Raw genomic sequence first — 119,880 nt, 5'->3', positions numbered from 1 at the left:
AATCTCTAAATTACTTTGTAACTTCTGTATCTTTCTAATGTAGAAACATACTACTTACAGTCTTCAATGTGATTTAGATAATGTTCTTTAAAGAAAAATTAGTTTAGGTTGTGCTTTGAGGATTAAGTTGTACATTTTAAAGTTATAGAGACAAAAAAACTGATCGCATATTTTAGAGGAAAAGAACATTTGCAATTTACATAATACTTTGCATGTAAAAAAAACTACTCCACGTCATATTGTAAACAGTGAGAATAGATTTATATCTCCATATAAATGATAAAATGATATAAAATTTCAAACATATATATACACACATGCACAAACAATTTTCACCTGCATTTTGGATAAATTAAAAGAAATATATATTTTTAAAAATTCAAAACATAGATAAATGGTTACGCAAAAATAGAAGCATGCTATTATTAATCCAGGTTAAATACCTGACCGAGCCGAATTTTTAACTATCTATAAATGATTATTAGGTTGTGTTTCTTGAGTAGACTTTATTAATACCCTCGTTAAAGTGAGGCCCCCTTAGTTTACCAAATACCTATCGATTTACTTTTGTTTAGGAGACGGCATCTTTTATTTAGTTTATTTATTCTATAAATAATTTGTATTTTGTCTTCTTCAATAATATTTATTCTATAAACTCAATACAGGTTAGATGAAGAAACACAATACATGAAATCCGGTTAGGATGGAATTTTTTTGTACAAATTTTCGTACAAACAATATTCCATTAGAACTTGAATTAAAAGCAGAAAATATTCAAGTTGGGTTTGATGGATTTAAAATTCATCAAGATTCTAAGTTTAGTCATCTATCCAAAATATGTTAGGCTATCGTAGTAGAAACTAGGCCAATATTTAAAGATACATCTTTTCGATTCCATGAAGTACGGTGAAATTATTGGCAAAGAATATTTTTCAGCTATAAAAATTGACTACTGTCAGATTTTAGCTCTTCATAATTAACAAAATTTAAATGTAATAAACTAGAAATTAAAAGAATAACAAGATTAAAATATGAAATTAGAAAATATAACAATTTAAAATGAATCTAGGAAGAATAACCCAGCTCACAGCACCCTACATAAATAGAATATTCGTGGATGCATTCAGGCGAATATGGAAACGCTGAAAAGGGACCAAGATCACTGCTGCCTTCATAAAGAATCACCAGGGCTCAGACCGTCAAAGAAGTAACATAAAAATATAGCACATCTTAAGGGAAATCAACCCTGATATCGTTGTCAGTATGATTGCGAATAAGAGTTTCATAGTGCCCAGAGAAAAAAAGTTGTTCATCAGATATATTAAATAATATATTAGGAGACCAATCATTCAAGGCCGCTGAAAAATGCAGACTTCTCTTTTAGGTCGTGGCCATTCATTCAGCCAATCAACCAAAAAAGTGCAAAATCTAAATAGTCCACTTAGAACTTGCGGACATTAGTACTTCAATGACCTACTTTATTCAAGATTGCTTAAACGTTTTCACCTGGTGGCAATTCAGCCAGCTTTGGAGAAGTGCCAAGTACTCTTTCCATATCAAAACGAACTTCAATATTGCGAATGCTGTACCCAACCACCATCAACCAATAAAGCAGCTTAGCAAGTTCAGCTGCACTAGTCTCCGTCACGCTAGTCTGAAAAATCATAATTAAAACAACTAATTCAAAAGTCTTGAGTGATATTGCTCACAGTAATGAAAAGCAAAGAGAAGGTTATTCACTCCGTCACAATACTCAGACAGAACTTAAATCAATTTGAAAAATCCTAGTTTTTAGTTGCCTCAGTTTATACAAACAAAACCACTACCAATTTACGTGAGAAAATTATTATTCAAAAATAGGGAAATTTTGCCTCCATGCAACTTGTTGTTCACACAGTTAAAGAGCACGTTTCAAGTTCAATCATTCAAGTAATAACTCAAAAAGGGCAAAGAAACCCTTATTTAAAGTATAGATAATATATCATCACCACAACAAGGATCAGGGAAGTAGCTACCAAATGTGCTTTTTTAAGCAACTTTCCATCCAAGTAACACTAGGACTTCAATTTTACGAACAGAAACAAAAATAAGTTCCATCTTCCATGGTTTAACTAAATTTAACTAATCTAAATTGCTTAAACCATATGTATCGTTTGAATTATCATAGACATCCTATTTTGAAGCATATTTTCCAATTTTGTAAGTTAAATTCAGTTGGTCGAGCAGTTTTATTTTAGAGCAATTCAATTTAAATAAGCAAATTAATAGAACAATTCATTTTTCTTTTATACAATTCAACTCAGTTCGGTTTTTCGAACAGACCAAAGTACAGTAACTGTAATCAGAAAATGTTAGACCACTTTAAAAGATGACAAGGGAACAAAATTTACACAATGATGAATATACAATGAAAACAAAGGAGATCAAAATAATGAAGAAGCAAACCTTCATTTGGCTAGGATCTGAAACAGCCAGCAGACGTTTTATAAACGTATTCATAGCAAACACTACATCCTCACCAGCACTACTAGTCAACTCCTACAAAATGAAATGAAGGGTTATTATGGAAAAACGTTGACTGCAGAGAATCAGAGAGATACTTATATTGGTTAAGTTGAATAACCTGCACGGGAATGTGAACAGATACAGAAGCAAATATCACAATCAATAAAGCACCAATGTAAGTAAATCTACAACAGTGGAAGTGGGTTTATAATTGAGATGAGTATATCAACATCAAACCAATACCTAGTTGTGAAAAAAATGCAACAAATTATATTGATCAATGAAAAGTTGAGTTAACCTTCAAATTTCGAGGCTCGAGAGATTTTAGGTATTCTAATAGTTCATTTTGTGCATTGCTAGATTGTCTTCCAACTTGACGATTCAGCTCCTCAATCTCCGCTTCAAGTAATTCAATGTACTTTTTAGCATCTATTTTCTCAGGCCCAGAAACATTATTCCACCGAATAACTTCACCTGAAACATTTTTTTGTGTGCCAGGGGCATAATCTGGCACATCCTGCAATGTTTTAAGAGCATAAATTAAAGAAAGTATAAACTAAATTATTATTTGAGTTTGCTTAGTGCAATAATAATGTGGTGCCTAAAGGAAACACTATGGCCATTTAGTAATCAAAGCAATTAGTGCTTTCACACAAACCAATAATTCAGTCATGGTTTTTTCTTCAGGAATTGTGTGTAATTCAGTGTGCAGTTGATTTGCTTTAACTTGCATAAGCGCATCAAAATGTTCATGCAGTTTCACCCAAAGCTCCCAAGAAAGAACATAACCAATGATTTGAGTTAGCATGCTACTTGTTAAAGTGGACTGAAGAGAGTAATTGATCATGTTGTTCCCATGCTAGATACAAAGGATTAAGAGATCCGGATTTGATCATGCAAGACAATGACCTTTTATCACAAGTTCAATTCATTCTCTCCAAAGCAGAAAATTATCTTAATTGAGTTTCTCTGTAGTGGAATGAGAAGAGTAACTGGTGAGAGTGAAGAAACCACTGAAGCAGAAACAGAGTATGCCATACGGTGAAGGATATGAAGAAGAATCCACCATGACCAAAGAAGCAAGATGTTATTCTCTTGAAACCATATTGAATATACAGAGAAAGAGAGACAAGAAGAAGAAAATATCATATTCTCCTTCACCCAATAACAAGCTTTTTTCTTTCTACTAGTCAACACCTGATTAAATTCAAGAAGCAATTTTTCGTTCGTGTAAGCTGGACTGAAGCCTAAATAGGAAAAACCAATAAGGGTGGGAAATAAATCTTCTCTCCACCAAATTGAGTACAACACATCCTTTCACTTATCCAAGCATTTAATTATTTTTTGAACCAAAGACAGAATGCTAAAAAGAGAAGAAAGAAAAACAGTATTACCTTTTTATCTTGTACGTCTGGCAGGGCAGCAACTTGTTCCAAACCTTCTTGCAACTCCAAACGGTATTGTGCATTCCTGAACATGTATCCAGTCATTATGACACTGTACATGAGCTGCGCAAGATTTTCAGCTACCTAATAAATAGCCAAATGATTCCACAGAGACACGTAAGATCATGGCAGAAAAAAAAAGGAAGAACTGCAATTCAATACAGCCGCATGGCTCAACATTTCTCTGCCAATTGAACCATTTTGTGGTTAAAACATGTTATTCTTCCAAGAACAGAATATTTTTCAATTAATTCATTCAGGCAATTTCCTTTGGGGCAAGAATTTATAAAAAGCTTTGAAATTGGGACTAACAATACAAATAGTAAATATTAACAAACAAGGGAAATAAAAATGACAACAAAGGTAAAATAAGTACACCTTCAATTTTATTATGTGACATGAAATAAATGGGGATAGACATTGCAGATACGGATTTCAGGGACAAATAAACCAAACAAAAGTAGGACATCCCCTCTACACAACTTTCATCAAAGAAACCTACAACTTGACTATCCATCCAATTACAACCATCATAGCTTGCAAAATTGGTCACTAAAAATGATAGCTAAAGTTAAGCAAGAGGAAAAAAAAAAGTCATTGCATCTTACAGTGGTAATTGTTACAGCAAAAAATTGAGGGGGCAGTGTTCCAATCATATTTGTCACTGTTTGGCGCATTGCATCCACAACCTAATCACCAACATAAATTTCATTCACACCAAGAGGGCATGGCAAGGGAAAAAAAAAAAAAGCAGCCATTTTTCCACTGCAATCAATTAAAGGTCAGGTGAATTGTTAATAAGCAAGACATCGCCATACCTGTTGAGGCGCTCTTTTCACAAACAATTCCATAAATTCTGGCTGCACGTTCTTAACATATTCCAGTAAAATTTCTCTCCTGCTCTTTGACTGGTGAATTCAAAGCATTAAATCACTGCTAGGATAACTTACCAGACAGAAGTAGATACTTATTCACAGAAAAAAATTATTTTGACAACAGATCCTATTTTAATTTCATATCCATCAAAATAGTCACTCGGGCCAGGGCATATAATGCTGAAGAAACTTGAGATTTCATGGGAGAGTTTAAAGATTAGAAATATTCATTCACTGATCCAAGATCACACTAACCTATTGTAAGAGGTTTTCATTCACAATTCATAAAATACTTTTTTCTGTTAAAACAATAAAATATACCATTAAAAGTATAACTTTTATCGATAGAAAACTAAGAAGAATAAGAAGAAGGAGAAGCAGTACCAAAGTGCCATTAGGGGGTTTGGAGTCGCCAGCACTTGCAGGGTTAGAAGCGTCGTTGTTGGAGGAATCATAAGCTTCAACTTTCAGACCAAACCTTCCTCTGTACTTTGAATTTCTGGGAAAGCTAATTGATGAGAGAGAACGAGATGAGAAGGAGGCGAGAGAAATTGAAGAGGAGGAAGTAGAAGTTGAAGAGGAAGAAGAAGAAGAAGAAATAAAGTAAGGTACGAAGAAGGGTTTCACAGTGAAGGAATACATGATTAATTATTAATGGTTAAATAATCTGTTTCTGGTTTCATAGAGAGAAAGGTTTCAGATTGCAACTGTGGAGTCCCATTCTTCTGCTTCCTAATTCCCAGGGATGAGGCTCACACGTGATTTTACACCTGCCACGTGCCAATGATACTAAAACTAATCACAATTTTTTTATCAGTTTAATCTCAATATGTTTGATATATTAATTTCGTTCAAAATTATTTTTTATTTAATTTGTCAAATCCATGGGAATATGAAATAACAAAAAAAATAATGGTTAAGACAAATTCTTTGGACATAAACACTAAAATTAATAAAAAAAAAACATCAGCACACTGATAACATTAGCATCTTAATTCTTTGTTTAAACATTTAAAGTAATATGTATGGATAGCGACAATATTTTAACATCGTGTTATGTAATTGGTTTAAAATTATTTTAAAATTAATAATAATAATCATAAACACTGACTTATACTAATCACATAATAATATGTAAATAGTGTTAAAATATAATCAAAGTATCATCATCTATTTATATATACATATATAACCTTATAAACAAGCAACTACAAACCTAGTAAATGCTACATTCCCCTAGTTTTAGTGCAACCATGGCGTCCTCAACATGAATTCTATGGCTGGTACAATAAACAATAAATGATAAGTTGCCATGAACGTCAAGTAAAATGAAAAAATTTATATATGTTAAAGGGATAAAATCCTCATCATGTAGTCACAGGCTTGGTAATGTAGAATTGCAATAATAATTTTATTTTTATGTAAGAATTTGTAAATTAGTTTTGTTGGTCTATTCGTAAAATGGTTGAGTATATAAATTTGTCCATGAGTAAAATTTTAGAAAAATACTATATATAAATAATGCAATAATAATTTTATTTTAATGTTTCACATTTTTTTAGCTATAAGTTTATGATTGATAAAAAAAAGTTAAAATAATATAAATACACACGATATTAACAATTACAATAAATAAATATGTCAAAGTTAAATTTTGTAAAAATAGAAATATAAAGATAAATTATGGTTTAAATTAGAAAAATATTATAATAATTAATCATCACTTTGTCTTGATTTTAAAAATACTGTTTTTGTTTTTTCATTTCAATAACATTAGATACAATATTGGAAGAACTCTCGTCTTCCACTTTTTCTATAATTGTAATGTTTTTTATTGTCATGTGCATACAATTGAGTAGTGAGAAATGGTGAATTTAAAAATAAAATACAATAAAAATATAATTAGTTCTTCAATAAATATTTGAATGGAATAAATTGGATTAAAAGTTTATTATGACAACAAACACTTACATCTTGTTTCTAATGCTTAAAGGTTTATTATAGTCATTTTTGCATTTTGCAATGTAATAGTTTGCATACAAAAAATGAGAAAACATATTTTTACAGAATTCTACATTTATTTAATACATTATTTCTCATTCTCCTATAACAAAAAATTTATGTCAAATGAAATCTACCATTGTTCGTAAAAAATATAGCCACCTTAATGATGAAAAAAACATTGATATTTTTGTATGTTTAAAAAGTTTTTTCACTTATTTAATATTATTATTTATTAGCTTTCACTTTCCTTCATCGTTTTTTTTTCTTTACAAATACAAAAAATTTTACTTTATTGCGACCATTTTATTTAATTTCTTAAAACTCAGCTATTCTTAGAAAAATTCAATTTTTTATTTAATATATTTTTTATTTAAACTCGGCTATTCTTAAAAAAAAATCAATTTTATTTAATTTTTTCTACTCTTTAACCTTGAAATTTTCATTTTTCTTCTTTTATTTTACTGACATGTGTTTTTCTTAATATCTCTCTATTCCCTTCGTTTAGAAGAATAAAAGTGAACGAATAAAGTATAGATGTCTTTATTAGGTAAATTGCTTAAATAAATTAAAATTGAACGATGTTTGATGAAAATGTAAGTCTATTCTCATTAGAACATTCCTTTTGTTCAAAGTTAGGAATATAACGTTGAATCAATCTTTTTCTTTATTCTAGAAAATTCAAATAACAAAACATTCTTTACCCCTATTCGTTGTATTGGAATAAAAAGTACTGTCATCCTCTTTTTATATTGGAACAAAGAGGTAATAAATACATAAAATGACTTATTTTAAGAAGTTATTTAATCTCAAATTATCATCATCTATAAGATTAAATATCAATATAAAAATATTGTACACTTGTAATACAAAACCATAAAAATATTTATAAGTAAATAGATATATTTTTCTTTAAAATTCCTTTCTGTCCAAATTAGGAATATATATTTGAACATAACTTTTTTTACACTTTATCACAAAAAAATTCAAGAATAGAATAATAATGAATTTGTTTCTCACCAAATTTAATGCATTCCATTTTGCAGTTACTGTTTTAGTAAAAAAGCAAGTGATTTAATCTTTATAAATGTTTTTAATTATTATTATTATTTCTCAAAAGATTAAACAACCTTACTAAAAAGATTTTAAAAATGTTACTTATTTCAATAAATTTTGTAATAAAATTATTAAATAATTTAAAGAAAATATGGTAATTATTGTCTTAAAGTATATCTTAATGTTTTTAACATAAACAAATCACTCAAGTTTAATAAATCTAATAACTTTTTATTTCAATTGAATTTTTATTTACATTCAAATAGTAATTTTTTTTTCTGACTATATAAATCGTTTCTTGAAAGTATTATTACAGAGAGGATATAAGATTAGCGAGGTACGAAATGCTTAGAAAAAACGCTTAGACCATTATTCCAGCCTTAATATTTAATGAAACATTTTTTACATGTGTTGATATTTATCCGAACCATTGAACAGCATGCGAAGTTGGCAAGAAATGAAATCTCGAAAATTTGGAGGAAGAAGAGAGCAGTTATGCGCGTTTGTTAAATGAAAAGAAAAGGATGAAACAGAAGGACTGAGACAGAGTACACGTGGGAGGCAAAAATAAGAAATAAGATAGGCAGAACAGATAGAGAGATGAAGAAGGGAAGCGTCATAAACCTTACCTGGTAGCGTTGCAACGAGAGAAGAAAGAAAGGTTATGATATTGTTACCAACTCTGTTGCAACGCTATCATATCGAACAAACAGATCTGTTTTCGCAACGCAAAACGCCACAGGCAATGCCATGCTGTAGTCGTGTGAGATTCAGAATTATATATTAATTATTTTGTGTGAGACGAACATGAAACTGTAATAATTTTATCGAGTTGGTGCTTCGATAAGCACACATCAGAGAGAGAGAGAGAGAGAGACAGAGAGAGGTAAAGAGAAATGGCATATCAGCGGCGGCGCCAACACTATTACCAACGATTCCGTGTAGTGATCCCGGTGTTTTCCGCCGTCGCCGCCGCACTACTCTTTCTCTTCGCTCTCCTCTCGTTTTTAGCTCCTTCTCCCGTTGAAACCAATCGTATGCACTTGAAACGACAACACACTACGGTACTCTTTCTCTCTCTCAGGAATAGAGGTCTCTGATTGTTCAAGTAATTGATCGCACATTCCTAATCGTTTTGTTTTGTTTTATGTATGGAATTATTGTTCAGATTAGCTTTCGTGAGGATGCGGCGATTGAACATCCTGCGTTCCTTGTTCCGGTTAGGGCTTTTCATTTGCTGGCTTCTATTTGAATTTGGCGATGGTTTGACGTTTATGTTATTGGATCTTGATTCCGTTGTTGGTTGATTTTGTCTTAATTTAATGATAATAATTTAGAGAGATGGAGGAAAGTTGGGACGGGATATCTGGACTTCTCGAAATTCAGAGCACTTCTACGGCTGTAGCAATTCCAGCAACAAGTTTCAAAGTGCGTATCATTGTTGGTTCAGTAGTGTGGAGTGATGCGATGTAAAACTTTTTCGTTTGAAACTTGGATTTGGTTTTGGATGTATGAATGTGTGTAATGACCGATAACTATGCTTTCCGTGTGGCAGAAGCTCAAGTGATTACACTTCCGAATCGATATTTGTTGATTGCGACAAGTGGAGGCTTGAATCAGCAAAGAACGGGGGTAATTATTTGGACTCTTTGTGATTGTTATAGTCAATGATGGATTTGATATCCGGCTTCTGTTTCTGCTTCTAAAAAATTGTGGGTTTCGGAGTCTGATCTTTTTATTTATACACTTATAGTTAATAAAAATGTGAAATGAACTTAAAAATGGGCAAAAATGCTTCTGCTGCCTCAATTGGATTCGGTCGTAGATTGATGTTGTCGAACGGAATCAACTTGTTTTTGCAGTAGTGAGAATGTAGAGGACTATTTTTTCTTGTCTCTGTGTCTCTCTCTCAATACACAATTATACTGACAATCCTATTGTTTGCTTCCATGGATGAAATATATATCCCTTATCCTTCTGGATGTGCTAGGTTTTGGACAAAATGTTCCCCTAAATTGTTTGCTGCAACCATTGCATCTGTTTTTCTGGTTATGATGATGCATATCGCGATGGTACATTACGGTATAGGATATTTGTTGTTGGAACACTCTATAATTATACTCTGCTATTGATGCCAATCCTTCTGTTTCCGCAACTGGCAGATTACAGATGCTGTTGTTGTTGCACGAATTTTGAATGCTACGCTTGTTGTTCCAAAACTGGATCAACGATCTTTCTGGAAAGATTCTAGGTCAGTTAGAAAAGAGGCACGGATTGCCCCTTGATTTGATTTGGATATCCAAGTATTGTGCAATGGTGACATACTTTACTTTTTGCAGTAACTTCTCAGAGATCTTTGATGTTGATTGGTTTATATCACATCTGTCCAAAGATGTCAAGATTATCAAGCAACTTCCCAGTAAGGGTAGGAAACCATTATCTGCATACAATATGCGGGTTCCAAGGAAGTGTAATGAAAGATGTTATATAACTCGCATATTACCTGTAATAATGAAAAAGCATGTAAGTTTTTTTTTTTTTTTTTTTTATCTCCTGAAATTATTACTGGTGCTACTGTGGTTTCCAACACACTGGATTCTCTCTGTTAAGTAGATGTTTAGTTAAATGCATTTAGATCAAGGACTAGAATTCTATTCTTGGTTAGGTAGATCTTATAGAGAGTCTGTTAGATTTGATTAAATGGTTTTATTTGAGTGTATGAACTCTTCAGCATTGGTCCTCCAATCAGTTGAATGCATGAGTCTGATGAATTTTATCCCCCAAGTGTGCGATGCCTAACTTATGAATCAAGCTAGGTTATTTCTACTCCTTTACCTTTATTTAATGTCTTATCTAAATCTTTTCTATCAGCGAAGCACTCTTATATTTCTGTGTCTGTAATATCCCAATCCATTCACCTCCTCAATTTTGCCAAAAAATTTCAGTCAAAAAGATATCATTCGCTCAAGGCCACATATTTTATCCATCATATCTGACGGCTGAGAAAGACTACCTTGTTCAAATTTCAAACCCTGAAGTTCTCAACTTTTTAAGAGGACTTGAAATCCAAGTTTTTATAAATTACAGGATTTTTTTTTTTAATTTTTTGAATTTTGCTTTCCACAACGGGGGACATTTTGTGTTCACAAAACTGCAATAGATGTTCAAGAAATTTAGATTTCAGAAAGACATGAAAGCTCTAGTTAGTTGTTGCCAAATGTTGCATTTTCTTAAAGATTTGATAAACAGTAATTAATGCCTTAAAATTTGATACCTTTTTCTGACCACCATATAAATGGATAACTATTTGAATGTTTACTTATTCAGGAAATCTATTTGTTTGCTTCATTTTGTGGCAGGCTGTCCAGCTTAGCAAATTTGACTACAGGCTTGCAAACAGGTTGGATACAGAATATCAGAAGTTGAGATGTAGAGTTAACTACCATGCTTTAAAATTTACCAGCCCAATACTTGGAATGGGGGAAAAATTGGTCCATTGGATGAGGATGAGAAGTAAACATTATATTGCACTGCACCTAAGGTAGTTTGATTGAATTTTGGTCTTTTATTATCTGTATCCATCGCATTAAATCTCCAAAATTTGGTATCAATTTGATTTATCAATATGATGACCACCAAAACACTAGAGTATATAATTAGTGTTTATGCCTATGCTGATAAATCTTACGCGGCTGCATTACATGCATATACGCATATGCTAGATAAGCATATCACGAAAGTATCCGTCCAATTTATTTCCACAAAATATGAAACACTTAGACAAGAATGATCTGTTTCATGGAGGACCGAGTTTTGACTGACAGCATTTGCAAGTAGTACAATTTAAATTGAGCCAGTGAATTGCCATGTCCATTCTTGTTGACCCTTTTGGTCTAACAGCCAGTTGTTGCCTTTTTCCCTTTCTCCTTCTCGTAAAAAGTAGCCAGTTTGTTTGAGAAATTCCCAAGCACTCATTCACATGCTCATAAATTAGGTCAAGTCCACATCCTGAGCTTAATCTGATTGATCGTACTTGTTGCAGCTTTTGTTGATTCCAGAGTTTTAAAACCCTGTTTGGACCGGTCGGTCCGATTGGGATTCAAAGGTGTATACAGCCCAATTTACTTTTTAGATCGAGCACGTCTCTAACTTGGTGTAGATTTCATCATACTAGAAAAAAAAAATAGATCTTAAGCGGTATAAACCTGTCCGAATGGACCGTTCGTTTTTTCCATTATATTAATAAAAGACCCATGTCCTGCGTTCCTGATAGTACTCTCTCGAGACCTGTGCTGCATTTGTTGTGTCCCTCAAGACCCACCCTGATATGCTTGTAACTCGCTGTTTCTGAAAATTATAATTCAAAATAATTAAATTGTGTGAAAAGTGTAATAGCTGAGAACAACACCCGCCACCTTGTATTAGCTTGGAGAGGTTTACACCACTACACACACTAGTGACCCATTGATTATGTACCTCTACAAGCCAAAGATGGCTTGAATTTTAAAAACATTTGCTGATTCTATTTGCACAAGCAGCAATTTCTTTTATTCTTTTACATTTAAGATGCAGTTAATTAGGTAGATAAGAGATGACAATTGAAAAATTTGTACATTGATTGCCATTTTTTCTACAGATTTGAACCTGATATGCTGGCATTTTCTGGATGTGATTATGGTGGAGGGGAGAAGGAGCAGAAAGAACTTGGCGCAATAAGGCGGAGGTGGAAGACATTACATGTAAGTCTCACATGTTAAAATTTTATATACCGACTATAGTATAATTTATTAGGAGATACTCAAAATGTAATCACATCTTGTTCACTTTTAGGTAGCTTTATATATATATATATGATTGAGTGGAAATCCAAAACCATAGCAGTACACAGGATACAAAAACTTAACAGGATCTTTTCATTGAATGAATATCAACAATGGCTTTAAACGTGTGAACATTCTTCACCCTGATAGTGGCAAGATGCTATGGAATTAGGACTTAGTCGAGAAATGTTTGGCTGAACTATGTTTACACTTTTGAAAATTGATTTACGGACTGGTAAATAATATGTGGAATATTGACATGCAGAGAAGCAATCCTGATAGGGCAAGGAGGCAGGGAAGATGCCCATTAACCCCAGAAGAAGTTGGTCTCATGCTAAGAGCATTGGGATATGGTTCTGATGTTCATATTTACGTTGCATCAGGGGAAGTATATGGAGGGGAAAGAACACTAGCGCCTCTCAAGGAATTGTTTCCTAATTACCATTCAAAAGAGACCATTGCTACCAAGGAAGAATTACAATCATTTTCTTCATTTTCTTCTCGCATGGCTGCACTTGACTTCATTGTCTGTGATGAAAGTGATGTATTTGTAACCAATAATAATGGAAATATGGCAAAAATATTAGCTGGACGAAGGTATGTTATACTCCATTTACATCTATTTTAATTTCTGTTGTTTACTGATATCTATTACAGCTAATTAGCTCGCTGGGAACTTTCTTGTAGGAGATACTTTGGGCATAAACCAACCATCCGTCCAAATGCTAAAAAACTCTACCGGTTGTTCTTGAATAGAAGAAACATGACTTGGGATGTTTTCGCGTCCAGTGTCCGTAATTTCCAGAGAGGCTTCATGGGGGAGCCAAAGGAGGTTAGACCAGGTAGAGGCGGATTTCATGAGAATCCATCGACCTGCATATGTGAAGATTCCACAGCCAAAGTTGAGAAAAATTCAGGATCTCGAAAACATGGAAAGGATAGTACAACGAAGAGAAATGCATCAAACGATGAACCGGATGTTGACAATGAGGCTGAATGGCCAGAAATGGATGATGATGATGATGATCAGAATGATCTAGCAGATAAGGGTACATTCAATGAAACATTTTCGGACTATGATGCTATGAACTTCGAGGATCCTGATTTAGAGGAAATTATATCAGATTAGTGATGGTGCCTTGTCCAGTGCTGATGTACCTGTTGACTTATTATGGTTGTTTGTCCTCATCACGTTCCCTTGAGCAGTTGCTGCTCAATTTGACAGCTGCTGATAAAGCCCAAAAAAGGAAACAGAAAAGGCGCTCCTTTCTCAATACTGGCGAACTATAGTAAAAAGACAACCAAAAAAAATTAATCATACGATCAACTTCTGCATTTTTAAGGACATAATGACCTTCAGTTTGGTGAGATTGTTTTGGACTTATACTTGAATCTGTGAAGAGGGGATCAGAAGCGAGCAATGGAAGTAGATTTAGAGGACAGTCGTTCGACATATAGAAGTGCACACAAAGTTGAATCGAGTTTGCTAGGAAGTAGGAAAATCTGTATATCTGTACTTACTGGTTTCTGTCTTCCCGTCTTCAATTGAAGTATGATGCGGTCAACATAATTTTTAGAAGCAAATGGATGTCAACTGTCGTTTATTCGCCTAAAGGGAACGTAGCAATCAATAGTGTTGTCCTGACAGGTTGACCATTTTAAAGCATGGATAAATTCTTTCCATAAATGTTGTCATAATGAAAGGTAGATTTTATTTCCAATAATTTGCTTGCGTTGGGTGCGAAATGTATAGCGGAACCGTTCCGTGTAGGGTGGGAAGCTCATGGGTGGCAGACACAGCAGAAAGCTGAATTCTTACCAGCGACCGCCGACTAAATTTGACCCGAAAAACATTAAATATCAGCTGCGTTTAGCATCATTTACGTTGCACAGTAGAAAGTTATCCAATAATAATACGTCCAAAAATTGTCAATTTTAAATAGTGGGAAACCAAAGGGGAAATGTAAAGGTAGAACATTAAAATGGAAAGAATGAATAAAATGATCGATCCACAGTATATATTACAAAATGGATTCCACTCGTTACGATGGAATCTCCCTAAAATTGAAGAAAATAAATAATGGAGCTTGTAAGTCAGATCATGTTCATTGTGAAGGTGGCAAATCTTGAGGCGAGTCATCATTAGCCTCGGGCGATAGACCAAAGTCTATATTAGGGAAGACACCAGGGGGCCTCTCCCGAGGCTCAATTGAAAGTAATTGGGTCGAATCACCCACAACATCCGCCCATCCATAGTGAGGTTCCGCCCTAAATTTTGGACATTATCAAATTCAAATTACCAATATGCCTATCATCATTCATAATCACAAACGTTAATGGCATTTTATAATCTAATTATAGAGATCAATTTGTGACTAATACTTGGAATTTTAAGGATTAATTTGATAATTCAAAATATATTCTATTTTTAAAATGTACAAAGCAAAGAACGAAGCAGTATTATGTTTCATCCCGATCTAACACGTGTATTACTGTATTGTAATGCTTGAGTATTTTGTAGCAATTTTTTTTCTTTATGAAAAAACAAAAAGAATATGTACTTGCGGGTTACCCAACAATCGCTAGACACATACTTCTATATGGACTAAACCCATCTAGATGCATCAAAGGCCTTTGGATTAATTAACTAGAGGACATGAGCAATAGAATGGCTAGTTGCTGAAAATCTTACTCATAGTATGTTTCTTCATCTACAACTATATCCCAGCTCTCACCAGTTGTGCTATTTCCATACTTATGAACTTTCCTGTTAAAAACGAAAGCGAAACAAGTCGATATAGAAATAAAAAAGTGGGGCATTGGATGCAGATCTATTTAACAATCAAAGCATTTTTAAATTGTTTCCATGAACAAATAATCCACTAATCAGCTGTAAGTAATCTTTAGCTACCATACCCATTTCCAAAGTGTTCTTCTCCCCAAGTTCTAGACCAACCTGGTAAAAAGTAGGAATATTGTGACAGAAGACCATGTTAGCAAGCATGTAAAAGCAGGAGTGAAAATGAGAGAAACCAAGAAAACCCATTTTAGTGATGGTAACATACGTTCACTGCTTGGAGATACGTGCCATGTTTCTCCGTGTCTTGAACCTATGCCTTTGAAAAACCTCTCCTCCCACTTGTCCCCCCATTTCGTTCCAAGCTCGGTTTCAGCCCACTTATCTGTCCTGAGGAAGTGTAAGCAAGGAGGAGGAAGCACAAAGAAAACTAATTTTAAACCCAGAGTATTTTTTTTATAAACTCAAATAGTTCCCTCGTATCCGAAGAAATCAACACATTACCATTAGAAAGAAGGAAAAAAAATGAAAAAGAACAATGAACACGTTAAAAAGTAAGACATTGCTGTGCTCCTGGAAAAACTGTCATAATTCAACGCTTGATAGTACCCATTGACATTAGCATAAATCAAAACCAATCTTACGTCATGAATACTATTTTGTAAGATAAAATTTCGAAAAATCCTTGCTGGGCTAAAAGTCTGAAAGTACATCCTGCAAGTCATGCTAATTAAGTTCATGTTAATTTTCAGTCTACAATGTCTTAAAACTAACCAATACAAATAATAAAGATATCCACCATTTGATCACATACCCGTAGTCATTTAGTGTTTTTAAATTTTAGTGCACAAAATCAATATAATAATTTGATGTTTAGATTCATCAAACCATTCTACAGTACGTTATTGAAAATTAGACGGTACAATTATGCAAATTTCAATACAAATGAAAACCAACTCTACTCACCAAACCACACCCAGTTATCACTACAAATTAATAAGCTATTTTAAAAAATATCTTGTACAGAGCAACATGACATTGTAAATGACATTTTAAGATGGGAAATCAGAACCCTTACCATTTGAGAACAGACCCTCTTCCATCATAATGCTCTCCCCACTTTTCCCACCATGATTGTTCATTCAATCTACCATACTTGTGTGCTCCTTTCTCGGTCCAGCCTTTAGCATCATATTTTTCCCACCTAACCAAATTGAACAGACACAGAATATTGGAATGCATTAGACCTATTTATAATGCATACAGAAAATCAAACACCCCCCCCCCCCCCCCCCCCCCTTGGTAAACTACACCACCTTACCATTTCTCATACCATCCAGCATTTTCAGTTCCTGATTTTGCTTGTTTTTGTGCACTCCTTTCTATTCTTGCTATGTTACTGCAAATTTAAACATGCAAGACATGGTGTCAAGAATTCACAGGGTTTACCTAATCATCACGAGCAGAGAAATAAAGTAATGACCTCCATTCATCTTGATGAAGATTTTCCTGCCACGTCTCCCACCAAGAATCCCCCTCAGAATTCCTACCAGATTTCTCCACACCTGAAAGAGCGTATAAAATCAATCAAATGCACCAACAAGTCACAGGAATTATAATTGTAGGTTATCCCCCATTGTCGAATGGTGTGGCCAAAATAGTGTATACAAGTGGGGGACAATTCTGAGTTAGCTGTTAGGGTTGAACTAAACCCAAAAATCAGATTTTAAGATGGCTTCAAAACTATATTCAATCACATTTAGATATTGAATCCTACAAAATTCACACTTAGTAAGCCCAAATCTTGATATGAGGGGAGTGTTGAAAATCTCATATTGTAGGGACAAAATAATATATACAAGTGAGGGACAACCCTTACCCTATAGTTATGGTTTTTAAGTTCAGTTACACCCAAACCCAAAGTCTTCGAAGATTATTTAAGAGTCTAACGAGTGATACAACAAACTGTTATCCAGCATTTCTTCAATCAATTACACCATTCGATTCGATGATAATGATACTCGATTAAGAGAAATGTTTTAATGCCAGCTCATGTACGGGAATGGCAATATATGAAATTACAACTCAGCAACCCCACCATCGTTGATAAATAATCATTCACATCAAAGACATCGCATCGAGACAAAGTACACAAGCTTATTTTTTAATTGTGAACTGTAATTTAGAGACAATGAAAAATGACTTCAAATATATTGTATAGATGATGTATGATGTTTAATCTAATTATTTTAAACTTGAAAATAGATAAAAGAACTTAATCAAAAGTCTTATAAAACAAACAACTTTTTATTGTAAAGCCTCTATTTTGGAAGAATGGAAAGAAACTAATAAAACAACCAAATATATTGTATGCATTGAATGATTGGATGACAAATAAAGTAGAGGAATAATCAACTAAAATAATTTCAGAAGAACTTTCTTAATTTCTTTCATAGTTTCATTCAAAATTCCAGCTTATATAGCTTTTCTAATTCATTCATAAGATTTGGTTAAAGAAAAGTGTGAAAAGAGAAAATAAGGAATCATTCAATTATATGATATAACAACACTATGTGATGATTACAAAAGAAAAAACCCCGTGAGCAGAGAAACTAAGCGTTTTTGGAATGATATTTTTGAGATTTTAATTTCCAGAATTGAGATCAATAGATGTAAAGTGACAATCATAAAGAATACTTAAATTTAGAAGATGATGATTGATGATTCCCATGTACGAAACTCGTACAGACTTGTATTGGTATTTACTTGTATGTTTTGTTAAAGATACCTATATGCCTGTGACTTTATTAATTTTGAGTATGATCTTTTAGAATTTATATGTACCTACCGTATATAAAATATAAGAAATTTCAGAATAATAGTTATCATGCTATACGCTATCTCACTGTAGCACTTTTAGTGTCTGCCACTGTGTATGCTATCTGGGATTTCAAACATTGCAATTCAATCAGCTAGATTTCTAAGGTTGGGCACTAGGCATGGAATGACTATTTGGTTTGGGTAAAATCATGGCAAACTTCAAGGAAACCACATTGAAAAGTCTGGAGCAAAAGGGATCTTAAAAGAAGATCCATCATTATGAGGTACAGCAGTATGTAGTGAGGGGCCAACTTTGTAATGGGATCCAATTTTATACAACTTATGTTGATCTGCTAGGGAACATGACTATAAAGGAGGCTCCATACTACTATGTAAGGAGTTTCAAGTCTTGTCTGACAGTGGGAAATAATCTGTCTATAAAGTGAGCTCATACCAATTGGCATGCTTGACATGGCAACACTGTTTTCTTTGTGGAATTTTTTTTTTCCACAAACTGGATTGATCACACATAACGAACCTGGAAGGTGCATGCAGGCAAAGAGAATTTGGGAGTGAAATCGCCAAATTTTGAAATTTTGGTCCCATATGGGTTCCTGCCTTGTTCCTTTAGGAAGCTAAAATAAATTCAACCACCACAACAAGAAAACTTTTTGTTATATATGCAAAAAAACTTACAAACTATATCTTTATTATAAAAATTAAATATTTAATCCAGTACTCAGACTGAGTAAATCTCATTATGATAATAAAACTAGGGAGAACAACAATTTAAGTGTGCCTCCGAACTGATGGGATTCAACTTTGATACTTATAATAATACCCAAACTGAAAATAATGAAATATGCTGCCATCACTGCTATGCAGTTTGGCCAATCAGATGCCTGTGCTAGTGAAATTCAATCAGATCAGAGTTAAAATTAAGTGTACAATATCTGATTGCAGATCCAACGTCTCACCTCAGGTCTACTCTGCAAGGAGATAACCTTAATACAAAAACTTATTGATTTTACGAAGACAATCCCCATATTCCATTGCTTCTTTCAGAATTTTATAATTCTTCAGTGGCAAATCATTCAAACTTTTTTGTAAATATCGGAAGATTATAAAGGATAGTGTTTTGGGAGAGTATGCAAAAGGATGTGCAGCAATTTGTTGCAGCTAGTGATATGTCAAAGATACAAACACCAAACATTATCTCTAATATAGCTAGATGGTTTCATTGCAACCCCTAAGAATGCCTACTTAAGTTTGTCAATATACCATTCTTTGTAGTGGTAGATCACCTAACTAGGTATATGCTCTTTGTACACGTCCGTCACCCTTTCATAGCCAAGGAAATGGCAGAAAACTTAATCCGAGAGGTGCTTAGCTTACACGGATTCACCCTTTGACAATTGTTTCTGATTGAGGTAAAGTTTTTCTTAGTAACTTTTGTATCAACAAAAAGAAACTAAGTTGCAATTTAGGTCAGCCAGCCTCAACTTGTTTGACAGGTGGGGGCAGTAAGCAATCATCTTAAATCTGCATTACTTGTTGAGAAACTAAAGCAATGGAAGAAATTATTAATATTATAAGCAGGGGTTGAGCTTTGCTCTGATATAAATTATCAAGGGCATAGAAGTCCACTCATTTCTAAAAAGGCAAGCAATCACTCAGTAGAAGAAAATATGAACCAGGAGCTAGAGAAAACGGATTTAACTATTGAATATCTCGCATGGACTAGAAATATAGTCAAATTGTATATAAGTGTGTGTAAATCTTATATTACCAAACAAATGTTGTGAGGTTAAGTTAAATTTAAAGTCTACTTTTTAAGATTATACCAAAGTCTATCCAAGCGAGATGTATTGAACCTATCATGTCACCTACTATCGATATTGGACCACCTATAAACATTTGGTTTGTGATGGTATCAATCTTATGGAGAAGCTCAGCCAAACAAACTCTTGATTTATAAGCAACTCTTATCAGGCTAGCTTTCTAGTTGGTTCTCTAGGCCTCATGTCCCCTTCATTCTAGTGAGAAAAAGCCCTTTCAACATGGCATAATCCAGTTTCTTTAGAGCTGCAAAAGAGCATTGCAATTGTTAATGGGCTCTGTGATAATTATAGTCTATTGAATACTTAGTAGAGGTCAAAATGGGTTTTGAATGAATTGGTGAACCCATGCCATGTTATAATTACCTTGAAGTCCTCCCAACACCATGTAGATTTCTTCTCTCCCCACCAATGATATCTATCCAAGGCCAGAACTTCCTACAAGCAACAACATATTGAGCTTCTTCTGAGTGATGGAATTTAATTTGAAATAGCATTCAATCCAAACAATACACCCATACGCATCATCAAAGAATATTAGAATCTCCATTTTCCTTTCTCTCCATTACAGTGGAATGGGAGTATCTTTACTGCATCAAGATGATGAATATGACTTACGAGGTTCTTTCCCATAACTCCTCATCCATGAACACTTTCCAACTTCCTATACTTACCAATGACAATCATTACAGCAAGAGCTTCTTGATCTCACTCAACTTTTCTTGATCCACATCTATCACCCCTGCCTCCATCAGAGCTTGTATGATGACCATCCAAGCTCTCAGAATCAAGACTATAATACCATAATGACAGGTACCAGGGTATTATAGATAAGGAAAATTTGTATTTTACTAAGTGTATAAGACCCATGTCAGCTAATTACATATAGAACTGAAAAACTAAGCATTATGGGAGTGCTTAGTCTCATCCCAACAAGAGTTCAAATTGATTACTGCCTGCCTTCCTTTGACACACTTCCTATAATTGACTTCCCTATCAACTGGATCACATGTTGCATGCCACATTCCACATTACTGGGCAGCTATTAGCTTATTCTTCCTTCTCCTATCCACGATCTTAATCAGTTGATTCATTTTGGACCCTTTTATAAATTAAATGTCACTTTTACATAATGTGCATATAAGCATAGCCCATCCAAATGTTAATAATAGTTAATTAACTAAATGAACTGTTTGGGCAAGGCCCAAAGGTAAGTTTGAAACCCTCAAACCATATTCTTTTTTACCAGGAAAACCATGTACTTCTAGAAGTAATTCTGCACTGGCCCTATAGTATTTTAAGGCTGCTATTTCAAATATAAAGAAAAGAACGTACCTAGCTCCTTATATCCAGTCCAGTCACTCTTCTCCCACCACTGCCAATTAGATCAATAAAACCAATTAAAAGGAATCCACCTGAGGTGTGATACAAATAACACTATGAATACTGTGAATCTAACATTAAAAGAAGAGTTTTGTTAATATCAACCCTTGGGCTTTTATGTTAACTAAAAGTAGAAAGTTATTATTGACAAAGAAAGTGCTCATTACATTGAAAATACAAAAGAACAATAAATTATATCTTTTCCAATAAAACAATTCCACTTTTAATTGCTTAAAACCAATCCTCATGACTGATTTTAACAAAACGGATGAAAACCCAAACCACCATACTCCCAATAAATAAATTGAAGTCATACCTGGTTCAGCTATGGAAGAATTACATCCAGATGTTAGATTTTATAAATAGTACAGCATTCCCTCATCAAAAAGATGGGTATTTTTACAGAGTTACTTGGCACTAAAAATATTTATATCAATAATAACTGACTTTCAAATTACTAGAACTAATCCCAAAGTTATAGCAAAATTTTGTAGATATTTTCTAGGTATGTGGAATGCTTACATATCAAGATCTTATTACGTTGAGCGACACTTCGTATTCTAATGCATTAATATCAACTACGGTATTTAATCCAAGTGGAGAGAAATTACTCTAGACCTGTTTAAAAGAAAATTCATGAAGCATTATTCAGCTATAAGCTTTCATTGTTACCGTTTTTAGCATAAAACATTCATAACCAGAAGGTCAGCACAGATATCTTTATTATCTAGGGTTTGGAAATTAAGATCTCTCCTTTTCATTTGGTACAAGGGATCAGTCCTCTACCATGGTATGACGATTTCTTTAGGCAAACAACAATAAACAGCAGGTATCAAGAAGATTATATGTGATGACTTCCTCAAAAGAATTGGAAGATAGCTTTCATTCAAAAACTTGCATTAACGTAACATGCTATCATAGATTTATTACCCTGTTTAATATTATATTTTATTTTTAAAAACGTATACGGACATTCAAATATTAAAATTACAATATACCGTTTCTTTCCATTCTGAAGAACCATCATGACATTGACCACCCATTCTTGTCCATCTACATCTATATCCATTTTCACCCAGTTCTTCCCCACTTTCTCTGTACCAGGTACTCCCATCTTCATTTGTGCCTGACTCATTAACGTTTTCATTTAACAAGCTGATACCCCAGTCCTTCTCATTTGCTATACCAGTGTCTGTTAGGAATCAGTGAACACAAACAGTTATAATACTTTAGCACTCCATGATTGGTCACTGAAGAACATCATCAGAAGGCCTTCAGTAATGTTTCCGGCAAAGCAGTAAGGATATAAAATACACAAAAATACCTCTTTTCGGGGGTGTATCACGTGACTGTGGACCAGAATTTCTCGGGGTGCAACGTGGAGAAAATTTTTCCTGCTTCAGAAATGATCTGTTGCCATCATGGCACAAAGCAGCATAACCACGAAGAAAAATCTTCAATTACAACCATGTGTTGCATATAATGTATAAACCATAGCCAATTAACATTCAAGGGTATAAATCTCTTGCTCAAGAAAAGCTTCATTTATTTTCAATAAAACCGTTTGACAACTGGAAAGCAAAGACAGGGAGGAAAAATTGAAAACATCCTTCATCCTTTCTTGCTTTTAAATGTAGGTCAGAACATTTTCAGCACCGTGAAATTATTAAATTCTAGATAAATTCCTTCCCAAAAACGTTTAACAATTCAGAAAGAATTGACCCTTTAAGTGTATATAATGAAATCAACCTTCATAATGTATGTACTCGACTCAATATTACAAATATTGTCTACCCCAGCTGGCACTTTGCGTACTTAACCTGCTAAATCATTCAAGTCTCCAATAAGGTCGACGCATCATAATTTTTACATACTAACCTAATGTGCATAAAACCACTCTCTTCCTCTCATCTCACAAAAACCATAACATGGTACTCACGCGTATCAACATGTCGTCTGTTGGCCCCATAATGTTAGAAAATATGAAAGAAAATGCCAAGAACAGGACAGAAGTTTTCGTAATTAATTAGTTCACATGCAATGATGTTATAACACACATTCCACTCACCAGGGAATCACCTCAACTTACTAATTGAGCCAAGACGATACAAGCACATTATCAGCTACCACAAATGCATAAATATTACAAATCGCGATGATAAACTTCTCAGTACATTCGAATAGATATTGAAAGTAACATCTACAGAATGCAGATCCAATATCATGCAAAAACGGCAACTCAACACTGTTATCCCTTTATTTTTCATTTTTCATCAACAAAAGACGCAAGGTTATTAAGACCTAAATATAGAAACGAATTGTCACGCAACAACAATTTTAATTATAAACGTACGGTGGAGAGGCGAAAGGCATTGCGGCGGGAGAGGCCTGAACCCTCACTCGGTGAATGTGAGGGTTTTTCTTAGTATCGAACCTCCGTTCCTCGTTCTTGTCTCCGCCGTTGCCAGGTCCACTCGTTCTGCGAATCGGAGTGACCGAGTCAGAACAGCAGCACCGAATTGCGCCACTTCCGAGTCGAACTCGATCAGCGAAGTCGAAGCAGAGCTTTCTACGCTTGCTCGGAGCTAGCTCCAGCACGTGACTCTTGTGAAGCGGAACGACATTGAGCGGCGCCAGTCTCAGCTTGAAATCGAACTGCGTAGTGGATAAGCCTCTTGAACTCGCCGCCATTGATGAATGCAAAATCACATTGACGAATTAGGCAGCGAAGGATAGTGCGGCGAAGCGTGTGACTGCGCTGTCGCTTTTCGCCGTTTGGATTCTGCGGCGGAGTGTTCAGAGAATAGCAATGCGAACGAAATTGGAATCGGCGAGGTATCTGTTGAGGAAGGATGAAAAAGAAGTTGGGAATGAGTGAGAGAAATCGTTGTTTTGAAGCATTTGATCTGAGAGTGAGAAGGTGGAATTTGAAGAGACGTGAAAAGAGGTGAGAAGAGGAGGGGAATGGTGAAGAAGGGAAGAGAGGAGAGAAAGAGAGAGAGAAAGAGATCAGATCCGGGCTGGACTTTGATCATACTACGAATCCCAAGATTTACTCCAATATACATATACACGTGAGCACGTGGGTCCCACCAACATTTGTGACCCTTAACCCTTATTCCACTTTGGTCTTGCCACGTGTCACTCCTACAACAGCCGTCTGTATCTTTGTTGGATGAGGAGCACAAAATCAGCTGCCTTAGAGTACTCTTTTTTTAATTATCTAACTTGTGGATGAATTTCAATTAGGACACCGTTGATAGAATGTAACTCATTGTACATACTTTGCATGGTTTACATTTTCAATGTGTAAGGAAATCGGTCTGGTGAAGAAAATTAAATTAGCTTTTATATGAATTGATATAATATTTATAAAAGAAAATTTTAATATTAAAACTAGTAATGAGTCTCTTTAAAGTATTAAAAAATTTTGAAAGAATAATTCATAAAAAGAGCTAATATTAGATCTTTTAAAATAAAAACTTTTAATAAGTACTAAGTTTTAGTAGATTTTGGCTGTTGGATAAAAATATTACATATATTTGATATTATTTATCAATTTTTTTATTATGGTTAATTGTGTCAAATTAAAAATTGTTCAAGTTTATAGTGTTGTTAATTAATAATATATCAAATTAAAAAAAATCATATGATTTATGAAGAAAATCATTATCTATTTATTTTGATTTTTTTACAATGAATGATATAATGGTGTACATGTATTTATTCAAAATATTTGTCATGACAAATCTTATTTATTTATGTTTCGTGAGCTGTATTTTTATTACATGAATTTTATGTCATCTCTCATGTCTTGTTTTCTTATTCTTTTTTATGTAATTTTTTTGATAAATTTTTCATGTGATGTCTATGATTAAAATTTTAGTGTTTACATAGCTAAGTTATAAAAACTTAATTGTGTCTAACATAAACATATTTAAAAATAAATTATATTTTAGAATTTGTCATTTAAATTTATTTTTAAACTTCAATTAAAAGATAGAGAAATTATAAGATAAAAAAATTATAACAGATTAAATATATTAATATATGATCTTTAACATAAAATTGTAATTTATTTATTAATATATGATCTTTAACATAAAATTGTAATTTATTTATGTGTAAAACTTTGATGTATTTTTATCAACAAATTTAAAATAAATTTTTAATTTAATTATGTTAAATATTTTTTAACGTATCAAACACATTTTATATTAGAGTTATTTACACAATTTAATATATTATTATTTTAAAGTCAACTGAAAAATGTTTTCATATTTAAAAATAATAATAAAATTATATTAAAAGGTCTATATATATCTATTTGAAACTAAAATATGTTTAAGATTCAAAAATAATATCAAGTTTAGGTTAAAATTCTAAAACTAAAAACATAATTATAAAACAATTAAAATTAAGTAAAATAAATGAAAACAGTTATTCTCAATACATACATTAATGATATTGCTCCATGAAATAGTTATAATAAGTTCTGTCCAAGTTATGCAACACGGAAAATTGAAAAAAAAAAACGGTAAAGTTTATATTAACAAAGCAAACAAAAATATATGTCTGTATATGTAAGGATTTAGAAAAGTTGTATAAGTTATTTTGTTTTACATTCACCATTGATGTAGGAGCTTCTTTTGTTATAACTTTTATGAAAATACTTTAATGAAGAAATTTCTTTAATGAGAAATCTAACATGAATGAGATGTTAATTAATTTAATAAATATCATTTTTAACTTAAAATATTGAAAGAATGTATTTATGGATTTTAAACAATATCATCATCACTTAATTAATCAATAAACTAAATGATGAATACTCAATTAAAAAATAAAACTTCTAAAAAAACTAATTAAAAATATTAAAGATTGTAAACAATTGAAAAATTAATTAAATATACAAATATTTATGTTATTTTATGCTTTACTCATATTAAACAATGGACTCTCTATTTTTTTAGTAATTTTTTATTTTATTTTAATGTCTCATTCCTTTCTTTTGGTTTTCTTTCTAAACCAAATATTTGGAAACTTTTTTTAAAGTGGGAGTGAAGAAATCCACCAAAAAACCAATTATATTACACAATTGTTTGAACAATTTTCATGTTCCAATTTTTAATGATTAATCATTGGTTTTGATATTTTTAAAGTATGCAATTGTTAGTTCATATACTATTTAAAATTGTGAAAAAAAAATCCAATTATAATACGTTAAACGAATATTTGTGTAAATGCAGTAGAAAATTGTAGAGGTAATATTATGTATCAACAAAAAGTTTAACCGAGTCTCAAGTTTTAATTATCCAAGTAGATTAAAAACAACAAGTAAATAAAAAAGTAAACTATTTAAAGATAAAGCTATAGTAATATAAATCTATTAAAAGAAAAAACTTATTTGTTAGTTAAGGAACAGTACATAAATGTCTAATATAAGTGAATGACCAGTTTAGTACAATTAGTATGTTTGTAATCAAAATTTTATTTTATTATTTTTTAAAATTTAATTAATGATTAATATAATTTAAAATATATTTGATCTTTAATAATTATTTTATACTGTTTAATAAAACTAGAATTCGTACATAATTAATGTTTAATAGTTTTTTTGAATTAATATTAATGTTAATTTTTGCTTAACAGTGATAATTACTAAACATAAAATATAAGAACAAAATTAGTGAAATTCAAATTTTATATGAAAATTATAAGTTTTTTTGTTAAAAAAACATATCAATATTTATTATATTAAGGAAATCATTTATCTTTAAAATCTTTAAGCAAGCTAGTTATAAATAAAATATGTGAAATAAAATTATCCAAAAGGTAATATGGATTTAATTGGGAGGTGAGAACTTTATTCTTCATGTAAAAAAGTTTGTAATATAAAATTATATGTTGATATACTTAGATATTATTTTTTTATTAATAATTTATATAATTAAAATAGACTTAAATATAAGTTTAGATTCCTCTATTTTGTTTAATTTGTAAGTTGGTTAAATTCTCAATTTGCATATATTCCATTTTATATATAAAAAATTACAATTATGAAAAATTTAAACAGTTGATGAATATTGATATTAGTGATTCGTTATCAAATTTGTCATTGACTAATATTGGAGGTCTTTTTATAATCCATGGATTTTTCATTAAAAAAAAGTATAAAATTAATAATAGTGGTCATAAAAATAATATTAAAAGTATTAGTAAATACGTGTTATTAAAGTATTGAGTGGTATGACATCTCTGATTATGAGAGATTCGCAAACACTCGAGAATCCAATAGGACGATGGGCAGAATGGATAACGTGTAAACACGGCAGAAAAGTAAATGAAAAGCAAAAGTCTTCTCACCTTATCCACACCTCAGCCCCAAGTCTTGAGTCTAGTCACTGAAAATTACTTGTACCTTCACTTCCACCCTTTAGTTAAACATTGTTTTGGCACGTGTCTTTCCATTTCCACAGGATACATCAAACCATATGTTTTGACAGAAATGGTGGATAAGAAGCTGACTCAATTCAAATATACGCTGACGTGGTGCCAAACACATGACATAAAATTCTTGGTCAGCAACCTCTTAACGTGGCACACATAAATCGTTTAAGTGAAATCACTCTTATTGCACTTTGACTAGGAGACCAAACAATGTTATTTGTGGTTTATTGCATTCATTTTAGAATGAGAACAAAAAGAGTGTTGCCTCAAGTGGATAGATAACAGAGCAAGGCAATGCAACTCAACCTTCCTGTTATATTCTTGTTTCTCAAGGACCGCAATTTAGTCACCACTTATATAATTAGGATGTCCCCGAAATGACATTAATTAATGGATATGATTCAATCCTCTGTTGGAGTAAATGTTTTCAGCAAACAGAAATCCAATAATTGATCAAATTCAGTTGCTAGATTTCCTTTGGCGGATACAATGCCTTGTCGACAAGACAAGACTAAGAAGAGTAAAATTCACATGCTGAAATCTTAGATTCACCACCACATAGAAAACAAATGATTTACCACTAGACTATTTCCACGGTTGATGCAACATCACGTCTTCCACAAATCAGTGTTTCAGCCTAACCATTATTCGCCAGCTAATTATAAATAGAAAAAAATTGTCTTAGATGTAAGTAGAACAATAAATAAAAATGCTTATAATATTATTACTATTCAATCACTATTGCTTATAAATAATTTTATTAGTTTTTACAACATCTAACCTTAAAATCATTATAAAATTTATTTATTAGTGATAGGCAGTATAAAAAAAATTAATAGTAACATTTCATGATAATTAATTGGGATGGGACAGCAAAATTGAAACTTCTTTCATCTAGCACTTTTCTGTTTCTCAATTACAGGCCATTTATAAAACAAGGGAAGAGGTTATTACCTTTCCTCAAACAAAGAATTGTTCGAACTTGTACAAACATATAATTCCATAGATTATACAAGGGCTCCACGAATTACATGACATGGATGTGTAATAAAAGAATTAGCTAGAAACACAATCCAGCCTAAAACAATTCAATATCCAAATATAAAAAAAGTAAACAAAAAGAAATGTTGATTAGAATCTATCAATGCTTTCTTGCCAGAAAGATGAAATGCGCATGTAACATTAACCTCTTCAGCCTCATCAAACCTACCGACCGAGCATGATCATCGGGCATTTCAGTCATCTGCTTATATTTAAAGACATTTGATTCAACTGTTCATCTAAAGACCCGAGAAACAGGGCATCACTGACATACACAAGATAACAAAGGATGGCATCATGGTAACTGGTGCTGAACTTCATCTTTTGGGTATGAAAGGCTTAACTGATTCTACAACAACCTGTTTTGGAAACGAAATATCAAATTAATGTGATAATTTTTGATAAATGTATACAAGTCAATCAAATTGTTATCAATGCTTTAAGAAAATCACTTGTTTATTTTGTCTTTGCCATTATACCCAACCCAAGACCTAAGATCAAATAACAAAACATGATATTACACTGTTGTTTATAAATATTAGTTTTTAACCAAGTAGTATGATGGACCATATGCATCCTGTCAGTGGCCCTACTAGCAGAAAAATTCATTACCCAATCAAGTATGTAGCAGTAAGAAATAAGAAACAACGAAATTCAACACCCAAACTAGAATATTATGTTTTCTGCATTTTTTTTTTTTTTCATTTAGAGAAGTTATACTCTTTTGAAAATAGCCTATAGATTTACTTGTAGTCTTACCCTGCCATCATAGGATAATGATGCAAAGATCCATGGTTCACGGGAACTCCATGTGAGCCCTGTAACATGAATAAAACAATTGTAAAGGAAAGTCTGTCTGCATGTGTTTGGAATGGTATTTTGTGTGTATGTAAAAGCTAAATGTCAAAATTCACAAAAGAAACAGAAACTAAAATTATATATGTTTATCGAATGTGGATCAAATTTGACATGACGTAATTCCAGACAACTACAAAGATCATGGATTAAAAATCTTGAATCTCTTACCATAAATGCTATCTTCATAATCACTGTATGAATTAAGCAATGGATCAACCCATCGAGCAGATGAATCTACTAGTCTGCTAAAACATAAACACAGATGAATGAAAAACCAAGTAGCCAGAAAATAAAATGTAATATAGTAATATCACAAGATAACAATGACCTTTCTGTTGTTAGGTCATCATGATTCGTTGAGGCAAGCCACAAATTGACAGTTGAATCCGTACCACTACTCTGTAACAACCACAATCCATGAAAAATAACTAAATGTCCCCTCGTGATAATTTAGTATGCAGACCACCTTTCACCAATAAATGGACACCAGCAAGAGATTAAAAGTCATTAAAAAATGCATTTTTGTGTGTGTTTCAACATGTGAGTGTGGGAAAAAGCTTCTCAAATCCAAGTTCACTTCTAAAGTAAGAAATTAAAGGAATATCCACCCTCACCCTCAAATTTTAGTTGGTTAAGCTCACCATCCACTTTAAAATGAATCAAGGATTGATACAAACTCACTTTAGAAACAAACTCACTTTAGAGGAACAGCATTCCTGTGTGTGTGTGTGTGTGAGAGAGAGAGAGAGAGAGAGAGAGAGAGAGAGAAAGAGAGAACCAAGATCATTCCATCATACTCTGGATTACACTTGACAGTCCACGTCCTGGCAACACAAGTAACACATAGGGCCAATCAGATGTCTGAAAAAATAATATCAAATACTATATTTTAATTTTAGATGCAAGTTTTCGATGAAAAAAAGTTTTATTTTTTGTGTTTTAAAAGCACGATTGTAACAATACACGGCAACCACTAAAAGCAAAGCAGTTGTTTCCTTCTCTGCTTTTTTTCTCTCTTTTTTTTTTCACAATTTCACCACAGGGATGATAAAAAATTGGAACCTTGTAGGGTTCTTGGACTGGGAATATAGCTACAATATAAATCAGCTATGCGACTATACATGACAAGTACCAATGAGTATGTCCTGGAAGCTCCTGGATGGGAACTTTGGGTTTTCTTAGATCCCAAATATGTATCCCAGACTCATGTTCTGCAGTAACCTGTACAAAACACAGAATTCAATTTTGCTAACAAGATCAAAAGGTAGTGCATTCCTACACATTATTTCATAAGGCAGTTGCTTTTGTAAACTCAATGTGTAATAGGCGTGAAAAAAAGTATGTATGCTAGTCAAAGTATACTTGGAAAACAAAAGTAAAAATAGTTATCCTGGATGAGTTTATTTGTATTTGTAATAGAATGTCAACAACAAACACTGACAGTCCATAAAAAAACCACACGCAAATTTCAAAAAATGTTAATGAACACATTATAATGAGTGAAGGTATAAACATGCATCATTATAGTGAGGAACACAAAGTTCAACTCTTACAAGTATGTGCTGCTTCTGAGGATGGTAATCAACACTGCATACATGAGAACATTCCACCGAAATAGTCTTCCTGTGATTAAAAAATAATCACATCAGTATACATGAAACTCCTAGGAGGGGTACCGACTCAGACAAAAAGCAAATTGCTTTCAGGGTAAAGTATATTCCTCTCCTAGCACCCCAAATAATGAACTTCAAATGAACAAGCATTCTACTTAACCAAAAGGACGAGTCAGGTTGCAAATATATATGAACTTCCGAAACTAAACAATAGTACATGATTTCCTGGATACCAAAAATCATATTACTGCAAGGTTAAAAAAAAACTAAACCACTAAAAAAATTCAACTACAAAATCACATTTCGACTCAATGGGATGGAATATTATCATGTCATAGCTAAAAATTAAACCATATAAACTGAATTATGTTATATAAACATTACATACTTCATTGTTCTGACATCCCAAAATTGGAGATATGATTCACAAGTTGCAGCAACAGAACTCACATCATGAGGATCCCATGCCCCTCCAGATAATTTGTGCAGCATACCAGCTGAATCTTGTGATTGTACCTGGTGTTATGTTTCAATGTATTGGAAGGCCGTGGAGAAACTAGTTCAAAATCACCAAAAAAGAAATCTGGGCATTTTTACAAATAGTAGTGATCATAATCACGCATGACTATGGTTATTTAACTCTGAACTAGATCTTGAGTGCTAAATTTTTGAACCACATACATACAATATCAATTTAACACCAACTTCCTAGAAAGTTTTTGGGTGTTTGACTCGTAATGAGAATTGAAGTAAATATAAATGTCGGTTTTTCCATTTCAATTAATCAACTGTCATAAGGGAACAAAATTAAATCCATTATGGGCAATATGATCCACTTATGAAACACTTTCTAACAAATTTAGGCTTCACAGATTGGTTTCAGGAAGTCCATTGACCTATATCCTCACTCATCTTCAACCATTCATTTTCTATAATGCCTCTCGTTCAAATAACATTATAAGATTCAGTAACAGAAATGAACTGATTAATCGTTGATGCATAACAAATGAAGGAATATAAATAGTTAAACATTTTTCGAATTACTTTCAAAGTTCAGATGCCCAGAAAAAAGAGAGCTACAAGAGAAACTATCCACTTAATTTTTACACAAGAGCAAATTATCTTTCATTGTTTAATTTGCCCCAATCATCATGAATTCTTCCTCCAACCGTTTAGAGCTCATTTATCTGTTCAATAAAACAAATTATGGTACCTTGAACAGTGAAAGCATGTTATTTTGCACCAATATGTGTTATCTGTATGTATAAATGATTTTTTTTTTTTTTAAATGTGCTTGTGTCACAAAAAAATACAATAATATGAACTTCATACCTGTGCAGTTTTCTTTGAAACATCTAAATTCCACAGGTACATATTTTCCTCATTGATGCTGATCAGTTTATCATTCCGTCCAGATGGCCACCAAAGAATACTGTTTGGTGTAAATATTTAGTAAGGAATACAAATCAATGTATCAAATTCAAAGGTTTCAATAAACACGTAGTAAACAGAAAGGTTATTAAAGGTTACAAATAGGCTTAATTACAATTTTTATCCCAATATTGAGGCTCCAAATTTTTACAGCAATCAAATTCCCCAAATTTCCTAATTGAAATTTCATGTTCCTTGTCAATCTAGGGCCGAATTACTTATAGAGAAGTTGGTGACATGGCCAATAATTTACATACATTACATGACGTTTTACAGAGTAAAGCAACTTAATGAACCCACTGGCAGTATTAACCTATTTAAATATATCATTTCATTAGACTTAAACGTATCATTGTATATTTTATTTATATTGGGGATTTAATTAAGTCAAAGTTAACAGTGAGATCATTAATAAGTCAACAGAATAAAATGTTTTGTCACATGCAAATTATCAGTGACTAACTTCTATTATTAATTGAACAACATGATAATACTAGGATCTGATTTCTATAATTAAGAAAATGGAGAAATTGATTGCTTCGAAAAACATAGAGGAACCAAATTACAATCAAGCCTAAATAATATGAGCAAATTTTGTAGTATATAGCTAAAAGTACAGCCATTACTGTAAACTAAAGAAATCCCACCTTACTTAATATCAGCATCTAACCACTTTTCCACACAGACAGTTTCACCGCACAAAGCACATGATAGAACCCAAACTATCAAATTGCGAAAGATTAAAAATAATTCCAGAGTCTAGAGTTAACAGGCAAACTCACCATTTAATCTTCCCAGAATCAGTGTCAAGGGAAGTAATTCTCTCGAGCTGAGGGGAATTTAATTCGCCATATAACTCAGGTATCTGCCATATCGCTGCTCCGTAAGTTTCACCTATAAGAACACAGGCAAACGTAAATTTCGAAACCAAGAATATTAAACTGATGCACAAGAAGCAGAAAGCTACTGTAGAGCTAGCAAAACATTTACAACGCGCAAAATAAAATCCCAAATAGGACAAACATACAGAAATAGAAAGATAAAAGACGATGTTGATTACCGTTAGAGTAGACGGTTGAAAAGATCCGTTGATCAAACGGACAAGAGACAAGGTCCCAGATCTCGTTGGGGTGAGAAAACAGTCCCTCGCAGAAGAGTTCGGTTCCACTGGACGAGAGCCGAATCAGATGTACCTAAGAATGAACCATTCTATAATTGTCCACACGAATCAAACGCTAACGAGGGAAATTGAAGCGCCAGAAACAAGAAAATGCGAAGACGTACCTCGTTTTCTTCTTTGAGGCTGAGAGTTCCTGCAAGGAAACTGGTGTGATCTGTGTCTGCTTTCACATCCGATATGCATCTAGCCTGTCATTACAAACAGAGTATGAGAAATGAAACAATTAGATCGATAAGGATGATTTGTGAGGGTTTTGTGGATTGAACCTGATATTTGAGACCGTAACCAATGCCTGAAGATGCAGCTTGCATTGCGGTTTTTCGCACTCAGAATCTTCCTACTACACCACTGTGCCACACCTCAATGTGGAGTTGCGCGCACACTGTCCAGGGAGACCAGAGTTAAACCCGGAGAATGGTAACACCATTACACGCAGTAGCTTCTTGCTGCTTTTCTTTTATTTTTTTTCTTCTGACACCGTGTTTTGGGCCACTACTCGGGCTATGATAGGCTTTTAGGCCATGCCCATTTCTTCCTGTACCCGTATAATTTTAACCTGCAATCCCATCGTTTTTATTTTATTAAGAAATTAAAATCTAGAATATAAATATTTTAGATTATATAATTCAAAATAAAATATATTTTAGATTTTCCATTTTAGAATAAAAAATATTATATTTTAAATTATGTTTTAAAATATGAAATAAATATATATATTAAAACTTTATAACTATAAAATTTATATTTTAGATTGTAAAATGTAAAATATAAAACTTATGAATTTAAAAGAAAAAATTCATAGAAATATAAGAAGAAGCTGCCTTAAAATATTAACAAGGATAAATTTGAATTAGTGTTCCTGTAGGAAAAAAAAAGGGTAACAAAAAATATTTATCTACTATGAAATTAGTTTGTAGGAAAGAAAAATCAGAAATTAATTTACCTTTAAGTTGATCTTAGAATATAAGAAAATAAGTTTTTTCTCGTTCTACCTTTGTCAATGTTTAGGAGGAACAGCCCATATTTTACTAATATATATTTCTCATAAACTATAATATCAGTATCATGAATTATTTATATATATTATTTTAAAAAAATTATATATATGTTTTTTAAAATTATTCTTTAAACTGTTATTTAAAATTAAAATAATTATATTTTTATTTTTATCTTTTAAATTATTACTAATTTAAATTTAATTATTTTTTAAATTAAAATATTATTTTATTTTTAAATTATTATTTATTTAAATTCAGTTATTCTTTTACTTAAATTATTTATCTAAAGAAAAACACATGTGATATATTTCCACTAATTTTAAATAATGAAATTATGTTCTGAAAACACATTTATTTCTCTAAGATTATAAAATATATTGAAAGTTTAACATATTCAGAAAGTAGTTTCGCGACCAGGGAAGTGATACACTCACGCTTACATTTAATTATCATTTACTGCTTTACGAAAAACTAATCCTTTAATCTAAATTAACTTTGTATATGTTTAATTAACTAGCACACTCTTAAAACTACATTATAAATTAATTTCATTGACGCAAAAAAAGAGAGTTTAATAAACACTTTAAAATAATTTATTTACAGAATTTTTAACTTATAATATGTAACTACCTCACCTAGTATCTAATATGTAAGTGGTAATTTATTTATTTTTATTATTACTTTTCGTATTTCAATTATTTTTATTAATGTATATTTCTTCTGTTATTAACATTCGTTATATCCACTAATTCGAATAACATAATTTATTCAAATAAAAAATATATACATTATTTAAAAACAAACACGGATTTTAAAAAGTTTAATGGAAAAATAATTATTTAAGCAAATTTAAATTATAATCAGATAATAATATTTTTATAAACATTAATTTTATTTATATAATAATTTTCATTAACTTTATCAAACAAGTGTTATTAATCATTTATAATAGGAAATATTAAGATGGCTAAGGGCTTGAACACTATTCAAAAACATTATTTACATTGGAAAACTAGTAAGCCCGAATGTGTTTATAATACTTTTCTTTACCATGAACTATTAAAAACACACATAATGAAAAATGATTAATTATAATGTATGGCATGCTTACAAAAGAAAATGAATGCTTGATTATACTTTATAATATACTTACAGAAAGAATTGCGACATATAACTTTGGATTTCGGTTTGTTTGAAATCAGAGAAGTTTTGTTATATAAACAAACATTTATTAAGTGCTACTTAAATTTTCTAAAATATAAAAGTAATAATATGAAATATTCAGGAAAAAACCAAAAGATATAAGATTGTAATAGAAACTCACAATAAAATAAAAATAATAATTAGAATACTCAGTGAGATCATTGCCTTTTTTTCCTTTTTTTTTCTGACATTTGCGAAATTAAATACGTTACACATAAATGTTTTTTATTAGGAATAAAAATATGTAAAATCAGCCGCTGAAAAAAAAAAAAACTGTCTAACGTACATTGTTAGGCTGATGTAGTTAAAGTCACATCTTATATATCTGTTAGCAAAGTTAGGCTAAATTTTCAAATGACCATTTCGTTAGAAAGGTCAAACTTTGACTATTCTGTAAGTTTTTTAGATTTGAAAGATAACTTATTTGAATAACATAACACCACCAGACATATTAATATAAGTTAATATTGAAATATAAATCTAAAGAAATGTTTTTAAAGACTTTATAAGTTGATCTACTAGAAGGTTTAAATATGTGAAATGTCTCCTTCGAAATAACCGATTTAAATTAATCATTATTTTTGTTATCATTAACCATCAAAATTACTTTGAATTTTAAAAATATAAAATCTAACAACTTTACAGTATATTAAAATACAATTTTTTACTTGTTTTTAAAAGACCCTATCGTAAAAAGGTTTTTTAAATAATCTTTCAAGTCAACCTTTTTAAAAGTCATATATTAGGCAAATGAAAATTATTTTATATAGTTAATTTCATCGTACTTATATTCTATTCCTAATTACAAGTTAGGTAACATGCCCATGAGACCCTTATGCTAAGCATTTAATAAATATACCAGTTTAGTCATAATTATTATGACATGATTGACTCAATAACAGTAATGCGATAATTTAAAAATAATACACATAGACATACATGAAAATATTTTACCATGATGATTATATGCTAATATTATTAATTTAATATTAAATTAACGTGTTTATTAAAAAAATTGAATGACAACGTTGATTTTTTACTTATTTATTTTACATCAAACAAGACAATTTTAAAAGCAGCAAAATTTATTTAAAGAAAAAAAGTTTATTAATAAAAATTAAATAGAGTTGTTACTTGGTAGTTGTTAAATTCTAGACTGTTAGGTTGGAAACAGACGAACAACCATGTAGGTTGTTTTACCTTAAGCTTTATTGCTCAATTTATTAATCTGATAATGTTTGTTCTAAATTTATATTGGAAGCAAAAATTTTACTACATGTTTGTGACAATTGATTTATTTTTGTAAAATATTATTTTTAAGTCTTTAGACTAAATAAAATTAGGGAAATTATGTGAAAATAGTAATTCAGTAAACATGTATCTCGTTCATTCAAATAAGCCACGTAATTTTTTAAGAGCTTGTTGAAAGATTTAATAAATTGTAGTCTTTTAAATTATGGATACCATTTCTTTTAGTCATCCATTAAAATTATGGTATTTATATATTCATTATTTGAATTATCAGCAGTTTATTAAATCACCTTACAACATCAATTGATTTCATTAAGATGACAACGGGAAGAAATGTTCGCGAGTTTAGTAAACACATTTATTCATTTTTAAAAGTGTTCATGGTGTGAGTTGGTTCAATTCTTTTGTTAAAAATACATTCATATAAATATATAGAAAATATATTATTCAGTTTGAAAGAAAAAAAACTTTAGCCCGAAACAATTTTTTTTTTTATTATTATATTATTATACTATTTATTATTATTATTATTATTTGATATATTATATTGATTTTTAATCACTAGGCTGATTTATTTAATAATTATGAAATTATATTTTAATAGAAAAGGTAAAAGAAAAACATATTTTCCACTCAGAGATACGAGAAGGAGGAAAGTTACATGAATGATATTGTTTTATTTTTTATAATTTATTGTTTTGATTTTTTTAATTTTTTAATATTTTGTATCTATGCGAAAAGAAATTTCTCATTTGTAAAAACAAACACACAATTGAAGAAATGTAAAAGTGAAATTATTTAGGATAAATCCATGTGCACATTTATTGATTTGGGATAATTAGATTATGTAAAATAGAGTCTATTTCTATACGTGCTAGATGAGTAGCGTAAAATTCTGATTTTAGATGATTCTAACATTTTGTTTATTCGATCTTTTGGGTTTTTTATATATCTAAAATCGTTAGGATGATATTTTTAAAAAGTATTTTTATGTTAAAATTAGTATGTGACTGATTAAAAAAAAATAAATGTGATTATATATAAACAAATATATTTTAAACTTTTATTATGATAATTATTATAATTTTTTACTTTCTTGATCTGATCATCATCAAATTATATGATAATCAGCATTAATAAATTAATTTGTAATTATTATTAATTAAGTGTTAGATAATAATACTTAAGACAATATTTTTTTTACGTTTGAACATCATTTACGTGTCATTTTATGATTGGTCTATGATGGTATTTATGATTATTATTATTGATTGTGGAATAATTGTTCAAATGTTGTCAAAAAAAATTGTCTAAATATATTATCCTTAAGTATTAATCGATCGCTCTAAAAATATTAACCCATATATATATATATATATATATATATATATATATATATATATATATATATATATATATATATGTGTGTGTGTGTGTGTGTGTAACCTTCTAACATCACTAAAACGATACTCATCTTTTATGTCATATGTAGCAGGTTGGTCTATGTGTGATGATAAAGCAAAATGAGGTACATTGGGTTGGTGGTGATTTGGTGAGGAACATGGCCACCTCATGTTGTAACAGGAAAGTAGGCATGGCTAACTAACGATTGCATGCATAATTGCTCATTATGAAAACTTGAGTGTTAACAAAATCTCATCGGTTTGAGAATGAATTTCATCCATTCAAAATAATAATCATTTAAATAGGTTTTTAGTTTTTAAATTTAGATAAAAAAAAATTGAAATTCGTTTTTTTTTCTTTAATTTTGATATATTTTGATTTTTAAATTTAAAAACTAAATTGATATAATTGATTATTTTAATCTAACGGTGTCAACTTCTTTTTAAGTGTTAAATAATGTTTCTTACTAAAATGTGTCCACGTAATAACATTTTAAATATCATCTAACACACAAAAAAAAATTAAGAATTAATCTGTATCAAAATTTCAATATAACAAGTTTTAATTTTATATCAAAATTTAAATATTAAAAAAATATTTAATCATAATAATTACTTTCCCACCAACATGACCAAGAAATGAAATTTCAATATATATTACGAAGTAATCTAAGTACGAGGCAAATATTTTATTTATATGACCACTGAATATTAATCAATATATTAGAAATTCCAAACGCCATTGTTATATATTCATACCGATAATATTTAGATCTAAAAGTTATTTTTCTTTTGTTTACAGCTTCATCGAATTGGTTTGAATTTAACTTAATTATATTATTTATTTTGTAATATAAACTTTTTATTAATTCAAACTTTAAATTTTCATTTAAAATTATTCATTTAAAAATAAAGAATTCAAAAGTAAAAAAGTAAATTTTGAAAAAGTTTTAAAGAAATAAAAGTGTATTTTTAACCAGGAAATAAAATAAAACAAATAAAAATAACATAGGAATATGTGTGTGCTTATTATTTGGCATGTTCAATTACTTTGATGGATAGATATTATGAAATATTTATGATTTACTAAACTAGTTTAAGAACTTTTAGTTAGTAACTTAAAGTTGTGAACTAGTTTTTGTTGTCATTCTTAACTTTTACAACTTTTATAGTACAATATTAACATTTCTACTTATAGTATCTAAACGCAGTCATGATAGTTATGCCTAATTCAACTCCCAATTCATCAAAGTTAAATAGACAAGTTCAATTCAGATTACGAGATATAATTAAGTACTAATTATATAAATTATTATTTTATTATAGCATTTTATTTATATTTATATTACTTTGATATAATATTTTATCATTAAAAATAGATATGAAGTGAGTAAATGTGGATTTTTAATCAAACGCAATCTCCACAATTACTGATATTGTAACGGTTAAAAAATCAAACACAATTGTATATATCCTCCTAATCTAATATTTTTTTTCGCGTCAATTTAAAAAGAAAATAAATGAATTTAATTATTTTAGTAATAGGTAAATGTCTGTTGTAAAAAAAAGTAAGAGTTCAATTTACCTTTAACAAGTCTTAAGTCTTGCGGTTCGATATTAATTGAGAAGGATAAGATGTAAGTATTATAAAATAAAATTGTAGACATTTGAAATAATAAATCAAATACAAGCGATAATTTAAAATAGAATAATGATATTTAGACAATATTTTTTTGACAATATTTGAACATTCATTATGTGTCAATGTGATTAGTCAAAAATTACTCCATAATCAATAATATTAATCATAAAAATTATTGTACAGTAATTTTTGACCAATCACAAATTAATACGTAATGAATGTTCAAATGTTGTCAAAAAAATGTTGTCTAAATATCATTATCCTTTAAAATATATTTATCTTGTATGTACATAGAAAACTTTTGTTACAATTAAATTCAAATAAATACATAAACTGAAAAGAATTCTGAAAGGTGAGATATTAAATCTTAATTCAAGCTATAAAGAAAAAAAAAATCATCAAATTAAAACAATACTGAATAAAAGAAAACAACAAAATCCAATAAAATAATTAGTCATAAACAAGACTCAAGGATCTTAGTTTTTGAATTTCTAAATTTCTACACAAATTAAGATAAAGAAAAGGCAGTTTTTCAATCATTGACTCAAATCCATTGTTGCATAACCAAAGATGGATATACACTATCAGCAAGAACAAATAAATATTATTAACAAATATTATTCGAAACCAAATTCTGTTCTCTGCTCTTCACGTTTAATTAATTAATTATAATTATCCATTAATGGCTATTTTACAATAAAAAACTAACTTAAAAAGTAAAATAATGATACTTAAAAGATAAAATGCATAATTAATTATTTTATTAGATATTAAGTTTACAAATTTAACCGTATCCAAGTTGTAATTAACGGGATGTATAGCTTTCTACAGAAAATATGGATATGATATAGTTGAGTTTGGCAACCACATAATATCTTCCAAAATCTTACCTGATTTACATCTACAATTTCACCATTTTGACCGACTCAACCATTTTTCTTAAAAAATATAAAACAGAAAGAAAATGTTATGTTAATTTGAAAAAAGTTTTTTTTAACAACTTTTTTAACAATTTTTTAACATAATTAGGTGTGTTAATGGAGAATTTGTGTGTACAATTTTCAAAATTCTCATTCTTCATGCTATTTCCACACTTCTTTCTAGTCATACCAAAACCCGCCACCTTCTTATGCAACCCAACACCATTTCTTACCAAAGCATGCTCCTTCCATTTCATCCCACATCGCTTCATATGAATTCTATTGTTCTCTGCGTTAGTTGCGTTGCACGTCGCGTGATCAACCACCCTCTTCCGAGACGGTGAAGCTGCTGAAAACGGAGGCATCAGAAGAAAAAAAAGCAGGAATTCGAGGGACGAAAAAGAGATGTTAAAGAGCCCCAGAAATTTTGTTGCTCCCTTTACTAAATGGGTTTCTGAGATTAATTGGCGTTTAACTGGGTTGATCATCCCTTTCGTTTTATTCATTATCTTCTTCTCTCTCCATTATTCCTCCACTTCAAACGGTTTTAAAGCTTTCTATCCTGTTGAGTTTTTTCTCCGACTCCCTTTTTCCGGCGAGAGCGACCATGTTTTGAATAAGGAGGAGTTGTTGCGGTCGAAAATTGCCGTGTGTTTGGTTGGCGGCGCTAGGAGGTTCGAACTCACCGGACCCTCCATAATTGAAAATATCCTCAAAGAGTACCCGAATTCGGATCTTTTTCTTCACAGTCCGTTGGATTCGGACACGTTCAAGTTCTCGCTATTGAAGTCTGCGCCAAATGTTGCCGCCATTCGAATCTTCCGCCCTCAGCCGTTGCCGGAGAACGAGTCTTATGTTCGAGTCCTCACCGCGCACAACTCGCCCAACGGCATCCAGGTAATTTTCGAGTCTGTTTTTTCTTTATTGCTTTATTAATCATTGCCACTTTTTCCCATTTTCTGGATTCCTGAAACTACCACTTCGAATCAATCGTTAAACATATATTGTTTCAGTTTTTAGTTTTCTTTTGAAATAACAAATACTCAAATTATGGATGGATCGTCTATTTTTAAAAAATGAGGATTTTACGAATATTGTTTGGTGGAAGAATTTGAGCGAGTTGCTCGGTCACCCTTGTTGCACCTTTGCAGACGTTGTCATATCAGTATCGAATTCTTTTCCTTTTCTCCTCCTCCTACCCAAGTCCATTTTGGATGCTATCGTAAAAGAAAAGAAAAGTAAAATTCATATAAAATCTTGACTTATACTTTTCATCTTCCAAAACAATTCCATGAAATCCAGATGAAGTTTGGTGAATGGAAAAACTATCATTTATGGGTGGGGCACAATATTTTAACCGTTTTTAGTAAGGGTAGGTTATTATTGCAGGCACTTAATCACGTTAGGTTTGTGGATTTATGTATACTTAAAAAGGGTTGTTACGATATTTTTGTTGTATATTTTTATATTTGTGTCAAATATGTTAATTTTAGGCGTTCTTAGTTTTAAGTTTTTTCATATGCACATAATATAGTATATTATAATTGTACTATTATCAGTCATATAAATTGTGTCCATTCTAAATATAAAATAATTCCTATGTATATTATTTTATTTACTTATGATTAGATTAAGTTAATATATAACATTTAGAATAGCAAGGTTTTTCTTTTGAAAAATGTTCTAGAACACAAAACTAGGACGATAAAACAACAGCATATAAATTTCTAAATTTTTTTAAGATAAGTATACACAAAAAAGATAAAAAAAAAAAAATGTTCCTTATGTCACATGCAATATTCATTTTGAAATAGAAATAGAATCAAATAAAGAAAGCCTAGCCTTCCCTTTTCATGCACTAGCTACCAGTCAACCACTTTCTACTTGGCTGTAATTTGATCTTGCCCGCAACCAACCATCCTTGTTTATACCTAAATTAATTCCTAAATGGTTTAATTTTTGCTAAGTATGTTGTAGATTAAAATTTGTTGACATTAATATTGAATTACTTACTTGGGATTTGAATGAAAAGGTGGAAACTTTGGAGAGTTGGTGGGAAGTATTTTTCAGTTTTGATAGGGTGAAAAGGGTAATGAGAGGGGAAGTTCCTCTCTGGCCCTACACGTCTAAATGATCCATGAACTTTTAGAAAAGCTAAACCAACCAAAGTTGCTTAGAGTTGAAGTGTGATGCTAACGTAGAAACCAAACGCTAATTATGAGTGAATTTAATTAGTTTACGTTTTGCAGGGGCTTCTTCAGTACTTTAACCTCGTGGAGGGGTGCTTAACAATGATAAGATCACACCAACAGAAGAACAACTTCACGTACGACTGGGTAGTTCGAACACGTGTAGACGGGTACTGGAACGCACCGTTGGGCCCACAAAACTTTGTTCCGGGAAAGTATCTGGTTCCACCGGGCTCTTCATACGGCGGACTTAACGACCGTTTAGGAATCGGTGACCTCACTACCTCCACGGTCGCGCTGTCGCGTCTCTCGTTAATTCCGCACCTCGATTCCGCGGGCTTCAACAACCTCAACTCGGAGGCAGCCTTCAAGGCCCAACTCACCACGCAGAACGTGACCTACGTGGCCAAACGACTCCCCTTCTGCGTCGTTTCTGACCGCCGCTATGATTTCCCCCCGGGACAGTTCGGCGTGCCGGTGGCGGCGTTGTCGAGCCCCGGACCGCTCAGCGGCGCAAAGTGCAGGCCGTGCACGGCGGTGTGCCAGGGTCTGTGCGTGGAGACCGTGATGGAGTCGGTGGAGAAGGTGTGGAGTTGGACGGAGTGGGAGAACGGCGTGCTTGAGCTATGCGACGCTCGCGAAGGATGGGAAAGTGGTTGGGAGAAGATTTTCGATCGGGTCGCCGGGAAGAAACTTGCGCGTGCTAGGAAGCGAATCCAGTTTATGAAAACGGGAGAATGCGTTAAGGATTTTCAGGAGCTGAGAAAACGCAGCACGCATTGGAGTGCGCCTCCGGAGGATGAGATTTGTACATTCGGTTTGACTCCACACTAGACATTTTACCCTTTTCTCACACACGGAAAAATATCTTAAATTGAAAAATACAATATATAATGACATATTAAAAATTGTTTTATGTTTATACATCAATTTTCTAAAATTTCTGAGCCTTTTCTATCATCCTCATGTTATAAAAATACAGCATTTTTTATATTTAAAATAAAATAAATATTGCACATCTATAAATCAATTATAAATAACTATTACAAATACGTTTTATTATGGATAATAATTGATATGTTGTAATAACTTTTTAATTTTTATTTTTATTCTAAAATTTATATTAAAAGTATTTTTTGTTATTGTTTAAGTGTAAAAAAATTATTATTGAGATCCATATTCATTAAATCTCTTACAATGTTTATGTTCGTCTCTAAAAATAAGGTATTTCGACACCATTGCCCAGTGATTAAAGTGAGAGTTAATCTTGAGCTATATTTAAAAAATATGATTTTAGTTTAGACCATAATTGAGAATTAATCAACATTTATTTCCACCAACAAACTATATACACTACCAATTTTAGTTTACATATTAGTCGTTTAATTGATTTCTTCCTATAGCTATAATAATAAAAAAAAAACTTGAATTATTTTTAACTGATTCAGTTCTTAAATTTATCTTTCCCAAAACTTAGATCAAATAATATATTGTTTCAAAAGTTGTACAATTATAAAAAAAAAAAAAAAAAAAAAAGAGGTTAAATTAATGCAAACAAACGCAGTAAAAGTAATAAAATTATATTTGATTAAACCCTAACTTATCAGTCATCTAGTCTGAAGAGATAACAAAAAATGAAGGATCTTTTGTCAGAAACTCTCATCGTCATCTAGATGCGTGAAGGTGGATGACGTTAAGTTTATCTTAGATCAACTTAGCTTATTTTTCCCACTTATGACCCAAAATATCGATTATTCACTACATACAAGTATTTTTCGCGCTGGGTTACTTTCTTGGAATTCTAGCTTCTTTACGCTAAAAATCAATTTAAAAGTTTACCAGAGGATGTGAAGAAAATGTTAGTTGATATAAGCCAAAGGCTGTTTGAAATGAAAAATAACTTTTTAATAACGCACCAATTCCTTGAGAAGCTATTTTTAGATGTCATTAAAAAGATAAAATTCAATAATTAAAAAATGAAAAGAACATAAAAGACAAAACAGTGAATGTTTTTTAGCATCAAAATCATGACCCGATTGAATTAGCGTTTGTGTCATGCACGTACTCTGTGCAACTAAAAGCAGTTGTGCTTTGTCACCCTTTATTTCACCACCTTCCAATAGTTTTTTCTTTGTAGTACATAGTACAGAGACATGCACACAAATTAAGGCACTCTTTTTTAAGAATCTAACACAACATACAATACAGGTCCACTTCTTACACCACTGCGTGCATGCACCACTTCTTAATTTTTCCGGTACAAAAATTATTTTTTACTTATATCGGTTTTAATGTAATAAATATAAAAGGTGATGCAGTAAGAATTTTATAAATAATGACATTTTTTATATCATATGAATAAAAAAGAATAGAAAGTGAAGGGTTAACAATGTAATAAATAAGTAAGAGATTGTGTAACTAATATAATATCTTAAATTCATCTTTTTGTAAACTATATCGCTTTCTCATCGTCTCTTTTCTTTCTTCACTTTGGCACTTTGGCACTTTGGAAAGTTTCGCACAAAACGATGGGACCATTCCAAGAAGGTCGCTTTGCCTTTTCTTCCTTTTGGCCCATCGTTCCCAACTCCCTCTCTTTCTCTAATTACTACTCTGCCATTGCAAAACTAGTTTTAAAATCACATATATGAGAAGCTGAAAATTCAGATTTTTAAGGCATGAAATATATTTTAAGTTATGTAGTTATTCCAGTAAAGTTATCAACGTGGGATGGCCTCTTTTATCAAGTTGATTCCTCAATTATTGCATATGAATTAGTTAAAAATAATTAAATTCCAGTTTTTTATTTTAAAAAAAGTTACAGCTATAGGAACAAATCAACCAAACCACTAATATAATATCTAAACTAAAATTAATAGTATATTTTGTTAGTGGAAATAAATACTGATTAATTTTCAATTATGCTCTAAACTAAGATTATATATTTTTTAAATATAGCTCAAGATTAACTCTTAATTTAACTACTCAGCAACAGTGTTGAAATTCCTTTAAAATCTACATAATTTTAGAGACGAACCTAAACATTATAAGAGATTTAATGAAGCAACACCCTTATCATTACATATTAATTATTACATATTTGCATATATATATATATGTTACTGGATATAAGATTGGCCGGTGATGTCTAAATCTCTGTCCCCAGATGAAGGGGGAGGATTGAGTTTGGGCTTGATAGCGTCCTTATCAACGGGGCCATCAGCACTCTGACTGTCACTAGCCGGTGGCTTTGTAGGTTTCTCCGGTTGGCCTTTCTCGGTACCGTACATTCCGCCACCGTAGGCACCGTGAGTCACAGGATCCATTTTTGAGATTTGGGGTCCCTCACCCAATTTTTTCTCTTCCTTCTCTCTCTCCATTGATCACGCTTTCATGAAAGATTGAGTCTGCTCTTCATCTCTTCTCCTTATATTTACAATCACAGATTTTTAGATCTTTATCTTACCTTCTGTGTTTGACAAGTGTCTTTTTATTATATCTACGTGGCAGCATTAGTCCATGCCACGTATCCCATCTTCTCTTTCAATGCATTCAGCCCATCCATATCCACTCTTCCACTATTTCTATTTTTGTTCTCAATTATTTTAAAATATTGTTTTTTGTATAATAAGCTAAAATTTAATTATAACAATATTTTATAACTGTAGAAAATTTCAATTTTTGTTTTTGAATATTAAAAATGGAAATATAAAAACAATAGACACAACAAAAAGTCTTGGAAGTTATTCAACAAATTCAAACATAAAATGTAGACAGTTAAAAATCGTAAATTTATTTTTTATTTATTAATTTAATAAATAGTTATTTGTGTCCATTAAATTCATAAGAGATACTAAAAATTTCCTTCTTTCACCCCTCTAAAGAACGCTGTTTTTCAATATTTTATTCGAGTATCTTGTTTTCTTTTATAGATTTGTTTTTTGGGTCATATCTTTTATTCTTCTTTTTATTTCCCAGGCCCATAATTTCTTTTGTTTGGGCTTTGATGTCGGGCATGTGTTCGCTTGTAGGACGGTTCTTCCTACACGTACTTTTTTTCTTCCTGTACCCCAATAAATTCTAAAGTCCCCTTTATCCCTATGAATTTATATTGAGAAAAAGAGAATCAATAATTTATATTTATTTATTTTTTTCTCTCTAAAACTGAGAGCATGTAATGATGTAATTTTATTTTAATTTTGCCGCTTCTCTAAATGTCAAATTAGCATTCAATTAAGCTAACGTGTACGATGTAGCTGATGTAACCTGTATTCACTCAAATACTTAAATACACAAACTAAAATGTAAATACATGAAAAATACTTTCACGTATCAAGTTATACCTGTCATGAAAAACAACTTATTTTCCAACAAAAATCATTTAAAACAATCTACGCGTGAACGAACTAGTAATAAAAAACCAACAGATCTCCACATTAACATGAAGCAAGAGAATTTATAGATTACATAGGAAAAATTAAAGTCAATAAGAAGTCGTTTAAAAGTCAAAATGTGTATGTGTTTATGTAAAAAGCGGAACAACATTTTCAACTCCGAGTGTGGATTAATTATAAATAATATTTTTAGCACTTTAAATAATACCATTTCAACACTTTTAAAAAAGATTTCTGAAATTTTCTAAAAATCGCAGAAGATTAATTTATTGCAGATTTTCATTCCCAGTTAATTTATTTATGCATAACCAGTTACTTAGACATTTTAAATTAAAAAAAAAAACGCCCTCTATAAAATCTCCTACTAAAATAAATACGCCAAAAAATATTTTAAAATTTACAATTACATCTGAAAACTATATTATTTTCTAAAAAAAAGGAGAGATTATTTTCATGTGCAAAAAAAGCTGGGTATAGCCGTTTGACTTTAGAAAAGATTTTAGCGATATTTTTGGAGGATTCTTGATTTCCACATTATCTTCTTAGAAATTATAAACGGCGCGTATAATTAAGCAAGACTTGCATAATCTTCTAGGGTTGAGACGAAGATGAGAAGATGTGTGTAATTACAACTAACACGCTTTCAATTAATGCAGAAAATTAGAGAATCGTTAAAGATTCCATTTCATCCATATATCAGACATTACAGAAGAAACCACGCCGACGCACGCGCTTCTTTTCGTGATCCAGCGCCAACTTGTATAACTGACAGCTACTTCCTGCAAACATTTCTTTCTTCCAAAACAATAACATCTTCAATTTCAACACAGTAATTTTGCTTTTTCTTTCACTCTGAAGATGCTCCAATGCTTTTTCTAAGTTATGAGTAGATCTTCAGTTTAGTCTCTGTTTTTAAAAATGTAAATCTTTGATTCCTTAAGATATAAAAAATATATCAAATGGGTCTGTTTATGGTCAAAGTACAAATAGCAATCTAAAGTGCTCTTATTAGTAAGAAACAAATCAGAGCAATCAAAGATGTAGCCGTTGTTAAGAAACAACCAAAAACTAAACTGAACATACGCTTATAACTTAGGGACCAAAAAGAAGTTTAAACCTACTATCTTCTACACCAACGAAGAAGATATTGAAAAAAAAATTATACCTAAAATATGTGACACGTGGGTATTGAGAACGGCGAGAAAGTGATTGGCTCTTACCAGACTTCTAGTAGAAGGAACACATGAATTAATCAAACATTAAACAAAATAAAAAAAATCTAAAAACTATATAAGTATCAGATTATACAATTAAAGGATAACTAAAAATTAATTTAACTACCTAAAAATTAATTTAACTACTCGTATTAACAAGTATAAATATTTTGGAGACATGCACGTGTATTTAAAAAGACAAAGAATATAAAAAAGCAACTTTGAGAAAGATTAAAAAATTTACAGAATAAACTATTATTATACATCGTTATATAAATACTCAAAAGGAAATCCCACGAAGCACCCCAAAACACACGAAGCTTCTCTCTATTAGGCGAGAATAAGATTGAAATAGAAATAAAAATGGTAGGCGTTTTCCGGCGCTCCCTCTCCTTCCCAAACAAAAATCCGAACCGTCCATCACAAAAGCCTCACATATCCCACCACATCAGGTCCATCAGTCTTCCCTGCAGATCCCACCCTCTGATCTCCGAGATCAGAGACGAGATCAACGGCCTCAGATCGTGGGCCTCCACTTCCAAAGCCCAACAACAAAGTTGCACGACCCTTTCTCAGGGCTTGACCCTTCTCAAGGACACCCACGAGACCCTTCAACACATCCTCAACCTCCCTCAGACTCTAGAATCCCTCCGAAGCCACCCTCTCTGGCTCCACAACCTTCTAGAAGATTTCCTCCGCTTCGTCGACGCCTTCGGAATCTTCCAAACATCCGTCATGGCTCTCAAGGAAGAGCACTCCTCCGCCCAGATGGCCATAAGAAAACGCGACGACTCCAAGGTGGTCGCCTACGTAAAAGCCAGGAATAAAATCTCCAGAGAAATTGAAAAGATCGTGTCTGTTCTCCGATGTGTCAGTCTTGCCCAACACCAACAACATTGCACGCAGCAGGCTCCAACGTCCCTCGTGGACGCCGAACTGAGACACGTCATCGCGGACGTTATGTCCGTGACGGTGTCCGTTTCCGTTGCGCTGTTCAACGGGATGGCAGCGTCGTTCGCGCCTCGAAGGTTGTCGTGGGCGCAAATGGTGAAGCTGTCGAGAAAAGGTGGGAGGGTGAAGAAGGATCACGAAGAGCTTCGAGAACGGGATGTGGTGGAAATGGAAAGTCTTCGGAATCTGAAGAAGAAAGGCGACGAAGAAGTGAGATTGGTTTTGAAGAAAATGCGGGATTTGGATGAATGTATTTCCGCCATTGAAAACGATACCGAGAAGGTCTTGAGGGCTTTGATAAACTCTCGGGTCGCTCTGCTCAATCTTCTTACCCTTACACAGTAGATCTCATTTTTTCTTTTTCTTTTTAATTATTGAGATTATTTTTTAACAAACTTCATTCTTTTTAATGTATCTTCCTTACGAAATTAGAAAAATTTTCACGTTCTTATTCTTTGTAAAAACACGTGTATGATTGGAACATGTTGAGTTTAATCCAAATAGATTATTTTTTGTTGTATCCTAGGCTGTCTCCTTGGATAACCTTGGTTACGTTCGTCATGATTGAGTAGTGTGTAAGGTAGTTCTCTGAGCTATCTCAATTTTATCAGAAAAAAGGAAGCCAATCTTTCTTCCAAATTTGCGAGGAATCTACATTTTATACAACAACGAACTTTTGAAGACGTAATTAGAAGTTTAATGTGATTGATATTGTGGTTTATACCATAATATTTACAAAATGTGAAAGTTTGTTTATGGAATAAATATTGTCAAAAAGGTATTGGAGGAGCGCATACTTTAATTAAACAAAATAGACAATTTTTTGTTTTGTTTTGATAATAGAATATTTATAGCATTTTTCTCTACTAAAAGTAATTAGTCACATGTTTAACACCCTGGCCACCAATCCCTAAGTGAGACCATCTTCACGTTTAAAAATAATACAAGTTAAATTATATTTTTGAACCATGCATATACATTATTTAGGAAAGGAATATAGGAATAAGATTTTAATAACATAAGAAAATAAAAGAGATGGGTGATGAGTGATGATCCATTAGTTATGCACATGGCATGTTGACGGTTCTTGATTGGAAGAAGACATGGAGAATGATTACAACACCACTTGCACTTTTTAGAGGTATTTTGATCGTTAAAAAAAAAGTTAATTTTTATATTTATAGAAAAATTTTAAAAAATAAATATTAAATGTAAAATGTGTAAAGATGTTAAAAAAATAATAATACACATGATAAAAAGGTAGCACGTTGAGCTACTATCACGGTTTGAAAATTAATTGGACCACACGATTTGCTATGCCTCCTTCTTCTTCTTAATCATGATCATTATTATTTCTTTTATAGCTTCAATCATTCCTTAATTATTGGCAGTGTTGCTGAAGAAAACGAAGGTTTGTTTGCAATCATTGGTGTTGCTTCCTCGTGGTCCACCGGCAGAGACAGCCCATTTTCGCTCACTACAGTGTGGAATGGGCCTTCATCTAGCAGGCCCAATTATCTAATCTAAACCCAGTGTGGTCCCTCTTTATTTTATTGTGTTAGTTAGTTCCAACTGTACCGTGTTAGAATTTAAATATCTCAATGTCAATTACGTTTTGCTTTCAAGAGGAATGGTCAAAAGTCAAATCCCACCCTTCAAAACTCTATATGATTCTTTTAATCGTATTTTAATGGTTAAATTAGTAACTGAATCCCCACGTTTTGATGAAAGTTTGAAGTGCACCTCTATAATTTATTTCTTAATTAAATCCTTATTCTTTTATAATTAGGTGATTAAATTTGTTAAATTTTAAAAGCCATGTTTTTATTTATCCTAATAATATTAACTCGATCACAGTTTTATCTTTAAAAATTATTTGGAATGGTGTTAAAAAACACTATATAAATAAAATACACAATTTAATAATGTGTTTAAATTCTCTGTTGAGCAATACTCAACGCTAAAAACATACTGAATATTAATATTTTAAACATTTTTTTTAATATATTTAAAACATCAAAATCAATGTTTATTGGTGTTTTGAAAATCCAGTAAAAAAAATAATAATGCATATAAATCCGGTAGAGAATTAAATTTATTAATGATTCAATAATATAAAATAAATGCATTTATAAGTTTTGATGATTATTGAGACAGTGGTAGTGGTGGTAGGACACTATTCAAAATAATTCTGGACATTTATGAGTAATTAGCCGAATAAAGATGATAATGGTGGATGGCTTTTGAATTGAAACTTTTTCCTACGATTAATAATGTCTTTGGCTGGAAATATACTGCATTAGGTGAAAGCGGAAAAGTTAGTTAAAACTTAGGAATTAATAGGTAGTTGAAAGTAAAAAATTGACAAGTAGAAAATTGTTGAAATAATTTACAAATATAAATAGTAAAAAAATAATTTACAAATATAAATAGTAAAAATATAATTTACAAATATAAATAGTAAAAAATTAATTTACAAATATAAATAGTAAAAAATAAATTTACAAACATAATGGTTTTATTTTGTTCATGAGGTATGTTTATAGTATTTACTTTTATTATATTTTTACAAATCAACCATTTGAATTACATCTTTTTCAACATTAATTGTTATATTTTTTTATACCACTTAATATATTATTCATCTATATTCTACCTTAAAATATTTTTGATCACGTTTAGGATAGTAAAACTATCCCAATTTTAAGTAAACACCGTTTTTTTTATTACGTTAATAAGGTAAAGGATAAAAATATAATATAACATAACATAGTACAATTTATCAATACTTTGATGTTTAAACCAAAATACAATAAATATAGTAAATATTATAACCATTGTAAGTAATAATCCACCTTGTGGGTAGAAAGAAAACAAACAAAATATATATAATTAAATCTGAAATTAATTTTAAAATGTATTAAAAGAAACGGTTAATAAATAATTTAAGGATAAAAATAAGTAACAAACTAAAATCTTAAAAAGTTAGTGTCTGAGAATCAGTAAATACGAAATAAAACGTATTTACAATAACAAAACTAATAAGGTTATATTTAACACAATAAACCAGAAGTTAAAAAACATTTTAGACGTTGAAAGTTTACTTGATTGCTACGTATTCGATGACTATACGTTGAAATAAGTAATATAATATAAATTGACACAAATAGAGGTGCTAAAACGATATTATACATTTTTTTACTATAAATTTGTTTGCACACACATATGCAGGTTTGTTTTTGTTTCACATTATATTTACCAACAATTTGATAATGTAAAAAATGAAAAAGAAAAAAAAAACATGTATACAACATAATATTTACGGTTCGTGCTTTAGAAATATAAATGTGCAAAAGAAGCCTAATTTGTTATTTTAATTATATTTAAAAAAATCTCTCCTTTGTTAGACATTAGCAAATGATGGCAGCATGTCTTTTTAATTTCCCTTATTCTACTTTTTATAATTTGGAACGTTCGAACGAAATATCCAAATACATAGAAAAGAAAAAAAAAGAAAAGAAGAAGCATATCCAGATAGGTAAAATATTGTCCATCAAAATAATACTATTCTAAAATATTTTTTATCAATAAAAATATTTATATGTATATAAATTTATGTTTATGTATTATTTTATTTGTAAGACCTTTTATGTTTATGTATTATTTTATTTGTAAGACCTTGTAACGCCCGGAACAACTATTCCTATATTACTTTAGGTTAATCACGTTTATTTGTTGATATGAGTAGGAAAATTAATTTTTTTAAACTATTCTTCAACTGTATAGTTTAATACCTATACCGTCTTTAGATCCCTCTCATTCTAGTATCCGTTCGATTCGTCCATGTGTCCTTTACACTGAAAATCTATCAAAAACCATTCCTTATCTGTGTCTTTTACATCGACATTCACTTCCCACACTTGTCAGCGTCCGAATATCAAATTAACAATAAAAAAATGAATATCTAAAAAAAGAAAATAACAAATATCTATATTTGAAGTGCATCATTACACCTTAAAAGAGAAAAAAAAAACCGTTAAATATAAGAAAAGGAATATATGTGGGATCCTTCAACACAACAGTCTCCTCTAAGCAAGAACAGAATTGTTTTACTAAAGAAAAGTATGAAGAGATTGAGAAGTAGATTTTATTTGAAAGTAAACTATGATTACGACAACATAGCCTAAAGTTATGGTTGTCTGTAAAATGGACCATAGCAGATGAAAAGATAAATCTCTAACGACTTTATCTACTGACATCGACCCACCAAAAAAGCAACATATCCCTCTAAAAAAATTACAATTTCCCAATTATCATACATATGTTACGTATTTAGTAGCAGACTTTTCCCATGTTTCTGTCGGACTTGGTGTCTGTGATTGGTATTGGACCTTTTCTAAAGATGTCAAAATATATTTTATTCTATGACCTAACTTAGTTTATTATTACGACTTTGGGTTCAACTATTTTTTTTTTTAATTTTATTTAAGATACGAGTTAAATTAACTCAATTCATTTATTTCATAAATTAAACACATTCGAATGAATTGAAAATAAATTATGTGAATCAAAAATAGATTAATATCTAATTTATAGATACTAATTTTTTATTTATTTTATGATAATTATTTACTATTTTTAATTATATTAGTTAATAATTAGATACTTTAAAATATTAAAATATTATTTAATATTAATGTGAATTAAAAATACATTAATATATAATTTATAGGTAATAATTTTTTATTTATTTTGTATTATAATTATTTAGTATTTTTAAATATATTAATTAACAATTAAATACTTTTAAATATTAATAACTAAATAAACCTTCGAGTTGACATTTAATATTTATGTGATAATATTGGAAGAAATAGATAAACATTTTTTGATTTTATTATTATGACTAAATAAACCTAGTCAATAAACTCTAAGTTTATGAAATAAATTATTATTGAATAAGTTAACTTATTAATCTACGAATTAGATTACGATATTTTTAACTCATTAAAAAAGAATAATTTTGGATTGATTTATTTTTAATCCATCATTTGACGTAGAAATAGGATGTGGCACGACATAGGAAGAAGGCAGAATAAAAGAAGAAAGGCAGTGTAGTAAGAAAAGATAAAGAAGCAAAGACACATGGCTACCACACTCAAAGGCGAGTTGGAATTCCACCCAACACTTTCTTTTTCTGTAAAGACAAATTTAATTTCCCATCAATGCCAAAGGCGTGCATTGCAAACTTTTCTCCAACTATCATACTTTTCTTTCCATTGCAAATTTTTATTGGGTTAAATATGTTTTTATACTTTGGAGCGATTTTGGTTTTAGTCCCTCTTCTAAACTAAGCTACAATGGCGATTTTGGTTTTAGTTCCTCTTTCAAACTAAGGTACAATTTAGTCTTTCAACTTTAAAAAACTCTGGTTTTAGTCCTTTTTATCAAATTTTTTTAACTTTATTTGCGGTTTCAAAATGTATCAAACAGTATAAACAATCTAAATGTTATAATGAAACGCGTTTAAAAAATTTGATAAAAAGGACTAAAACCAAAATTTTCTAAAGTTGAAAGACTAATTGTACCTTAGTTTGAATAAATGACTAAAACCAAAATCGTCGCAAAGTATAGGAACTAAAAACATATTTAACCCAACTTTATTTTAACAATTTTTTTAGGATAAAACCTATATCATCATTTTATTGGTTTATTTAAATTTATATTTAAAAAAATATTTGAAACAGATTAATCACAAACTTTCACATATACATTATTAAAATATTATTAAAAAATGTAGTTAAAAAGAACTTTTTCCTTTCCATTATCTCTCACCTTAATCATTTTGCCTCTATACCAACCCTTGGACTTCCCTTTGAACTTAATGAACTCAAATCATATCGTTTTGATTCTTTCATCCATCCTCCTTATGATCGATAAAAAAAGCTAGCAATGATTGGTATTAATGGCGAAGTTGAAAATTGGTGAAAATTAACGGAGTGCTATGCTACTACCAATAGTTTCCTACTGGCCATGATTGGACATCAAATGCCATTATAATTTTATAATCACAACACGATTATATTTTCTATGTTAACAATTATTTTTAACAATAAATTATATGTTACTATTTTATTAATTTATATATTTAAATCGAATGAATCATAAAATGTCATAAAATATAATATAAATATTTATAAAAAATTGTAAAAAAAATTATTAAAAAATCATTTTCCTTATATTTTACACCTTTTTTATTCATTAATTACGAAACTTCAAAAGTTAGCTTCTCGAAGTCATACTAATTCAGTGCTTTTCTTTTCCTCCACGACACCAATGTTGTATTTCATGTCAAATATGGAAAATTTTCTATTCGAATTTTAACTTTCACTTTGATAAAACTAACCTCTTTCAACTGTCAAAATATATTCCGAATTTGGTAGCGTATAAAATAATTTACATATTGGTTATGATTGATTTTTCTAGGAAGAATTTATATTAATAATGTATAATATATGTCACATGAATTCAATTCAATTTATATAAAAATTAACGTCCTAATTGAAATTATTTTCATTATTACTCAATTTTTTTATCTTTATTTAACGTAAATTTTTTATTTTCACTTTATTTTTAATAATATTTTTAAAGGGTGATGATGCACTCCTTTTTAAGTTACCAAAACCTTAATCATACATAATATTCTTTTATTATTGTTTATCACAACCACGGAATATTCTACTTGTCTGAAATCTCTATTCGAAAAACTTTCAATATAATAATGAATTCTCACATTTAGAATTCTTCACTCATATTAATTTATTTGAATTGGTTATATAAAAAACAAGTCTAACACTACACTTTTTAAAAGAGAATTCATGAAAGATATTCGACAATAATAAAACACGAACAAGGTCTATATAAAAAAATTAGATATACTTTTATCATAAAATATTAAGGTAACGATAAATTTACAAGTCTTATCTTTTATAAAATATTCTACTTTTTTTTTTATTCTTAACATAAAATATAAATTCACACTTAAATGTTCAATAAACATAAAAAATAATTATATGCTAATTGTCATTCTCAAACTTTGTATATTCTTTAAGATTTTAAGATTATATACAAAGGTATACATTACAATACACTGAAAATAAGAAAACTAAGCAAAGAATTTATTTTGGTCACCCTTGAATTTAAAGCTTTGTTTTGGAGAAGTTTGTATCGTATTTAAAAAATAAATAAAATCTAAATCAGTATTTCTATTAGTTTTTATTTATTGATGATTTTTTCAGTATCGGTACAAACGATAGATAAATCGTTAAGAAAAAAAAACACATTTTCTTGTCTAAAAAATCCATTCATAATATTATTATTAGAAAATATAAACAACATATTCTTTAGCAATTAATCTTCGTTGACTAAATAGTAACAAAAGATAAAGAAAATAGTAATAACTATTAATAAGTATCCAATAAAATGGTAAAAATAACAAAATATTGACAATAAAGTAATGAATTTAGTTCGATTCTAAATGAATACACTCAAATAAAAGATTATCAAATTTGCTGAATTTAATTAAGATGAAATCTTATCAGGGGAAAAATCTAAATTAATTTATAATAAAATCAAACATTATCAAATTTGATGAATTTATTTAATATGAAATCTTAATCCGAATCAATCAAGCCTCCTTTAATTTATAATAAATTCTTAACATAAAAACTCAATTCTAGAAATGCATTCCAATTAAAATCTTAAAAATTTATTACCGTAAAAACTCTATACTATGAATGCATTGCAATTAAACTCTTAGAAGGAAAAGGCTGCAGTGCCAACTTTTTAAAAGTACGATAACTGTTAAAAAATATATTCCTATTCAGACATCCATCTTCTTACCATTACAGTAATATTTTTGGGAATAACTGGTCCAAGAAAAGTAACAGTAATTAAACTTATTTAATAATTCGTACTTTTCACCAACATGGTAATTTTTTTAATTTTTAATTTTTTATAGAATGGGTTTGAATTTGATTAACAAAAGACACGCAGATGAGTTGTGGAAAAGAATAAAAGAAAAAGAAGAAAAACAACATGTACGACAAGTTTCACCTTACCGTGTTTTACTTAAAAAAATCTTTTTTCCCCTTTTTAGCAAATATTCCACAAAATTTGAATACATCTAACGGCGATGACTGTAGTTCGCGTCACTTGTTCTTGTTGTTGTCTTTTTTGATAGAATAATTTAATATTTAAATATATGAAAATTTGTTAATGTATTCATGGAAAAAAATAAAACAAATTCTAGAATGACGTTTTACTAAGAAGTTTTAAGAAATAATATTTTAAAGATTAATTACAATAAATCATAGATTATTTTATCATTAAATTACAAATAAAAATATATAATTTTCCAGTTTTATAAAATTATGATCATTAAAATATAACTTATAAATATTAACGTAACATTAAACAGCGAATTATTTTAACATTAAGTTAGTAATAAATTATTTATGTCAAACATTATACCAAATTTATTTAATTTTAGAACAAAATTAAGATGTTGTTGAATTTACATTTTCGCTGGTAATGAAAGAGTGAAAAAAAAAAAAAAACTCAAAAAATGAGAACAAAGAGACGTTACATGCGGTACCCGCCACTTTATTATAACAGTTGCACTAAGCGGTCCAGTCTTACCATAATAAACCCAATTGCATAACACAATAATCAAATTCACCAATTAACACAAAACGTGTATCCATCTTTTTCCAATCACTATAACCAAATCGTTTCACAGTTCCAAGCGTCGGAACTGCAAAATATCACTTTCTTTTCCAACAATACCACTCTTTCCAAAAGATTAAATATTTTTACTAAATTTTATCTCGCCTTAAGCAGGCCTCGCCGCCGGTGACTGCTCGGAGCAATGGGCTGCAACACCTCGAGGCTTGACCGGCTACCGGCAGTGGCGCTGTGCCGTGACCGTTGCAAGTTCTTGGACGAAGCGCTCCGCCAAAGCTACGCACTCGCCGACGCTCACGTGGCGCACATGGAGTCACTCAGAACACTTGGACCCGCTCTCCTCTGTTTCTTCGACGGTTTCGACGATTCCGACGAAACGAATGTCCCAAACAAGGAAACAAAGACTTCTGTCGCGAAATCTGAACCACCGCCTCGTTCGCCTTCTTCCCTTAGTTCAGACTCAGATGATACGCATGTTCACGTTCTTTTGCATTCTGAATCGGAAACCGAAGAAGCGGAGAAAGAAGAGTTCCAATCGTTCGCGCAGGCTCGTTATGATTACTCTCCATTTTCTCCTCCTCGTTCAGGCGGATACTTCGGGTCGAAGCCGCCGTCGCCGCCGCCGCCGCCTAGCGGCTCGGCATGGGACTTCCTTAACTTCTTTGAGCCGTACGAGAAGTACCACGTGCCGTACATTCCCAGCGGCGGTGACGCTGACGCCGCCGAGAAGGAAGAAGGGAAAGTTGTGAAACGTGACGTGAATAAATTGAAGGCAGAAAATGGAGAAGCGAGGAAGAATAAGAAGAATGGTGATTTGAAGGAAAAGAAGGTGGTTTTGGAGAAAGAGGAAGTGGTTTTAGTTTCAGAGCAGTGTAGTGACTCTATGAAAGTGAAATCAGGGAAAGGTTTTTCCGAGGCTGTGAAAGAGATTCAGATTCTGTTTGAGAGAGCGTCGGAGTCAGGGAACCCAATTTTGGAATTGTTGGACGTTGGGAAACTTCGTTATCATCGAAAATTTGATCTCAATCCGGGTAAGCATGATGGTGCATGCGTTTTTGTTTTTTTTCCACGTTTGTTGTTTTTTTTTTTTAAATTTTGTTGTATCTGCTGTTGATTTAACTTAAACTAACGAACAAGTGAGAGGGTTTTGGGATCAGTTTCATGCAAGATGATGCATGTGTTTACTCCTTCAAGTCCTCTCGGAGCTAAATGCATGGAATCTCCATTGCTTGTACGGAGAATGGGATCTGAGAGTGAAGAAGTTTGTAGTTACGGAAATCTCTCTTCTACTCTGAAGAAACTATGTATGTGGGAGAGGAAGCTGTATCATGAAGTCAAGGTATAAACTCTTTTTTTTTTAGTTGTAAAAATGGTGATAAGTTTCTCCAAAGAGTTCAATTCATCGATTTCTTATTCAATAATCATTGTGTTTACTTTCTCAGGCCGAGGAGAAATTGCGCATGCTTCATCAGAAGAAGTGTAAGCAGTTGAGACGAATGAAACAAAAGGATGCCGATGCACAGAAAATTGATTCTGTTCAAACTTTCATTGGGATTTTAGCTACAAAAATGAAAATTTCTATCCAAGTAGTTGACAAGATATCAATTACAATTAGTAAGTTGAGGGAAGAGGAGTTGTGGCCGCAGATCAACCGGTTTATTCTCACGTAAGTCGGTAACAAAAGCTTCTTGTAACTAAATCTGTTCTGAATTGTTTTAACCTCTTTAGTTGGCACTTGGCAGATGCCTCATATAGCCATCATGATCTAAGCAATAATATTTGATTGTTTATAACTCAGTTTTTTAGAAGTTAGTAGCTAAGAATTAGTATATTTCACTCTTGATGGCCGTTATGTTGTTTTTTAGCCTGTGGGTAACAGTTTTTTATAATCTTATACTATGCCAACAACCATTGCAGGCATGATTAGCACGAGCGAGAAAACAATGACATCCCAGTGTTGCATTTGAAAACAATGACATACCTTGTTCTGTATCAAACTGAGATTACGAGATATTAGATAATAAATAAATTAAGAAAACATAATCGTATCTGGGCATGTTTATTTTTAAGTTTATATATTTATATAATATGTTTTCAAAGCTGTATTGAACATTAACGCATCTATATTGTAGTCATCTAAAAGATCTCCTTTACTTTCTTCTCCCTTGCTAATGACTGTTCATGTATGGAAAAGGTTTCTAGGAATGTGGAGAGACATGCAAGAATGTTATAAATGTCAATATCAAAAAATTGTTGAAGGCAAAACTTTAGATGCCTCTTCCTTAAGCAGAAAGCATGGCAGTGATCATATTGATGCAACAATGAAGCTCAAATCTGAGATACAGAAATGGAACTTGAGCTTCTTAGATTGGATTCAAGCACAGAAGTCTCATGTGAAAGCGTTGAATGGTTGGCTCGTAAGATGTCTATTATATGAACCTGAAGAAGTACCCGATGACTCAACTCCCTTTTCACCCAGTAAGATTGGGGCACCGCCTGTGTTTGTCATCTGCAACAAATGGTCGAGAGCAGTAGATAATCTCTCAGAGAAGAATGTAATTGAAGCCGTGAATGGGTTTATGCTCAGATTGAATGAGCTCTTGGAAAAGCATATTTTGGAGCTCCAACAAAAACTAACATTGGACAAAGAATTAGAGAAAAAAGTGAAAATGTTGGACAGGGAGGAGCAAAAGATGCACAAAGTGGTGCGTGCTAGAGAGAAACAAATGGTTCCCGTTGGTAGAGAAGATTTTGAAGCACTGTTACGAGGGGATGCTGTGCATCATGCTGATATTGTTGATACCACTAACCTACAATTAGGTTTGAAGCAGATCTTTGGTGCCATGGAGAGGTTCACTGACACCACTGCTCGCTTGTATGAAGAACTTTGCCAACAAATTAAGCAAGAGGACCATGTTTTGGGAGAATCCAACAAAAATAACTAGCTTCGGACTTTTTTGATTCGATGAATTTTGTAGGATTGATGATGTTATCGCAATTTTCGAACCTAGTCTTTTTGCACACAGTATCTCAAATTTTGTTGGAGGAAAACATTTGTTTACTTGATCTGTTAATTGTTAATAATGAAATTCCTATGACAAAACCAGTTTTAGAAGCTAAAAACCTAAATTGCTCTAGTTCAGGGTCCCTTCTAATTTTCGGTCTCCGTGCTTCCGAGACAGAACCTTTATATTTTTCTCAGAAATTATTCATCACTTTTAGATGTAACTACGGGTATGAAATTTAGTTTCTAGAATGAATTTAGCACTGGAAAAAAAGATTGTTTTGATAATCTAATCTATAGGTAAAATGATCATGAAAAAAAGGTCAATTCCTATGTTTATATATAAAAAAAAAGAGTGAGGAATAATGAAAGATAGGTGAAAAAACAATGATGTCAAAATATCATTTTTCTTAGTTAGCACTATGCAGAGAAAATTTAGGATCTGAATTACGTTGAGAGTGTTGAAACTATAAACTCTTGGAAACCGTTCCTTTGTTTGTTCCAGTGGCTGATCGAGTCGTCGCTTTGGTGGTTTTGTTTTTTCCGGAACGTGAACGATGGCCCCTTTTATTTGTCGTCCTGTTTCTGCGGCTGCTGAGTTTTTCTTTGGTCCCAACCCTCTATCAACTTGTTTCAACTTCAGTACGGAACCGGTAACTCTTACTCTAAGTAGAACTATGTACTTCCTTCTTCAAACTCTCTCTGTACTCTTCATTTTGCTTCATATGGCTACCTTAACCAGTACTCACATCTCTTTTTAACATGCCACTGATATGATGAAAAATGTTTCAAGCTAACCATATTTCATTGATAAAGAAAAAAAAAAAATAAGTAAAGGATAAAAAACTTTATTGTTTAATATAAACATCATCAATAGAAACAAATAGTACTACTTATTTATTTATATTAATTAATCTCGAATTTTCTTCAAACAAACCACCTCTCTTTAATCCTATATATTTCTTTTCTTTCCCACACAATCTATTTTTTCTCCCAATTTCCATCTTTATCGGTCACACCTTACCCATGATGGGAACTTTTGTCTCTCGTAATTGACCCTCCATGTTATGTTGAGAGTCAACAACCAAATTGAATCTTCTAAAAACTAAATTGAAAGTAACAAATAAAACCCAATTGATTTTGTAACAAATTCAATACCTATCTATTCCCTAACTCTGGTATTTCACCTGTTAAGTGGATGAGTAACATTGAAGCTTGCATTCACACGCGTTCAAGGTGGAAGGCTCGTAGGTCAACGGATTTAAACAAGGTCGTTTTATTTATATTTCGTTTTGGAGAAAATGTCAAATACATTATGTTCTTACGGTTGGAAAGTTTGTGTGGTTTTTTAGATTTGGCAGGTGCGGGTAGATTTCATTGTTTCACTCTATACTGTAATTCCAATTTTCGAAAATAGTTGATAAAAAAAAATCATCCGATAAATCTTTTATCAGATTTCAAAATCTTACGAATTTTAATTTTGTCAAAGAAATTCAATAAAAAAAATATTCTTCATCGAATTTTATGAAACACAAAAATTGAAGTATAAGATTTCTTGAATTGCAAAGGATAACTTTGAAATTTTAAAAAAATTTGGTGCAAAGTGAAATGAATGGAGGTGCAGGCAGCCATCTCCATTTCAAGAATCTTCTTAGTTGTTTCCTCTTTCTAGCTTTCACTTATACATATCACTTATTTTCACTTTTTACTTTTTAGCATTTGTCTACCCCAGTAGATTTGATTCCCCTGATCTTTGTGTGATTTTATTTTCTGGCACCTGGACCCTGCGCTTTGGATCCATACACACTGGAATGCAACAGGTGCTTTCTACCAAAACCGATGACTCAGGTATGATACAACTCCCCACTTCATTCATCTCCAACGTCAGAACCAGGAAAAACCTATGTTTAACATTAAACACGTCGAAAAGGAGAGGCTCTACAGCCTTCATGTTGGACCTGTATTTGCAATTAGGACAGTACTAGACTCTATGTAATAATATATATTATTTTTGCTGATAAAACAAAACGAAATAAATATACAATAAAAACACTAAAAAAATATATATTCCCCATCAATACATATAAAATGGTTAATATCTTTGATGTATTATCCACTAATACATCACAGACACGCCTGTAGTTAAGATCATTTTTTGTATGTTAGTTCCTTCTCTACCTCTGCACAAGATTTTGTAAATGCCTCTTGCAAGTAGCTGAACCTTGCACAAAAATTCCAACCCCTTGCCTCTCTCTGCACAAGTAACGATTTCAGTGCCGTTTTCTCTGAAGGGGCTATAAGGCATAGCCGCTCTTTGGGACCCAATGACTCATTTTTGCCCTTTCGGTATCATTGATTTTGAAAATCTCTTTATTTTCTTAACGATTCTAACTCGTACAGCTTATTATTGTACTTCTTCAACGTTAATCGACATGTTCATGAAGAAATATATACAACACTAAAAAAAACCACCCAAATAGTTTACAGAGAAATAGAGTGAAAAAAAGAACAGTGGAATAAATCAACGCTAGGAGAAAAGAAAGTGAATTTAAAAATAATATATTTAGCGCGATTTTTAATATTCCTAACTCGAATAACACAGCAATATTGGTCTTAAAGAATAAGATACTATAATACATCTCATCACTTTTATCTTGTTACTCGTACTCTCCTTTACATAAGACAATCTAATTCAGTTTACTTGAGAAATATTGAAGAATAGGTAACGGTGTATTGATAATCTAGAGATAGCTGTGGTGAAAGATACACATTAATCGGTATCCATGCTTCTCACATCACATCATATTCGTTAACTCTAGTCATCTATCTAATATTAACAGCACAAACTTATAGTTATTGTACCACAGCCAACATGCAATTGATGGATTCGTGTATAAACGAAAGATAAGTTACCTCTTCATCAAATAGAAGTCTACATTTGTGAGCAAACCATTTCTCATTGGTTTGGTGGGTATCCTAGAACATAAGCCTGCACCAAAATTCAGAATTTATTCATATTCATTTAATTTCTAAGAGATAAAATAGCACAAAATATTAAAAATAAAATCCGCATTGATCCAAAAACAAAAGAAATTCAGATACAACTTTAATGTTTTCGAAGTTTTCATGCTCAATTTTTACCTATTCTCTATGCATCAATTCGGTCTAAAATAATGAGCCAAAAGTGGCAAGTTCAAATCACCTAGAGCCCACCAAGCACCCTTTTGTACCAATTGAGATATCTCAATAAAAGCGTTTTGCGGAGAAACCCCATGATGAAATGCTTTGTCCAATGCAAACGGATACCAACTTCCCATATGCCTCAAAACTCAGTAACTCAAGTGGTAAAGCTTACCAGATCTTGCAGAGTGATTTTATAACCACTAATCCATGCGCAGAAAACCGCCTGTATGGAGTCAATACACAGAATTTACTTAAGAACAAAGAATTGTTATTGAGTTTCGAACCACAGGAGGTTTTTTGCAAATGAACTGTAGTATTACAGAATTCCTAGCATTTGGCCAAAATCTTTCCACACAATCATGGATGACAACAATGTTCAAGAATATTGTTATACAACCACTTTCTATCCTGCATGTTACCAACTTTTGAGCCTACGAAGACAAGAATTTCCTTAATACTTCTCTTATCAAAAGTTTTGTCTCATCAAATCCTCGATAATACATCTCCTATCTTTGTACAAGATAGGATATTTACTATAAAGTTTACAAGAAAAAAGGGCCTGACATTTCATTTTATTCAATTTCTTTCAAGTAGAATTCAATATATCAAGTAAATGCACTTCGATATGAACAAGAAAATCAATTAACTAGCACTACAGTTTACAAAAGAAGAGACTGATAAAATCTATTTCATCTAAGAACAAAATTCAAAATCCAGAGGACAATGAAAAATCCGTGTTTGGGATTTTAAAAAGTTTTATGTCGGCTGTCAAAGGCCTACCAAAAGCCTCCTCCTCCTTTACTTGAGCTTGAGACTGGCTGAGACCATGAAAAATGAAAAATCAACTCAAAGTTAACTAGTGTATACCTAACTCCGGGTTCAAAAATAACCAGCTGAAACTTGGAGAGAATGACCATGCGATGTAAATACAATCCCCAGATAAATAAAAGAGGCATTCTGCCTCTGATGGTAGCAGTACTTTGATCCACACTGGAGACACGTGCACCCAGCACTCACGGTATATGGTCGAATACCTGTCTAACCAATGGTTTGCAATAGCACTTCAATAGCAGCAACAGGAACATCTGTATGTGTGCTTTTGTTATAAGATTTCTTCAATGTTGAAGCACTGCAGGGCAGGTTCTGAACAATAAATTCCTTAACACGGGCAGCTTCACGAGCCATTCCACCCTTCAAAAGACAGGATCTTAAATTATTTACAGTGATTTCATCCGGGGCACAACCAACAGCCAACATCTTATCAAAGATACTAATTGCTTCAAGCATTCTCCCTTTCATACAATGCCCAATAATAAGAATGGTATATGTTAACTTATCCGGCTTGCATCTATTCATTTCCATTTCTGCTACAACTTTATTAGCCTCGTCAACATTGCCGGATTTACAATATCCATCAATAACAGGATTATAGATAAATGGCTGTGGAACAATGTCCTTCCCATTCAACAGTCCCAAAATGTCGCGAGCTTCGTGTAGTCTGTTATTATTGCAAAGGCCACTGACAAGAACAGAGTATGTATATAAACTCGCACAAATGTTTTTGTCGTTCATTTTATGCCACATGTCCATTGCTTGGTGCACCTTCCCAACTCGAAAATACCCATTGATTAGAGAAGTGAAAGTAGCAACATCAGGTGGACAGCCATTGAGAAGCATTTTGCCACACAAGGCTTGTGCAGAGGCCATGTCACCCAACTTCCCAAATCCATCAATAAGAGCGTTAAAGGTAAACGTATTAGGCACAATTCCAGATCTAATCATTTCATCAAAAAGCAAAGTCCCCTCCTCCATCATACCCAATTTGCAATAACCCCCTATTATCGTCGTGTAACTAACAACATCAGGGTCAAACTCCCCATTCAAACAAATTTCCTTTAGCAAACTTCCAGCTCTATCCACCTCACTAATCCGACACAAACCATGAATAAGAGTATTATACGTAATTAAATCTGGCAAACAACCAAAACTCCTTATATCCTCAAGAAACTTAAAAGCCTCGCTAATTTCCCCTGCCCTGCACAACCCTCGCATTATAATGTTGACTGTGTAGGTTACCGGTTTATACCGTAACCTGATAAGCTCCCTAAACAGAAAAACAGCATCAAGTGCCTTATTCTGCCTAATCATAACGTTGAACAAGTCATTATACACAACAGCATTGACCCCAACATTACAATTACATTGAACATCCGCAAGCAGTTCCTTCGAAATATCTAACCTACCAACAACGGCATACGAAGAAACCAAAAACCCTAGCAACCAATTATCAGGAATCTGCCCGTCACACCTCATCCAATCATACACCAATTTCGCAGAACCGTGAAGATTCGATCCACAGAGTGACCTCAATAGCAGATTATACGTCAAATAAGAGTGACTCATGTGCAACTCGTGTCTACTGAATTCAACGAACTTGAAACCCAAATTGGGAATGTGCAACTTGTTAACGACCTCGTAAACGAGCGAAGGGGTCAGGTGCTTACTGAAATAGCCCAGGAAAGGGTCCACCGAGGAAGAGCGAACGAAAATGGTGCACGCGATCTTGACAAACCAGGCTTCGGCCATTCTGATCGAACCCATGGGTTCCAAGTCGATAACATCGGTTCTAATTCGCCGAACGTGCACGCTATTCGGGCTTTTCGTCGTTGGGCCAGCCTGGGCCTTGGATCTCACTATCAACGACGCCACACTTCTAGGTTCGCAATCAGAAAATGCGAGTGACGGAGATTCTGAAATATGGCAGAAAAAATGCTGCTGAGATAAAGACGCAGTTCGATTATAAACGTGATTTGTTGTTTGTAAGTGCTTCTGGAAGAACGAGGTAGTAAATGAAGATTGTGCTGTGTCTTGATTCCGCTATGGCTACCTGCTAGAACCTGTGTAGTGGATTTTAGTGGTTCTCTGACGCATGCGTGACCTAGGTAGGAAACACTTTTTTGCGGGTGGCTCCATTGAGTTCTGATATCTGTGAAGAATGGGAATCACGGTGGCGGGGAAGATAACGATTTTTGCTGAAGGAAGAAGACAAAGACTGCGTTTGGTGAAGGCAAAAGGGTTCCTACTGTTCTTTCCGCTTAATCTGCTTAGGGTTTTAGCATCTTTCGCCTCACCTGAGATGCCACCATTGCGCGTGTGAAATTTAGTTCTTTTTATAAAATAAATAAATAAATAAGAGGGGAAAAAATGGGTAGCTTAAAAAAAAAGTAAGATATTATTTTGAAATTTAAACTCTTTTAAATGAATGAAAAAGAATAAAAATGTTAAATAATGCAAAAATAAATAAATGAAGAAAACAGTTGTTTTACTTTACTATGTTTTCAATATTTTTTGGCTATAAAATTTATTTAAATATTTAGGAAATTTATAAATGTGAAATAAATATCCCCCATATTTCACACTAAATCGGGGACAATTGAATCAAATTGAAATTTTGTCACAAACTAAATAAGATTGATATTTTTAGCAATTTCTATCTCTGCTAGATTGATAAATATGTTGCAACATTCAGTAAAATTGTTCAACTCATTAAGTTGTCTATCACTATTCTTTATGTTTATTTTCTCAAATTCAAATCATTGTGAGAAAAACATAAAATGTTATTTGTTTTATTTGGGAGGGGGCCAGTTTTTAGTTCATACTGTATTATTGTTTTTATTTTGTTCATGGTGATTTTCATATGAAATTTTCTTATTATCATCTTATTAGCTTTTGTAAATACAAATCTTATTATGTTTTGTGAGAAAAAAAACCTAAAATGTTATTTGTTTTATTTTGGAGGGGACTGGGTTTTTGTTCATACTGTATTATTGTTTTTTTTTTTTTTATATTTTGTTCAAGGTGATTTTCATATGAAATTTTCTTATTAGCTTTTATAAATACAAAACTTATTATATTTGTAATTTAAATATACTTTTTACTTGTACATAGTTTCTAAACATTATATCGAGGACTAACAGTGAACAAAATCGACACGAATTTAGTTCAAAACTTAATTTTATAATTGATTAGTTGACTTGATTTGAGCGAAGGAAGTGATATTAAATCAAATTTGACGTCGTTAAATAAGTTAAAATAGAATCATGCATAATTAAACTTTTTTAATGCTTAAATCAGCTCAATATATAGTAAATTCATGTAACTTTATTTCTATTAGATTCCTTTTTACATGAAATCAATATTAAATAAGCATCATTTTCACAATAGTTAATTGAATGAAGTAGTTCAAACCAGCTTAAATCAAATCAAGTGCAATCTAAAAAAGATATCTCAAACACAAACAGAATTTTGAGTTAAAATAGTTTTTATTAAATCAACTTGAATATAAATCCTTTAAACTTGGCCATAAACAATTAATCCATCCTATATTTACATTGATGAAAAGCATAAAAGCCCAATCATCCGCAAGCCTATAATGAGAATGAGAAGTGAACATGTTTTTCTTCGTAAGTGTTGGGTGCACTCTAGGAGAGTTTAATCGTGTGAAAGACCAATGAGTAAGATGGTAAAGAGGTACTAACTTGTAAACACACGAGTTCTTTATGTGCAAGTTTCAAATGTTACATTGAACACGTCTTCGTATACGTGTTTAGTTCTTTGCAAGAGTGGACCCAATAAAGGAGGGAATGAAGGAAGCCAAAAGAAATAGTGGTGACTTGCCATAGCATTCTATTATCCTAGCAGAGTTTGAAATGGACTTCACTAGAAGGTGTAAAACAGGCACTGAACAGTATTTCTTTTTCTGCGTCAGCCGTTGTGCTATTTTTTTTTTCTCCTTGAATTTGATAAAATATTTAATTCATTCTTACAGTGTACATGTCTGAGCGTATCTTAAAGTACAAACATTGATCCTATGACTTACGTGTATGATTATGCAACATATAATTCGGCCTTTCCATCAATGAATAGACTCATGAACTCTTCACCATCAACAGTTTCTTTTTCTATGAGAAGTTGAGCAAGCTTGTGAAGGATGTCAATGTGAGTAGTGATGATATTTGTTGCCCTAGAATATGCTCTCTCTACCAGTTCCCTTACTTCCGCATCCACTATATCGGCAGTTGCCATGGAATAATCCTTTTGCGATGACATCTGCATTAAAATCATTGAAAAGGTGAGGCATATGTTGTTGTTCAAGAATCAAGAACACGGTAACTGTGTCTAAGGCATCAAACTATTTCTTTAAGGCCTACCTGTTGACCCAAGAAGGGATTTCCTCCAGGACCACCAATAGCAACTTGTCCAATCTTTTTGCTGAACCCAAATCTCTCAACCATCTGCCTTGCCACTCGAGAAACTTGCATGAAGTCGTTTGATGCTCCGGTGGTGACATTTTCCCGGCCAAAAATAACCTCTTCAGCGACCCTGTTTGGCCAGAGATATGAAATTTGTCAGACAATACTCAAAAACGAAAACTCTGAGTCTCACATCTACAATAGTCCATTAAAAGTATACAATAGGAGCCAATAAAAAGAGTAATTTATATGCAGATCACTGAGTAGGCTATTAAGCCAATTGACAACAGGTAACAGTGCATGTTTCTATTAACTGAAAGTTTCACTAACCTTCCACCCAGAGCAACAGCCATCTGATTTTCCAAGTAGCTTCTGCTGTACAATCCAGACTCGAGCCTCTCTTCACTGGGAGCAAAGAATGTGAGACCACCAGCTTGGCCACGAGGAATAATCGATATCTTGGCTACGGGGTCATATTCAGGCATTAAAGCACCAACCAAAGCATGGCCGGCCTCTGAAAATAAACATGGAAAAGATAAGGTTGAACATCAAAAAACGAGCCAACACCTCCCAAACTATAGTATTTAACATACAAAAAATACACACCATGATATGCTACTAATTTCTTCTTCTCATCTGAGACCACGGCGTTTTTCTTTTCAGGTCCGGCTATGATCCTTTCAAGTGCATCAGATATCTCATCTTTACTGATTTCCTTGAGGTCACGCCTGGCTGCAAGAATAGCTGCTTCATTCATCAGATTCTGCAGATCAGCCCCAGTGAACCCCGGTGTTCTCCTTGCAATTTTTTCAAAGTCAACATCCTTTGCAAGCGCCTTTCCTCTTGAATGCACCTAACAGAGAACAATAGTTGATCAATCCAGAAGTTCAGATACAGAAATGTACTTAACAAATTCGATCTACACGCATTGCACACAGATGTTGGCCTACCAAAAACTCCCAAATTCACCAATCTAATTAAAAGTAGAGAAAATTTAGATGCTGAGGTGCTCTTGGTTTTTCTCCTCCAATCAAATTCAAAATTTTACATTAATAATGCATATTTGGAAATGTTGGCATCGCACTCTCTAATACTATAATTAGCAAAAACATTATGGAAATCAGAAATGTATGAGTCTCATTCCTTAGTTAATGATCCTCTACTCATAATTTTGAATTGTCCAATAAATGTTAAACAAGGATAGACACTCTTGAAAGCAGTGTGTAAAGACAATGTGGTGCTGCCACTCCTCTCAACTAAAAATAAGTTCGCTAAGGTATCGAAGTGAAACTCCAATCCCAATTAGAGAAATATCAACACATTTTTTAACTCACTCTGCTGAACACATTCTCTAATAATAGTTGGTTATATTAATCACATTTTCTACTATTATATTAAAAAGTGCGTCAAAGAATGCATTGTCATTGTCATCTTGTAATTAAATGAGAGCGTAAAAAACCGCAAGGAACTGATATAATTAAATAACAATATTCAAGAAAGGGTTCATGGCTGAGACTGGCTCACCTGAAGGATCTTAACTCTGCCAGCAACATCAGGTCTATCTACAGTAACTTGCCTATCGAACCGGCCAGGCCTTAACAATGCCGAATCAAGAACATCAGGTCTGTTAGTTGCAGCCAAAACAATAACTCCAGAATTACCAGAAAACCCATCCATCTCCGTCAGAAGCTGGTTAATGGTCTGTTCCCTCTCATCGTTGCCACCTCCAAGCCCCGCCCCTCTCTGCCTCCCCACGGCGTCAATCTCATCAATGAAAACAATGCACGGCGCCTTATTCTTCGCCTTCTCAAACAAATCCCTCACCCTCGACGCACCAACCCCCACAAATAGCTCCACGAATTCCGAAGCCGCGCACGAGAAAAACGGCACTCCCGCTTCCCCCGCCACAGCCCTAGCTAGAAGCGTCTTCCCGGTTCCCGGTGGCCCCACCAGAAGACACCCCTTCGGAATCTTCGCACCCAGCGCAGTGTACTTATCAGGGTTCTTCAAAAAATCAACAACCTCTTGCAGCTCAAGCTTAGCTTGGTCTGCGCCCGCCACGTCACCGAAGGTAACCCCGGTTTCGGGGACTTCTTGAAACTTGGACTTATTCCGCCCGAAGTCCATTGGCCCGCCAAGCCCACCGGGCCCCCCGGGGCCGCCTTGGGCTCTGCGGAAGAGGAAGAATAACCCAGCGAATGCTAGAAAGGGGAAGAGCAAATTGCCAATGATGTTGAACAAACCGTTAGGCGATTCGGCTTCGGCGACGGAAATGTCGACGCCGTTCATGGCGAGGATGTCGATGAGGTCGGGGTCATTGGGGACGATAACGGAGGCACGACGGCCGTCAACGGCGGTTAGTTGGAGGGCGGAACCGTCTTTGCTGAACCTGACTCGCTCGACTTTACCCTTCTTAACGGCGTTCAAGAACTCGCTGTAACGCCAATTGGTGCCTTCGGGGAGGTCGGAAGAGGCTTGGGGTTTGGGTGCTGTGAGAAGGTTCGAAGAGAAAGGTGAGGAGGTTGCGTTGGAGGGGTTTAATTGGCTCTGTTGCGCTTCGATCACGGGTGGAGGGGTGACGTTATCAGCGGCTACGGCGTGTGGAGTGGCAGAGAGAGTGGCGGAGGAAAATAGAAGGGCCGCTAGAGCAGCTTGTGAAGATGCGGAATTCAGTTTTTCCGAATTGGGTTTGTGAGCGTTAAAAATGGTTCTCTTGAAAATAAACGGTAACGGAGTGGACGGTTTCGTTGTTTTGGGGGTTGGCGGTGATACCACAACCTTCCTTCCGAGGAAGTTAGAAGAGAGCAACGCGGTGGTGGCGAAGGCCATCGTAACTATTATTCTATCTTCTAAGTTGCTCTAGATTTTGGATTCACCGGTGTGGGGCTATCTATGCCACAAAAGGAGGTAAAACACTGCAGAACACTGCACACTTAAATTAAAGAGATCGTCGCGCATATATGTTGGAGGAATGAAGTGGGAAACCGAGATTTCAGTTGTATGTTAGGACTTGGATTTGGCTTCGGCCACCTGCTTCCTTCTATGCCATAGATTTTGGTGGTCTTTCTATCTCCGAAACGTGGCCTTAACTATATCCATTTATTTATCGACAGCCCTCTCATAATAAAACCAAAAAAAAAAAATCAAACGTGGCCTTCTTAAGTACATATCAGCGGACGCTTCTTTATGCACCTCCATATTTTGTCCTTATTTTCAGGATTACAAATAAAAAAAAAAAAGGATAAAATTGAAATTTTAAAGTGTACAAAGTATTTGGAAGAAATCATGGAGGTTTGGAAGAAACGGCCCATCTTAACTCATTTTTGTGTCTGGGCCTAGTCTATTACAATAGAGATTAGAGAGTAGCTGTTTACACTCCCCTCCTACTTATGCACTCTCCCTCTTTCTTCTTCTTCACAAGTCCGTTACATTTTGGTTCGTGTTAATCTGTGGCCGTGTTCTTTTTAACCTGGTAAAAATTTGGCATCGTTTAAAAATTAAACTTAAATACTTCTTCCTTTTTTCATTATTCGAAACATTTATTAAAGACAAAAGCGTACTCCAAAACATATACGTTATATATAAATATACAGATATTTAATTTTGTATTTGAAATTTTATAATTTAAAAATCTAAGATCAATAATTGTTTTTAATTTTTGTACTTACAAATTCTTTTTAAAACCTTCTGTACTAATTTTAAATAATTAAAATCTACTTAGCTTTTGCCCACCAATAAAAAGTTTTCTTGTTATCTTATACTCAACTTTGTCTTACTACATGTTTTTATTAAGTCAAGATCATTCCTCACTTTTTAAGAGAATATTATTATTCAAAAGTATAGTATATTTAACTCTTTTTTACCATACGTATGAATATTACTCTTACTAATTAGTATTTTGTTCTACAAAAGATCAATCTTACATGTTTGCGATATTTTTGTGACTGTAGAAATGACTTCACAGTATCTAAAACGATCACTTATATTATATACAGATGATCATACTCTATTTATAATAATATTTGACTTTTCTCCAACATTTTCTCATGTTGAACTGAATATTGATAAAATGTAGTTAAGTTGATACATGAAGGGAATATACGAGGTTGTTATAAAAATAGTAATGTCTTCAGATTCTTTTACTTTTATTAATTTTGTCAACGTGAGGATGTATTCAGAATATATCTTTTATGCTAAAATGAAATAAGAATAAAAATTCGGGGTGACTTGCAAAATACACTCTTACACTAAAATCGGAATATTTTTCTTTAGGTCTTTAGTAATTCTAAGTCAAAATGAGTTTATTTCGAAATTAAATCTTTAATTATAGAATTTATAAGAATTTGACCGATTGATTTACCTCTTCATAATTATTAATTCAAACCTTAACCACTTAACAGCTGTTGTATCATTAAGTGTGCTTTAACTTTGTTTAACTGTTATCGGAAAGACTTTCTTACCCATCAACCGATCGGTCTTTTTTTATCCAGTTTGTCACCATATCCAATCGATCAGCTATAAACTTATATTAATATATGTACAGTGACGTTTTTTCTTTAAAATATTGTTAGATTTAAAAAATCAATCTCAAATTCTTAATAATATTCTACACATTCAACATGACTTACTAGATCTACGTTTTTACAAAAGAAAATTATCTAATATATTCTCAATTTATTGGGTTATGATCATGTAGCTGACATAAAAATTATTTAAAATACACTGATATTATTTTTTTATCATTCTATTAGTCGAGGACCTATAAATAAAAATAACAATTGATACTTTACTATGTTTGCATTATGATTAAAGACATTGTCCTAATAATTTATTCACATTCCTGTATCTTACTATTTTCAATTTATTTTCATTATTATTAATTTTTTGGCAAAAACTGAAAATATGCCTTGGTTAGAAACAATTTCGTTATCAATTGGTTATATAGTCACGATTTGCACGATAATTTAAAAAACATGTGATTAGGATGTCTAATTATAAAAAGATGCTCCAACCCCATTATTACAAATGCTTCTTCCTTTACCAAACACATAAAAGAAAAGTACAATTATATGTGGGAGTATTAAAACTACAGTTAGACAATGATGTTTTATAACTTTTTTTTATAAAAGATTATGTATGACTATTTTATTAGTTTGTATATTTGAAATGAATAATTACAAACTGTCACATAAACTGCTATAAAAAAATTATTAAAGATAAATTTTCCACTACAATTTATAATTCATAGCACCCATAGACATTTTATATTATAAAAGTAGGCCCATCATAGATCACAATATCCACTAAACTTATAAACCTAAGAATAAGATAAAGTGAGAAAACTTACCCTATCACAGACAATGAATAAGTATGATTGATCCATGATTTTGGTAAAATTAGTTAAAATCATTAAATATAAAAGCATTGATTAAAAAAAGGCAAAAATAATTGATAAAAGATAGAAAGAACAAGAAAATGAAAGTTAATTCAATAAATCATATATAACCTTTTTTGTTACATCTAAATAATTTAAATCCTTATTTATAATCTGAAGAAGAAAGTAAACTTGAAACACCTCAAGGTTCCAAACTATGTTGCACCAAACTCAATCATTCCATCAGATCTTGTTGATAACTATAACGACGATAAGAGAGTATTTCATTCAACTTCAATAAATTATTAACAAAAGCAAACGTTGAGTGATGATTAAACAGTGTAAACAATATTAAGTTAGAAATGGACTTATATTAACTCTAAATATCAATCAATTATTCCTATAAATAAAAAAAAATATAAGATTAAAAAGTTAATTTCTCTTAACAAACTAGTATTAATTTAAATCTATACTTACTTAATCGTCGAAATACTTTTATAATTATATTGTCTCTAACATCTGCCAAACACTTCATATTGAGATCAATAACCTTGCACTTAGTTTCAAGAACCTAAATTACAGAATCGAAAATAAAGTAAAAAGGATATTAAAGTTAAATAGTCTTATATATTTTTAGATCCTATAAAAATAAAACTTATTTTTTATATATATATTTATTTTTTGGATCAATCTAAATGGATTAAACTGCTATCTCTTTTTTTTTTTTATGTTATAAACACAAGAAAAAAATAATGAATATGATATTTTTAATATTCTGTAGGGTTAAATATGTTTTTAGTCCCTATAATTTGGGGTGATTTTGGTTTTAGTCCATCTTTCAAATTAATGTACAATTTAGTCCTTCAACTTTAGAAAACTCTGATTTTAGTCCTTTTTACCAAATTTTTTAAACTTTATTTGTTATTTCAAACGCGTTTCTTAGTTAACATTTAAGCAAAAATGTGTCAAACAGTGTAAACAATCCAAATGCTATAGTGAAATGTGCTTGAAACAAAAAATTTGATAAAAAAGACTAAAATAAAGATTTTCTAAAGTTGAAAGACTAAATTGTACCTTAGTTTGAAAGAGGGACTACAACCAAAATCGTCCCAAAATATAAAGACTAAAAACATATTTAACCCTATTTTGTATGATTGAATAAAGTTTCATTCATGCGTGAGTTAATTAAATATTTCAATTCGCTTTTAGTGAAACTACAAATGAGTTTCGCTTGCTTGATAGTAAGAAAGTATTCAAAATTAGATAAAGTGAGGGAAAGAAAAGTGGTGGCACAACAAAGTTTGTCAACAAAAATTAAAGAAAGCTCGAAAGCAACTTTGATAAAAGATATGGCACTTGTAACATTCATGCAACTACAAGACCCAAGTTGGTGAAATTTCTTTCAAAGAATCAAAAGCCTAAGCTCTTTTGCTTCGTTGGTTCCTAGAGTCTTCGTTGAATATGCCTAAAAGCAAAAAATAGCCACAAATTTGATGCCTGGATGAAGTGCCATTATATGGCATTATTCAATTCAGATGTGGGACAGACATTGACAGTAAAAGGAATCACAAAACTTTAATGTCGACTATTGGTAGAAGTTAAGGTTGTACGTTCCGACATAAATTAATGCACCAGGTGGTTTAAAAAGTAAGCACATTTACATTTAATTTAATTTTATGAAATCGATAAATAACATTTTTTGTTAATATAAGTTTTAAATTATAAATTTATTTCAATTTTGTAAAATTCATCTGGAAAGTTTCATATTCACTATAAATAAAAAGTGAATTCACAAGTTAATTTTTTTCATACTAATTTTGTTAAACTTAAAATCTATTTCAACTGTACTGCGTTAGACTTAAAATTTATTTATTAACAATCTATTTTTATTATTTATTTATAGGTATATATATAAATAATTACATATTTTTTTCTTTATTTTTATCTTGATTTTCTTAATTATTATTTTAGTAACGACATTTTTTTTAATTTAAATAATTATTTACAATATGTTTTTTATTCTAATAACTAAAATTTATTATATATATATATATATATATATATATATATATATATGAGTTAGCAAGTTGAGTTGAGTTTTTTAGTTGTTACATTTTAATAAAATATTAAATTTTAGGTTATAAAAATGTTTCTATTAAAAAATAACTAATTTTAAATTTAAAATTTTAATAATTTTAAAATTTAATTTAAAATAAAAAAAATATTAGTTATTTAGTTATTATCTTTTATTTTATTTTTTATATTAAAAACAATTATTTTTAAAAAATATATAATAAAAAGTAATAACTTCACCATCAAAAATGAGAAATAACTATTTTTTTATTTTAAATTAAATTTTAAAGTTAGTTATTTTTTTAATAGAACTTTTTTGTAATTAAATTTTTTGTAACTTAAAATTTAGTATATACAATAAATAAATAAATATATATATATATATATATATATATATATATATATATATTATATTATTTTGTTGACCAGTTTTATTCTTTTAATTATTATTTTTAAAATTTAAATAATTTATATGTATTTAAAACACGTATGCTAATATATATTATGAATAATTTATCTCTATTTAAAAAAAGAAGTTTATTTTCAATGTTTATTTTAAGAATATAAAAGTAAAGGTATTTTTATATTTATTGTGAGGCTATTAAAATATTACGTGAAATTTTTTTGTACGATGATTAATTAAAATAAAAAACGTGGTTAAAGAACTCAATAAAATATAATAAGTACGTTATTCATTAAATGCTATATTTAATATATTGTTACACTGTTTAAATTAAAACTGGTTAAAATACTTTTTAAATTTTTATTATTATTTTTCATGGTTTATCAATTTTATTCAGAATAAGGACTTTTAGATATCTTATTATCATTACTCTAAATAACAAATGTACAGTTTCATGCAAAAGACCAATCCTGAAATTTAAACAATAGTACTAAAAAAATGAAATTCATCCTTTCTATAGTGAGATTTCCAGCTATTTCTTCCATATAATAACTTTTCCACGAATCTTTAATCTAATTTTTATTTTTAATATCCCATATAATAATATATCACTATGTAAAAGTATTTGTGTATTTTTTATTATTTAAAAAATATAAAATTTTAATTAAGTTTCAAATATTTTATAAATTTGTATATTTAATTCTGATATTTATTTAAAGCTTTTGTATTTTAATAAAAAAAATCACTTTTACATTTTTTAATTAAATAATATAACTGTTATCTTATCATTAGTTTTACTTCAATTTAACAATAATAACATTTCAGTTCTGATATTCTTAAATTATATTTTTAGAAATTGAAAATCAATCTTGTATTTCATTATTATTATTATGGTACCTCATAATTTTAAATTCGTCTTACTTTGTCTCTTATTAAAATGAATTATTTATACGACATTTTAACCTTATAACTTCTTATATATATATATATATATATATATATATATATATATATATATATATATATATATATATATATATATATTGAAAATAAATAAATAAAATTGGCATAACATGTGGAAAATAGATTTTTATACAGATAAAGGGTGTATAATAAAATTGGTATTACAAAATATAAAATCAGTCAAAACTAGAAACATTTAACATTGATCCACATGCAATCATTTAATTTACGAACATTAATTTTTTATTATTGTATTGTATGATTTTTTTTTATTAATATTAGATCAAATTATCCAAACAGGATATCTCACACTTATTATTATACAATCCACAAATCGAACACTGATTAATTCACAATTAAATATGATTTACGGAACAAATGGTCAAGATAAATAATAACATTCACCTTCATTAATTTGTAATACAATAAAACATTAACTTCAACTCCACATTCGAACCAATTAAATGTTTGCAACTTGTTTTCAAATGTGCCTTCAACTTTGAAGCACTAAAGTAAGATTTTAAAGATGAATTGGGATATTCACTTTGAAATAAAATAAGTAAATTTGGGCATCCAGCTTAAGAATTTTGTTTGTTAACAGAACATCCTTATAATATGGTGAGTGAGTGGTCGTGACTAGATTCACAGATTTGTGTCTTTGTGTTAGAAAGACAGCAGTCACTCCAGTCCAAGTAGTGGGTTGGTTGGTAAAGGAAATACAAACACCATGCACAACAACCAATAATATCATTCCCACATAACCATTTCAAAAACATCATCGTTTTCGTTTACTTCTTTTGGGTATAAACACCAGAAAGAAAAATTCTACAAAATAGACAAAACAAAAAAGTGTTAATTTTTTCACATCTCACCTTTTCCTTCTGCTCATAAATTAATGCCGCTCCAAAGTATTACGATTCTCACTAATTCATCATACAATCCTTAGCATGGTATACTAAAAATTAGGTTGGAGATTAAGCAATAGAAACAAAAATATAGTAAAAGTATATTTACAAATAAGAATAATATATATATATATATATATATATATATATATATATATTTACATAAACTTTTGATGTGATTTGCAACTCAATATCTACTCCACAAATATATTACTATTCAATATGTAATTTTTTTTATGACAAAATTTGTAAGTTTTTTTATAAATTTTTTGAATAAAATATTATCACTCTTTCACAAAATATAAAAATAAATACCTTCATCATCTTAAAAATCAAAGCATGTCAATAGTTTGTTTATAGGCTAAATAAGATGATTATCATGGAAAAAATGTTGGAAAATTAAGAATTCTTTCTCACGCACGAGGAAAAGACGTAAAAGAAAGACTTTCACAATCATAGATGATGAATCTGTCAACGAGCGACGACGTCTTTGGCCGACTAGAGGGGAGTGCTGGTTCGGTGGGTGCTGGTTAGGTGAGTGTTGATGTTCTCACGGAGAAAGAAGAGGAGATGACTTGTTGTTTTATCCAGAAAAAAGAAGAAAGGTAACTAAGGTCAAAGAGATACTCACCTTCGCATTGAAAAAGATCTAACGTAAAACTTAGAAAGAAAATATGTCATCACACATGGTCAGACGTTAACCATATTAACTTCTTTTTAACGCATTTGATTTTGAAAGACGAAAAATTATGATTTTCTAAAGAAAAAGAATCAAAATATAACAAAATTATTTGATAGTTTAGAAATTAATAAAAATATATTTAACACTAATATTTTTTCATTGGAATCTTTTAATATGTGCTCACATGATATAATGTTAGATTTTAAACAGATACACAAATTTTTACATTCATTTAATATTATTTTTTTTACATAAATACAAAATATCTTCTTTTTTTTTGTATTTATTCTATCCTTCCAAATGAATATTGATATGTTACCGTACCATTGCTTTTTGTATATTGGGAACACTTTCCATATCCCGTATATATATATAAGGGTGGATGCGAACATGAAATAGAACACAACACAACAACACACTTTGCAATAATAAAGATGGAGGAAGTGGTGGAAATAAAGGTAAGCATCTCAACTCCAGCAGTTGAAGTTTCATCACGCGATGGGGTCCCCAAAACTCCCAAAAGCCCTTTTACATCTCGTTTCATGAGCACCCCTTTGGCCAGTCCCATGAAGAAAGCCATTGAAAACGTGCAAGGTTACTTCGGAGAAGTTGGTCGCTTCACCAAGCTCGATCCACAAGATGATTGGCTTCCCATCACCCAATCCAGAGACGGAAACGCATATTACGCTGCGTTTCATGTCCTTTCTTCAGGGATCGGATTTCAGGCCCTTCTTCTTCTCTTCGCCTTCACCACTCTTGGCTGGTATATATATATCACTTTCTATCACACTCATCTTCTAAACAACAACCTCGTACTAACACATTAGTTTCCAATCGATGTAAAACTGACAGCAGTTGTATCAACAGACATTTTACTAAGTTGCATACACCGGTGTTGATGCAGGACTTGGGGAATCACGTCTCTCTGTGTGGCTTTTACATGGCAACTATACACGCTGTGGCTACTGGTTCAGCTTCACGAATCAGAATCAGGGGTGCGCCATAGTAGGTACCTCCGACTTGCTATGGCAGCATTCGGTAGGTTTTTTGTCTGTGTATTGTATTATTTATTACGTACAAAGTGATTTTGCATGCTTTATGAAATGGAGAAGAATATAATAATCATGAATAATGAAAAGATTAACACAACTTTGATGGAATGTTTATAAAAGTGAAACAAAAACTTACCAATGAAGCAAAATCGTCAGCTATTAGCTAATTAAATTGTTATTATTGTTAAAATAATTATTATAAAAACTCACGAGATTGGATGAATAAGAAATGATTGATTGATTCATTAACGAATATTGAACATTTTATATAGATATGTTTCCATTCATAACATGTATGATGTAAAATGATTTTGACTACTTTTTATTATAATTATTTTAAAAATTACCCCTGTAGTTATTTCCAATTGATTAACAATGCTTATTTTTTTTCCGAGGAGGTAATAGTTAAACTTTTAATTTATTGAGGTTAATTTCCATAAATTACCCATATAATTTTTTATACCATGTATCGACTAATTAAAATAAAGATAGATATAATTTTTAAGCTAATTCATCCATAAAATATTCACCAATCATATGAAAATTTACAATTAAATGATAATTATTTTTACTCTGCACATAATATTTGATTTGTATGCGGGGCCATAACTTTGATGCTTATATATATCTAATTCTCTTAAGATAATAAAGGGACACAAAGGAAGTACATGCGTTATTTATTGAGGTAACTTTACATCATATCATTTCCTACTACAAACAACGTTAAAGTTGAATAATGATACAGATGGTGCTTTTCTCTTTTGGTGTATTATAGACATTCTTATCCACACTTTATCATCGTAAGCATTTAGCAAATCTTAAGATTGATTTATTTCAACTGTTTAGAAAAAAAGTTACGATTCCAATGACTATTATTCATCATCCTAAGGTGAATATGATGTGTGTATTATTTTATTTGGAGATTTAAAACAATATAAACCACCCAATAATTGACATGACATGTGTTAGTGAAGAAATTTGTCGTCCAAAAGTCCTAATAATTCAATCCTATAGGTAAAACTATCTTTTGAAAATTATTTTAATTACTTAAAATTATAATCTTTTAAATTTCGTAATAAAGAGAAGAAATTTAAAAGTTTTTATACTTTTTTTTTACCTATACGTCTCTTTACTTGATCTCAACTATCCCTCTACAAATCCCAGTCTTGTCCCCTTTTCCTTCTCTTTTCGTCTCTACTTTTTTTTCTCTTTTCTATTTATCTTTTGTCTTCAATATTTACTAAAGACATGTGAATATGTGTACGAAATTATTAAATATATAATTTTTTTATATGGTTGAATACTAAGTAACTTGAATTATTAAATGTTTAAAACCAACTAATGTTTATTTTCATACATTTGATATTACTCTTTAGAATTTTTAATTATTTTTTTAAAATATGTTAGTAGAAATGAACTTTTTATCCTTACTGAAAATTTTATGCAAAAGATTTTAAAATAAAACATTTAAAATTTTAAAGATATGACATAATAAGTTAAATTCCAAACACTTGAAATTTTAGAATTTCTTATCAACACACGCTCGAAAAATAAATAAACAATTGGCGTCATATATAATTGTTTCATCTATGGCTTACATTTTATTGTATTCAAAATTAATTTTCTATGATAAAAGAACCACAAAATTGTTCCTCTATATAAGTGTAAGAAGAGACATATGTTGGTAGCTTTAGATGAAACCCGTGCTTGATGCACTTTTTAAGTTGCCCAAGTTGTCTGTTAGGTCAACTGTATGGTTGACCAGCTGTCGTAAAAGCAACTTGAAAAGTATTTTATAGAATATTAGAAAGATAGATGGTTATGGTTATTAGTGGTGTAAGTGATTAATTAATGTTGACCAAAATAACGTGGGAAATTGACAAGGAAAAGGGAAAATGAAACTGCAGGAGTAAAGATGGGAAAAGTAATGGCACTGTTCCCAATAATGTACTTATCTGGTGGGACGTGTGTAACGCTGATAATGATCGGTGCAAGCACAATGAAGATATTCTTTCAGATGGTGTTTGGAGAGCCATGCCCCCTCTCACCAATTGAGTGGTATTTGGTGTTTACATGCACAGCTATTTTGCTTGCACAGTTACCAAACCTCAATTCAATTGCAGGGGTTTCCCTCATTGGAGCCGTCACTGCCATAGGTTACTGTGCTCTTATATTTATATTATCTGTGGTCAAAGGTAGACTTGCTCATGTATCGTATGAGCCACCAAGGGGACAATCAGACACTACCATGGTTTTTAGGGCGTGGAATGCACTTGGGATCATTGCCTTTGCTTTCCGTGGTCACAATCTTGTGTTGGAAATACAGGTAATAATATCTTTATGCCTGCATCCTCATAATTTTTTGTTTTTTTTTTCTAGACACTTAAAAGCGTTTAATATTGCTTAGTTGTTTCCCCTAATTCACTTTTGTAGGGAACCATGCCTTCCGACGCTAAGCAACCTTCACGCTTGGCTATGTGGAGAGGTGTTATGTTTGCTTACTTGGTGATCGCTTTGTGTTTGTTCCCTCTTGCCATTGGAGGTTATTGGGCCTATGGAAATTTAGTGAGTGGCGTTTTTAAAACGTAATACCTTAAGTTTCTAACTGTTTTCACTTGCGATTGACCATTTACGCTGTCTTTGATGCCAGATACCTACTAATGGAGGGATGTTAGGTGCTTTACACAAATACCACGAACATGATACGTCAAAATTCCTCATCGCTTTGACAAGCTTGTTGGTTGTTATAAACTGCCTCACTTCCTTCCAAATCTATGCAATGCCGGTATTTGACAATCTGGAGTTTAAATACACCAGCAAGAAGAACAGGCCTTGCCCACGATGGCTGAGGATAGCATTCAGGGGGCTCTTTGGGTGCCTAGCATTTTTTATTGCTGTAACTTTACCATTCTTACCTAGTTTGGCAGGTCTGATTGGAGGGGTTGCTCTGCCAATAACCTTAGCTTATCCCTGTTTGATGTGGATACAGATTAAGAAACCACAGAAACGTAGCACAAACTGGTACCTGAACTGGACACTAGGAATTATTGGGATGATTCTGAGCCTACTGGTTGTCATAGGAGCCATTTGGGGCATAGTAGAACAGGGCATAGAGATCCATTTCTTCAGTCCACAGTAGAAACAGGATATCGTATTATTGTCAATCACAACATTGGAAGTTTATTAGCGAGCATTTGCAAGGGTTTCCTGGACAAGCATGCAGACCGCACAGAGTCGGGGACGATGCTCCCATCAATGATGAAATCGAAAGAATGCTTGAATTGTGGCTACAGGAGTCATGACGTATTCTATTCTAATTGCGCGATATCGTCAATAACGGGTCAATTTGATGTAAAATATGTGGAAATAAAATGTCTTTAATATGCGGAATGATTCAGAAATGCAAAAAGTCAATATGTGAATCTGCCCATGAGTATCCCATTTAAAATAACAAATTTTGCCAGGTATTACGTCAGTCAGATACGGAAATATTTTCACATCAACCTCCAAAGTGGAGTTAACAAGGGTTACATTCTCCACAAAAGGCCAAAACCATAGAAATTGTCCTCAAAAGCTAGCAACACTTCGCATCTACCACACCTTGTGCACAATATCACAGTGCCAAACGTATCTCGCACATATGTTGTCATTATACAATAACTCATCTAATGGTATTTGAACTTTCAACGTCAAGGGGTCAAAAACTCAATAGTAACTTGCAATATACAGAAACAAACAGCAAAAAGATATGCCAAATATATATATTGGGACAAGATCCTAGCACTACTCAGCCACACCGACTCCAACATTGATCTAGATCAACCAATTGGATAAGATTGTGTTGATGTAAAAACATCGATTATATACTTTAGTCAATTTGGTGGAATCAGATGATACACGATCCAGTGATGAATGAGATGCGGGACCAATGGAAATGGTCAAGAATGGCCAAGACCTTATCGGTAAGGCTGTACGAGAATAGGAGTATGCCAAATGTCAATACTTGATGCCGTTTTACATTGACAATGGAAGAAGCATCCTTCGTTTCTTTTTCCTTGCGAGTCTTACTTGCTTTGTAATTTTCATGCATAAAAGTAATAGGATAGTGACGCAGACTAAAATAAAAGCAAGTCGGATGTGCTTGAAGTAAAGAGAGACTACCGAAAATACCAAGAAGGCTAAAATAATAAGTTCCCATATTACAAAAACCACCACATCCACCCTGCACCGCAAAAAAGAGGAGAGAAAAAAACATCATTATCACATTATGTCTTTAAAAAAACATTGACAAACGCATAAACCACCTAAAAAGACTGATAATCAGAGAGCATTGACCACAGATATGGTTTTTGCAAACTATAGTCATCTATTGACTATAATATTTTATGAATTAATGAGACACGAACGATGATACAAATGTCTCTTCACAACAGATATTGCTTATATGTGCTAAATATACGTGATTGTTATTAACAGTAACATATCTTGATTTATTAGAAATCCTTGTATCCTCGTATGTATATCCTATACTGTATTGGGGCTGCCTAGACCTAAACAAATAAGGGGGCCTTATTTTCTCCTTCCTTCCTTGGTGAGTGCATGGATTGAGATATGATGACAGACCAAGATAGAGAGTTAAAGCTAGAATATGAATTGTGTATTTTTTGTTGACCTTTTACATGTTTCCATGTTTTTGCTAGACTAATTAGATACTCACTGGATGGGCCTAATTAGTAGATGAGCCTAATAGTCCTACCTAGGTCCATAGTACAAGCTTTTGCTAACTTTTTGAAAAAGTTGTTGACTCGTTTGAAATTGAAACTTGTGATTTTTGAAAAATTCTCTCTATGTTCTTGCGGAGAAAAACAATTGTTTTTTATCTTTGAATTGTTCATTCAAAGTGGTGAATTTTTCTTTTGCTTATCAATCATTCATGATTGTGATGTCTTTTTCATCTTCTAATATTTTTCCGCATTTTTATGTTCATAACTGCTCTCCCCCCAACATGCAAAAACCCTCTCTTCCGAGTAATTGTAAAGGTGAAACATCTGTGATAATGATTTATGTTACCTTTACAACCTCAGCAAGCATATAGTAATTCTAAAGGCTTGTGAAAGCTATGATATAATAAGCAAATAAATGTGCGATTAGGAATGAAAATGACTTATGAATTTGGAAAAATTTTAGAGAAGAGATTGAATAATCATCACCTCTGATTAGTTTAATTGAAAACTGCATACCTGCCATCCTAACAAATTGTGTCAACACTTGGAATTTAATCATAGGGCCTAGACAAGATCAAATTCGATAGCATACTAATATTCCCCTTCCCCTGCACATCAAAGCCCCCCAAAGTAACCACTAACTACGCCAATTATTTTCCATCTGTAACCAGTGAATCTGCAAACTACATGAAGCCAATTTTCCCCACCGCCTAATTTCAATACGATTTGTGCCCCTATAAGATATGTCCTCCTTTCAGCATTAGCGAAAAAAATAATATGAACCAAAACCTTGAATTTGTATTACTATATCATTGTCAAGAAAATCTACCCTATTTTAGATAACAAGAGTAGGAGCATACCCAAATCAAGGAATCTATAACAAATGGTATGTTAGAACAAAAAACAAAAAAATTGAATATTAATCCAAACAACCACGCCGAAACAAATCACCCTGTACCCCACCAATTTTTTTACTGTAATAATTATTCCTAACCAAATCATATGAACAAGCAGAACAATATCCATCACGACAAAATATATCTAAAGGGGAAATAAGCCAAATCCTGGTGGCGGGTGGGGGCAAAACATTCCAGCTAAAAAAATGAAAAATGCAAAAAATTAACCTAGCGATATTCATGATATCGCAATCCCATGTGTACTATAATAAACATGATAAATAAAATGGGGGTTTTGATTGATAACAGGGCAAGGATTCCTAATTTGAAGAAAAAAAAAAACGTAACTGGAATAAGAATTGGGTAGGGCATACCTGGAAGTGGCGATGTTTGAAGAAGTGGAGGAGAAGAACGAGACAGAGGCCCAGTCATGCTTGGATCGAATCTGATACTCGCGTAACTGTTCGGCCAGATTCGATCGCGTTATCATGGTAGCCTCTCTCTCGCTCTCAGGTTCTCCCTGTGTCTCTTCCTCTCGATTTCTCTCTGTGTCTCTCTCTCTCCTCTTAAACCAAAAAACTCTGAGTCTCTCTCTAGAACGAAAACGTCGACTTGCGACTTTTTCAGAACCAGAAACGAATTCGATTGTAGGTAGAGCGAACCAATCATGCATTCCATTTGTTTTAGTTTTACGCTCCGGGCTTTCAAATTGCCCGCTAGAAGCCCAATTATTAGGCCTAGTAATTAGTTTCTTTAAGGCCTTCCATGGCACATTTTATTTTGGGCTTTTCTATTCTCACTCCCTTTTTAATAAGTTCATCTAAAGCAAATAGTTTCTTATCTATCAAGATTAAAACACATTTTGTTTGTTTTCCTCTAAACTAAAATATCATTAAATATTAACTTTGGGGATGAACTTCTTAGAAAAAATCATAAATCACGAGTATAGTTATAGAAGAGTTTATTTACTTTTTTTAAAAAAATAAAAATAAAAATAAAAATGAATTAGTTATTAATTTTTTTCTGAGATTTTAAAAAATAACAAAAAAACAAGTTTCACTCACAGGTTATTCAGCTTCACACTCCTTGCGATTTGTATTGAGTGAAGAAAAAAGAAGAGAGGTTCCGTTCTGTATCTTGGTTGTGGCGGTGGATTGATAGCCATGGCTTCCTCCTCAGCTTCTCCGACACCGGGCACCGCCGCTGGGAACTCGAAGAAAGGGTTAGGGTTTTTGTCTCACGCGGTGAAACGGAAGGACAGTTTCATTCAATTCTTCGCAATGACGGGAATCCTTCTCCTCAGCATGCGATCTTTAGGGCAGAAATACAAAATCCACAACCTCGAAGAAGATATCCGCGTTCTCAGGGACGAGAACGCTTCTCTCTCCGATCGCGTCAGAAATATCAAGCGCGACCTCCTTCGAGAAGCTTCTCTTGACTCCTCCGGCCTCTTCGCTTCTCGCCTTCGCCGCCTCTTTTCCACAGAATGATTATCCGTAAGTTTTTGCTACTGTTTTTGATCTCTCAGCAAACAATTTCAACTGTTCCCGTGCTCTCTTGTAATGAAATTAGACTTGTCAACAATAATAGCCTTTGAAGGTGTCTGTTACTTTTTAGGAATTAACTGCTATGTTTGTCCTATGGTAGTGATTCTTGTTGAGGATTTCAAGTGTTTGCTCTTAGAGATTCATATTAAATACAGTGTACTGTGAGAGTGAATAATGAATAGAAGGGATAGACGATTCTTCATATAGCGGTTTCGACATCTATGTTTAGAAATTATAATCTTCCGTGTAGAACCTGAGCTTCGAGAACTTAGTGATGCTAGTTGAATTTGATGATAAGATAACTTTTCCTCTGAATTGAGATTCAGTGGTTAGGAGTTTTGTTTATATGTTAAGGGACTTTGCTGGAGTGATACTTAATTTTCCTTAGAATCTAATGCAAACCGTTGCTCCTTCCAGCACATCTCCACTGCAATACGTATCTTCATTGTATAATAATTCAGGAGCAAACCATCAGTGTTGTCCTCAAACTATTACTTTTTCTAATGCAATAAATTGTCTTAAGTAATGTTTGAAATGTTCAAATCCATCATTTTAGTCTCTCTGTTAATGTATGTTAGTAAAGTTTAAGGGCCAATTTGAATTTTTTTTATTATTTAGGAGGCTAGCTAATAGGATTTGGAATACTTTTTTCTCGACTTAATTAGGGACTAATGAAAAGAGAATAATAGTTCAGAGATAAAATTGAGGGATTACTTTATGCATAATCCAATTGCTCCCCAGGTTTGTCCAATGGCAGCACGACGCTCCGTCTACTTTGGCAGTTGCATAATTTATTATTCATTTGATATTGAATCCACACTCATCCACCATTTACTTGGATTGATTTTGGAAATATCTTGCCTCCTGTGAAAATCACAATCAGTTAACCAAAGATTCGCAATCTCTCCGTCTCTCTTTGTTCTTTGGATTTGGTTAAACTCTCCTACACAGTGGTGCCTGTTTTTCCTTTGCACAGTGGTTTATATAACTACCACGGTAATCCTTGTTTACTTAACGACCGATTTCATTCTTTCATGTACTTCGTAAAAACCGTTGAGTCCTTGCAATGTTTTGATCTCTTCGATGCTTGCAATCTCTCCGTCTCTCTATGTTCTCTAGATTTGGTTAAACACTCATACACAGTGGTGCCTGTTTTTCCTTTGCACTGTTGTTTACATAACTACTACGGTAATCCCTGTTTACTTAACCACCGATTTCATTCTTTCATGTACTTTGTAAAAACCGTTAAGATCACTTGTAAGCCTGTTCTTATTGGATGAGAATGGCTCCTGAATGGAATGTAACTCAATGTCACAATTTCTTTTAAATTGGTCTATAAGACCAATGATGACAAATTTCTCTATAAATTCCTTCCAAGTGAGAAAAATAGAAATGAAACTAAGTTAAAATTATCTTAGTGGACAAGCAATTTTGTTTGTTGAAAACTTATACGAGAAAGTTTCTATATAAGATAAACTATTTTTTATTTTCTTATTTTTCTTTATTAGAAGGAGTCTATGGAGAAATTCATTCAAATAGGAATGACAATTACTTTTAAGGTTGGAACTCATGATCACGATTCTTGTTATAACAATTTTATGGATAGGGTATTTGTTCAAAATATTTCTTATAATGAGTGGGGCAACCCTCTTCCTTTTAGTTAGGCTAGTTCATTCTCAATTCTAATGATATTATTAGCTTATATAGTCCTAATGTTGCTAGTTAGCTAGATGAACAGTAATTTGTGAAAGCTTAGAACTATAGATTCTCAAATTTATAATTGCCATCAGGTATTTTCCAAACTTCTGTTAACTAATGCCTTACAGACAACGACTTAGTTTAATCTTTTCTATATTATGTGTTTTAGTTTTTATTTAATTAATACTTTATTTTCTACTTGTTAACATGATTTGCAAGGTCGTTTGAAGCAAAACTCTAGTGATATGAAGCTTTCGGCTTGAACCTACAATGTATTTTAGATAAAGTAATTGAAAAAAAAAATAGTAGGAAATTTAAAATCCTAAAAATGAATTTAATTTCTATATATTAATTACGTAAAGTCTTCACTTTACGTAATTATCATCCACCTAGATATTGTAATATGTAGTGAGTTTTTGAATTTATTACGTGTCAATAAATATTTTAAAAGTTAAACCTATGATAATTTCTTATTGATTAATAGTATAAAAATATTTATGAATTCTTATTTCTTTCATGGGATTTTTTTTTCACGAAAAAAATCCTTTAAACAAATTCGCTGCCAAATTATCTCAGTGAACCTTATTTTATTAACTAATTATCTGAGTAAACATAGATAGCCAATTATCTGAATAGACATCAGCTACAAATATTGAAACTTTTCTTTTCCATTTTAGTGGAGGGACTTCTGCTGCCATGTGGGGTGGTGACGAATGTGGTGGTTGCTTGGAAGTAGGGATTCATAGATTAAAATTTGTTTATTTATAGATTAAAAATGAAAAAAGTAAGAAAAGTCATATGAGAAAGCTTATGGAAAAGTTGAATTAGCCTAAATAAAAAAAAAAGATTATATATATTACTTAATAATTTATGAGTATTTTAATAATTGAAATAGAAACATGGATGGGGATGAGTATGATGATGAATATTAAAGCAGATATAGAAACAAAACAAAAAGATATGTACATTCTCATACCCTATTAAAAAAAATCTAATATTATTATATTCATTTTGATGATGTCACCTTTATAATAAAATAGAAACAAGTTAGAAAAATACTCACCCTTTTGTTCATTATTTTTTAAACAAAAAGCAGTAAAATTATTATCATTATATTTATTTAAGTAAATTGATTTTTTTTTACAATTTTATTATAAATAATGTTTAATTATTTAGATATATAATTATTATCTTAGTTTAAAAAAATAATTTTATTTTACAAAAAAGATCAAATTAAAAAGCTGTTAAATTTAGAAAGAAAACATTTAACGGATAAAATTAGTAAAATAATTCTTTTGAGTTAAGAAATACTTGATAAAATTGGAAGCATGATATATACACCAAAAGATAATCTTCTTAATATAGTTAATGGCCAAAGAGTAGAAGGGATGTGTTGACTCTCCAAACTTTTTAGAATTTCGTATATATGATAATGAAATAAGTTTAATAACTATTAAAATATTCAATCAGTTATATTAAATAATTTTAAAACTGATGAAAAGTACAGGAAAAGAAAATTAAGATGTATTTTTTATATAATTTCTTTTTATCTATTCATTTAATTTTCCTCTTGACTGGAAAACACAAATTTATTGTTTATTTTCATTTATAATTTTGTTCCATTTTTAAGAAGAATTGAAGTAAAAGTATAAAATTGTATTTCTCATATATTTTGTTTCATTTTCCAAAACGAAAAATTGTTTACTATATTGACAATTAAATATTGATTTTGGAGTACAGCATTCCTGAAACATTAATTTATATTGTCTTTCATGTAAAAGATAAATGAAATTATTTAATTTTAAATATAAAATCTTTATTACTTTAAAAGAATAAGATTTAATCATCTTTTTTATTTTCAATAGTTCGCTAATCATACTTTTTAATAATTATACTTAAACTAGTGAAAATACATATGTGTAGTAACTTTTTTTATGATAATAAAAGTAATTAAATTATTATTATAAAATTAAATATAAATAATTTTAATTTGTTTTGTTGATATTTTTATTACAAATAGTTATTATAGTTTTAAAAATGATTAAATTAAAAATAAATAAATAACAGTCAAAATGAAAAACAAAAGGTTGAATTTGAAAATAAATTACTTAAATTGTAAAATTGATAAAATAATTATTTTAATTTTTAAAAAAATGTTACAGGTAAACTTAGAAATAAAATATATAAAAAAGAAAAATTCTCTAATAATGGTATGGATAAATCTTAGCATATGTGGTATTTATAATTTCTTTTGGTCAATGTGAGTCTAGACAATAAAGACTGAACTGTGTATGCATGGAAACTAATAAATTAATAGGTGTGTAGAAATTAAACTAAATAATTTTTCGATATAAATATAAATATATATATATAAAACTAAATCATAACTTTCTTAAACTGTAAGAATTAAAATGTGTAATTAAACCTAATAAAAATACCATACAATAACAACTCTTAAAATAAATAATAGTAACGCCAATATTTTATCTAAAATATAAAAAAATATCGTGAAAATCAAATAAAAAAAAATAGGTTGTTGCTTTCTACATCCCATCCATAATTACTTTCCAAAAAAAAATAATCCAAAACTGTTTATTGGAAAGTGAAAGGATGCTGGAAAATTTTGGAGGGTGCAAAAGAAACAGTGTAAGAAACAGTGAAAATAGTTTTTATGGACCCATTTATTTGTTTCTGCAAGCTGCATCAGAAATTACGATAATTCTTCCTGCACCACAAAGTTCCTTCCCACGTCCAATTTGTGTAAGAAAATGACAAAAATATCCTCATTGAAAAACACTTAACACGCTTAAATGTAGTTGCATTGTAATTAAATATATATTTATAACATTGACACTAAAATTGATTAAAAATTAAATATAATATTTTGAGTTTATTCAAATAATTAAATTTTGTACACTTTAATTGATTTTTTATTTATCTAAGGATTATTTTTTAATAGCATTAGTTTTATTTCTTTAAAATATTAATTAATTTTTACCAATAACTATAATAAATAATTAATAATTAACAAACACTTTAAATATGTACATAATATTATAATTAAATATATTTGAACGCACCTGTTTATAACATCGACATTAGAATTGATACTAGCTATAAAAATTAAATATAAAATTCAATATAATATTACGATTTTAATCAAACTATTAAATTTTGTAATACTTGTTTACACTTTAATTGATTTTTAAATATCTAACAATGTTGATATTATAAATTTTAATTCTTTAAAATATTAATTAAATTTTACAAATAATTTTTTAATAAATAATTAATAACTAACACCACATAAACATGCATCATTCTATATTTTAATTATAGACTAAATACAAATTTTTATATTAATTTGAAGATGAAAAAAATATTTAATTCATAATAAAATGAAAGATTCATGTGTTATAGTTTTGTTTTCTTCCTATATAAAATAATATTGTTATAAATGGTTATAGTAGAGTTGTGAATTTATCCTATAATTAATGGTCACTTCTAATTCATTTTTGAAAAAAAATTCCTTTTTAAAAAGTTTTCTAAGTGAAGAAAAAAAAATCCAATCCCTAACTTCCTCTTAAGTAAGTAAGTTAGCATCAGAATTAAAATCTCGTTACAAAACTTTAATTAATTTTTAAAAACAATATTATTTAGTATACATATAGAATTATAAATTATATATTTTATTAGATAATTTAATATGTTGTAATTTTATTATATTTAAATTAATATTTTTATATTTTACTTATTAGTTATTATGTTATTAAATAAAATATATAATAATATTTCATCCTTTTTAAATTTTTATGCATTAAATAAAATATAAAATTTTATATTTTTATATTATAATTATATATAAGATAACATTTTCTATATATTTCTTATATATAATGCATACACAAATAATATTTACTCATTTTATTAATTGTTAATTTTTGTGAAAAAGAAATATTAATATTATATAATTATGTTTAATGTGAGCATCAACTAAAGTCTCGGAATACATTAAATTATAATTTTTATAATTAATTTAATATTTAAGTTAAAGTTAAACAATAATTAATATCAGACTATAAATGGTAACGTTAAAGTTTTGTTTGATAAAGTTAGTGGGAAAGGTAACTGAAGAACAATTTATAGTAATTATTAAATCAAAATTATTATTAAATAATCATATATTTTAAAAATTTTAAATTATGTTTTTTTTTTTAATTTTAAACTTTAATAATCTAACATCTTAAATTGAATTTCAATTAAATATTCTTCTAAACTATAATTAAATAATTCAAACAATAAAAATTAAGTGAAAAATTAAATCAATATTTTAAAAAGGTATGACACAAATAATAATCTGAAAATCACATTTATGGATTTGAACATTAGAATTTTTTGTTATTATTTTAAGGTATGAAATGGAGAACGTACACATTTTAAAACATTGATCTAATTAGTTGATTGAAACAAGAAAAAACGCTCCATTTTTTTATATATTTTTGAAATTTAAAAATGTAATAATAATAATTAAATAAAAAAGAATAATTTACAATAAATTGTGCTACTATACAATATAGGTGGTTTATAATATCTTACCAAGTTAAAGCATGTGTGATTAGTTTCAAATGAACATGGATTAGAATTTTCATAATTTAAAAAATAAAAATAAATATTATACCAATTGAATTAGTTAATTTTATAGCAAATACAAATTAATTTCGTGCACCATTGTAAAACCTATATTCTGTAAAACAAAAGAAAAATCCATTTTTATAAATTTAAAAAACCGTAAAAAATTTTGTCATTCCAAGCAAACAAACATATGATGAAGTAACAAACAAATTTCTCTGTGACAGATTGACATAAGTAATTAAAGAGCACACACAAACAGAGTAACAAAAACAAACCAAAGCGGTGATCTAAACCAAACAGGACCGCAATTTAAAAGAGGAAATTGCTTAGGACTATTACAATGCACATGTCTTATTAATTTTTCGGTTTAGAACATCCTCGGTAAGTAATTATTCATATGTTTGATTGGAGGGAAAAAAAACCAAAAATTAGACATAAATTTGAATGAAAAAAGTTTCAAAAGTATGATTAATTCCCTATTCGTTTGAAGTTTGAACACATCATGTGTGAATCTTGAATGTCCACAAAGGAACCCATGTGGAAGACAAAACAAAACTGCATGGTTCAAAAATAATTAAGGTAGTGTGTGAGGACCCACCACCGACACATGCATCCAATTTCCACCCTCTAAAACAAAACCCTTTACTTTTTACATCTACCCAAATTCCCTTCAATTTTTTTCCCTCTTTTATGTTTTAACCTTTTTCAATTTTCATGTATATATATAGACACACACATGCATCACTCCCTCTCTGTATCGCACCTAAATGTGAGCCATCCCTAATCATTTCTGACCCTTCCCTTTCCCTTTAAACTCTGTCTGTCCCTTCATACACTGTGTTGATAACTAAGAAAGTGCAAAAATGCATCTCAAATTGATGGGAAGAGCCTCTGTTGCTGTTCTTCTCTTATCTCTTCTTGCTATTTCTCACTTTTCTGTGGCCGAAGATCCCTACAGATTCTTCAACTGGAATGTCACTTATGGCGACATTTTTCCTCTTGGTGTTCGCCAAAGGGTATGTCTCAGTCTCAACCTTTTCTGTCACATTTCTTCACACTCTTTTTCTTGTCTTTTACCATCATCAATATTGATTTGGATCATAAACATGGTTTTGGATCATAGTGAGTAATTGACAAATTGATAAATAAAATATAGGGAATCTTAATCAACGGACAATTCCCAGGTCCAGATATTCATTCTGTTACCAACGACAACCTCATCATCAATGTCTTCAACAGTTTGGATGAACCTTTTCTTCTTTCCTGGTAACTCTCCTTAGCTCCCTGATTATTCTTTGTTTGAACATTTGTGTTTTGTGTTGTGTTATTAATTAAGATTAAAGAGTGTGGTTGTCTGAGATTTTTCTAAAATATAAAAGAAAAATGTTGATGTTCTTGATGTCGTGATGCTGGGGTCGGTTGCACTTTTATTTAGACGCTTTGGCTGTTTATTGAGTCATCAGAGTCTTGCTAGAAAGTGGAACCACTGAAATCTGGCATGTGCTGCATCGAATGTGTGTGGAAGCGGTTCCAGATCTAGCTTCTTTCTCTTGGAAATATACTAATGAAAAAAGGAAAAATGTTTTAAAAACGTTAAAAAAATGATCATATTATCTTTGTGAAAAGGACAAAGCCATGTGATTGAGACACTGCGGTGCAATGTCTCAGGGGAGAGGACTTATTAATATCTTTTTAGTGTTTAATAATGTTTTATATGATAAAAATATATATAAAAAATTCCTTAGAAATATATTTATAATTTTTAATTCTATATTTTTTTTTTCTCGTCCAGTCAAAGTGGACTGGAAAACCCTTGTCATCACAGCCTCACATTCGTGTCAAACTTATGATTTCTCTAGAAGAAACTAGGAAAAGTGGCCCCATATTACAAACTTTATGTTCTTAAATAAATTTAAATTAATAGAAGAAAATGTTTTGTAAAATAAACGTGTAAAGGAAAGTTTCCGGAATTAGTGTTGAGTTTTCGCAAAGGAAGCGCTTTATAAAATAATGAAGTTATTAAATAAGAATAGAAGTGAATACGTTTTAATTAAGTCTACAAAGTATATTTATGAAGTTATTAAATAGTAATCGAAGTGAATACGTTTTAATTAACTAAAGTATATTTGATAAAGAAAAATTCACTGTATCCATTCATTTAAGTTTGTATCTGCCTAAATTTATATTTGAAAAGCGAAAGTTCTCTTTCATCAATTTTGTATATATAATACTTCATATAAATTGCGGTTTGGATTGTTTCAACGGAGAAGAATCTCGAGAACTACATTTAGACATAAATCTTGACTTTTGTATTTTACATTTCTCTAATTACTTGTCTTTTGTAATGAAATAAATTATTTTTTATTAAATATAAACTTTATTATATAATTTCTTATATTCTATAATTATATAATTCTTAATATTTAATGTTATATGATTTTTAATATTTTAATATTCTAAAGAAGAAAAGTTAGATTTAATAAATAATCTTAGGAAAAACAATATTACTATAAAAAAACAGAGAATGTATTAATGTGATGGCGCGTTTATCTTTTTGTAATTAATGGAAGACAACCATTACAAAGATGTTCCCTAAAAAAAAGCTATTAATGTGATGGTCCTTTTTTCCTTTGTGAATCCAGTGACGTGTTACCTACTGCAACTTTGTTTCCTAAAATCACGAGCACGTGCTTCCCTTACCTTTACTTTTTTTAATCCTTCACTCAGTATTATTTTGAAGTAAATTTAACTTCCATAATTCGCAATAATAAAATGACTTTTAGTGTAGATTTTATTTTTTACTAAACAAATAGAAATTATTGTTAAATTGTTAAAAAGAAAATTTTGATTTTTGTTAAAGAAATAAATAGCGAAAATAATGATGCAGGAACGGGATTCAGCAGAGAAGAAACTCGTTCGAAGATGGTGTTTTTGGAACAACATGTCCGATTCCACCAGGGAAGAATTTCACTTACATTCTTCAAGTGAAGGATCAAATTGGAAGTTTTTATTACTTTCCATCTCTTGCGTTTCACAAAGCTGCCGGTGGTTTTGGTGGCATTAGGATTCTGAGCAGACCAAGGATTCCGGTGCCATTTCCCGATCCCGCCGGCGATTACACTGTTCTCATTGGAGATTGGTTCAAGTCCAACCACACGGTAACGATTCCTTTTCTCATCCTATCAAATTCAATATTATTAACTACTTTTCACAATTAATACATCTAATGTAAAAATATTCAATCCTTCTGCACTTTTAGGAATTTTAGAGACTTTTCATTTTTATTTATTACCAAACTCAACATGTTATCGTAGTATTTAATTAATTTAAAGAAACGTTTATTTGATTAGTCGAAACTAAACAATATATAATACTATAAATAAAATTTATTATTATTTTATTACAGTAAAAGAATAGAAGCTTATTATATTTTCAGTAATGTAAAGTGATAGATTAAATAAATAAAGTAAAAATAGAGAAATTTAGAACTGTTTAGATTAAAATTAAAAAAATTAAAAAGTGAAATATATTTGTTTAGTATTATAAAAGTCTAAACATTAGTAAAAAATTAACCATACGTTTAATTATATCGTGAACAATGATTATTTAATGTAATTATAAGTAAATAAAAAATTACAATGTAATTGATTATATTCACATATTTTAATGTTTGTGATATTATTAATTAAATTTTAAAATATAATTGATTATATATATATATATAAATAAATATCTGTATTTATGTAGCTGTTATTTACCTTTGTTTTTTTTTTCAATATTTGTATTTCTCAAATTTTAATTTTTTTATTTATTTCTTCACTCTTTTAACTTTTTTTTTTCCTTGAGGAAGAGACAATTTTCCGCACCCTTAGCTTAGAAGCAAGGGATTATCCCAACCTACATAAAGCAAAAACATTCATCACCCTGTCTTTCTTGGAGTGAAGGGCAAGGAAAAATTTATTTACTATTATTATAAGGTTAGAGTAACTTTTAATGTTTTTAAATATGATATGCATTAAATTAAAAGTAAAAGTTTTAAGTTAATTTAGTTCAAGTATTGATTCTAAAAGTAAATAGTATTTTTTTTAATGTGGGTAAAAAATTAACTCATATATATTCGAATAACTGTATGCTAAGTTATAAATATCAGACAGAACTCGTGAAGAGTCATAAATAGCTGACATGCATGACTGCGTTGACTTTGATGGGTGGGAGCTCCTAGCCCTCCCACGCATTGCGTGTTAATAAATATTCATTCATCACATTTTGAAAATCTCAAAGTTGACATCACAATTTTTGGATTGTGTGATAATAGACAACCTCTTCATTCGGTCACTGAAAATTGACAAGTGCTGATATTGTAAAACCCAATAATTTAAAAGTGGTTGGAGAAATCGAATCAAATTAATCTATTTAAATATTTCATTGTTATTTAATTATTATTAATACGTATTTTATATTTAAATATATTTTTTATTTTTATGAATTATAGTTTAATTGAATTCAAACATAGCTGTTATCTAGGAATCCAACGGCAGCTAAGTAGGAAATTTGATGGGGACTTAACCACTAAACGTAAGTCACCATAATCGAAGAAAAGATAAAAGGACAATAGGAAAAAGAATAAAGTGTTTAATAAATATCAAGCGAATAATTAGTTTCTTATCACTTGTATTTCTAATAGAAATTAAAGATACTATTAATATGATAAAAATATTTTATGATTAGTGTTTTTAATAGAGAAACTTTGTTCTAATAATGTCCCCTTGGATACTTCGTACATAAATAAAATAGCCTTAAAGTAATTGCTTACAAGATTTTAAAACTTTTGAATTATTGATGATATAGTTTATTTAATTTAAACACTTTTATTTGTATGAATAAATATTCTACTTATCTATCTGTTTATCTGTCAAGAATTTGGAAAAATTGCTAATTGTAATTAAATTAAACCAAGTTTGTTTTTCTCTCTCTCTTTTACTAAATTTGTAGAGAGTGATTGGGTCGATGCCATTGTGTATTTGATTCAGCTTTAACAAAGTACAAGCTTTTTTCATGTAAAAAAAAAGTGGTAGTTTTTGAAATAATTATTTATATGTTTTTGGGATAACTTTTTTAAAAATCTACAAACTTGTTATATGTAGAATGGTTTGCAATTTAACTTGAATGATGAAGAAATAAACCATGTTTTGGATTATATGCAGACTCTGAAAGCTCATCTTGATAACGGCAAGAAGCTTCCTTTCCCCGATGGAATACTTATCAATGGTCGTGGACCTAATGGGGTGACTTTCAACGTTGAACAAGGTACGCTAATAAACCCTTGATACTTGAAAAAAATAAAATAAAACTTAGGATAATCACGATACATTAAAATATTTGTGTTCATGATGTTCACAACAGGAAAAACTTACAGACTCAGAATATCAAATGTGGGGCTGCAACACTCCCTTAACTTTCGCATTCAGAATCACAAAATGAAGCTGGTGGAAGTGGAAGGAACGCACACTGTACAAACTACGTACTCCTCTCTTGATGTTCATGTGGGACAATCTTATTCAGTGTTGGTAACTGCAGATCAACCTGCTCAAGACTATTACATTGTGGCTTCCTCACGATTCTCCTCCAAGGTTCTCACCACCACTGCAGTTCTTCGCTATAGCAACTCTGCAGGCCCAGTATCAGGCCCACCCCCTGGTGGACCTACGATCCAGATTGATTGGTCCTTGAATCAGGCCCGCTCAATCAGGTATTTTGTTGCACAAATCATAAAGATATTTAAGTTGGTAGTATAATTATTTGAGCAGTGCTAGTTTTAACTCTGAAACATTATTATTCAGGACAAACCTTACAGCAAGTGGACCAAGACCGAACCCGCAAGGATCGTATCATTACGGTCTGATAAACACGAGCAGGACCATCGTACTAGCGAGTTCTGCTGGTCAAGTGAACGGGAAACAAAGATACGCACTGAACAGCGTGTCTTATGTTGCCCCAGACACCCCTCTCAAGCTCGCAGATTACTTCAAAATCTCTGGCGTTTTCCGCCCCGGAAGCATATCTGACAGACCCACTGGTGGTGGCATCTACCTTGACACATCCGTTTTACAAACTGACTTCAGAGCTTTTGTGGAAATTGTCTTCCAAAACAACGAGAACATCGTTCAAAGCTATCATCTCGATGGCTACTCTTTCTTTGTCGTTGGGTAAGCTCTTGCAACTTTGCATACTCAAATTTAATTAACCAGAATATGTTTTTACTAAAATATGTAAAACCATTTATGCAGCATGGATGGGGGACAGTGGACACCTGCTAGCAGGAACCAGTACAATCTCCACGATGCGGTTTCACGTTGTACAACACAGGTGAGGATGAGCCATGTTCTTTTGTGTGGCGCAACATAACAATGTTGTTGTTGATGTATTTTGCTTCTGACTACTTCAATGGTGGTTGATTTTGTTCAGGTATATCCAATGTCATGGACTGCTATTTATGTTGCCCTTGACAACGTGGGAATGTGGAATTTGAGGTCTGAGTTTTGGGCACGACAATACCTTGGGCAACAGTTATATGTGCGCGTTTATACATCGTCAACCTCAATCAGAGACGAGTTTCCTGTTCCAAAGAATGCAATTCTTTGTGGCAGGGCGAGTGGTAGACACACGCGACCACTCTGAAGGGTCCAACCTGGTAGAAGATGCATTCTAGTTTTAGAATATAAAGAGTAGTTATTTATGCTATGCTCAAGTGACATGATGAATATGAATGATTTTACTCCTAAATGACCCCAGCTCGAGGTCACATTAATTCTTTTCCAGAGAGATAGAGAGAGAAATATGTGTTATCTCGGATTTTACTTGTGTTATTGTTCTTGAGGCGAATCTGATTGCAGAAAGTCTGCTTTTATTACAACTTGGCTTGGCAGGTTCTATCATTCATTTCATTGTTGTGCCGTTCTGGATGCTTTTAATTTCAATTGCTACATACACAATTTTAACATTGATAAACAAATTGATGTCGTATTTAGCTGTGATTTCAAAAGTTTTATTAATGTTGTGCATTAAATTAATGTTTTACACTTTAAAAACAATTTTAGGATGTTTTAAGAAAGACTTTTATAATTTCATTCAATTCTTTTCCATTTTAACAGATTTTGGGAATAGAAAAGGAAGTACAAGTTTTACACTAAATAAAACTTATAAATTTATTATAATAAAAAAATTTATTGAAAATTATGTCAATCATCCGTGAGTGAATTGATTTCATATTTTATTGATGTTTTTTTGTTTGTTATTATAAATTTATTATAATAAAGTTTTGAATTGAAAATGATGTTAATTTTTTATAAGTGAATTGTCTTGGTATTTTATTGGTGTCGTATGTTTTCAAGAATTTTTTTTAAGATTCATTTATTAGTTTTGATGAATTACATGTTTTGGCCATGGTGTTAGTCTTTGCTTGAGTAATAATTGATCGGTGGAAATTATGCTGATTGAGCCTGTTTTGGAAATTTCTTTATTGTATTTTTAATTATTGTATTTGTGTATTTATCTTATTGTCTAGGTCCTTCATCTTCTAGCGAGATTAATTATAGTTTTCTTGAGTAGATGTGTTTTTGATGATAATGTGTCATAAAATAAAACTTATAATAACGAGAAAAAGAAAAACGAAAGAAGGGAATAAAAGAGAGTGAAGATTCATTTTCTATATATTGTTTTTTGAAAAAAAAGAATCCTATTTGTAACAAAAAGGATATAATTAAGGAATATGAATGACTAAATCAATCATACGACTGTAAAAATCAATGCATAATCAATTATTAATAAAATTAATTTTTTAAATAACTTTGATTTATGGTGTTAATATTAATAACATTTCATATTTTATTATTGATTTATTTTAATTTGCTTACAATTCCATGTCAATTTTATATTTTAAAGTTTTCTCACTTATTTCTTTCTTATTCTCTTGTATGTTATTATTCACCACTGCCATAACTATTTGCTACAACTTATAATAAGAACTTTGTTAATAGAAAAGATGACATCTGTAACCATCTCAATGTTTCAAACTGTTAACATTAAGGTAACTTTCGCTTCAATAGAACAGAAAAACTACATGAAGTATTTTTTATTAGTCATCCTTAAAGGCATACTCCAGAAATTAAAAACAAAAAATATTTGAATAAATAATCAGCCAAATTATTTATCCAAATATTTGCCAAAACCTATTCACAAAAGCAAAAATTAATGAAAAAAATTATTTTTAATTTTAAAATACTATATCCAAATTTGAACACGATACCTTCGAACTTCACTTGATTTTTTATCTCTAATTATTATGCACTGCGCAATACAAACACGTCACCGTACATGTCTAAATACATTGTACCAATGAACGTAACCAATTTATTAATCGCTTACTTTTCTTTCTTCCATCGATGTTCTTGTGAAAGAAATTGTTAGGTCATTTAATGTAATTTCGCATCTAATATCTCAATATTAATTATATTTATCGATTCTGAGCTTAATTTTGTGTCTCAACTCAATCATTGAAGGTGAGAGAGATGGCGAATGCATCACAGTTCGACCCAGAGCTTGCGATTTCTCACAAATTCCCTGATGTAATTTTCCTATCCCTGTTTTTTTTTCTTTTTCATTTACTACTTTTTATTTTCTTTGCGCCGAACTGAATTATGAATTCTGAATTTCTGTTATCTCTGCAGACTACATACTCCTATACCGAAAGGTGAGGCGTTTTGTAAGTCAATCTTTTCAAGAGAATTTGATATTCAAATGCGCATATTCTTGCAATTTAGTTTGACGTAAAAGGAGAATGTGGGAGTGAAAATGCTCTGATACGTGTTGAACAGGGATGCAGCACTTTATGCCTTAGGTGTAGGAGTGTGTTTATCAGATGCTGTTGACACTGATGAGCTTAAATATGTTTACAATGAAAATGGTCAGGAGTTTATCAAGGTATAATTTGTTTTAAAACTGCTATCAGCTAATGTTTAGTTTAACCTATTTTTTCCCCAATGAATGTGCCTTTGTTGATCACACATAGTGAGCTTGTGGGAGAAGGTTTGAGTTTTTTTCTCGCATGATATATCCTTAATAAAGGGCGACAGGGTGGAGGGTTAGTTCTATAACTGGTTTAAGGGTTAAAACTCTTTGCAGTCTCAATGAAAAGTTGAAGACCATCGTTACCAAAATAAAGAAATAATGACGATTAGCTTATTTCTTCACCAATGGCAACTCCAAAAATATTGCTAAGAATTCACTTTGGTGTTTACCAGAAGATGGTTGGAAGTATATTAGTTTTTTTCTTTTCTGGTGCACTTAGTAAATGATCAATTTAACACAACTTACTTTGACCCCAACTCAGTGAAGACTAAGATTTTGCTATTAGTTCATTTCTGTTTAGGCAGTCTCAGGTGACATATAGTAATACTTTCTATTCACGCATCATTTTCTGTTTTATAGGTATTGCCTACATTTGCAACTTTGCTTATACGTAATTCTGGGGCAAGTAGTTTCATTCTTCCTGGCTTGGAGTGAGTTCTGCTTACTACTTTCAATGTCTCTGCCTGTACTTCATGTACTGTTTACATACAATCCCTTAGCTTTTATTGTATTGTTGAATGTATAATTTCTTCAATTTTAGCTTCCATATTCTTTATGTTGATCTTCTTGTTTCTCTGTCTAGATACTTAAAAAGTAAAACTTTGTGTGTGGTAGATATGATCCCCGGCTTCTGCTTCATGGACAGCAATACATAGAATTATACAAACCTTTTCCTTCCAGCTGTCAGGTAAGCCTTTTTCATTAGAAATTGACATTCCGGACATATAGATTGAATGGTCCATGTATTGTTCCTATTTTGGCTCAATATACCAACACATCCGATGATATTAGCTGAAAATCAAGTTAACGGTGGATGTGAATGAAATTTTACTCGATCAATTATTAGAGCACATAGAATTTCATCTTCAGAATGGACACTGAATTTCAAGTATCTGAGAGTGACATAATTTTTACCCATAGTTGAAATAGCTATGTTAGCTTGGTGACATTTTATTCCAATGCAACGTACAGTAAGAAAACTTATAGAATAACACATTTACTTGAAAACAATGGCCTTTTGATTTTTGTTTAGTTTAATTGGAGAAAAAAAGAACATACGCGAGTAACAGTTGAAGAATCAATTCTGTATATATCTGATATTTCAGTTGTTTTGGATTAACTTTAACATGAGCAGACCTCTAATTTCTCCCTATCTCCCTCAGGATCTTTAAAATTGTGATACTAAAAATAGTTCTTCGTGATTTTCATCAGCATGCTAAGGTTTACTTTATCTATTATTACAATTTTCTCTCTAATTCTTTGTGGATAGAATCATGATATATTATTCTTGTTACAGATACACAATAAAATCAGTCTTGCAGGATTACATGATAAAGGTTGAATATCAAAAACTGCTTATACTTAGTGATTTCTTGTGTGTGTGTGGGTGGGTGTTTATTTTGCAGTCTCACTTTCACATCCTTGGAAAATGTATATCTTTATGCACGTTTATTAATTTTTTTTTCCCCCTTAAAGATTGGATGTCTTTAATTTCAGGTAAAGCAGCAATTTTGGAGATTGAAACAAAAAGCTATGAGAAAGATTCTGGTGATTTATTATGCATGAACAGGTAAGTTGTTAGGCATGGAGGTAATGAGAGGGTTAGGAAGAAATTTAAAAGGTAAAAGTAGTAAAGTTTTTAGTTGTTAGGGGGGAGACTTTCCTGGAAAGTCTATATATTGTTATCTTTTGGGATGTTGAGGGACAGTTTCTTGGAGTTGATGTTTTTGACAGGGAGAACCTTTGGAAGTTTCAGCTTATATTGTGTGTAAAGTGAAAGTGAATAATACACTGCAAGGCTTTATCTTTGCTTCTTTTTCTGTCTTTGTTCTTTCATCACTATTTCTAGCTTCCTAACATAATACTGAAAACATTCTTTATAATGCTTTGTTATCATCACACTCAACTATCATGTTGCTTGCAGGACAACTGTCTTTCTACGTGGTGCTGGTGGCTTCTCAAAGTCATCTAAGCCATTTTCTTATACAAACTACCCTTCGAATCAGACTTCAGCTGTGAAAATTCCTGAAAGTATACCATTTTCGGTGTTTGAGGATCGTACCCAACCATCTCAGGCATGTTATAATTATGTAATATAGTTTGGAACACATTGGATTTTTCATTAATCACCCTGCATCCCTTTTTTGGCCCTTCCATCATTTACTTGTATATTCTCTCTTATTTTCTCAGACATTTGGAATGCGATTTAGGATATGTATCTTCAATTCTGAATCAACTTATCCACCTACAATGATCCCTTTAATATAAATTGCATGATATGTTTTTCCATGCATCTAAACATTGACGTTGATTCAGCATGTCAGCTTCTAGCCATGTGCCTTAGATATTTTATTGTTCATGTCTTTGGCTACATCAGTCATTCAAATGCCCTGAACTGTAATGATTGCAGTGAAGCAATAGATGGAATCAGTCAATTGAGCTAATGGAACAATGTGATATGTACTTTAAAAGTCCAACTTATACCAAATGATTTTGAATTTTGAAAAGGAATTCCATTGTACCTCGCATTTTTAATGTCTAAAAAAGGATTAATATTTCATGCAGGTTTGCATGTAAGATTCTATTTCTTTGGTTATGGTAGTTTTGCACACACTATTAAATCTGTCTTTCATTAACACATATTCCATAACCTGTATGCTGTCAATGCAATTTTTTAGCAGACAGAAGTTACATATAGTTCTATATCTTGCTAATAATTTATCCAACCGATTAATTACTGGTGGCTTACAGTGATGGTTTGACAGATAGTCTTCCAGAAGCTGAGGTGTCCTGGGAAGAAAACTTGGGTGGTCATGGGTTTTCCGTGGTCAGGTTGTTTAGGAGTGTTTTGGCTTTTTGGGTATGGTATGTTAGTGTACTGGAGGTTGGGGTAACTTGGAAAGAGAGTTGACCTCTGCATGGTACCAGTGATCTGGGTTCTGTGGCTTACAGGTGTTAGGACTCTGACATTAGAGATATCATATTTCATGTTTCATAAGAACTAGGGACATAAGAACTAGGTAGCTTTTCTCCAAACTACTTTTTTATTTTTATTCATTAAAAGCGAGCTTACATTTCAGAGCTTCTATTAAAAGAATGTTTAACCTAACTCCTTTAAGAAGAGAAACCTAAAACTTCTGCCAAATATTGTGTCAGAATAAGGATAGGACATGAGAAGTGTATGTGTTAGAAGAAATAAAAACTGATAGGATGGTTAAGGAGGTTTGATGTTCAATCGATACACTCAGTTGGCTGAGGGGGTGCGGGTGGGGGTAATTAGGACTCAAGTGTTGAACGCACAACAATTGTAAGTGAAGAAAGTGCGAGTATTATTATCCTATCTTCCATTCTTCTCTCTTTACTGTCTATTCTTCACTACTCTAGTTCTCTGTTGAGATTCTTGAATCCATGGAACCCGAACACATCTTTGAAAACTTTTGATGACTCTTTAGAAATTCTACACAGATTCTGAATGTTCTTCACTTTGGCAGGCATTGCTCTATAGGCTATCTGGTGACCATAATCCTCTGCATTCAGATCCCATCATTGCGAAGGTTGCCGGGTTAGTACTCTATCCTGTATTCTGAATGCCGGCAGAGTGTCAAATACTTTAAATTTCTAAGTAGATTGCTTCGCTTTCCCCCTTTTCCCAGTTGAAGCTGGGCTTTGTGCTTAAGTGAATGAGAATTTTCCTCCCCTTTCAGCCATGGAACTTTTCATTGACTTGTTAATTTTCCTTCATATGTTGCATTCAATCGTTCGGCTGATCTAATTCTGATTTTTAACTTATTGCCAAAGATTCTCGCAGCCAATATTGCATGGACTGTGCACATTAGGATTTGCAGTTAGGGCAATCATCAAATGCATATGCAGAGGAGATCAAGATTTGATAAAAAGCATAGCGGGCAGATTTCTTCTGCATGTCTACCCTGGTGAAACTCTGGTTACTGAGATGTGGCTTGAAGGCTTAAGGTTGAATCAGTCTGCTTCATTCATAACCTTTTTTTTCTTGCATTATCCACTTACAACTATTAAAAAATCTTGGGGAATTGCTATAGTGATTGAAAATTGAAATTGTGCAGGGTAATTTATCGGACTAAGGTGAAAGAGCGCAAGCGAACAGTCCTTTCTGGCTTCGTAGATCTGCGTGGTTTAACTTCATCACTGTGAAAGAATTCAATTATGTGTTCAATAATATTGTGTAGGTTCATAATACTGGCAGAGGGTTTGCCATTAAGAATCTGTCCAATAAACTAATGATGCATTTTAGACAGATGATTAAAATTTAAAAATGGGTATTTATGTAGAATAGTAAGGTGTTTTTTGCATGAACTTAACATGTAGGTGGAATTGATTGAATATAAAACAGTTCGTAACTGGAAATTAGTTGTAATATTACCTCTCACTTCATTCGTGCCACTGTTCTAACATTCATAGTCGTCTAAGCTTTTGCCTGTTTAAAGAAATAATGGTGTTTTAGTATTTTTTATAACTTTTATTTTTTTTCATATGGCTTTGAGCTTTTTATTCTGAATTTAAGAAAAATGAACTTGAATATGATTTCAGTTAAAAAAGCATTATCGTCTTTTAATTGCGATTTTTTTTATCTCGTCGACCGACCTTTTTGTTACGATTCCCTTATTTTTTTCAGCCATGCGAGGGTTTTTTTATTTGTGTTTCAAAATTTATTAGCTTTTAAGTGACTCTTATATAACAAAAAGCTATTTATCAAGCAATACTAAGTGGCAAAAATTCTCATTTTAAGAATGTGTGGATCTTTAAATCTAAATCATATAATTACGAATGATGGTCAAGATGAAAAATATATTTGGTAATCACATGGTTACTTAAAAAATCAAGGATATTCATTTACTTTGGATCATTCAGATGTAATATAACAATTTACACTTATAGTTCATGTTTCTTATAATAATTATGTTTTTCATTGATAAAATAAAATCAGTTCTGTGTCTTCGGCGACGAAGCTGGAAAATAGAAAGTGTGTGGTATCAAACATTGACCAAGATAATATATGCTCGACGCATAGGACGACCCAAATAAGGCTCAGTTGTGGGTTTAGGGGCTGTGTAACTTTCCCTCGGTCATCAACCCCTAGTCCAAGGAACAAAATAGGAACAAAGGGATGACTCAAAAATACGTAAAAGACAATTAGACATGTTTTGTTAGATTAGTTCCAACCTTGACTGACCTTGAACTAGTCGTTTTCTTTTTCACTTGGGGTACTTTGTAGTTTTGAAGAACATAAAAATTTAAGAGTTACTTCAGGATCTTCTTAAAGTACTCGTTAAATACACTGAGGGCATCAAGTATCATTTGTCTTTACTTTTTATATGGCATTATAAACATACAACGCACAACTTTTTAAAAGCTTTTATTATGAAATAAAAACAAAAAGCTTAACATAGAGTAAAAGAGCTGCTATAATAATGACCTCAATTCCTTGCATACCGTACAAAATCCTTAAGAATGAATATCTAGGAAACAAATATTTTAGCAGACTTTAGTGAACCTAATGCCAATTAAACAATTGACAAATCCATTGGGGCGTAGTAGTAGTAACTTGCAATATAACACCCATTGACCACTTCTCTGAGAATATCGTGTTCAAGGTATTTGCTTGGAAGAAGTGAAGAACAGAGCAACAAAATGGTTTAAGGGTATCGTCTGAAAGAAATAATCCATTAAAATTGTTCTCTCTAACCTATGACCGAGTGGTTTCTATTCAATCCAATGTGCTTCTAACATTTTAGCCATAAAACTGTACCGGTCAGCAGCTTCATCAATCTGGCATATATATATCAAACTTGAGACGTGATATAACAAAACTGAGAGAAGGGAAAATCAACCAGGATCCGAAATCGTTACCATTTTCTGTGTTGGACGTCCAGCACCATGTCCAGACTTGCAGTCAATGCGACCAATTATAGGGTTTGTCTGGAGACTTTGTTCCAAACTAGTACAGAGGACATGCTGCATGGTCTGAAAAATATTGAAATCCTGGTAGTGTTAAAAGGGAAAGGAAAGAAAAAAAAAAAAAAAAGTTGCATAAACTAATTTTAGCAAACGTAGATATCTATTTTATATTTTCTTCTCCTAGAATGTTTGGAGAACATTAACTAGACCAATCTTCTAACAACTTATTTTATACTTTGCAACACAATTTTATAAATAAAAGTTAACTTGTGTTACAATCTGAATGTGAATTCATAAGAAGCAGACCAACCGCTAATAACTTCAATGTGTGCAGTGGCACAACACGATCATCATGATCAGCTGTCAACAGCATGGTTGATGGATACTGAATAGACTGATCAGTATGCTGTTCCCATGGTCTCCTCACATTATGCAGTGGAGAGTATCTACAACAGTGGATAATAGAAATAATCATTTTCAATACACAAGTTACATATCCAACATTAGGAAATCACAGGAGTTTATTAAGCAACCTATTCTACCACATTTTTTTTATTCTAACCCCTTTTACATAAAATAATATTTAGTATTTACCTTCTCTTCAAGATCCTTGTATAAAATACAGAAAAAAATTGAAAATACTAAACTTCAACAAACCAGGAAGAAAAAAAAAAAAAAAAAAAAAAAAAAAAAAAAAAAAAAAAAAAAAAAAATATATATATATATATATATATATATATATGGTGCTTGAAATGTGGGAGTTAAAAACACACCACACCAACATAGAAAATAGGAATCCCCCAACAGAACTATTAATAACTGGGGCAAAATGCATAGCTTTATGCTCTGTACCTATCAAGACAACTTCAGCTTCAGGACCAAAGAATAATATGCTCTGTGTGTGTGTGCATTCCTCTATGATAACCAACCTATCTAATGACAAAGGCACGAGGAAACAACGTCATCCTATATGAAAGTATGTCATAGATCTAAATCTATTGTAATGCCACTATCTCTTCAGTAAATCATAACTAGCTTTTCAAAACAGGAGGTGCATGTGATGTGGTCTATGTGTAGTTTATGACTTCTAAGGAAGAAAAGATGGATCAACTGGATCTGAAGTTATGTAATAAAAAATTGGTGATAGTATGATACTAGAAAAACAAAGGGTTTGTCAATAAGAAAAGTGGTGGGGTCAGGTGGTGTGCACCTAAATTATGATTAATTTATCCATGCCCGTCAAATAAGTATTTCTGAAATGCCATATTTCAACAACCTATCATCAACCCTTTTAAATTGTCTAAATGTAACCCCACCAACGTCACACTTCCACCACCATCTCCATCAGTGCACTACGTTATCATGAGATGTATGTGATTTCAAAATATTTGCCACAAAAAATAAACAAACTAAATTTTGGTGATTTCATGTTTTCATACATAGCTATTTTAAGATAGGATAAAACTTACTTGATTAGCCAATGAAACTCTTCCTCCTTTTCTGAACAACCATAATCTGAGGTCCACGCATGACCTGGATAACTAGTCTTCATCAATATGTGAAAGTTAAAAAAAAAAAAAAAAATACTGGAAAAAACAGATTTAAAGAAACCTATGGTAAATTTGTGGAACCGTAGCATGTCCATAACACCAACATGAGCTAGAGCGCAACCAAATAAATCAGGTCTCTGTACAGAGAAGTAACAATATAACAAACAGAGAGATGTTAAATGAAAAGGTACAGATGAAAAAATCAGAAGACAGCAAATGAACTGGACCTGATTTATACAAGCACCAACAAGAAGTCCACCATTGCTTCCACCTTCAATACATAACTTTTTGGGTTGAGTATAACCCGTAGATACAAGGTATTCTGCTGCGGAAATAAAGTCATCAAAGCAATTCTGCTTCCTTGCAAGCGAGCCTGCTTTGTGCCATTCCTCCCCATATTCTCCACCACCACGAATATTTGCTATGCAGAAAACAACACCTAAATGTCTTGTGATTACAATGCGACTGACACTGAAATATGGTGTAATGCTAATGTTAAAACCGCCATATCCGTATAATAAACATGGATGTGAACCATCCAAAATAATATCCTTTTTCGCAACAATGAACACTGGGATTTTGGTAGCGTCTTTACTACTCACGAAATCCTGAAATGTAGCAATTACATCAAAGAATTAGAAGAATCAAGTTGAGCAACAAGAATACTCATGCAGAATTTGATTTCAAAACTGCCAATTTAAGTAAGGTGAAACTAAAAATTAGACAAAACGAAACAGTATTATTAGAAAATATATTTTTCTTACCTGTTTAACATGAAATTCTGATCGGTCAAACCCTGGGACAACGATTTCACGAAATATCCTCATATCAGGAATCTCTGTTCCCAAGTTACACTGGTAGATGATACCAGGAGTTAAAAAACTTGTAAAGCTAATGAAAATCACACTATCTTCACGCCGCCCAGAAACTTCAGAAACTGAGCCAATGTCAATTGGTAATTGGTGCAGAAAGGAACCTGTTTTTAAGTCTCTAACTTGCAGAACATACTTTACATCACTCAAGTAACTCACTATCAGTTGGTTACCGTTTACAGCACATGCTGACTCAAGTACATCTTTTTCTGACTCTTGGACGACATCAATCCAAGTAGTTGGTTCTTTCAAATCCACTCGGACTAATTTATATTTTGGAGCATCTTTATTAGTTAAAAATGTAAACACAGTATCATCATTCGCAATGGCTTCATACTGTGCATCAAAGTTATCAATAAGTTTGACAAATGGGAGGAGGGAATTTCCATTCCGAAAGCTTTCCAGCCCATTAGGAATTTTGGATAAGTCACAGTAGTAAAGTTTATTGACTGGATCGCACCCTTCTGAAATATGGAGAAGAATATACTGCACAGTGAAAAAAGAAAACGAGAGTCATGTTCATGATAAATATAAAATCATGTTCATATAATTCAATGTACTCTAGTCAAGCAATAGATGAAAAAAAAATCATACCATACTACACTACATTTTTTTTGCTTGCAAAGTTGTGAAATTGATGACTTTTCCTACAACCTTCTCTGATGCTATGTGTCAACATAGATTCTCATTGGATATATAAAATGTACATATTAATGAGTTGCTTACCTTTTTATGATATTTAAGTAAGATTTGAAAAATAACAGAATAAAGCTCCAGGTTTGTAAGATGAGATGCTTCAAGAAAGAAAAATGCCCATTGAGCAAAAACATTTTATCATAGAAATATTTCTTACTTGCTATCATTGAAAATAAAAACAATATCGTTTTGGTCCCTATAAAAATTGTTTCATTTTAGGTCCTAAAAATTACAAAGTCATGCAGTTTTGGTCCTTTCTTGGTGAAGAACTAAGACCATATCATTTTATTTTGTTTTTATAAAAAGTATGGATTACAAATGAATACAATATTATAGAAACAAAAACTGTCCCAATTTCAAATACTAGAAACATATTTAAGCCAAATGGAAACAGGGCAAAGCAATATTATAAAGATCCAGGCTTTCTAATCAATGCTAAACCAGGTAAATAGATACCTTCTAAAAAATATGGAAGGCATGGGCATTAAACATGAAGCATCAGTAGCATTAACGTTAGAAAAATTTGCTAAGGTATTGATTGCACGTTTCTTATATTATGCGCATATAAAAACAATACAGATAATGTCACATAATTATAAAGCAATGACAAATGTAAAGCACCTGGCCATCATCAGTAACACCTCCTCCAAACGAATATTTGGGGTTTTCAGGATCTCTCCAGCACAAAATATCTTCTGATTGATCTGTACCCAGAAAATGGTAATAGAGCTGATGATGAAGGTTAGCATTTGTTTCAGTCCCAGCATGTTCTACTTCTCTATCTCTACAGTGTAAAAGCAGAGAATTAAATTCATGTTTTATGCAAGATAAACTGAATCGACCCCACTGTCATTCATCACCACGTTTGTAGAAAAATCACTCTTGACAAAGAAAAGAAAATTCAAGATTTTTTACTCTGCGTGTTTTTATAATTTGTCATGTTTGTAGTTGAAGAGCAATAGCAAATTAGGATAACCAGCTCCCGCCATCTATCTCCCTTAATGCCCAACAGATTCTATCAAATTGTAACGAACATGTGGCATTTTGAAACTCAAAAACCTCTGCAACTGATAGCATGGTTGGATTCACATTACATTATCTAGAAACTCGTTTAAATATAAACTAACGTGATTTCACGTAAACATTCTTAAGTTTACTTCAACATTAAAAAATTTATTCTGCATCCATAATTGAATATGAGTGGAAACAACTTTAAATAAAGTTTTGCATCAGGTAACAAAATTATACTGAGTTTCACTACTGAGTTGCCTTTAAATTAAAAATAAATCGCATCTTTTTCAAAATCAATTTTACTCAATTTGCAAAGTGCCATCCGAATCACTCACAGAGAAAAACCAAATCCTGTTCTTCCAGAAAAAAAAAAAATTGATAATGCGATCACTTACTTTGGTGCTGGATAGCGGCTATAAAAGAAACCTTTGTTGTCATGCGTCCAACTAATTGAGGAGAACTTTACCTGAAACATATAATATTTACCATTACAACCATCAGTAGATCATTTCTATACCTGTTTTTTTTTTTTTTTTTAATAACGGCACAACATGATACTCACCCACAGTAAAGTATCGGGCTCAACATTTCTATCGTCAATCCGCAGCACTTTTATAGTCGTCCAATCGCTACCGCTTGAACTAAGCGCATAAGCCAAGTATTTGCCATCTTCACTTACTGACAGAGTACTCAGCGACACAGTTCCGTCTTCGCTGAAGCCATTGGGATCGAGTAACACCTCTGCCTCTCCCTCCAAACTCTCCTGAAATAATTCAAAGTATAATTGAATCAGAGAAACTAAAAAACAAACAAAGCATTGAACGCTTAATAAATTAGCTATCAAACCTGCACATAAAGGATATCTTGTGGTTGAAGCCCAGTGTTGTGGTAGTAGAAGTACTTATCCGCTCGTCTAAACGGCGTGCCGTAACGAGGATGGTCAAAAAGCTTCGTTATCCCTTCCCTGAGCTTGTCTCTCGTTTCGCATTTTTGAAGAACCGAATCCGTCAGTTTAACCTGTTCCTGTACGAACTCTTTCACTTCTTCCGCATCAGGATCTTCGAGCCTTAAACCGAAACATATAAATTAGAAGAGACTAAATGCATATAAAGACATTTCGACGAAATTTGTTTCTATAATTTCCATTATAACTTTTTGGAATTAATTGAAAGTGTAGAGAAAAACTAATCCCAATAGAGCAACAATAACGATTGAATTTGATTTGAGTACCATCGGTAAGGATCGGCAATTTTGACGCCATGGTAATCTTCAACGACGGTGTCGTCTCTGCGAGCAGGAGGATATTGCAGAGAGATATTTAGGGCAGAAAGAGAAGTCATGGTAGGACGGATTAAGAACTGAAATGGCAATAGTCAACTTGGTGTGGAGCTAAATACTCCGAGATTTGGAACCAGTACTCGCTGATTCTTCGGGAATAACTAGGACTCACCCTTGCATATATCGGTGTTGATCCAAATCAAACAGAAGTCATGGTAGAAAGTTTTATATACTTTTTTTTTAATTTTATATTTGAAGTAATCACTGTTTAAAATTAAAATAATTATATTTTTTACTTTTTTAGATACCCGTGATCAAAATTTAATTATTTGATAAATTTAAGTAGTTATTTTATTTTTCTAATAACTATTTTTTAAATTTAGATGATTATTTATAATAAAAATATTTTACACTAATAAATTATATAAATCATTAATTTTTATAACTATTTATAGTAAAAATTATTTTATAATTTGATAATTTTTTATTGAAATAAAATATAAATAACACACATACACAATATTATGTTTTCACTAATTATTCCTTAAAGTATTTAAACAAAACCATTATTCATTAATAACAAATACATATTCATAATTTTATATAATATTTAATTAATAAAATTGATAATATTAAAAAAATTAATTAATTGCCATTATTTTTATAACTAGTTAATTAAAAATAAATAGTATTATTTAAATAGTGATTTCACTATCTTAAAGTGATGAATAATAAAAATCATTGGAATTCATATATAAAGTAGTATTATGTAGAAAATACATACATAAATCAATATCTAAAATTATCATAGGTATTTTTATATATAAATTTATTTGTATTTGTATTTAATTATTTAAGAGTGACACATAAACATTAAAAAACACTTAAACTTTAAATAAACATCTCACATTAATACATAAATATTGTTTACATAAATATGATTGTCAATAATATCCATTGTAATAAAAAGTCATACAAATAAGCTCTAAACATACTTAATACTAATAATCGGGATAATTATTTTGTTCATTGTGTGATTGATTTTTGTTTAAAATCATTGTTTTGACTGATTTTGTTGTTTATTATTTTGTAGTTAAAAAATTATTATCACGCAAATAAAACTTTGAAATTAATAATTCATGAGTTGAATATGTTGATCATGATTTGCCAATTGTGTTTGAAGTGGAATAAAATCTTCTGTTTGACTAAAAAATGTTTCTACATAACTAATATTAATAATAACAGCAATAATAAAATAAAAAATGAAATATTTAAATATAAATTTATTTGTTTTAAATTATAAAATATACACTGATGAACCAGTATTGTATAATAAAACAATATTGTTATACAACTAAAATTTATAATTAAACATTGAATTATATATTATATTAAAATAAAATGTGTATGCATATATCATTGTTAAAGTAAAATATAGGTATATTGGATAATATGATCCCATAAAATAAATACAACATGAAATTTATGTTATAATGTTTAAATAGAAACACGTGTAGATATAATAGATATAAACAACTTAAAAGAAATAAAAATGTTAAACAAGTATTATAATATGGAATAAGAGAAAAAAAAAAGAAGTTAAACCTAAAATATTCTAAATATAAGTAAAACGAGAATTATTTGTTATTTTTCTACTGATTGCTATACGAGAGGTTTAAAACTAAACTATCCGAATTGAAAACCAAACAAGAAAAATTTGACTGCTGGTATATTTTAATTTCTAACAGTTCATTACATATTTCAATTTATACTTATAATTTCCAGTTATTTTTATTTTTTATAAATGTAAGTAAATTGAATTTGATTGTATTTTCACTTACACAAAATTAATTTAGTATTCTGTTGTAATTTTATTAGTTAACTTTTAAAACAACAATAGTTCATTTTTTTCTTTACATAATTAATTTCAATTCAAAAAGGGATGGTTAATATATTTGTTATCTGGATAAGTTAAAAGTAATGAATGTATGTCTCTGCAATGCTTATTGTTAATTAAGTGAGGCCTTGGAAGTAACACTAATTAATTACTTCAGTTATCACAACAGGGTCACTGTCAGGTTGCATTGCACCACACATCCTTAACTCTCTTAACTCAAGTGAATAGTAACAAACACCACACATACTAAATGTTTACAGGTGAATAAGATTCAAACTATTCATATTTGATCGAGAGGAGGGTGTAAAAAGAACTAATAAAATTAAGAAAAACTATAATTGGACCAGCAGAGGGAAATTTAACGTTATTAGAATTAGGAAAACCAACCATGTTTTCTAGTAATTGTTCCACCATATTTCCAATACAGGCATGCTTCATCTGGGAGAGAGAAAAAAATGCAAAGAAAATAAGAAAAAAAATAAAAGTGAATAAAAATAATAATTTCATTTGTTATCAATGCTTCTTTATTTATCAGTCATTATTACATAATTTAAACCAATCTTTCAAAGAATACCACAAAATAATAAGAAATACATGAAAGAGAAGAAAAGAAATAATAATAGTAAAAAAAATTATTCAAGAATATTTGTGATAACATTTTTAACTATTAGTAGTTATTGGATATTCTCTATTTTTTATTTTGGACAGTTTTGTGCAAACCAGGTTTTAGTTCAGTCTTTAATAATAAAAACATTTTCATAATCTCAATATAATGAAATCAATTGAAATTAATCCATTAATTAATAAATACGAAAATTAACATCATGTGTCTTCTTCTAATTTTAGCTCTCTAAATATCATGTTACACTCATTTAATAAATTTAAAATACAACCTTACCTAACAATTTCTTTTTACTAATTTATTCCTTCTATGTTTGTATACCATAATAACTTTCCTTCCAAGAACACCAGTTTACCCAAACTCATTTCTCTCACTAAGATTTATGATTATATACTCAATGAACTTATAACAAATGATAATCAGAAAACTGATTTATGATTCTATTCCATGCTTTGTTTAAGTTTTATGCATTTTGCTGTGAGCTAAACGAAACATGTACTTCATACTTGATAAAGATATTTGACATTCAAATTCTAACCAATTTTTGACAATGAACACTTATTATAAGCCAATTAGTCTATATTTCTATTTTTTTAAACATTAAATACACAGACCAATTGACTTATAACACGGTGTGAAAAATTTGTTAAAATTTAGATGTCAAAATATCATTATCCCTTCATACTCATGTACAGTATATAAACAGTTCAACATGTTATTACCTGTTATCGATTCCTTCTTCAGATTGAGAAAGCATAGTAGTATTTTCACCTTTATGAAGTTCTACTTATTTGATTAAACATTTGGAAGGCTGTCATGTTAGAAAATACAAACCCTAAAACCTCACAAGATAAAAAGCTGTGCCTAATAATAACATCAGGGTGGAGGAGGCGAGTCGCTTTACAGGTTACAAACACACGTAACTATATTATACTTTTTCATGGTCCACTTTGCTTGGAATAAGGGCCTATTCAAACAGTACTCATTTACCTCTTCACACCATTCCTTTTCCTTAACCCTTTCAACTTGAAATATAACCTGTTTTGTATGAACAAACGGAACGGAACAGAATGGATGGTTAGAGTAAAAGATGATGAGGAAGGATTCAGAGGGTCAAAAGAGACATGTAGAGTTGTGGAGTAATAATGAGATGGTCCCATAATTAAGGCTAATTCCCAGCACTCTGCAAGGAGTACACTTGTACCAATTTAAATTCAAGGATTTAGTCGTACAAAAAGATGGCTCCAAAACACATACTATGTTAATAGGCTATGTCTACTATCAACATTGCATAACTAGCTCCTACCATAGCTGCTAGCTGTTGGGATGCAACAGCAGCGACTCAAACCTACCCCGCATCTTTGAGGGGCCAGCCACTATTTCAGACAGACTCACTCTGCTGTCGTGAATTTTTACACTACCCAATCACATTTCCTATCACATTCATCATTACCTTCCATTTCACATTTTAATACTTCATAAT

At 31.3% G+C, this 119,880-nt stretch overlaps 15 protein-coding genes across 26 annotated transcripts; 8 read left to right on the top strand and 7 right to left on the bottom strand.

Moving 5' to 3' along the window:
* Window positions 1–1,230: 1,230 nt before the first annotated feature.
* On the bottom strand, window positions 1,231–5,570 carry LOC106760757 (probable serine/threonine-protein kinase roco9). Its single transcript, XM_014644176.2, has 7 exons — window positions 5,210–5,570; window positions 4,769–4,858; window positions 4,559–4,639; window positions 3,900–4,034; window positions 2,804–3,022; window positions 2,446–2,538; window positions 1,231–1,654 (listed from the first exon to the last, which is right to left on the bottom strand). Exons 1-7 carry the CDS (start codon window positions 5,465–5,467, stop codon window positions 1,493–1,495), a joined length of 1,038 nt encoding a protein of 345 aa, XP_014499662.1. The 5' UTR covers window positions 5,468–5,570; the 3' UTR covers window positions 1,231–1,492.
* A 2,747-nt stretch (window positions 5,571–8,317) lies between these two features.
* On the top strand, window positions 8,318–14,426 carry LOC106760751 (uncharacterized protein At1g04910). Its single transcript, XM_014644166.2, has 10 exons — window positions 8,318–8,946; window positions 9,051–9,101; window positions 9,220–9,310; window positions 9,438–9,514; window positions 10,045–10,133; window positions 10,222–10,405; window positions 11,242–11,423; window positions 12,519–12,621; window positions 12,968–13,299; window positions 13,390–14,426. Exons 1-10 carry the CDS (start codon window positions 8,779–8,781, stop codon window positions 13,829–13,831), a joined length of 1,719 nt encoding a protein of 572 aa, XP_014499652.1. The 5' UTR covers window positions 8,318–8,778; the 3' UTR covers window positions 13,832–14,426.
* A 190-nt stretch (window positions 14,427–14,616) lies between these two features.
* On the bottom strand, window positions 14,617–24,592 carry LOC106760754. Its single transcript, XM_014644172.2, has 11 exons — window positions 23,894–24,592; window positions 22,865–22,950; window positions 22,539–22,732; window positions 21,493–21,532; window positions 16,983–17,064; window positions 16,821–16,898; window positions 16,578–16,703; window positions 15,768–15,889; window positions 15,619–15,658; window positions 15,395–15,469; window positions 14,617–14,970 (listed from the first exon to the last, which is right to left on the bottom strand). The coding sequence occupies exons 1-11, from the start codon at window positions 24,229–24,231 to the stop codon at window positions 14,808–14,810; spliced, it is 1,344 nt and encodes a 447-aa protein (XP_014499658.1). The 5' UTR covers window positions 24,232–24,592; the 3' UTR covers window positions 14,617–14,807.
* A 4,257-nt stretch (window positions 24,593–28,849) lies between these two features.
* Window positions 28,850–34,550, bottom strand: LOC106760756 (WD repeat-containing protein DWA2). The gene is made up of 13 exons (XM_014644174.2): window positions 34,380–34,550; window positions 34,218–34,301; window positions 33,994–34,126; window positions 33,716–33,827; window positions 32,835–32,934; window positions 31,891–32,018; window positions 31,443–31,512; window positions 31,022–31,110; window positions 30,668–30,713; window positions 30,218–30,288; window positions 30,058–30,131; window positions 29,791–29,849; window positions 28,850–29,390 (listed from the first exon to the last, which is right to left on the bottom strand). Exons 1-13 carry the CDS (start codon window positions 34,422–34,424, stop codon window positions 29,349–29,351), a joined length of 1,053 nt encoding a protein of 350 aa, XP_014499660.1. The 5' UTR covers window positions 34,425–34,550; the 3' UTR covers window positions 28,850–29,348.
* A 7,115-nt stretch (window positions 34,551–41,665) lies between these two features.
* Window positions 41,666–44,680, top strand: LOC106760755. The gene is made up of 2 exons (XM_014644173.2): window positions 41,666–42,427; window positions 43,780–44,680. The coding sequence occupies exons 1-2, from the start codon at window positions 41,936–41,938 to the stop codon at window positions 44,551–44,553; spliced, it is 1,266 nt and encodes a 421-aa protein (XP_014499659.1). The 5' UTR covers window positions 41,666–41,935; the 3' UTR covers window positions 44,554–44,680.
* A 4,885-nt stretch (window positions 44,681–49,565) lies between these two features.
* Window positions 49,566–51,030, top strand: LOC106760758. Its single transcript, XM_014644177.2, has one exon. It carries the CDS (start codon window positions 49,691–49,693, stop codon window positions 50,621–50,623), a length of 933 nt encoding a protein of 310 aa, XP_014499663.1. The 5' UTR covers window positions 49,566–49,690; the 3' UTR covers window positions 50,624–51,030.
* A 7,772-nt stretch (window positions 51,031–58,802) lies between these two features.
* On the top strand, window positions 58,803–62,091 carry LOC106760750 (nitrate regulatory gene2 protein). Its single transcript, XM_014644164.2, has 4 exons — window positions 58,803–60,054; window positions 60,181–60,362; window positions 60,466–60,689; window positions 61,218–62,091. The coding sequence occupies exons 1-4, from the start codon at window positions 59,208–59,210 to the stop codon at window positions 61,966–61,968; spliced, it is 2,004 nt and encodes a 667-aa protein (XP_014499650.1). The 5' UTR covers window positions 58,803–59,207; the 3' UTR covers window positions 61,969–62,091.
* Window positions 62,092–62,384: 293 nt separating this feature from the next.
* LOC106760752 (pentatricopeptide repeat-containing protein At2g06000) lies at window positions 62,385–68,355 on the bottom strand. Of its 7 annotated transcripts, none has more exons than XM_022781039.1 (4): window positions 66,078–68,355; window positions 65,169–65,433; window positions 64,941–65,016; window positions 62,385–62,795 (listed from the first exon to the last, which is right to left on the bottom strand). In XM_022781039.1, the coding sequence occupies exon 1, from the start codon at window positions 67,809–67,811 to the stop codon at window positions 66,249–66,251; it is 1,563 nt and encodes a 520-aa protein (XP_022636760.1). In that variant the 5' UTR covers window positions 67,812–68,355; the 3' UTR covers window positions 62,385–62,795; window positions 64,941–65,016; window positions 65,169–65,433; window positions 66,078–66,248. The 7 variants fall into 7 exon arrangements, with proteins under 7 accessions (XP_022636760.1, XP_022636761.1, XP_014499655.1 ...); XM_022781040.1 differs by having other exon boundaries at window positions 65,230–65,433; XM_014644169.2 differs by lacking the exon at window positions 62,385–62,795 and adding an exon at window positions 63,879–64,280.
* Window positions 68,356–69,744: 1,389 nt separating this feature from the next.
* On the bottom strand, window positions 69,745–73,537 carry LOC106760748 (ATP-dependent zinc metalloprotease FTSH, chloroplastic). The gene is made up of 5 exons (XM_014644162.2): window positions 71,987–73,537; window positions 71,069–71,315; window positions 70,793–70,976; window positions 70,421–70,592; window positions 69,745–70,319 (listed from the first exon to the last, which is right to left on the bottom strand). The coding sequence occupies exons 1-5, from the start codon at window positions 73,289–73,291 to the stop codon at window positions 70,098–70,100; spliced, it is 2,130 nt and encodes a 709-aa protein (XP_014499648.1). The 5' UTR covers window positions 73,292–73,537; the 3' UTR covers window positions 69,745–70,097.
* A 7,680-nt stretch (window positions 73,538–81,217) lies between these two features.
* LOC106762455 (lysine histidine transporter-like 8) lies at window positions 81,218–85,532 on the top strand. The gene is made up of 5 exons (XM_014646378.2): window positions 81,218–81,625; window positions 81,767–81,900; window positions 83,822–84,240; window positions 84,348–84,479; window positions 84,565–85,532. The coding sequence occupies exons 1-5, from the start codon at window positions 81,297–81,299 to the stop codon at window positions 85,051–85,053; spliced, it is 1,503 nt and encodes a 500-aa protein (XP_014501864.1). The 5' UTR covers window positions 81,218–81,296; the 3' UTR covers window positions 85,054–85,532.
* A 198-nt stretch (window positions 85,533–85,730) lies between these two features.
* Window positions 85,731–88,217, bottom strand: LOC106762457. Of its 3 annotated transcripts, none has more exons than XM_022781037.1 (3): window positions 87,909–88,211; window positions 86,085–86,136; window positions 85,731–85,985 (listed from the first exon to the last, which is right to left on the bottom strand). In XM_022781037.1, exons 1-3 carry the CDS (start codon window positions 88,205–88,207, stop codon window positions 85,929–85,931), a joined length of 408 nt encoding a protein of 135 aa, XP_022636758.1. In that variant the 5' UTR covers window positions 88,208–88,211; the 3' UTR covers window positions 85,731–85,928. The 3 variants fall into 3 exon arrangements, with proteins under 3 accessions (XP_022636758.1, XP_014501865.1, XP_022636759.1); XM_022781038.1 differs by lacking the exon at window positions 85,731–85,985 and adding an exon at window positions 87,125–87,162 and having other exon boundaries at window positions 86,029–86,136; window positions 87,909–88,217; XM_014646379.2 differs by having other exon boundaries at window positions 85,731–86,136; window positions 87,909–88,203.
* A 383-nt stretch (window positions 88,218–88,600) lies between these two features.
* Window positions 88,601–89,413, top strand: LOC106762454. Its single transcript, XM_014646377.2, has one exon. The coding sequence runs from the start codon at window positions 88,698–88,700 to the stop codon at window positions 89,022–89,024; it is 327 nt and encodes a 108-aa protein (XP_014501863.1). The 5' UTR covers window positions 88,601–88,697; the 3' UTR covers window positions 89,025–89,413.
* Window positions 89,414–96,154: 6,741 nt separating this feature from the next.
* Window positions 96,155–102,350, top strand: LOC106762606 (L-ascorbate oxidase homolog). The gene is made up of 8 exons (XM_014646608.2): window positions 96,155–96,427; window positions 96,568–96,677; window positions 98,299–98,569; window positions 100,616–100,718; window positions 100,815–101,160; window positions 101,252–101,617; window positions 101,699–101,777; window positions 101,877–102,350. The coding sequence occupies exons 1-8, from the start codon at window positions 96,275–96,277 to the stop codon at window positions 102,087–102,089; spliced, it is 1,641 nt and encodes a 546-aa protein (XP_014502094.1). The 5' UTR covers window positions 96,155–96,274; the 3' UTR covers window positions 102,090–102,350.
* A 1,418-nt stretch (window positions 102,351–103,768) lies between these two features.
* Window positions 103,769–108,942, top strand: LOC106762546 (enoyl-CoA hydratase 2, peroxisomal). 4 transcript variants are annotated; one of them, XM_014646517.2, is made up of 12 exons: window positions 103,772–103,887; window positions 103,970–104,035; window positions 104,138–104,160; window positions 104,285–104,390; window positions 104,898–104,968; window positions 105,153–105,225; window positions 105,835–105,874; window positions 106,035–106,107; window positions 106,462–106,612; window positions 108,029–108,099; window positions 108,336–108,509; window positions 108,620–108,942. In XM_014646517.2, exons 2-12 carry the CDS (start codon window positions 103,979–103,981, stop codon window positions 108,705–108,707), a joined length of 927 nt encoding a protein of 308 aa, XP_014502003.1. In that variant the 5' UTR covers window positions 103,772–103,887; window positions 103,970–103,978; the 3' UTR covers window positions 108,708–108,942. The 4 variants fall into 4 exon arrangements, with proteins under 4 accessions (XP_014502005.1, XP_014502003.1, XP_014502004.1 ...); XM_014646518.2 differs by having other exon boundaries at window positions 103,779–103,877; XM_014646519.2 differs by lacking the exon at window positions 108,620–108,942 and having other exon boundaries at window positions 103,769–103,887; window positions 108,346–108,504.
* A 905-nt stretch (window positions 108,943–109,847) lies between these two features.
* Window positions 109,848–116,077, bottom strand: LOC106762535 (prolyl endopeptidase). The gene is made up of 12 exons (XM_014646505.2): window positions 115,831–116,077; window positions 115,447–115,666; window positions 115,163–115,363; window positions 114,996–115,066; window positions 114,211–114,373; window positions 112,786–113,379; window positions 112,249–112,629; window positions 112,083–112,158; window positions 111,941–112,004; window positions 110,782–110,917; window positions 110,424–110,537; window positions 109,848–110,342 (listed from the first exon to the last, which is right to left on the bottom strand). The coding sequence occupies exons 1-12, from the start codon at window positions 115,938–115,940 to the stop codon at window positions 110,277–110,279; spliced, it is 2,196 nt and encodes a 731-aa protein (XP_014501991.1). The 5' UTR covers window positions 115,941–116,077; the 3' UTR covers window positions 109,848–110,276.
* Between the last annotated feature and the right edge of the window lie 3,803 nt (window positions 116,078–119,880).

The sequence above is a fragment of the Vigna radiata genome, chromosome 5 (genome assembly GCF_000741045.1).
Source record: "Vigna radiata var. radiata cultivar VC1973A chromosome 5, Vradiata_ver6, whole genome shotgun sequence".
NCBI classification, from domain to species: Eukaryota; Viridiplantae; Streptophyta; class Magnoliopsida; order Fabales; family Fabaceae; genus Vigna; species Vigna radiata.
Note: the sequence above shows the minus strand (reverse complement) of the source record. Positions and strands in the feature narration are given on the sequence as shown.

What these genes read in the sequence shown, in the direction of transcription:
- LOC106762457 (XM_022781037.1), bottom strand. Translation starts at nt 88,207, where the DNA reads ATGCATGATTGGTTCGCTCTACCTACAATCGAATTCGTTTCTGGTTCT. An exon ending in TCAAACATCGCCACTTCCAG is followed by an intron (nt 86,137 to 87,908) that starts GTATGCCCTACC and finishes TTTGCGGTGCAG; the next exon opens with GGTGGATGTGGTGGTTTTTG. An exon ending in TTATTATTTTAGCCTTCTTG is followed by an intron (nt 85,986 to 86,084) that starts GTATTTTCGGTA and finishes AAAATTACAAAG; the next exon opens with CAAGTAAGACTCGCAAGGAA.
- LOC106760751 (XM_014644166.2), top strand. Translation starts at nt 8,779, where the DNA reads ATGGCATATCAGCGGCGGCGCCAACACTATTACCAACGATTCCGTGTA. An exon ending in TGAAACGACAACACACTACG is followed by an intron (nt 8,947 to 9,050) that starts GTACTCTTTCTC and finishes ATTATTGTTCAG; the next exon opens with ATTAGCTTTCGTGAGGATGC. An exon ending in AAAATATTAGCTGGACGAAG is followed by an intron (nt 13,300 to 13,389) that starts GTATGTTATACT and finishes ACTTTCTTGTAG; the next exon opens with GAGATACTTTGGGCATAAAC.
- LOC106760750 (XM_014644164.2), top strand. Translation starts at nt 59,208, where the DNA reads ATGGGCTGCAACACCTCGAGGCTTGACCGGCTACCGGCAGTGGCGCTG. An exon ending in AAAATTTGATCTCAATCCGG is followed by an intron (nt 60,055 to 60,180) that starts GTAAGCATGATG and finishes TTTTGGGATCAG; the next exon opens with TTTCATGCAAGATGATGCAT. An exon ending in ATCAACCGGTTTATTCTCAC is followed by an intron (nt 60,690 to 61,217) that starts GTAAGTCGGTAA and finishes TGTATGGAAAAG; the next exon opens with GTTTCTAGGAATGTGGAGAG.
- LOC106762454 (XM_014646377.2), top strand. Translation starts at nt 88,698, where the DNA reads ATGGCTTCCTCCTCAGCTTCTCCGACACCGGGCACCGCCGCTGGGAAC.
- LOC106760754 (XM_014644172.2), bottom strand. Translation starts at nt 24,231, where the DNA reads ATGGCGGCGAGTTCAAGAGGCTTATCCACTACGCAGTTCGATTTCAAG. An exon ending in ATGCCTTTCGCCTCTCCACC is followed by an intron (nt 22,951 to 23,893) that starts GTACGTTTATAA and finishes TGATGGCAACAG; the next exon opens with ATCATTTCTGAAGCAGGAAA. An exon ending in TGATACACCCCCGAAAAGAG is followed by an intron (nt 22,733 to 22,864) that starts GTATTTTTGTGT and finishes GATTCCTAACAG; the next exon opens with ACACTGGTATAGCAAATGAG.
- LOC106760758 (XM_014644177.2), top strand. Translation starts at nt 49,691, where the DNA reads ATGGTAGGCGTTTTCCGGCGCTCCCTCTCCTTCCCAAACAAAAATCCG.
- LOC106760755 (XM_014644173.2), top strand. Translation starts at nt 41,936, where the DNA reads ATGTTAAAGAGCCCCAGAAATTTTGTTGCTCCCTTTACTAAATGGGTT. An exon ending in ACTCGCCCAACGGCATCCAG is followed by an intron (nt 42,428 to 43,779) that starts GTAATTTTCGAG and finishes TACGTTTTGCAG; the next exon opens with GGGCTTCTTCAGTACTTTAA.
- LOC106760748 (XM_014644162.2), bottom strand. Translation starts at nt 73,291, where the DNA reads ATGGCCTTCGCCACCACCGCGTTGCTCTCTTCTAACTTCCTCGGAAGG. An exon ending in GAAATTAGTAGCATATCATG is followed by an intron (nt 70,977 to 71,068) that starts GTGTGTATTTTT and finishes GTTTATTTTCAG; the next exon opens with AGGCCGGCCATGCTTTGGTT. An exon ending in GCTGTTGCTCTGGGTGGAAG is followed by an intron (nt 70,593 to 70,792) that starts GTTAGTGAAACT and finishes CTGGCCAAACAG; the next exon opens with GGTCGCTGAAGAGGTTATTT.
- LOC106760757 (XM_014644176.2), bottom strand. Translation starts at nt 5,467, where the DNA reads ATGTATTCCTTCACTGTGAAACCCTTCTTCGTACCTTACTTTATTTCT. An exon ending in CAGACGTACAAGATAAAAAG is followed by an intron (nt 3,023 to 3,899) that starts GTAATACTGTTT and finishes AAAACATTGCAG; the next exon opens with GATGTGCCAGATTATGCCCC. An exon ending in CAGATCCTAGCCAAATGAAG is followed by an intron (nt 1,655 to 2,445) that starts GTTTGCTTCTTC and finishes ATGATTTTTCAG; the next exon opens with ACTAGCGTGACGGAGACTAG.
- LOC106762535 (XM_014646505.2), bottom strand. Translation starts at nt 115,940, where the DNA reads ATGACTTCTCTTTCTGCCCTAAATATCTCTCTGCAATATCCTCCTGCT. An exon ending in ATTGCCGATCCTTACCGATG is followed by an intron (nt 115,667 to 115,830) that starts GTACTCAAATCA and finishes TTTCGGTTTAAG; the next exon opens with GCTCGAAGATCCTGATGCGG. An exon ending in GTGTTACTGATGATGGCCAG is followed by an intron (nt 113,380 to 114,210) that starts GTGCTTTACATT and finishes TTCACTGTGCAG; the next exon opens with TATATTCTTCTCCATATTTC.
- LOC106760756 (XM_014644174.2), bottom strand. Translation starts at nt 34,424, where the DNA reads ATGCAAGCTGCATCTTCAGGCATTGGTTACGGTCTCAAATATCAG. An exon ending in GATGACCTAACAACAGAAAG is followed by an intron (nt 30,132 to 30,217) that starts GTCATTGTTATC and finishes ATGTTTTAGCAG; the next exon opens with ACTAGTAGATTCATCTGCTC. An exon ending in TTATGAAGATAGCATTTATG is followed by an intron (nt 29,850 to 30,057) that starts GTAAGAGATTCA and finishes TTCATGTTACAG; the next exon opens with GGCTCACATGGAGTTCCCGT.
- LOC106762546 (XM_014646517.2), top strand. Translation starts at nt 103,979, where the DNA reads ATGGCGAATGCATCACAGTTCGACCCAGAGCTTGCGATTTCTCACAAA. An exon ending in CTTTTCCTTCCAGCTGTCAG is followed by an intron (nt 105,226 to 105,834) that starts GTAAGCCTTTTT and finishes TTCTTGTTACAG; the next exon opens with ATACACAATAAAATCAGTCT. An exon ending in GATTTATTATGCATGAACAG is followed by an intron (nt 106,108 to 106,461) that starts GTAAGTTGTTAG and finishes TGTTGCTTGCAG; the next exon opens with GACAACTGTCTTTCTACGTG.
- LOC106762606 (XM_014646608.2), top strand. Translation starts at nt 96,275, where the DNA reads ATGCATCTCAAATTGATGGGAAGAGCCTCTGTTGCTGTTCTTCTCTTA. An exon ending in GACTTTCAACGTTGAACAAG is followed by an intron (nt 100,719 to 100,814) that starts GTACGCTAATAA and finishes TGTTCACAACAG; the next exon opens with GAAAAACTTACAGACTCAGA. An exon ending in TACTCTTTCTTTGTCGTTGG is followed by an intron (nt 101,618 to 101,698) that starts GTAAGCTCTTGC and finishes CCATTTATGCAG; the next exon opens with CATGGATGGGGGACAGTGGA.
- LOC106760752 (XM_022781039.1), bottom strand. Translation starts at nt 67,811, where the DNA reads ATGGGTTCGATCAGAATGGCCGAAGCCTGGTTTGTCAAGATCGCGTGC.
- LOC106762455 (XM_014646378.2), top strand. Translation starts at nt 81,297, where the DNA reads ATGGAGGAAGTGGTGGAAATAAAGGTAAGCATCTCAACTCCAGCAGTT. An exon ending in GCCTTCACCACTCTTGGCTG is followed by an intron (nt 81,626 to 81,766) that starts GTATATATATAT and finishes GTGTTGATGCAG; the next exon opens with GACTTGGGGAATCACGTCTC. An exon ending in ATCTTGTGTTGGAAATACAG is followed by an intron (nt 84,241 to 84,347) that starts GTAATAATATCT and finishes TCACTTTTGTAG; the next exon opens with GGAACCATGCCTTCCGACGC.